This window comes from Oncorhynchus clarkii, chromosome 5 (genome assembly GCF_045791955.1).
Source record: "Oncorhynchus clarkii lewisi isolate Uvic-CL-2024 chromosome 5, UVic_Ocla_1.0, whole genome shotgun sequence".
Classification (NCBI taxonomy): domain Eukaryota; kingdom Metazoa; phylum Chordata; class Actinopteri; order Salmoniformes; family Salmonidae; genus Oncorhynchus; species Oncorhynchus clarkii.
In genome coordinates this window covers 81020174-81132628 of record NC_092151.1, presented here as the reverse complement: position 1 = coordinate 81132628, position 112455 = coordinate 81020174, and the positions used below count along the sequence as shown (strand labels likewise).

The 112455-nt window shown below is 43.5% G+C and overlaps 2 protein-coding genes across 5 annotated transcripts in view; both read right to left on the bottom strand.

The window, feature by feature from the left end:
- Window positions 1-7562: 7562 nt before the first annotated feature.
- On the bottom strand, window positions 7563-66319 carry LOC139410245 (pituitary adenylate cyclase-activating polypeptide type I receptor-like). The gene is made up of 13 exons (XM_071155719.1): window positions 66192-66319; window positions 61218-61326; window positions 35503-35607; window positions 15762-15862; window positions 13847-13944; window positions 13524-13656; window positions 10147-10300; window positions 9895-9955; window positions 9683-9752; window positions 9386-9477; window positions 9044-9173; window positions 8365-8406; window positions 7563-8058 (listed from the first exon to the last, which is right to left on the bottom strand). The coding sequence occupies exons 1-13, from the start codon at window positions 66270-66272 to the stop codon at window positions 7714-7716; spliced, it is 1521 nt and encodes a 506-aa protein (XP_071011820.1). The 5' UTR covers window positions 66273-66319; the 3' UTR covers window positions 7563-7713.
- A 45660-nt stretch (window positions 66320-111979) lies between these two features.
- LOC139409440 (cylindromatosis (turban tumor syndrome), like) overlaps window positions 111980-112455 on the bottom strand; it is a 43440-nt gene continuing 42964 nt past the window's right edge. For all 4 annotated transcript variants that reach the window (XM_071154599.1, XM_071154597.1, XM_071154600.1 and 1 more), the window contains exon 16: window positions 111980-112455. This exon is cut by the window's right edge and continues 224 nt beyond it. The gene's annotated coding sequence lies outside the window, so the exon portion shown is untranslated.

Genomic DNA, 112455 nt, shown 5'->3' with positions numbered 1-112455 from the left:
TGCGCTGTATAAATGTCTTCTTGTTTTGATGTATATATTAAAACAGGGGTAGGAAACCCTGTTCTTGGTGTGCCGCAGGTACAGCAGGATTTTGATCCATCTAGGCACCATGCTGGACCAACTGAGCTAATTGATCAGTTCAGTAATTGCCTAAATTCAACATACCTGGTCTTCCAGGTTGGTTAAATCAAAAACATGAAGTGCCTGTGGCCCTCCAGGACCAGGGTTACCTACCCCTGTAATAAAGAGGTTTTGTACATTATTATTGTATTATTGACTTTAAGTCGTAATAAATGTTTTGGACTTGTTGACTCATTGATGTTGTGTATGTGTGTTTGTTATTTTGACTTATAGTACAGCCCTGTATTAGCCTGGTGCCAGATCTGATTGTGCTTTTTTGCCAACTCGTATGTCCAGTGTCATGCCAAACATGACATGACGATAGGAGTTGGCAAAACAGCACAAACAGATCAGGCACCAGGCTAGCCCTCTAAATAAACAGCATCACATCAGAAATGTTCAGTAATGTTGTAGCCAGGAACCTGTTAGGGGGGAAAGAGCTTTCAGTTTTTTACAGCTTCAGAAGAGAGAGAACACAATTCGCACACAGATGTGAATATTACACCATCTCAACTCCACAATACCACAAAAGCAGTTTACAAGTCAAAGTGCTGCATCCATTGATCCTTTCAGTAGCTTAGTCTCACAGTCAATAAAAGTCTTGTTCAGTTCAGATCAGTTCCATGTTCTTGTCACAATTTGAACCCAACAAAGAAGCATGCACACTAATATATTATGCAACCCATGTTATAATAGAGTATACAGCTTTTTTATATCAAATTAATCAAACTGCAGGATATCTTAGCATAGTATGCTTATCATATTCCACAAAAAATGACATATTATAATTGATATAATTCATGATATGAATACACGGGATGATTGCCTTACATGTCAGATGCATATACGAGCAACACAGACCATGGTAAAGGTACCAGAGGTCATCATCTGAGCCATAACCTCCTTTTCCCACAATCACAGATTCACATAGGAGGTCACAAGCTCCAAAGCATGAATGGCTTTTTAATATAGTGTTTCATGTATATATATATACACTGAATACTTTAACCATGTACAGTACCCATTTACTGATTTGTTTATCTTCTGGAAAGGTACTAAAATGGCCCCCATAAAATATGATTCTACAGTGCTCCCTTGTGGAGAGATGCAGCTATTGACACCAAGAAATAAACAGACAAGATAATCCAAAACCTGAACATTTTTCCAACTACACAATACTAATATCTGAAAACATACACATACTGTACAGTTGCAACCTCTTGACATATCCATCTGTCAATAAAATGTCCTTTCCCTCAAAAGTATTGATAGTACACGAAGTATGTAACAACACATTTTTGCAATTTGTCAATAAATTGATATACAATTGATATAATTCTATTGAAATGCAAGTTTTATTATATTTGATTAATTTACTCATTTTATTATACAATTAAATGTTGTTACACCATAAACCTAGTACCTACATATATGTGTATATGATACAAAATATTAACATGTTCAAAATTAAATAATTAAGATGTGTAATGGCTATATGTTGTACAGATTGCTCAGAAATATAGAACACTTTGAAACAGTTTTGACATAAATACGCTGACTTTGGTGTTAATAAAATCTCTAAATAAATGCAATGTCCAAGAAAACGGGAGTATAAAGTTTCAAAAGAAAAACCAATCTAGACTATCTATAATCTATCATCTCTATAATTTCTATCATCTCTATAATCTATCATCTCTATAATTTCTATCATCTCTATAATCTATCATCTCTATAATTTCTATCATCTCTATAATCTATAATCTCTATAATCGATCATCTCTATAATCTAATCTATATAATCTATCATCTCTATAATTGATATTATCTCTATAATCTATACATCTCTATATCGCTATCATCTATAATCTCTTATCAACAATCTATAATCTCATTCATTCATGTTTATGTACACGTCTACATTAAAACCTCTTAAACTGACAGTCCCTGAAATTGTGCACTAGAATTACTTTTAAAAATATGTAAATGTTTACCTTACCTATTTTATTGACTTCCCACTGTTTTGTCAGAAGACAGCAATGCAGACCTTCCTCTGTCGAATAAACTTGTATTTGCCTCACTCTGGTGGTCGGTTTCATTATTACATCGATTTATATCACTTCACTGCAATGTGACATCAAAGGGGCGGTCCTTAGAAAAACATTTATCCAGCTCGACTGCTTCACAGCACAGACATGGCAAAGCAATTGCTGAATTTGTCTCGAGCAGGCGGATCTAAATGCAACAGAGCTCTACGATAAAGAACGCAATCTACACACTTCCTTAAACCTAAAATAAGTAAAGAAGTAATTTTGTGTGGAAGTCAAACATTTGTTTTACTTTGGAGGCAGACACATTGCATATGGTCAGAGCGACATAATCGATGCCTTTACATAGCCCTTCTCCCCTTGTCTATAAGAGGGAAGCATGCTGTTTAAATGGCCCAAATGTGTATCGAGACGTTCACAAATGTAACAGATTTTGACTATCATTAATGTCATGATACAGTGCCTTCGGAAAGTATTCAGACCCCTTGACGTTTTCCATATTTTGTTACATTAGAGCCATATTCTAAAATTGATTAAATTGTTTTTTTCCCTCATCAATCTACACACAATACCCTATATTGACAAAGCATGAACAGGTTTTTAGACGTTTTTACTAATTTATTAAAAAGAAACTGAAATATTACATTTATATAAGTATTCAGACTATTTCTCAGTACTTTATTGAAGTACCTTTGGCAGCGATTACAGCCGCAAGTCTTCTTGGGTATGACGCTACAAGCTTGGCACACCTGTATTTGGGGAGTTTCTCCCATTCTTCTCTCCAGATCCTCTCTAGATATGTCCGGTTGGATGGGGAGCGTTGCTGCACAGCTATTTTTAGGTTCAATCAGGTTTAAGTCCGGGCACTAGCTGGGCCACTCAAGAACATTCAGAGACTTGTTCCAATGCCACTCCTGCCTTGTCTTGGCTGTGTGCTTAGTGTTGTTGTCATGTTTGGTCAACTTTCTCCCTAGTCTGAGGTCCTGAGAGCTCTGGAGCAGATTTTCATCAAGGATCTCTCTGTACTTTGCTCCGTTCATCTTTGCCTCAATCCTGACTAGTCTCCCAGTCCCTGCCACTGAAAAACATCCCCACAGCATAATTCTGCCATCACCATGCTTCACCATAGGGATGGTGCCAGGTTTCCTCCAGACGTGATGCTTGACATTCAGGTTAGTGTTCAATCTTGGTTTCATCAGAGCAGAGAATGTTGTTTCTCATGGTCTGAGTCTTTGCGTGCCTTTTGGCAAACTCCAAGTGGGCTGTCATGTGCCTTTTACTGAGGAGTGTCTTCCATTTGGCCACTCTACCATAAAGGTCTGAATGGTGGAGTGCTGCAGACATAGTTGTCCTTCTGGAAGGTTCTCCCATCTCCACAGAGGAACTCTAGAGCTCTGTCAGAGAGACCATTTGGTTCTTGGTCACCTCCCTGACCAAGGACCTTCTCCTCTGATTGCTCAGTTTGGTCTGGTGGCCAGCTCTAAGAAGAGTCATGGCAATTCCAAACTTCACTGAGTTCTTGGGGACCATCAATGCTGCAGACATTTTTTTGGCACCCTTCCCCATATCTGTGCCTTGACACAATCCTATCTCTGCGATCTGCGGACAATTCCTTCGACCTCATGGCTTGGTTTTTGCTCTGACATGCACTGTCAACTGTGGGACCTTATATAGATAGGTGTGTGCCTTTCCAAATCATGCCAATTAATTGAACTCAAATCCAGTTGTAGAAACATCTCAAGGATGATCAATGGAAACAGGATGCACCTGAGCTCAATTTCAAATCTCTTAGCGAAGGGTCTGGATACCTATGTAAATCAGGTATATCTGTTAAAACATTTTTATACATTTGCTAAATGTCTAAAACGCTGTTTTTGCTCTGTCATTAAAGGGTATTGTGTATCGATCGCTGAGGATTTTGTTTAATTTCATCCATGTTAGAACTAGGCTGGAACGTAACAACATGTGGAGAAAGTACTTTCCGAAGGAACTATATGTTTGGTCAAGTAATAAAGAATGTGAAATATTTTGGGTAGATGTTCCGAAAACAGATTATAACTATATTAGGACATATTATAAAGTATGAAGAGGCTTATTCATTCCCAACTGTATGTTATTTTATCATTTCATAATTGTTGTATTTGTTTTAGTATACTTTTACTGTGTACTAGATCATATGGGTAGAATTTTTTTTTCTTTTTTCTCAGACATAGATAAACAATTCCAGGTGAAAGCCAAAGGTCATAGCTTTCTGGGGGGAAACAACACTACACCATTAAAATATTGCCCTCTTGCTAGATGGATGACTAAAGCCATAGCGAAACAGTACAAAACGGCTGTCAGCTCAACTGGTTTTAAGACAATTAATAACAACAAAAAACAACGTCTACATAAATAATAATCTTTACAGTGTAGTGCTCCATACATGCTTGTGCACTGTGCAACATGTTGCATTACAATCCATAAGGTAGAAATGGTTGTTCTTCTCTGTACTCTTCAGGTTGATGAGGGGAGAGAGATCAGTTGAACCTCTTCCTTCAGGTTGATGAGGGGATAGAGGTCAGTTGAACCTCTTCCTTCAGGTTGATGAGGGGATAGAGATCAGTTGAACCTCTTCCTTCAGGTTGATGAGGGGATAAAGGTCAGTTGAACCTCTTCCTTCAGGTTGACGAGAGAGATCAGTTGAACCTCTTCTTTCAGGTTGATTAGGGGAGAGAAGTCAGTTGAACCTCTTCCTTCAGGTTGATGAGAGAGATCAGTTGAACCTCTTCTTTCAGGTTGATTAGGGGAGAGAGGTGAGTTGAACCTCTTCCTACAGGTTGATGAGAGGTGAGAGGTCAGTTGAACCTCTTCCTTCAGGTTGATGAGGGGAGAGAGGTCAGTTGAACCTCTTCCTCTCAATCATTATGTTCAATTTATCACTACTCTGCATTTCTAACACACCGGGGCCAGTCCATTTCTACTATGGACACAAGCGCAGTCCACTGGAGTCCACTAGCATCCACTAGAGTCCACTAGTGTCTAGTTTCCAGACCACACAGCCAGCAAGTCCATGTCTGGCAACAATAGCAGCAACCCACCCAAACACAGCACAGTCCATTTAGAAAGCCCTGACAGACAAGGCTGTGTATTTACTTGTACTATGGAAGATACAGTATATTGTAGACACTATAAAGTTTGCTTCATTTGGGAATCTGGTCAATCTGTGGCCATTGCGATAATTTGCTTTTTTGTGTATTACTCTTCCTCGGTCTATGGAGCCACACAGCCAAGCCAGTGAGTCAACACAACAGACAGCTCAGTCTATGGAACCACACAGCCAAGCCAGTGAGTCAACACAACAGACAGCTCAGTCTATGGAACTACACAGCCAAGCCAGTGAGTCAACACAACAGACAGCTCAGTCTATGGAACTACACAGCCATGCCAGTGAGTCAACACAACAGACAGCTCAGTCTATGGAGCCACACAGCCAAGCCAGTGAGTCAACACAACAGACAGCTCAGTCTATGGAACTACACAGCCAAGCCAGTGAGTCAACACAACAGACAGCTCAGTCTATGGAACTACACAGCCAAGCCAGTGAGTCAACACAACAGACAGCTCAGTCTATGGAACCACACAGCCAAGCCAGTGAGTCAACACAACAGACAGCTCAGTCTATGGAACCACACAGCCAAGCCAGTGAGTCAACACAACAGACAGCTCAGTCTATGGAACTACACAGCCAAGCCAGTGAGTCAACACAACAGACAGCTCAGTCTATGGAACCACACAGCCAAGCCAGTGAGTCAACACAACAGACAGCTCAGTCTATGGAGCCACACAGCCATGCCAGTGAGTCAACACAACAGACAGCTCAGTCTATGGAACTACACAGCCAAGCCAGTGAGTCAACACAACAGACAGCTCAGTCTATGGAACTACACAGCCAAGCCAGTGAGTCAACACAACAGACAGCTCAGTCTATGGAACTACACAGCCAAGCCAGTGAGTCAACACAACAGACAGCTCAGTCTATGGAACTACACAGCCAAGCCAGTGAGTCAACACAACAGACAGCTCAGTCTATGGAACTACACAGCCAAGCCAGTGAGTCAACACAACAGACAGCTCAGTCTATGGAACTACACAGCCAAGCCAGTGAGTCAACACAACAGACAGCTCAGTCTATGGAACTACACAGCCAAGCCAGTGAGTCAACACAACAGACAGCTCAGTCTATGGAACTACACAGCCAAGCCAGTGAGTCAACACAACAGACAGCTCAGTCTATGGAACTACACAGCCAAGCCAGTGAGTCAACACAACAGACAGCTCAGTCTATGGAACTACACAGCCAAGCCAGTGAGTCAACACAACAGACAGCTCAGTCTATGGAACTACACAGCCAAGCCAGTGAGTCAACACAACAGACAGCTCAGTCTATGGAACTACACAGCCAAGCCAGTGAGTCAACACAACAGACAGCTCAGTCTATGGAACCACACAGCCAAGCCAGTGAGTCAACACAACAGACAGCTCAGTCTATGGAACTACACAGCCAAGCCAGTGAGTCAACACAACAGACAGCTCAGTCTATGGAACTACACAGCCAAGCCAGTGAGTCAACACAACAGACAGCTCAGTCTATGGAACTACACAGCCAAGCCAGTGAGTCAACACAACAGACAGCTCAGTCTATGGAACTACACAGCCAAGCCAGTGAGTCAACACAACAGACAGCTCAGTCTATGGAACTACACAGCCAAGCCAGTGAGTCAACACAACAGACAGCTCAGTCTATGGAACTACACAGCCAAGCCAGTGAGTCAACACAACAGACAGCTCAGTCTATGGAACTACACAGCCAAGCCAGTGAGTCAACACAACAGACAGCTCAGTCTATGGAACTACACAGCCAAGCCAGTGAGTCAACACAACAGACAGCTCAGTCTATGGAGCCACACAGCCAAGCCAGTGAGTCAACACAACAGACAGCTCAGTCTATGGAACTACACAGCCAAGCCAGTGAGTCAACACAACAGACAGCTCAGTCTATGGAACTACACAGCCAAGCCAGTGAGTCAACACAACAGACAGCTCAGTCTATGGAACTACACAGCCAAGCCAGTGAGTCAACACAACAGACAGCTCAGTCTATGGAACTACACAGCCAAGCCAGTGAGTCAACACAACAGACAGCTCAGTCTATGGAACTACACAGCCAAGCCAGTGAGTCAACACAACAGACAGCTCAGTCTATGGAACTACACAGCCAAGCCAGTGAGTCAACACAACAGACAGCTCAGTCTATGGAGCCACACAGCTAAGCCAGTGAGTCAACACAACAGACAGCTCAGTCTATGGAACTACACAGCCAAGCCAGTGAGTCAACACAACAGACAGCTCAGTCTATGGAACAACATTTAGATCTCTCCAGACTGAGAGGCCTATCTGAGATTTTGGGCACTGCAGAGTCAAAGTGTAGTCCATCCTTGAAAGAGGGGAGGAAGAAAAGAAGAGGGAGGATTGGGAATAGAGAGAGATAGCGGGATTTTTTGTTCTCTCAGACTGTTGAGTTGTGTGTGAGTGAGTCGGTGTTGTGTGTGAGAGTGTTTGTGTCGTCACAGATTGAGACAGAGCTGTGTGTGAGTGTTTGTGTGTCAGTGTGTGTGAGTGTTTGTGTGTCAGTACAGCTCGGGACAGAAGTGTGTGTGAGTGTGTGTTTGTGGATGTGTGTGAGTGTGTGTGTGTCGCTGATGCAGGGCAGCTCCTTGGGGGAGGACTTCTCCAGAACAGAGATCTGTGTGACAGTGGAGCTCTCTGTGAAGAGGGTACGTCTTCTCCTACTGTAGCGCAGATAACCCTGAATCTGCCACTTCCATAGATGCTTCTTCAGCTCTGCCTGCACCTGGACACACGAATGCACGCACACACATGCATACGCACGCACACACACAGGCACAAACACACACACACAGAGAGAGAGAAAGAGAGAGAGCACTCCATCATTTGAAAGCACATTGAGAGGTCTGTACACAGTGTTCAGTACATAAAATAATCTTGACATCAGAGACTTGAGATAGCAGTCAATCAGAAACAAAGGGCTATTTGGGCTATTTATCTCTGCAGTAAGAACACTGCGAGTTATTCAATCAAAATCACTGTAATCCTAGATTCTAATTCTGTCATTGTAATTATGTTGGTTACTGCTTACTTCTCCATTTAGAAAACAGTAGAGCAGAGCCACCACAAAGCCCTGAGGAAGAAGAAGGAATACAAAGTGAGTTTTACAGTTATATGAACTAGCTACATGTCAAATGTACCTTACTTTGTAACACAGATTCCCCTAGGCAGTAGTGGCACACCCAAACCACGTGTGCAGGCACGCAGGCACACAGCCACACCCCTACCACGGCCCTACCACGGCCCTACCACGCCCCTACCACGCCCCTACCACACCCCTACCACGCCCCTACCACACCCCTACCACGCCCCTACCACACCCCTACCACGCCCCTACCACGCCCCTACCACACCCTACCACGCCCCTGCCACGCCCCTACCACGCCCCTGCCACGCCCCTACCACACCCCTACCACGCCCCTACCACACCCCTGCCACACCCCTACCACGCCCCTACCACACCCCTACCACGCCCCTACCACGCCCCTACCACGCCCCTACCATGCCCCTACCACACCCCTACCACACCCCTACCACGCCCCTACCACACCCCTACCACACCCCTACCACGCCCCTACCACGTCCCTACCACACCCCTACCACGCCCCTACCACGCCCCTACCACGCCCCTACCACACCCCTACCACGCCCCTACCACGCCCCTACCACACCCCTACCACGCCAATACCACACCCCTGCCACGCCCCTACCTGAAAGGATCCCAGGCCCAGCTCTATGAAGATACGGGCCTCCTCTCCTGTGTTCTCTGGTAGGAAGGCAAACACCATGTAGTGCATCCCAAACAGAGGGATCAGGAACAGAGTGGATTTAGCCAGCCTCCTGCACACAGAGAGAGAGAGAGAGAGAGAGAGAGAGAGAGCGAGAGAGAGAGAGAGAGAGAGAGAGAGAGAGAGAGAGAGAGAGAGAGAGAAAACAGATAAGAGTCACAATAATGTATTTGTGTCTGGCTCACCAAACCACCTTTACACATGTGTGTGTGTGTGTGTGTGTGTGTGTGTGTGTGTGTGTGTGTGCGCTTCTCTGAGACTCACATGAAGTGGCCAGTGTCGTGGCCCCCCACGCCTGGAGATTTGAGCTTCTGTACCAGAATACGGATCACGTTGATGAAGATGATGAAGTTGACCTGGAGCAGTGGAGGAAGAGGAAGAGTTAGGGCTGGATACTTTACAACACTGGGTGGATTAGGGTTAGAGTGGAGTTAGGATTTGGGTTGGAGTTAGGAAGTTAGGAAGTGGGTTAGGAAGAACTGGGATGTGGACATGAAACCAGGGTTAGGGTCAAGTTAGGTTAGGGTTAGGTTAGGGTTAGGTTAGGGTTAGGCCAATCACCAGTAGTGATGCTGTTATTGGCCCTTTGATGATCCACCAGATGAAGGCCACATCAGTGTCGTCCCAGCAACTACATCAGGACAGAACCACATGATATTATACAGTACAGTATTATTCCAACCACCAACAATACATTAGTATTCATGTATATAGGCCACATGACAATATCAATTCAGAGTAAGATTATAGTAAACATAAGTTTCTATCCTTACCCTCGGTTATCATAGAAGTTGCGTGTCAGAACCCACACCAACAGTATTGTAGTTGGGAGACCTAACAGATGCAGAGGACAATATCAGCTAGGTGTCCTTACTAAACCATTCCTCTTTGAGTTGCTGAGGAGAGAGAAGGACGTAAAGAGAGAAGTACAGGGGGAAAGACGTAAAAAGAGAAGGACAAAGGGAAGGAGAAAAGAAGGAGAGAGATGAGGACATGGAGAAAGTAGAAAGGAGAAGGTCACCTACCCCAGCCGATGAGTGTGTACCACCAGAAGTACTTCTTGTGTGAGACGAAGGTGAGGGCCAGGAGGGTCTGGAGGTACATGCCCTCCACCAGCAACCAGAAGTAGTTAGCCAGGATGCTAAACTGGAAGAAGGCCACCGCTGACTTACACGCCATCTACAGTACACACACACACCATATAGCAACATCAATATCAGAGTTTTCTCAGCTCTTTTATTTTTTATTTTACACTTATTTTACCAGGTAAGTTGACGAAGAACACATTCTCATTTACAGCAATGACCTGGGGAATAGTTACAGGGGAGAGGAGGGGGGATGAGTGAGCCAATTGGACGCTGAGGATGTTTAGGTGGCCATGATGGTATGAGGGCCAGATTGACACCCCTACGCAATGTGCGGGGGTACAGGTTAGTTGAGGTAATTTATACATGTAGGTAGGGGTGAAGTGACTATGAATAGATGATAAACAGCGAGTAGCACCAAAACAAATATTTTCTTAACTCTTCTCGAACTGCACTGTTGGTTAAGGTCTTGTAAGTAAGCATTTCACGGTATACCTCTCATAAATACAAGTAGTAATGCAGTCCATTTCTCCTCTACTTTGAGCCAGGAGAGATTGACATGCGTATTATTAATATTAGCTCTCTGGGTACATCCAAGGGTCAGTCGTGCTGCCCTGTTCTGAGCCAACTGCAATTTCCCTAAGTCACTTTTTGTGGCACCTGACCACACGACTGAACAGTAGTCCAGGTGTGACAAAACTAGGGCCTGTAGGACCTGCCTTGTTGATAGTGTTGTTAATAAGGTATAAACTAGAGCCTGTAGGACCTGCCTTGTTGATAGTGTTGTTAAGAAGGTAGAAACTAGGGCCTGTAGGACCTGCATTGTTGATAGTGCTGTTAAGAAGGTAGAAACTAGAGCCTGTAGGACCTGCCTTGTTGATAGTGTTGTTAAGAAGGTAGACACTAGAGCCTGTAGGACCTGCCTTGTTGATAGTGTTGGTAAGAAGGTAGAGCAGTGCTTTATTATGGACATTCTTCTCCCTATCTTAGCTACTGTTGTATCACTATGTTTTGACCATGACAGTTTACAATCCAGGGTAACTCCAAGCAGTTTAGTCATCTCAACATGCTCCATTTCCACATTATTTATTACAAGATTTAGTTGAGGTTTATGGTTTAGTGAATGTTTTGTCCCAAATACAATGCTTTTAGTTTTAGAAATATTTAGGACTGACTTATTCCTTGCCACCCACTCTGAAACTAACTACAGTTCTTTGTTAAGAGTTGCAGTTAGGACTATCTTATTCTGCATACTTAGACACTTTAGTCAAAGCCAGTGGCATTTCATTAGTAAAGATTGAAAAAAGTAATGGGCCTAGACAGCTGCCCTGGGGAATTCCTGATTCTATCTGGGTTATGTTGGAGAAGCTTCCATTAAAGAACACCCTCTGTGTTCTGTTAGACAGGTAACACTTTATCCAAATTATAGCAGAGGGTGTAAAGCCATGATAATTATGCTTTTCCAGCAGCAGACTATGATCGATAATGTCAAAAGCCTCACTGAAGTCTAACAAAACATCCCCCACAATCTTTTTATCATCCATTTCTCTCAGCCAAACATCAGTCATTTGTGAAAGTGCTGTGCTTGTTGAATGTCCTTCCCTATAAGCGTGCTGAACGTTTGTTGTCAATGTGTTTACTGTAAAATATTATTGTATCTGGTCAAACACCATTTTTTCCAAAAGTTTACTAAGTGTTGGTAACAGGCTGATTGGTCAGATATTTGAGCCAGCAAAGGGGGCTTTACTATTCTTAGGTTTCGGAATGACTTTTACTTCCCTCCAAGCCTGGGGGCACACACTTTCTAGCTTAAATTGAAAACATGGTAAATACGAGTGGCAATATCATCCACTATTATCCTCAGTAATTTTCCATCCAAGTTGTCAGACCACGGTGGCTTGTCATTGTTGATAGACAATAATCATTTATTTTAGCCTAAAATTGTGTGTGTGTGTGCTTGTCTAGGAGAGTTGTAATTACACTCTAATCAGGGTCAGACTCAATATGTCCTCTTATGTGAGGTTGGGCCCATTCAGGTTTCAGTCGATATGGTGGTGAGGGTCAGGAGGGACAGCTATCAGCCAGGAGCACCACTCCTCAATTATTTAACCCTGCATCACCCCCCAAACACACACACACTGCCACCTCCACTCCTCCCCTGTACCCCTCTGGTGACTCCCTGAACCCCAATCACACTGCCACCTCCACCCCTCCCCTGTACCCCTCTGTTGACTCCCTGAGCCACAATCACACTGCCACCTCCACACCTCCCCTGTACCCTTCTGGTGACTCCCTGAGCCACAATCACACTGCCACCTCCACACCTCCCCTGTACCCTTCTGGTGACTCCCTGAGCCACAATCATACTGCCACCTCCACCCCTCCCCTGTACCCCTCTGGTGACTCCCTGAACCCCAATCATACTGCCACCTCCACCCCTCCCCTGTACCCCTCTGGTGACTCCCTGAACCCCAATCATACTGCCACCTCCACCCCTCCCCTGTACCCCACTGGTGACTCCCTGAGCCACAATCATACTGCCACCCTTCTCTACTTCTGCAGTAGTCTCTGTAATCCCCTATCTCCTCTCTGTGCTGTGGATTTAGCTTCTAAATATAGAACCTGGTGTCCTGTTGGGGTGCAAGAGACCTCTCTCTCTCTCTCTCTCTCTCTCTTTCCCTCTCCCTTTATATTTCTCTCTCTTTATCTATCTTCTCTTATCTGTCTCTCTCCCCTCCCCTCCCCTCTCTTTCTCCCCTCTCTCTCTTTGTCCCTCTCTCATCATTCTCTCTCCCTTATCAGTCTCTCTCTCTCTTTCATCACTCTTAATGAGTCACCACTGATATTCTGATCCAATGGGCCTCACTGCCACAGAAAAGGACCAAAGTCGACTGGACGACTCACTCTTTTTAGAAGCAGGCCAATGTTTTAGCATAAAAGTATTTGGAGGAGAAAGTCTTGACTCGCTGTCTCTCACAGATTCATTTCAATGAGCTAAAATGTGCTCTAGTCAGATAGCGTTCACAGCACCCTCTGATGCTTTTCCCATACAACAAGATGAGTCATACATCTGAAGGCAATGACATTCAAAAGAGGAAAGTGCACGGATGAAGACAGACCTATAAAGCCACAGGAACTTAGTAGAAATCGGTGGTATACACTATATGAACTTACATGACAGTAATACAGATATGGTATAGAATATCTAAATATATGGTGATATAACAGGTGAAGGTGTGACAGGGAGTTACAAATAGTATTAAGACAGTAAGTCCAGTATAGTTTGTGTCGCTTGTTGATGACAGCATGACACTCACGGTGGACATGAAGCAGTGGTCCAGGGTCTCATCAGCGAACAGAACTCCGTCCTTGATGAAAACGGCACTGGCTCTCAGGATGAATGAGGAAAATAGGTTGATGTGGATGTAGTTCCTGGTACAGTGGAACTTCCTGTACAGGAGAGTCAACTTCCTGTTAGACTGACCTCATTTCCTGTCATGTTAGAGGGTCCATATTGAACTATAATGCCTATATGACCGCAATCCAGTCTTCCAGTGTTATCTATTTGTCATCACAGCTTTATCATGTATCTGTGTGTATCGAAGGAATAAATATTGGACTGAGTACGTCCTAGTGTTACCTGAACACAGTGAAGACAAAGATGGCTGATATGAGGGAGACGAGGGAGGTGGCATATCCAGCGGTGTACACCTGACTGATGGTGTAGAAGTATGTTGTCTGGAAAGCAACAGGTCAGAGGTCAAAAAGAAACATATAGTGCAGGCTTAACCTCAGTTTTATAACTGAGAGGACTTCAAATCCCATCAGTAGGCTGCCCTCTATGTCCCTCATATAATCAATCATAGAATAATGTCATGCCATACTGTATACTGAGAAAGCAGTACAAGTGTAGCGAATGAACATATCGGGCCAGGGAAGATACTGTTGTGTTTCTGTCTAGGGAGTTACACTGCTTCATAAGCGTTTTCAGATGCACAGCACGATCACACACCTTCCTCATGGCCTTGGCAAGTGTATGTGTGTCTGCGTCTTCTAGGTGTACGAGGGTGTGTGGAGATACGTGTCTCTGCGTCTTCTAGGTGTACGAGGGTGTGTGGAGATTGTGTGTCTGCGTCTTCTAGGTGTACGAGGGTGTGTGGAGATACGTGTCTCTGCGTCTTCTAGGTGTATGAGGGTGTGTGGAGATTGTGTGTCTGCGTCTTCTAGGTGAACGAGGGTGTGTGGAGATTGTGTGTCCTCATCTTCTAGGTGTACGAGGGTGTGTGGAGATTGTGTGTATATGGGGAGTGGTTGGGAATGAGAAAGAGGGAGGGATGTGACAGGAGGATGAGAAGAGCCCCCTGAGCAATCAGCTATCAGCTAGGAAGTCTGGGATGTTAATCTATCCTTCTCATCTCTCACTCTGTCTGTCCTACCATTTATTTTCTCTTTACCTTTCCTTTCAAACTTGTGATTTGTCTAAATGTATGTGTTGCCAGATGGTTAGCGTGAATGGCCTGCAGAAACAGCCAGGGCTTTCTCAGATGAATACTCAAATATCCATTGTTAGTGATGTAACGAGAGATAGTAGTGGCCGACCTGTTAGTAACAAAATAAAGTAACACAACCGACGTTCGACAATGCTTACAGCATGTGAATGAGAGAGAGAGAGAGAGAGAGAGAGAGAGAGAGAGAGAGAGAGAGAGAGAGAGAGACAGAGAGAGAGACAGAGAGAGAGAGACAGAGAGAGAGAGAGAGGGAGAGAGAGACAGAGAGAGACAGAGAGAGAGAGAGAGAGAGAGAGAGAGAGAGAGACAGAGAGAGAGAGACAGAGAGAGAGAGAGAGGGAGGGAGAGACAGAGAGAGACAGAGAGAGAGAGAGAGAGAGAGAGAGAGAGAGAGAGAGAGACAGAGAGAGAGAGACAGAGAGAGAGAGAGAGGGAGAGAGAGACAGAGAGAGACAGAGAGAGAGAGAGAGAGAGAGAGAGAGAGAGAGACAGAGAGAGAGAGACAGAGAGAGAGAGAGAGGGAGAGAGAGACAGAGAGAGACAGAGAGAGAGAGAGAGAGAGAGAGACAGAGAGAGAGAGAGAGAGAGAGAGAGAGAGAGAGAGACAGAGAGAGAGAGAGAGGGAGAGAGAGACAGAGAGAGAGAGAGAGAGAGACAGAGAGAGAGAGACAGAGAGAGAGAGAGAGAGAAAGAGAAAGAGAGAGAGAGAGAGAGTGAGAGAAAGAGAGACAGAGAGAGAGAGAGAGAGAGAGAGAGAGAGAGAGAGAGAGAGAGGAGAGACAAAAAGAGTAGGCCTATAGAGTGAGATAGGTAATTCAGACTGAATAAGTAGATGGCTGAATAAGTACACGACTGAATAAGTACATGAATTAATGTCTCAGTGGAGTTGTTACATTTTGAAATGTGACAAATTCTCCCCTCAACCAATCCCATTCTATCTCCCCTGAGATGAAAATGTAATAATGACAATTTGGATGAGTGATTAAATGAGTGAGTAAGTAAAAGAGAAGGTTCAGGTCGAGAGTGGTGTGGTGGGGTGTCTCTAACCTCTGATCCTGTCTCTGACTCATCTGCGAACTCACAGGCCTCCTCATATGTAGGGTACAGCTCTGTCCAGCCAGCCTTCGTACAGTTCCTGAAGATGTAGCCTGGTAAACAGATCAACCAATCAGAGGTAGACTGCAGGTCTAATCCCCGGGACTAAACTCAAGAGGGTTGCCAGTTCATTCTCACCTCACATAGAATAACAAGACAGATGGATGCATTCATGAGATAGAAACAAAAACAATAATCCATAGAGTTTTACAGTACAACACTGTTCAATAATGTACAATACTAGACAGTGAAATACTGTAAAACAGAATGCAGCAGGCAAATTCATTATGTAGAGAACTGTCTTCTCTATGCACTATATATCTCTTTATAATCATACTTATCATGTACTGTATATCTCTTTATAATCATACTTATCATGTACTGTATATCTCTTTATAATCATACTTATCATGTACTGTATATCTCTTTCTAATCATACTTATCATGTACTGTATATCTCTTTATAATCATACTTATCATGTGCTGTATATCTCTTTATAAACATACTTATCATGTACTGTATATCTCTTTATAATCATACTCATCATGTACTGTATATCTCTTTATAATCATACTTATCATATACTGTATATCTCTTTATAATCATGCTCATCATGTACTGTATATCTCTTTATAATCATACTCATCATTGACTGTATATGATTGCCTGTGTGTTCCTGTGTGCATGTGTGTGTTCCTGTGTGCGTGTGTGTGTTCCTGTGTGCATGTGTGTGTTCCTGTGTGCGTGTGTGTGTTCCTGTGTGCATGTGTGTGTTCCTGTGTGCGTGTGTGTGTTCCTGTGTGCGTGTGTGTGTTCCTGTGTGCGTGTGTGTGTTCCTGTGTGTGTGTGTGTGTTCCTGTGTGCGTGTGCGTGTTCCTGTGTGTGTGTGTGTGTTCCTGTGTGCGTGTGTGTTCCTGTGTGCGTGTGTGTGTTCCTGTGTGCGTGTTGTTTTCATGTTGATAGGGGTTAAGGGATCAGAGAGGGCTGTGTAATTATTTCTACAGACTGATTAGACAGAGGATTAGATGAACCACAGAGGGCAACGACACAAGAGATCTTAGAGGCAGGAAACAATGAACAGCTAGAAACACACCACACACAGAGAGAGAAGAGGGGAAGAGATGGAAACAAACACTGACAAGGGAGGGGAAAGAGAGAGATTTCATTATGTCTTTCAGCAGCAGAGAAAATGGAGACAATACATTGACAGAGAGAACTTACATAGAAAGAGAAAACAGCATGAGGGAGAAACCAAGAGAAGTCCTATGAAAAAGCAGGTAATGAGGAGAAGAGAGAAAGGGAGGATGAGGATAAGAGAGAAAAGGAGGATGAGGATAAGAGAGGAGGGGAGGATAAGAGAGGAGAGGAGGAGGATGATAAGAGAGGAGGGGAGGATAAGAGAGGAGGATAAGGATAAAAGAGGAGAGGAGAGGAGGATGAAGATAAGAGAGGAGGGGAGGATAAGAGAGGAGAGGAGGATGATGATAAGAGAGGAGGGGAGGATAAGAGAGGAGAGGAGGATAAGGATAAGAGAGGAGAGGAGGATAAGGATAAGAGAGGAGAGGAGAGGAGGATGAGGATAAGAGAGGAGAGGAGAGGAGAATGAGGATAAGAGAGCAGAGGAGGATGAGGATAAGAGAGGAGGGGAGGATAAGAGAGGAGAGGAGGATAAGGATAAGAGAAGAGAGGAGAGGAGGATGATGATAATAGAGGAAAGGAGAGGAGGATGAGGATAAGAGAGCAGAGGAGGATGAGGATAAGAGAGGAGAGGAGGATGAGGATAAGAGGAGAGGAGGACGAGGATAAGAGAGGAGGGGAGGATAATAGAGTAGAGGAGGATGAGGATAAGAGAGGAGGATGAGGATAAGAGAGGAGGGGAGGATAATAGACTAGAGGAGGATGTGGATAAGAGAAGAGGGGAGGATAAGAGAGGAGAGGAGGATAAGGATAAGAGAAGAGGGGAGGATAAGAGAGGAGAGGAGGATAAGGATAAGAGAGGAGAGGAGGATGAGGATAAGAGAGGCGGATGAGGATAAGAGGAGAGGAGGATGAGGATAAGAGAGGAGGGGAGGATAATAGAGTAGAGGAGGATGTGGATAAGAGAGGAGAGGAGGATGAGGATAAGAGAGGAGGGGAGGATGAGGAAAAGAGAGGAGAGGAGGATTAGGATAAGAGAGGAGAGGAGGATGAGGATAAGAGAGGAGGGAAGGATGAGGATTAGAGAGTAGAGGAGGAAGAGGATAAGAAAGGAGAGGAGGATGAGGATAAGAGAGGAGAGGAGGATGAGGACAAGAGAGTAGAGGAGGATGAGGATAAGGGAGTAGAGGAGGATGAGGATAAGAGAGGAGGGGGGATGAGGATAAGAGAGGAAGATGAGGATAAGAGAAGAGAGGGGGATGAGGATAAGAGAGGAGGGGAGCATAAGAGAGGAGAGGAGGGGAGGATGAGGATAAGAGAGGAAGATGAGGATAAGAGTTGACAGGGGGACGAGGATAAGAGAGGACGGGAGCATAAGAGAGGAGAGGAGGGGAGGATGAGGATGAGAGGAGAGGAGGATGAGGATAAGATAGGAGGAGAGGATAAGGGAGGAGAGGAGAATGAGGGAAAGAGGGGATGGAAGGATGAGGATAAGAGAGGAGAGGAGGATGAAGATAAGAGAGGAGGATGAGGATAAGAGAGGAGGATGAGGATAAGAGAGGAGGGGAGGATGAGAATAAGAGAGGAGAGGAGGATGAGGATAAGAGAGGAGGGGAGGATGATGATAAGAGAGGAGAGGAGGATGAGGATAAGAAAGGAGAGGAGGATAAGAGAGGAGGGGAGGATGAGGATAAGAGAGGAGAGGAGGATGAGGGTAAGAGAGTAGAGTAGGATGAGGATAAGAGAGTAGAGGAGGATGAGGATAAGAGAGGAGGGAAGGATAAGAGAGGAGGGGAGGATGAGGATAAGAGAGGAGAGGATTAGAGAGTAGAGGAGGAAGAGGATAAGAAAGGAGAGGAGGATGAGGATAAGAGAGGAGAGGAGGATGAGGACAAGAGAGTAGAGTAGGATGAGGATAAGGGAGTAGAGGAGGATGAGGATAAGAGAGGAGGGGGGATGAGGATAAGAGAGGAAGATGAGGATAAGAGAAGAGAGGGGGATGAGGATAAGAGAGGAGGGGAGCATAAGAGAGGAGAGGAGGGGAGGATGAGGATAAGAGAGGAGGAGAGGATAAGAGAGGAGAGGAGGATGAGGGAAAGAGAGGAGGGGAGGATGAGGATAAGAGAGGAGAGGAGGATGAAGATAAGAGAGGAGAGGAGGATGAGGATAAGAGAGGAGGTGAGGATGAGGATAAGAGAGGAGAGGAGGATAAGAGAGGAGGGGAGAATGAGGATAAGAGAGGAGAGGAGGATAAGAGAGGAGAGGAGTATGAGGATAAGAGAGTAGAGGAGGATAAGAGAGGAGAGGAGGATGAGGATAAGATAGGAGAGGAGGATGAGGATAAGAAAGGAGGGGGGGATAAGAGAGGAGAGGAGGATGAGGAAAAGAGAGGAGAGGAGGATGTGGATAAGAGAGGAGACGAGGATGAGAATAAGAGAGGAGGGGAGGATAAGACAGGAGAGGATGATGAGGATAAGAGAGGAGGGGAGGATAAGAGAGGAGAGGAGTATGAGGATAAGAGAGTAGAGGAGGATGCGGATAAGAAAGTAGAGGAGGATGAGGATAAGAGAGTAGAGGAGGATGGGGATAAGAGAGGAGGATCAGGATAAGAGAGGAGGGGAGGATAAGAGAGGAGAGGAGGATGAGGATAAGAGAGGAGAGGATGAGGAGGATAAGAAAGGAGAGGAGGATGAGGGTAAGAGAGTAGAGGAGGATGAGGATAAGGGGAGAGGAGGACGAGGATAAGAGAGGAGGGGAGGATAATAGAGTAGAGGAGGATGAGGATAAGAGAGGAGGATGAGGATAAGAGAGGAGGGGAGGATAATAGAGTAGAGGAGGATGTGGATAAGAGAAGAGGGGAGGATAAGAGAGGAGAGGAGGATAAGGATAAGAGAAGAGGGGAGGATAAGAGAGGAGAGGAGGATAAGGATAAGAGAGGAGAGGAGGATGAGGATAAGAGAGGCGGATGAGGATAAGAGGAGAGGAGGATGAGGATAAGAGAGGAGGGGAGGATAATAGAGTAGAGGAGGATGTGGATAAGAGAGGAGAGGAGGATGAGGATAAGAGAGGAGGGGAGGATGAGGAAAAGAGAGGAGAGGAGGATTAGGATAAGAGAGGAGAGGAGGATGAGGATAAGAGAGGAGGGAAGGATGAGGATTAGAGAGTAGAGGAGGAAGAGGATAAGAAAGGAGAGGAGGATGAGGATAAGAGAGGAGAGGAGGATGAGGACAAGAGAGTAGAGGAGGATGAGGATAAGGGAGTAGAGGAGGATGAGGATAAGAGAGGAGGGGGGATGAGGATAAGAGAGGAAGATGAGGATAAGAGAAGAGAGGGGGATGAGGATAAGAGAGGAGGGGAGCATAAGAGAGGAGAGGAGGGGAGGATGAGGATAAGAGAGGAAGATGAGGATAAGAGTTGACAGGGGGACGAGGATAAGAGAGGACGGGAGCATAAGAGAGGAGAGGAGGGGAGGATGAGGATGAGAGGAGAGGAGGATGAGGATAAGATAGGAGGAGAGGATAAGGGAGGAGAGGAGAATGAGGGAAAGAGGGGATGGAAGGATGAGGATAAGAGAGGAGAGGAGGATGAAGATAAGAGAGGAGGATGAGGATAAGAGAGGAGGATGAGGATAAGAGAGGAGGGGAGGATGAGAATAAGAGAGGAGAGGAGGATGAGGATAAGAGAGGAGGGGAGGATGATGATAAGAGAGGAGAGGAGGATGAGGATAAGAAAGGAGAGGAGGATAAGAGAGGAGGGGAGGATGAGGATAAGAGAGGAGAGGAGGATGAGGGTAAGAGAGTAGAGTAGGATGAGGATAAGAGAGTAGAGGAGGATGAGGATAAGAGAGGAGGGAAGGATAAGAGAGGAGGGGAGGATGAGGATAAGAGAGGAGAGGATTAGAGAGTAGAGGAGGAAGAGGATAAGAAAGGAGAGGAGGATGAGGATAAGAGAGGAGAGGAGGATGAGGACAAGAGAGTAGAGTAGGATGAGGATAAGGGAGTAGAGGAGGATGAGGATAAGAGAGGAGGGGGGATGAGGATAAGAGAGGAAGATGAGGATAAGAGAAGAGAGGGGGATGAGGATAAGAGAGGAGGGGAGCATAAGAGAGGAGAGGAGGGGAGGATGAGGATAAGAGAGGAGGAGAGGATAAGAGAGGAGAGGAGGATGAGGGAAAGAGAGGAGGGGAGGATGAGGATAAGAGAGGAGAGGAGGATGAAGATAAGAGAGGAGAGGAGGATGAGGATAAGAGAGGAGGTGAGGATGAGGATAAGAGAGGAGAGGAGGATAAGAGAGGAGGGGAGAATGAGGATAAGAGAGGAGAGGAGGATAAGAGAGGAGAGGAGTATGAGGATAAGAGAGTAGAGGAGGATAAGAGAGGAGAGGAGGATGAGGATAAGATAGGAGAGGAGGATGAGGATAAGAAAGGAGGGGGGGATAAGAGAGGAGAGGAGGATGAGGAAAAGAGAGGAGAGGAGGATGTGGATAAGAGAGGAGACGAGGATGAGAATAAGAGAGGAGGGGAGGATAAGACAGGAGAGGATGATGAGGATAAGAGAGGAGGGGAGGATAAGAGAGGAGAGGAGTATGAGGATAAGAGAGTAGAGGAGGATGCGGATAAGAAAGTAGAGGAGGATGAGGATAAGAGAGTAGAGGAGGATGGGGATAAGAGAGGAGGATCAGGATAAGAGAGGAGGGGAGGATAAGAGAGGAGAGGAGGATGAGGATAAGAGAGGAGAGGATGAGGAGGATAAGAAAGGAGAGGAGGATGAGGGTAAGAGAGTAGAGGAGGATGAGGATAAGGGTGTAGAGGAGGATAAGGATAAGAGAGGAGGGGAGGATGAGGATAAGAGAGGAAGATGAGGATAAGAGATGACAGGGGGACGAGGATAAGAGAGGACGGGAGCATAAGAGAGGAGAGGAGGGGAGGATGAGGATGAGAGGAGAGGAGGATGAGGATAAGATAGGAGGAGAGGATAAGGGAGGAGAGGAGAATGAGGGAAAGAGAGGATGGAAGGATGAGGATAAGAGAGGAGAGGAGGATGAAGATAAGAGAGGAGGATGAGGATAAGAGAGGAGGATGAGAATAAGAGAGTAGGGGAGGATGAGAATAAGAGAGGATAGGAGGATGAGGATAAGAGAGGAGGGGAGGATGATGATAAGAGAGGAGAGGAGGATGAGGATAAGAAAGGAGAGGAGGATAAGAGAGGAGGGGAGGATGAGGATAAGAGAGGAGAGGAGGATGAGGGTAAGAGAGTAGAGTAGGATGAGGATAAGAGAGTAGAGGAGGATGAGGATAAGAGAGGAGGGAAGGATTAGAGAGGAGGGGAGGATGAGGATAAGAGAGGAGAAGAGGATGATAAGAGAGTAGAGGAGGATGAGGATATGAGAGGAGGGGAGGGTAAGAGAGGAGAGGAGGATGAGGATAAGAGAGTAAAGGAGGATGAGGATAAGAGAGGAGAGGAGGATGAGGATAAGAGAGGAGAGGAGGATGAGGATAAGAGAGGAGGGGAGGATAAGAGAGGAGAGGAGGATGAGGATAAGAGAGTAGAGGAGAATGAGGATAAGAGAGGAGAGGAGGATGAGGATAAGAGAGGAGAGGAGGATGAGGATAAGAGAGGAGGGGAGGATAAGAGAGGAGAGGAGGATGAGGATAAGAGAGTAGAGGAGGATGAGGATATGAGAGGAGGGGAGGATAAGAGAGGAGAAGAGGATGAGGATAAGAGAGGAGGGGATGATAAGAGAGGAGAGGAGGATGAGGATAAGAGAGTCGAGGAGGATGAGGATAAGAGAGGAGAGGAGGATGAGGATAAGAGAGGAGGGGAGGATAAGAGAGGAGAGGAGGATGAGGATAAGAGAGTAGAGGAGAATGAGGATAAGAGAGGAGAGGAGGATGAGGATAAGAGAGGAGAGGAGGATGAGGATAAGAGAGTAGAGGAGGATGAGGATAAGAGAGGAGGGGATGATAAGAGAGGAGAGGAGGATGAGGATAAGAGAGTCGAGGAGGATGAGGATAAGAGAGGAGAGGAGGATGAGGATAAGAGAGGAGGGGAGGATAAGAGAGGAGAGGAGGATGAGGATAAGAGAGTAGAGGAGAATGAGGATAAGAGAGGAGAGGAGGATGAGGATAAAAGAGGAGAGGAGGATGAGGATTTGAGAGGAGAGGAGGATGAGGATAAGAGAGTAGAGGAGGATGAGGATAAGAGAGGAGGGAAGGATAAGAGAGGAGGGGAGGATGAGGATAAGAGAGGAGAGGATTATGATAAGAGAGTAGAGGATGAGGATATGAAAGGAGGGGAGGATAAGAGAGGAGAGGAGGATGAGGATAAGAGAGTAGAGGAGAATGAGGATAAGAGAGGAGAGGAGGATGAGGATAAGAGAGTAGGGGAGAATGTGGATAAGAGAGGAGAGGAGGATGAGGATAAGAGAGGAGGATGAGGATAAGAGAGGAGGGGAGGATAAAAGAGGAGAGGAGGATGAGGATAAGTGAGTAGAGGAGGATGAGGATAAGAGAGGAGAGTAGGATGAGGATAAGAGAGGAGAGGAGGACTAGGCCATCACAATGACGGACTCCATCAAACACACAACTATAAGCACGCGCACGCACACACACACACACACACAGTGTGATGTTATGATGGAGGAGGGGTGTCAGTCCGTCACAGGAGAAATAGCCCCACTGCTCAGTTCATTAGGATTTAATGGATCGGACCATATTTCCATCTGCTTCTTAGTAAGATAGGTGGGAGGCGATATGTTGACGCACCTCCCTCTGTCCTCTGGAGAGACTGATAACTCTCTCTTACACTAGAGTACATACAAACCCTCAACACTCAATTAACACACAAACTTTCTCTATACCGCTCATACAAACACCGTCCTCCTGTCTAGCAGCTGTTTGGCAGTAGCAGCCTACAGAGCTGATACCTTCATCCTCCTCCAAGGGTCATCTTGATGTCACCAGCAGGGTGCAGGGTGCAGGGTGCAGGGTGCAGGGTGCAGGGTGGGGACAACAGGGAGCTAAAACCTCAACCTCAAGGGGATAGGCTGTTATACTCTGTATACGGATGAATTGATTTGGGGAGAAATGACAACTCATTAGGCTCAACGATGTAGGAGACAGGCTGTTATGTAGTCTGGAGCCAGCTAGCTGCATGAGATTTGATTATGGCTTCCAGAATAGGTGTTGTGTATCTCCATGATGACTTGATTTTGCAGTCGAAGCATCTTTCACTACTCTCTCTATGTCACTTCTCCTGCCTCCTGTCTCCTGCCTCCTGTCTCCTGTCTCCTGCCTCCTGTCTCCTCCTGTCTCCTGTATCCTGTCTCCTGTCTCCTGTCTCCTGTCTCCTGTCTCCTGTCTCCTGCCTCCTGCCTCCTGTCTCCTGCCTCCTGCCTCCTGCCTCCTGCCTCCTGCCTCCTGCCTCCTGTCTTCTGTCTCCTGTCTCCTGCCTCCTGTCTCCTGCTTCTGGCCTGCCACTGTAGGAGATGTACATTACCAGTCAGAAGTTTGGACACACCTACTCATTCAAGGGTTTTTCTTTATTTTGACTATTTTCTACATTGTAGAATAATAGTGAAGACATCAAAACTATGAAATAGCACATATGGAATTATGTAGTAACCCCAAAAAATATATATAGTTTACATTTCATATTCTTCAAAGTAGCCATCCTGTAACATGCTGACAGCATTGCACACGCTTGGCATTCCCTCAACCAGCTTTAAGGCTAGGCCCCTTTCTTCTCCCTTCCTGTCTGAATGATGTGCCCGAAGTAAACTGCCTGTAGCTCAAGCTCTGAAGCCAGGATATGCATAGAATTGGTACCATTGGAAAGAAAGATCTTTAAAGTTTGTAGAAATGTAGGAGTAAAATAGAATAATGTCAAAAAATGTAGGAGACTATAACACAATAGATATGGTAGGAGAAAACCAACCTGAGTTTTTTTTTGAGACCATGCTCTTACAATGGAAAGCATAGGGGCATACTGAATTCTAGCTCCCAGGATGCAATTCCTATGGCTTCCACAGGGGGTCAGCAGTCTACATTCAAGGTGTCAGGCTTGTAACGTCCAAAACAAATAAGAATAATCAGTTTTAGTACAGGGACACAGTCTTGGAAATTCGTGTTTGGGAATGCGATGACGACAAGACGCACCTGCTAAAACCGGATTCCTATTGAACATACTTCTTTCCATAAGAAATATTATAGTTTGACTACATTTTAGGGTATCTGAGGAGTAAACAAAAATGTATTTTGACTTGTTTGTACAAAGTTTGGGGTAGATTTTCAGATTCCTTTCGCTGCATGTTGAACGAGTGGATTACTCAAATCGATGGCACCAACTAAACTGACTTTTTGGGATATAAAGAAGGATTTTATCTAACAAAACGACACTACATGTTATAGCTGGCACCCTTTGGATGACAAATCAGAGGACGATTTTCAAAAAGTAAGTGAATATTTAATCGCTATTTGTGAATTTATGAAACCTGTGCCGGTGGAAAAATATTTTGATGTGGGGCGCCTTCCTCAAACAAGCTCATGGTATGCCTTCACTGTAATAGCTACTGTAAATTGGACAGTGCAATTAGATTAACAAGAATTTAAGCTTTCAACCGATATAAGACACTTGTATCTACCTAAATGTTTAATATCCATAATTTTAATGATTATTTATTTGAATTACGCCCCCCAGTTTCACCGGATGTTGTCCCGCTAGCGGGACGCCTGAGGAATGCTTTTCCAACAATCTTTAAGGAGTTCCCACATATGCTGAGCAATTTTGGGCTGCTTTTCCTTCACTCTGCAGTCCAATTCATCCCAAACCACCTCAATTGGGTTGAGGTCGGGTGATTGTGGAGGCCAGGTCATCTGATGCAGCACTCCATCACTCTCCTTCTTGGTCAAATAGCCCTTACACAGTCTGGGGGTTGGGTCATTGTCCTGTTGAAAAACAAATGATAGTCCCACTAAGCGCAAACCAGATGGGATGGCGTATCGCTGCAGAATACTGTGGTAGCCATGCTGGTTAAGTGTGCCTTGAATTATAAATAAATCACAGACAGTGTCACCAGCAAAGCACCCCCACACCATCACACCTTCTTCTCTATAATTAATGGTGGGAACCACATGTAACCCTCTCACCAGGCTCGAATTTGATATTACCTTTCTTAGAATATCTGAACAGCATGAGATATTTGGTGAGAAGGACATATACAATGAGAATCCCTGTTGGAAACTCGCTAGGGTGATGACAACACCTTCTGATTGAATGATCATAGATTTTTGTTATTATATTATGATATGCTTTCCCATATAAAATGAAACAGAAACAATGAATGACTTCACCAACGCAACAGACATAAGGTTCAATATGTATATTATCACATTTTCAACGTACCACATCAAAATAAATAAAAATAATAAACCCCAATGATTTTTCACAACCCATGTCCAAATTACTTGCAAGCTTGGTTAAACCCTTTGGCACGCGTTGGAGCTCAAAAAAATGTCTACTTACATAAAGTCCCGAAGCACCCCACTGTTGTAGTTACTCACTACTCGTAGATATTTCCTCAGCGAAGCATAGCAATTCCGTGCTGGTGTCCTCACAAGATCCACAGCAAGCACAGCAGTCAATGCAAACAGTACTTCTTAGCAGCATCAGATAACCCATGGAAATATGAACTCGTTCATCTTCCACAAGCAATTCTCTCCACGTCTCGCACGATTCTAGGCTAACCTCGCACGATGCTAAATACATCCACGATGAAACAGTCTCTACTAAGTCTTTCAACCTCTTAGGGCTAGGTGTCCCTTTAGCAGAACACCTGTTGACAACTCTAAATAAATAATTCAAATAAATAATCATAAAAATTATGGATATTATTAAACATTTAGGGACATACAAGTGTCTTATATCGGTTAAACGTTTAAAGTCTTGTTCATCTAACTGCATTGTCCGATTTACAATAGGCTTTACAGCGAAAGCATGCCATGCGATTGTTTGAGGACGGCGCCCGTCATCAAAATATTTTTCAACCAGCACAGGCTTCATAAAATCACAAATAGCGAATAAATATTCAGTTACTTTTTGAAAGTCTTCCACTGATTTGCAATCAAAAGGGTCCCAGCTACAACATGCATGGTAGTTTTGTTAGATAAAATCCTTCTTTATATCCCAAAAAGTCAGTTTAGTTGGAGCCATCGATTTGAGTAATCCACTCGTTCAACATGCAGAGAACGGACTTGTTCAACATGCAGAAAGGACCAGAAAGGACAAGTCAAAATATGTTTATATTTAATCCTCAGGTACCCTAAAATGTAATCAAACTATAATATTTCATACGGAAAAAAGTATGTTCAATAGAATAAGCAGGCGCGCATCCTCTTCGTCGCATGCACAGACTGATTTCCAACTCTGACTCCCAGTACCAAAACTCAAAATTCTTCCTTGTTTGGGAAGAAACAAGCCTGAAACCTTGAACATAGACTGTTGCCATCGAGTGGAAGTCATACAAATTGCAATCTGGGAGCTGGAATTGCATATAGACGCATAGCTTTCCATTGTAAGAGCATGGGCTCTCAAAAATAAACAATTTCCGGTTGGTTTTTCTTTGTATTTTCTCCTACCATATCAATTGTGTTATAGTCTCATACATTATTTTAACATTTCTACAAACTTCAAAGTGGTTCTTTCCAATGGTACCAATTCTATGCATATCCTGGCTTCTGTGCCTGAGTAACAGGCAGTTTACTTTGGGCACGTCAAACTCTATTATAAAATCAAAATCAGTATTTCCCTTCAAAACTTGGTAGGTATATGTTTTGTTCTATTTTTCTTCACCAACACTGGTAATATATTTCCATACTTTTCAACATCTCTCCCTCTTTTTCCAACGTCTCCCTTTCCCCAGGCCTCCTGTTAACCAGGTCAGCTCTCCCCATTGGCCACAGCTTAACAAGCTACCTTATTGGTCAAAACTTAAACCTCAAAGTATACCAACCTATTCACTTGTACATTAAAGAAATACTTCTTTAAAAGAAATGCATTAACAACATAATTCAGGAGCAATTCGATCACCTTTAAAATCTAATACCAATTAATTATAGCAAATAAACTCTATACCTGGTTTTAACAAGGGTATTACACACACATGCAGAGATCTTCCATTCATCTGTGTCTCACAAAGACACGGCGGTTGGAACCAAAAATCTCAAATTTGGACTCATCAGACCAATGGACAGATTTCCACTGTTCTAATATCCATTGCTCATGTTTCTTGGCCCAAGAAAGTATCTTCTTATTGTTGGTGTCCTTTAGTAGTGGTTTCTTTACAGCAATTCGACCATGAAGGCCTGATTCACGCAGTCTCCTCTGAACAGTTGATGTTGAGATGTGTCTGTTACTTGAACTCTGAAGCATTTATTTGGGCTACAATTTGAGGTGCAGTTAACTCTAATGAACGTATCGTCTGTAGCAGAGGTAACTCTGGATCTTCCTTTCCTGTGGTGGGCTATCTTCTGTATACCACCTCTACCTTGTCACAACACAACTGATTGGCTCAAACGCATTAAGAAGGAAAGAAATTCCACAAATTAACTTTGAACATGGCACACCTGTCAACTGAAATGCATTCCAGGTCACTACCTCATGAAGCTGGTTGAGAGAATGCCAAGAGTGTGCAAAGCTGTCATCAAGGCAAAGGGTGGCTACTTTGAAGAATCTCAAATATAAAATATATTTTGATTACTACATGATTCCATATGTGCTATTTCATACTTTTAGGGCTTCCCTATTATTCTACAATGTAGAAAATAGTAAAAATATAGAAAAACCCTTGAATGAGTAGGTGTGTCCAAACTTTTGACTGGTACTGTATATTACTATGCACTAATGACACCATCATAACAGCTCAGTAGTATATCAAAGCAGCAGCTTCCTGAGATGGTCATTGAACAGGGTGAGGACGGAGATGTGTTGTTGGATCACTTCCCACAGAATAACCATTATACTAATGAGAGATCATTTAGACTATCACATCCCTTTATCAGACAGGAAGGTAAAGAAGGCAAGTGAGTATGTGTGTGTCTGTGTGAGTTCACATGTGTGGGTTCACGTATGTGCATTCTGTTGTTTATGCTATGCATTAGTACAATGACAGTGAGTCATTGAATACAACATGACATTTTACAACCTTGGAAAAAGTTGCCCATGTCCACTCCAGTCAGTTCGATGTGATGGGCAAATCACCAGAAGGCTGTGATGAATATAAATGAGATGAATTAGATGGAACAGAAGAGTGGAGCAGAAAAGCAACAGAGGATGGTGTTCTCTCTCTCCAACCAGCCTGGAGTGTGGATGGGATGACTTAATACACTCACAGTGCCACAACTACAATGACTCAGAGTATGAGGTCACAAAGTTGAGAGGAGAATGTGTGTGAGGGAAAATAAGTGTGTGTGTGTGTGTGTGTGTGTGTGTGTGTGTGTGTGTGTGTGTGTGTGTGTGTGTGTGTGTGTGTGTGTGTGTGTGTGTGTGTGTGTGTGTGTGTGTGTGTGTGTGTGTGTGTGTGTGCGCGTGTGTGTGTGTGTACAGAATATGCATACTGTAAGCGTTGCTCACGGAAAGGAAGTTAAAGAGGCTTTAACACTTTGGGACTGGGCTATTGGCTGTTATGGAAAATAAATTAGAACTGCACTCCACAGTGAGATGGTGAGCGGGAGGAGAAAGAATTTGGGGGGGTTGAACAGTACATCTAACAGTGGACGGCTTGACTTATAAGTTGCCAGTGGGATTTTAGCTCCTGTACTATCATTAGCATAATGTGGCCCGTAACCATAGCATGAATGCCAAGTATAGCAGAGGACTAAGGCTGTGCTAGCTAGCCTAGCGGTAGCATAGAGTAGAGGAGGGCTAAGACCCCAGAGACAGTAGACTAACTAGCTTCGCTAATGCTCCTCCTCACACTCTTCTTACTCCCTTAGTTGAATCCTTTTTTTAAATTATTATTTTATTATTTCTGGTGCTCTCAGTTACAGTAGCTTGACTGAACTCCACAGTACCTAAGGTGTACTTATTGTTGTCTAAGTCTGCGGGGGAGGGGATCCAGGGAGTGCTCCGCAGGCTAGCTCCCACTCTTAAATAAGTTATGACATCATTGATGATATTGAGAACCCTGGTCCTCTGCTCCCACATACTTTAAAGTTGAACCCCCTAAGGTCGATGTCCGCGCCCCCGTGGAAATCGAATTAGCATAATAGTTTAAGCTAGAGATATCTGTTGTTGCATTGGATGCGTCTCAATCCACCACGTCCACCTATGTTTCACTTGGCCTACAGTTGAAAACATGTATGGAAGTATATAAGGAGACTGTTGAGTGCCAAAAATAAGGGGAATACATGTACAAAAAATGTTTTTCCTGAACTTTCTTATATCTCTCAACGTCAACAGTGAAGAGGCAACTCCGGGATGCTGGCCTTCTAGGCAGAGTTGCAAAGAAAAGGCCATATCAAATCAAATCAAATTTTATTGGTCACATACACATGGTTAGCAGATGTTAATGCGAGTGTAGCGAAATGCTTGTGCTTCTAGTTCCGACAATGCAGTAGATATCTAACAATTTCACAACACCTACCTTATACACACAAGTGTAAAGGGATGAATAAGAATATGTATATATAAATATATGGATGAGCGATGGCCGTGCGGCATAGGCAAGATGCAGTAGATGGTATAGAGAACAGTATATACATATGAGATGAGTAATGTAGGGTATGTAAACATTACATAAAGTGGCATTGTTTAAAGTGACTAGTGATACATTTATTACATCCAATTATAAATTATTAAAGTGGCAAGAGATTTGAGTCTGTATGTTTGTTGGCAGCAGCCACTCAATGTTAGTGATGGCTGTTTAACAGTCTGATGGCCTTGAGATAGAAGCTGTTTTTCAGTCTCTCGGTCCCAGCTTTGATGCACCTGTACTGACCTCGCCTTCTGGATGATAGCGGGGTTAACAGGCAGTGGCTCGGGTGGTTGATGTCCTTGATGATCTTTTTGGCCTTGCTGTGACATCGGGTGGCGTAGGTGTCCTGGAGGGCAGGTAGTTTGCCGATGGAGATGTGTTGTGCAGACTACCCCACTACCCTCTGGAGAGCCTTACGGTTGTGGGTGGAGCAGTTGCCATACCAGGCGGTGAATGCTCTCGATTGTGCATCTGTAAAAGTTTGTGAGTGTTTTCGGTGACAAGCCAAATTTCTTCAGCCTCCTGAGGTTGAAGAGGCGCTGCTGCACCTTCTTCACCACGCTGTCTGTGTGGGTGGACCATTTCAGTTAGTCCGTGATGTGTACACCGAGGAACTTAAAAGTTTCCTCCTTCTCCACTACTGTCCCGTCGATGTGGATAGGGGGCATGCTCCCTCTGCTGTTTCCTGAAGTCCACGATCATTTCCTTTGTTTTGTTGATGTTGAGTGTGAGGTTATTTTCCTGACACCACACTCCGAGGACCCTCACCTCCGCCCTGTAGGCCATCTCGTCACGGGTGGTAATCAAGCCCACAACTGTAGTGTTGATTGATGATTGACTTGGAGACGTGCATGGTCACGCAGTCATGGGTGAACAGGGAGTACAGGAGACGACTGAGAACGCACATTTGTGGGGCCCCAGTGTTGAGGATCAGCGGGGTGGACGTGTTGTTTCCTTACCTCACCACCTGGGGGCGACCCATCAGAAAGTCCAGGACCCAGTTGCAGAGGGTGGGGTCGAGACCCAGGGTGTCGAGCTTAATGATGAGTTTGGAGGGTACTATGGTGTTAAATGCTGAGCTGTAGTCGATGAACAGCATTCTTACATAGGGATTCCTCTTATCCAGATGGGATAGGGCAGTGTGCAGTGTGATTGCGATGGCGTCATCTGTGGACCTATTGGGGCGGTAAGCAAATTGGAGTGGGTCTAGGGTGTCAGGTAGGGTGGAGGTGATATGGTCCTTGACTAGTCTCTCAAAGCACTTCATGATGATGGAAGTGAGTGCTACGGGGCGATAGTCGTTTAGCTCAGTTACCTTAGCTTTCTTGGGAACAGGAAAAATGTTGGCCCACTTGAAGCATGTGGGTACAGCAGACTGGGATAGAGATTGATTGAATATATCCGTAAACATACCAACCAGCTGGTCTGTACATGCTCTGAGGACACGGCTATGGATGCCGTCTGGGCCGGCAGCCTTGCGAGGGTTAACACATTTAAATGTTTTACTCACATTGGCCACGGTGAAGGAGAGCCCACAGGTTTTGGTAGTGTGCCGTGTCAGTGGCACTGCATTGTCCTCAAAGCAAGCAAAGAAGTTGTTTCATTTGTCTGGGAGCAGGACGTCGTGGTCCGCAACTGGGCTGGTTTTCTTTTTGTAATCCGTGATTGACTGTAGACCCTGCTACATACGTCTCGTGCTTGAGCCGTTGATTTGTGACTCTACTTTGTCTCTATACTGACGCTTATCTTGCAGTGTGAATAGCTACACTGTTTGTATTCGGTCATGTTTCCGTTCACCTTGCCATGATTAAAAGCAGTGGTTTGCGTTTTAAGGTTTTGCGTGATTGCTGCCATCAATCCACGGTTTCTGTGGATTGACAAAATGGAGCCATGGTAAGATTTGCCGAAAGGAGGGCGGGGGAGAGCTTTGTATGCGTCGCGGAAGTAGCAATGATCCAGGATGCTGCCAGCTCGAGTCGCGCATTCGATATGCTGATAAAATATAGGGAGCCTCGTTTTCAGATTAGCTTTGTTAAAATCCCCAGCTACAATAAATGCATCCTCAGGATATATGGTTTCCAGTTTACATCGAGTCAAGTGAAGTTCTTTCAGGGCCTTCGAGGTGTCTGCTTAGGGCTGTGATCAGGTGAACAAAAGGACTTGAGTTCCTGTATGTTGTTATGACTACACCACAAATCGTTACTCATAAAGCATACACCCCCGCCATTCTTTTTACCAGAGAGATGTCTGTTTCTGTCGGCGCGATGCGTGAAGAAACCGGGTGGCTGTACCGACTCTGATAACATATCCTAAGTGAGCCATGTTTCCGTGAAACAGCTAATTTTACAATCTCTGATGTCTCTCTGGAAGGCAACCCTTACTCAAATTTTGTCTACTTTGTTGTCAAGAGACTGGACATTGGCGAGTAGTATACTCGGGAGCGGTGAGCGATGTGCCCGTCTATAGAGCCTGACCAGAAGGCCACTTTGTCTGCCCCTTCTGTGGCGCTGTTGTTTTGGGTCGCCTAATGGGATCAGATCTGTTGTCCTGGGTGGTGATCCGAACGGAAGATCCACTTCGGGAAAGTCATATTCCTGGTCGTAATGTTGGTAAGTTGATGTTGCTCTTATATCCAGTAGTTCTTCCTGGGCTGTATGTAATAAGACTTCCTGTGGTAACAATGTAAGAAATAATATATACAAAAATTAAATACTGCTTAGTTTCCTAATTACGCGAAGTGAGGCGACCATCTCCGTCGGCACCATCTTGTAAAATCTCAGACTGGCCAATGAAAAGAACATTTTAAGAATGGCAAAAGAACATAGACACTGGACAGAGGAACTCTGCCTAGAAGACCATCATCCCGGAGTCACTGTTGAGACTGGTTGAGACTGGTGTTTTGCAGGTACTATTTAATGAAGCTGCCAAATGAGGACTTGTCCTCTTTGTCCTTTATTCTGGTTAGAGCCAGTTCTGTGAAGGGAGTAATACACAGCGTTGTACCAGATCTTCAGTTTCTTGGCAATTTCTCGCATGAAATAGAAATTTCTCAAAACAAGAATAGACTGACGAGTTTCAGAAGAAAGTTCTTTGCTTCTGGCCATTTTGAGCATGTAATCAAACCCACAAATGCTTATGCTCCAGATACTCAACTAGTTTAAAGAAGGCCAGTTTTATTGCTTCTTTAATCAGGAAAACAGTTTTCAGCCGCAAAAGGGTTTTCTAATGATCAATTAGCCTTTTAAAATTATAAACTTCGATTAGCTAACACAACATGCCATTGGAACAAAGGAGTGATGGTTGCTGATAATGGGCCTCTGTACGCCTATCTAGATATTCCATTAAAAAAAATCTCCCATTTCCAGCTACAATAGTTATTTACAACATCAACAATGTCTACACTGTATTTATGACTAATTTGATGTTATTTTAATTGGACAAAAAATGTGCTTTTCTTTCAAAAACAAGGACATTTCTAAGTGACCCCAAACTTTTGAACAATAGTGTATTTCTTTGTTACTTCATGTGGTCTTAAAATTCAAAATCAAATAGCTAAATGATCCTTGGTATGACCTTCTTAAAACAATTCCATGTAGTTTAGTATGACATGCATTGTGCATTTGTGCCATTCAGAGGGTGAATGGGCAAGACGTTAAGGGCCTTAGAACAGGGTATGGTAGTAGGTGCCAAGCGCAACGGTTTGTGTGTATCAAGAACTGCAACGCTGCTGAGTTTTTCCCGCTCAACAGTTTCCTGTGTGTATCAAGAATGGTCCACCACCCAAAGGACATCTAGCCAACTTATGGCAAGCATTGGAGTCAACATGGGCCAGCATCCCTGTGAAATGCTTTCCACACCTTGTAGTCCATGCCCCTATGAATTGAGGCTGTCCTGAGGGCAAAAGGGGGTGCATCTCAATATTAGGAAGGTTTTCCTAATGGTTAACACACTCAGTGTATATTTCTCTCTCTCTCTCTCTCTCTCTCTCTCTCTCTCTCTCTCTCTCTCTCTCTCTCTCTCTCTCTCTCTCTCTCTCTCTCTCTCTCTCTCTCTCTCTCTCTTCTCAGTGAGTCGTTTTAAGAACATAAAACACACGAACACAGCTATGTGTCTCTGTGAGTGTGATGAACATGTCTCATTTACACGCCTTATCTAATGTCAACCATTTTACGAGCCATGAGAGAGGCTATAACTGTGTATGTTTTCTTTAGGGTAGCCAGCTGGCTATGGCTGGGGCTGAGGAGGAGAGGAGGATGGTCATAGCCTATATAAACATGCCAAGTTTCCTTCAGGATGGGGAGGAATTAATGTAATCCTCTGTCTTGAATGATCTTAGAATGACTTCTTCTTTCTAAGACCATAACATAGATCCCCAGGGATACTTACCAAACACTTGACTACTCAGTTGTGTTATTCTTTAACTGATAGAATAGTTTCTATGGTGTTTGTATGCTTTATAAATGACCCAAAATAGCAACTTTAATAGCAATACTAAACTGTAGAAGCTTTCCACTCTGATCCTTCCACATACATCAATGTATTGAACAGGAAAAATACACACTGACGTCCTCCCTTTCACCTCTTCAGAAGCTTGAGTGGTTCTGGCTATATAAACTTCTCCCCACTGAGCTGAGTGGGTCTAGGCTAGGTTCAAAGGTCAATCAATAAATCAATCACATTTATTTACCAAGCACTTTTTACATCAGTAAAGAGCAAGCAGAAGCAGAGGCATACCCAGGAACAAACCACTCATATATCAAAGGGTCAAAGGTCAAGTTAAAGGTTAAAGGTGAGATGTTACATTACCTTTGTTGGCGAAGAGCTGGGAGACGTCTGAGCAGGAGACGTTGACAATCTGGCCCACCTCAGCCCGTGACCAGCATCTGATCTCATCCCACTCTGTACGACACCCTGGCACACACACAGGTACGCAGGCACACACACACACACACACACACACACACACACACACACACACACACACACACACACACACACACACACACACAGGAGGCATGGATCTTAGCATCCTGATCTCATCCCACTCCATAAGACACCATGAGAGACTCACACGCATGCATGGATGTACGCGCAACACACACAGGAGGCAGAAAGAGTAGATGTTAACACAGTGTGTCTTTCTGTAAGCAAGCTAGACGAATAGCGGATTTGTGCCGTGTTTGATGGGTCCACTGTGAACTCTAAGAGACAGTAGATCACAGTAGAATTAATGACAGTGTGTCATCATCACAGAGAAAATGTATAGAGATCCTTACTTGGAAATAAGCAGTTTTTGCATGGAAATTGCCATTGAGGACTTTCACAATTTTAAAGTCATCAACTGGGTGGGGATTCCTATGGGTGGGGTCCTATGGGTTGGGAGCAATGTTGGGTATTAGTTACTTTAAAAAGTTATATATTACATATTACTTGTTAGAGTTAACAAAAATACCTTGTTACTTTACAACAGTGGTCACCAACCCGTCGATCGGGATCGACTGGTCGATTTCCAAGGCATTCCTAGTTGATCACCAAACATTTATGTAAAAACAACGCTGGATAAATCCTTGCTTTCCTAAAAATATGTTAAGGTTTTGTGCTGTTAGGTGTAGGTACACTTTATTCAGCAGCCCTAGTGCTGGGAAGGCAAAGTGTCCCATTTTGATCCATTTCATATGTCTGAAGGTAGAACTCCGTCTACCCGGCAGGCACAGAGGGCAAATCAAGTGCACCTACAGGCCCACCGCTGACTAATCAGATAGCTCATATCACAATGTGTCCACAGTTTACTTGAGCCGTAGACTGTAAAAAGAAGGCTTGAGCGCACAGCAAAGTTGATACTGTGAGATTTATTTTTTAAACCATGACTAGAGAGAGACTGAACGAATACAGCAAAACACTGCTGTTTTTATGAGTAAATTCATGAAAATTGTTTTTCAGTACTGCCAACACTTTTATAAGCCATAAAATGAGCTACAATCAGCTGTAATGAATGAGTAACCTATAGCAAAGTGTTTCCATATTGTAATGTTATTATTAGGTGCTTGTCTCTTTTATACTGAGGAATATTTAACTTTATCAGGACATCAGATTAACAACATGAATTGGTGAATGAGGCAGAAATAATGCAGTGCGACTTGAATTTCGCCGTCAGCTGGAAGACAGTGTCCCCTTTTCAATGCGGAGTGAGGGAGGGCAAAGAGAGGGAGTGTGGAGGGAGGGAGAGTGGAGAGACTATGAGTCGGTTGAGAGGCAGCCTCACCCTTGCTCTCTCCCTTCTCTCAAACTGAGCATCAGATCAGTCCAGTAAATTAATAAAAATAGTCAATTATTATGCTTACTCAGCTGTGCCTGAAAAGTAATTCAACAAATGATCTATTACAAGTGTGATCATTTTACAAGTATATAATTTTTTGTTATATCATTTCAAAATCGTCTGAGAAGAACAACATTGGCAGGAAAATTCAAGCATAGCAGATATGCAGTGATAACGTATTGGGCATATAGTCTACTACAAAATTCATTGCTACAGAACTGTTATTAATATGTTAATGTTGAATAGACTTATGTAAAAACTCTATGCAATTGAAGCAGTAGATTCAAAAGCATTTTGATTCAAAAAGTGATCTTGACTCAGAAAAGGTTGGTGACCACTGCTGTACAATATTACCTTGTGTGGAAAGTAACGCGTTAAATTACTAGTTATATTACTAGTTATATTACTTTGTGTTACTTTGTTTGACTGTCGCTGGGAGCAAGGCGAGACACATGCGCTCTACCAAAGATAGGCTACATACTACATGCGGTTTTGATCACTAGTTTCGCCTTTCATCTGTGGCACTGCTTTCTTGTGCTAGTCTACAAGTGCTGATCTATCATATGGGCTGCTCAATTAGCCATATATAGTGTAAGCCAAACATCTGTACAGATTTCCTATCCTTTCATTCAAAATCCCATAGATATGAATAGAGGGCACACTTGCCACTAGAAGGTGTAGCCCTCTATGGGCTTTGCTATCACAGAAGTGATCAATGGCAAAGATCAGAGGTGCACCGTCTATACATTTCTATGGAGAGCTGTCATGACATTTCTCCCAACAACCTTTCTCCACTCACTTGAGAACTAAATGAGGAAACAAGTTGAGATTGGATCATGGAAATGCGCCTGGTAGAGATATAATTCTGAAAATAGCGCATGCGTTGTTTGACAAAGTAACTGTAATAATATTACCCAATGTGAAAAAGTAACACTCTACTATACTCCGTTAATCATAAAAGTAATCTGGTTACGTAACTCATTAATTTTGTAACACATTACCCCCAACACTGGTTGGGAGCAATCAGCTAATGATCAGAGCATTGTCTTCTTAATATTGTTTTGCCTAGTTTGTAAATGGCTTTAAGCTATCACTGTCATAAATAAATGAATGACACAAAATATTTGGTTCAATACTCCAGCACTGTAGGGGGCAGTAAATCACCAGTATTAGCTTTACACATCAAAATAAATAAATAAATTGACTACTTTAAAATGGCGATAGCCTCGCTGGCGCTGCCCATGTTGGTCCTTGCCTAGGGAGCAGCAAGAGGAACTGCCTATCTTCAGGCTATGCTCACACTCTACATCCCAACCCAAGTTCTCTGTTCTGGCACCTCTGGTCTCGTTGCCCTCCCACCCCTTCGGGAGGGCAGCTCCCACAGCCCAGTCCAAACTCTACTCTGTCCTGGCACCCCAATGGTGGAACCAGCTTCCCCCTGAAGCTAGGACAGCAGAGTCCCTGCCCATCTTACAAACACATCTGAAACGCTACCTCTATAAAGAGTATCTTAAATAATCCCAAAGCACCCCCCTTCACAACCCCTCCCCCCACCTCGAGAAAAACATTAAATAAAAGCCTTTTGTGAACTAACACTCGCACTTGACTTTTTCCCCCTTACTAGCTCTGACTTTGCTTCTTTATTGAGGAACAATGTACTTACTATGACTGTGATATGTGGTTGTCCCACCTAGCTATCTTAAGATGAATGCACTAAGTGTAAGTTGCTCTGGATAGGACCGTCTGCTAAATGACTAAAATGTTAATGTAAAATGTCACAGACAATGGCACAGATGCAATGTTGAGATCTGTTCATCTATATGGTTATCACCTCCTGGCAACAGGGCTCTCTTTTGAGAGCAGAACACTTCTAGAAACATTTTTTATAATGAATAAGGCCTGAAAGGTAATTGAAAAGGCTAATTAGCTGGTAAAATCTGTAGCCAGTAACACATTGTAATGGTCAAAGTTGAATAGACTATTGCCATTCCATCTACTTCTGCCATTGCATCTACTTCTGCCATTGCTTAGATGAAGTTTAATGGAGACTCCAAAGAGGTCAAGATCAGGGAGGAGGAAGATGATCCTCTGTATGCCTATGTGTGTGACAGGATTTAGACAATTTCCTGGGTAAAACGTTCCACTGTAATAGTGAAGGTGTAAACTTGGCATTAGAAAATCTTAACAGTATATTTGACCTCTCAGCTTCCCTATCAAATCTAAAAATCTCAAATAGAAAACCGAAGAAAATGAACAATGACAAATGGTTTGATGAGGAATACAAAAATCTAAGAAAGAAATTGAGAAACCTATCCAACCAAAAACATAGAGACCCGGAAAACCTGTGTCTACGCCTTCACTATGGTGAATCACTAAAACAATACAGAAATACACTACGGAAAAAGAAGGAACAGCACGCCAGAAATCAGCGCAAAGTAATTGAAGAATCCATAGACTCTAACCTCTTCTGGGAAAATTGGAAAACACTAAACAAACAACAACACGAAGAATTATCTATCCAAAATGGAGACGTATGGGTAAACCACTTCTCCAATCTTTTTGGCTCTATAACAAAGAATAAAGAGCAAAAACATATACAGAATCAAATACAAATTTTAGAATGAACTATTAAAGACTACCAGAACCCACTGGATTCTCCAATTACCTTGAATGAGCTACAGGACAAAATACAAACCCTCCAACCCAAGAAGGCCTGTGGTGTTGATGGTATCCTCAATGAAATTATAAAATAGACAGACCACAAATTCCAATTGGCTATATTAAAACTCTTTAACATCATCCTTAGCTCTGGCATCTTCCCCAATATTTGGAACCAAGGACTGATCACCCCAATCCACAAAAGTGGAGACAATTTGACCCCAATAACTACCGTGGGATATGCGTCAACAGCAACCTTGGGAAAATCCTCTACATTATCATTAACAGCAGACTCGTACATTTCCTCAATGAAAACAATGTGCTGAGCAAATGTCAAATTGGCTTTTAACCAAATTACAGTACAACAGACCATGTATTCACCCTGCACATCCTAATTGACAACCAAACAAACCAAAACAAAGGCAAGTCTTCTCATGCTTTGTTGATTTCAAAAAAGCCTTCAACTCAATTTGGCATGAGAGTCTGCTATACAAATTGATGGAAAGTGGTGTAGGGGGTAAAACATACAACATTCTAAAATCCATGTACACAAACAACAAGTGTGAGGTTAAAATTGAAAAAAAAACACACACATTTCTTCCCACAGGGCCGTGGGGTGAGACAAGGATGCAGCTTAAGCCCCACCCTCTTCAACATATATATCAATGAATTGGCGCGGGCACTAGAAAGGTCTGCAGCACCCGGCCTCAACCTACTAGAATCTGAAGTCAAATGTCTACTGTTTTCTGATGATCTGGTGCTTCTGTCACCAACCAAGGAGGGACTATAGCAGCACCTAGATATTATGCACAGATTCTGCAAGACCTGTGCACTGACAGTACATCTCAGTAAGACCAAAATAATGGTGTTCCAAAAAAGGTCCATTCGCCAGGACCACAAATACAAATTCCATCTAAACACCATTGCCCTAGAGCACACAAAAAAATATACATACCTTGGCCTAAACATCAGCGCCACAAGTAACTTCCATAAAGCTGTGAACGATCTGAGAGAGAAGGCAAGAAGGGCATTCTATGCCATCAAAAGGAACATTCAACATACCAATTAGGATCTGGCTAAAAATACTTGAATCAGTCATAGAGCCCATTGCCCTTTATGGTTGTGAGGTCTGGAGTCTGCTCACCAACCTCACTGAGCTCGAGCTGTTTTGCCTTTTGCTGCGATTACAGCTGTAAGTCGCTTGGGGTATGTCTCTATCAGTTTTGCACATCGAGAGACTGACATTTTTTCCCATTCCTCCTTGCAAAACAGCTCGAGCTCAGTGAGGTTGGATGGAGAGCATTTGTGAACAGCAGTTTTCAGTTCTTTCCACAGATTCTCGATTGGATTCAGGTCTGGACTTTGACTTGGCCATTCTAACACCTGGATATGTTTATTTTTGAACCATTCCATTGTAGATTTTGCTTTATGTTTTGGATCATTGTCTTGTTGGAAGACAAATCTCCGTCCCAGTCTCAGGTATTTTGCAGACTCCATCAGGTTTTCTTCCAGAATGGTCCTGTATTTGGCTCCATCCATCTTCCCATCAATTTTAACCATCTTCCCTGTCCCTGCTGAAGAAAAGCAGGCCCAAACCATGATGCTGCCACCACCATGTTTGACAGTGGGGATGGTGTGTTCAGCAGTGTTGCTTTTACACCAAACATAACAGTTTGCATTGTTGCCAAAAAGTTTAATTTTGGTTTCATCTGACCAGAGCACCTTCTTCCACATGTTTGATGTGTCTCCCAGGTGGCTTGTGGCAAACTTTAAACGACACTTTTTATGGATATCTTTAAGAAATGGCTTTCTTCTTGCCACTCTTCCATAAAGGCCAGATTTGTGCAATATACGACTGATTGTTGTCCTATGGACAGAGTCTCCCACCTCAGCTGTAGATCTCTGCAGTTCATCCAGAGTGATCATGGGCCTCTTGGCTGCATCTCTGATCAGTCTTCTCCTTGTATGAGCTGAAAGTTTAGCGGGACGGCCAGGTCTTGGTAGATTTGTAGTGGTCTGATACTCCTTCCATTTCAATATTATCGCTTGCGCAGTGCTCCTTGGGATGTTTAAAGCTTGGGAAATCTTTTTGTATCCAAATCCGGCTTTAAACTTCTTCACAACAGTATCTCGGACCTGCCTGGTGTGTTCCTTGTTGTTGTAAAATTGAAAAAAAAACACACACATTTCTTCCCACAGGGCCGTGGGGTGAGACAAGGATGCAGCTTAAGCCCCACCCTCTTCAACATTTATATCAATGAATTGGCGCGGGCACTAGAAAGGTCTGCAGCACCCGGCCTCAACCTACTAGAATCTGAAGTCAAATGTCTACTGTTTTCTGATGATCTGGTGCTTCTGTCACCAACCAAGGAGGGACTATAGCAGCACCTAGATATTATGCACAGATTCTGCAAGACCTGTGCACTGACAGTACATCTCAGTAAGACCAAAATAATGGTGTTCCAAAAAAGGTCCATTCGCCAGGACCACAAATACAAATTCCATCTAAACACCATTGCCCTAGAGCACACAAAAAAATATACATACCTTGGCCTAAACATCAGCGCCACAAGTAACTTCCATAAAGCTGTGAACGATCTGAGAGAGAAGGCAAGAAGGGCATTCTATGCCATCAAAAGGAACATTCAACATACCAATTAGGATCTGGCTAAAAATACTTGAATCAGTCATAGAGCCCATTGCCCTTTATGGTTGTGAGGTCTGGAGTCTGCTCACCAACCTCACTGAGCTCGAGCTGTTTTGCCTTTTGCTGCGATTACAGCTGTAAGTCGCTTGGGGTATGTCTCTATCAGTTTTGCACATCGAGAGACTGACATTTTTTCCCATTCCTCCTTGCAAAACAGCTCGAGCTCAGTGAGGTTGGATGGAGAGCATTTGTGAACAGCAGTTTTCAGTTCTTTCCACAGATTCTCGATTGGATTCAGGTCTGGACTTTGACTTGGCCATTCTAACACCTGGATATGTTTATTTTTGAACCATTCCATTGTAGATTTTGCTTTATGTTTTGGATCATTGTCTTGTTGGAAGACAAATCTCCGTCCCAGTCTCAGGTATTTTGCAGACTCCATCAGGTTTTCTTCCAGAATGGTCCTGTATTTGGCTCCATCCATCTTCCCATCAATTTTAACCATCTTCCCTGTCCCTGCTGAAGAAAAGCAGGCCCAAACCATGATGCTGCCACCACCATGTTTGACAGTGGGGATGGTGTGTTCAGCAGTGTTGCTTTTACACCAAACATAACAGTTTGCATTGTTGCCAAAAAGTTTAATTTTGGTTTCATCTGACCAGAGCACCTTCTTCCACATGTTTGATGTGTCTCCCAGGTGGCTTGTGGCAAACTTTAAACGACACTTTTTATGGATATCTTTAAGAAATGGCTTTCTTCTTGCCACTCTTCCATAAAGGCCAGATTTGTGCAATATACGACTGATTGTTGTCCTATGGACAGAGTCTCCCACCTCAGCTGTAGATCTCTGCAGTTCATCCAGAGTGATCATGGGCCTCTTGGCTGCATCTCTGATCAGTCTTCTCCTTGTATGAGCTGAAAGTTTAGCGGGACGGCCAGGTCTTGGTAGATTTGTAGTGGTCTGATACTCCTTCCATTTCAATATTATCGCTTGCGCAGTGCTCCTTGGGATGTTTAAAGCTTGGGAAATCTTTTTGTATCCAAATCCGGCTTTAAACTTCTTCACAACAGTATCTCGGACCTGCCTGGTGTGTTCCTTGTTCTTCATGATGCTCTCTGCGCTTTTAACGGACCTCTGAGACTATCACAGTGCAGGTGCATTTATACGGAGACTTGATTACACACAGGTGGATTGTATTTATCATCATTAGTCATTTAGGTCAACATTGGATCATTCAGAGATCCTCACTGAACTTCTGGAGAGAGTTTGCTGCACTGAAAGTAAAGGGGCTGAATAATTTTGCACGCCCAATTTTTCAGTTTTTGATTTGTTAAAAAAGTTTGAAATATCCAATAAATGTCATTCCACTTCATGATTGTGTCCCACTTGTTGTTGATTCTTCACAAAAAAATACAGTTTTATATCTTTATGTTTGAAGCCTGAAATGTGGCAAAAGGTCGCAAAGTTCAAGGGGGCCGAATACTTTCGCAAGGCACTGTATTTCCCTCAGATTACACAGATCAACAAAGAATTTGAAAACAAACCCAATTTGAATAAACGCCCATATCTACTGGGTGAAATTCCACAGTGTGCCATCACAGCAGCAAGATGTGTGACCTGTTGCCACAAGTAAAGAGCAACCAGTGAAGAACAAACACCATTGTAAATACAACCCATATTTATGCTTATTTATTTTCCCTTGTGTACTTTAACCATTTGTACATTGCTACAACACTGCATATATATATAAAATATGACATTTGTAAAGTCCTTATTGTTTTGAAACTTCTGTATGTGTAATGTTTACTGTACATTTTTATAGTTTGTTTACTTTTGTATATTATCTACCTCACTTGCTTTGACAATGTTAACACATGTTTCCCATGCCAATAAAGTCCCTTGAATTGAATTGTTGGACTCACTTATGATTCATAACCACAAACATACAGGTGCTCTCTTGGAAGTATCCCCTCTACATAACTGGTCACTTGTGGGTTGTCATTCATGAACGACTAAGGTGAGAAGACACTTGACTGAATGTGCACTGTGCTGTGTACTCTCTCATGTTCATTTAAGCAGACATTCTTATCCAGAGCAACTTACAGTAATGAGTGCATAAAATGTTCATACCTGTCCCCAGTGGGAATAGAACACACAACCCTGGTGTTGCAAGCACCATGCTCTACCATCTGAGCCACACAAGAGATGGGCTGGTCCATTTTTATCCCAGTGGGCTTGCCCACAAAATGATCATTATTTGGATAAAAATGGGTTGGTGTAGGTGCCTCTAGGAAGAAAATGGGCCAGTGTGGGGGCCTCTAGGAAGAAAATGAGTCAGTGTGGGGGCCTCTAGGATGAAAATGGGTCAGTGTGGGGGCCTCTAGGAAGAAAATGGGTTGGTGTGGGGGCCTCTAGGAAGAAAATGGGCCGGTGTGGGGGCCTCTAGGAAGAAACTGGGCCGGTGTGGGGGCCTCTAGGAAGAAATTGGGCCGGTGTGGGGGCCTCTAGGAAGAAAATGGGCCAGTGTGGGGGCCTCTAGGAAGAAAATGGGTCGGTGTGGGGGCCTCTAGGAAGAAAATAGGCCAGTGTGGGGACCTCTAGAAAGAAAATGGGCCGGTGTGGGGGTCTCTAGGAAGAAAATGGGCCGGTGTGGGGACCTCTAGGAAGAAAATGGGCCGGTGTGGGGGCCTCTAGGAAGAAAATGGGCCGGTGTGGGGGCCTCTAGGAAGAAAATGGGCCGGTGTGGGGGCCTCTAGGAAGAAAATGGGGCGGTGTGGGGGCCTCTAGGAAGAAAAATGGGGCGGTGTGGGGGCCTCTAGGAAGAAAATGGGCCAGTGTGGGGGCCTCTAGGAGAATAATGAACAGTATACAAAAAGTGAGATTACGGTACCTGTTAAAGTAACTGTACTAAATCTAGGCCTACGGTTAGAGAGGGACATGAATGTGATGCATTCTTCTGTTTAAATAAGAAGACAAGCAGATATGAGTCTGTGCTACTGATTATAGACATCAGTGTAATTCTGATTGAGTAGGCAGCAGGAGACGCCTGGTATTAGTGGGAGGTCTACAAGACCAGATAATCTATTCAGAATGGTTATGAACACTGGGAGGTTTCTGGCTCATCTTTCTATATCTCCCTCTATCGTCCTCTCTTTTTCTCTGTTTCAGAACCCTTTCACTGTTGTTGAAAGGCAGCCAACATTGTTATCTGAATGATACAAACAAATGTCTTCTTTAATGTGTTTTGTTAACCTTCATCATTTTATACAACTTGTGTAATTATTTATCGTTTCTATTGAGCAGAACTCCAGCGAACCAGGGGGTCTCTTTCTCAGGCACTAGCTCAGTAAGTCATCAACTGAGTAAAAAAGCTTTTCCTACGGCCCTGAAAACAGTTGGTGACGTTTGAAGCTCTGTCCCTTGACCGCTGCTTACACATATGTCTCTGTCTGTTATTCCCCTCACATGGCTGTCAGGAGCTGTCCTTGCGGGTCTACAGTTGCTCCAAACCAGAGGAGGTTTATGGAAGAGATCACTAATGAGAGAGGATCAACTCTCTCTATCTCTCTCTCACTCTCTCTCACTACAGTCTCTACATCAAAGGCCTGCAGCCTGTCGTCAATTAAAACAGGCTCAAAGACGGACGACTTCACATCTCATTCATAATAAAACACTGTATAGCTTTTGGGGAATTCTTTTCAGGACCAGTTGCCACAGCTGTGATGTCACAACACTTTCTGATTGATGTAACAAACAGTGGATATTTCATAGTTATGAAGAGTCATGTCTGTTTGTCATGCAGAGGATCCAACTGGCCTAATATATTGTTTTAAAACCTGGTCTGGTCACCTCATGGAGAGTTTCTAATTTCTCATTATATGGGTCACCCTGACTTGTGTATTGCAACAAGACGAGAACATGACATGCTGATGCCATTTCCGGACTAAAACCTTAGAGAATACTGTGGATAGCATGCTGCTGCCTTGTGCTATTTCTACTTTAGGCTGGATTGAGGACCTCCTCATGTTCAAATAAGCCAGATATTTAACATTGTGCTAATTGCACCTCACCTATAGTAATGAAAAGGCACTCAGCCTGTCTGTTTTCAATAATGTTTTGTGAAAGGTGCACGTGCGTGCGTGCGTGCGTGTGTGATACTCTGTTGGTCGCTTGTATAATCAGTGCTATTAGCACTCTGCTCTGTATCAGTGGAGGAGGATGGAGGGATAGATGAATAAAGTGATACTTTCTCTTTTTCTCTTTATCCCTCTCTCTCCATCTCTCTCCCTCTCAGTCTCTCTCTCCCTCTCCCTCTCTCCCTATGTCTCTCTCTCTCCCTCTCTCTCCCTCCCAGTAATTATTTCTCTCCCTCTGTCTCTCTCTCTGCCTCTCTCTCCCTCTCCCTCTCCCTCTCTCCCTGTCTCTCTCTCTCCCTCCCTCTCCCTCCAAGTAATTATTTCTCTCCCTCTGTCTCTCTCTCTGCCTCTCTCTCCATCTCTCTCCCTCTGTCTCTCTCTCCCTCTCTCCCTATGTCTCTCTCTCTCCCTCTCTCTCCCTCCCAGTAAATTATTTATCTCCCTCTGTCTCTCTCATCTTGTTTTCCCCAGTGTATTTATCCCTGTGTTTCCTGTCTCTCTGTGCCAGTTCATCTCATTTTCCCCAGTGTATTTATCCCTGTGTTTCCTGCCCCTCTGTGCCAGTTCATCTTGTTTTCCCCAGTGTATTTATCCCTGTGTTTCCTGTCTCTCTGTGCCAGTTCATCTCATTTCCCCCAGTGTATTTATCCCCGTGTTTCCTGCCTCTCTGTGCCAGTGCATCTCATTTCCCCCAGTGTATTTATCCCTGTGTTTCCTGCCTCTCTGTGCCAGTTCATCTTGTTTTCCCCAGTGTATTTATCCCTGTGTTTCCTGTCTCTCTGTGCCAGTTCATCTTGTTTTCCCCAGTGTATTTATCCCTGTGTTTCCTGTTTCTCTGTGCCAGTTCATCTTGTTTTCCCCAGTGTTTGTATCCCTGTGTTTCCTGTCTCTCTGTGCCAGTTTGTCTTGTATGTTAGTCAAGTCAACCAGTGTGTTTTTCCGTACTCCTTTTGCTATTCTCTTTTTGCTAGTCCTTTCAGGTTTTGAACCCTGTCTGACTTTGGACTACTTTCCCGTCTTCCCGATCATCCTGCCTGCCTTGACCTTGATTCTGCCTGCCCTGACCTTGATTCTGCCTGCCTGATCATCCTGCCTGCCCCGACCTTGATTCTGCCTGCCCTGACCTTGATTCTGCCTGCCCTGACCTTGATTCTGCCTGCCCTTCGGTACTTTTTGGACTTTTTGAACTGGTTTTGAACTGGTTTTGACCCTTTTGCCTGTCCAGGACCATTCTCTTGCCTTCCCCTATTGGATTAATAAATATTGTAAGACTCCAACCATCTGCCTCCTGTGTCTGCATCTGGGTCTCGCTTTGTGTCATGATCAGTCTCTCTCTCTTCCTCTCTGACTCCTCTCCCTCGCTCTCTCTTCATTCACATTCCTCACAACACAACACACACAATGTTGCTGAAGCCACTGAAAAATTAAGCCTGAAGACTTCACATGTAAGGTTGGGTGGATACAGTATTTCCAAGCCTGTATCTGTGTTTAATACCAGTGATTATAGATTATACAGTGTCTCCTGTAGGGAGGAGACCATTACTTACAGGTGATAGTGTCATCTTTACTATACAGTAGATATCTCACCATCACATTTACAACATCAGATACTATATAAAATCTATGGGGAGACTCCAAGACTGCTGAGATACTTATCTTATAGTAAACATCATGTATATAGTACATAGCTTAACCGTTAATGTCTGAGGCAGGGTATTTGACTACAGCCTGTTCCTTCTTGTTTTAAATGCCAAAGTCTGGTCACATGGTGACCTGTGTACACTATCACCCAGACCTCAGAGACCCAGGAATCCATCAGCTGAACATTCATGTGAGTTTATGATCCCCGTGAGGGGCGGTACAAATACAGGGACATGGTTTGTATTGTCAGAGGTACACACCTGATCTGGTTTGTGAGAGGGCTGGAATTAGATTGAGGAAAGAGCTAAGTGTGTGCTCTTCTATTTTTCAATCTTTCTTTCTCTCACTCCTCTCTGACCTTCACTCTTCCTCTCTTCCCCTCGGGCCTCACTTTCAGATGTTTTGTGGCTGCACTTGTCTTCCATTTCTCCATTTCTCATACACAGATAGCTCTCGGTTTTGTTGTAATGCTGTTTACAATATTGTTCCCTCAAAACGTTCAGTCGGGATATATGATATCTCTGCACTGATTGCATTCCAGAAAGGACATGATGTGATACAATATGGTGTATTGTAGTGGTCATCTGGTCAGAAGGGAGGGAAACAAAAGAGATGATGGAGAGAGGAAGGGGGGGGGCAAGATACGGTCACACTTTATTTGGATTGTACCGTATAGAGCCATTGTTTCTCTATGGTGTAGTAGGTCAGGGCATGACTGGGGGTATTCTAGTTTATTATTTCTATGTGGTGTTCTAGTTTATTTTTCTATGTTGGTGATTTGTATGATTCCCAATTAGAGGCAGCTGGTAATCGTTGTCTCTAATTGGGGATCATATTTAGGTAGCATTTTTCCCACCTGTGTTTGTGGGATATTATTTTGTGTTTTGTGCATGTGCACCACGTAGTCACGTTTCATTGTTAGTTTATTTGATTTATTGTTTTGCTTTGCTAAATTTAACTTTATAATGAATATGTGGAACTTAACATCCGCTGCTCCCTGGTCCGTCTCTCCTCACGAACGTGACAGAATATCCCACCTACCAAGGACCAAGCAGCGTGCTACAGTGGGGAAAATAAGTTGGACCTGGGAAGAAATAATGGAAGGACAGGAGATCTTCCTTGGCAGGAGTCACAGAGGACGCAAGAAGGACGGTGACGGCGCCGGGGACTGCGGCCATAGAAACTCCAATAATGTTTTTTTGGGGGGGCACATGGAGCTGGCGGCTGAGCAGAGGGAAGAGCCAAAGACCACCTGGGAGGAGACAGAGAGGTGGTCGGTCGATCCAAGGGGAGAACCAGAACCCGTCTGGGATTCGATGAAACAGTGTGAGGAGGGATACCGGAGAATGGAGTTGGTTAGGAGTATGCGGCAACGCAGGCGTTTGGAGGAGCGTGTCATCAGTCCGGTGAAACATGGGCCGGCTCCACGCATCTGGCATCCAGTGCGCCTCCCCAGTCCGGTACGTCCTGTGTCTGCTTCCTGCACTCTCCCTGAAGTGCGTGTCTCCAGCCCGGTACGTCCTGTGCCTGCTTCCTGCACTCTCCCTGAAGTGCGTGTCTTCAGCCCGGTACGTCCTGTGCCTGCTTCCTGCACTCTCCCTGAATTGCGTGTCTCCAGCCTGGTACGTCCTGTGCCTGCTTTCTGCACTCTCCCTGAAGTGCGTGTCTCCAGCCCGGTACGTCCTGTGCCTGCTTTCTGCACTCTCCCTGAAGTGCGTGTCTCCAGCCCGGTACGTCCTGTACCTGCTTTCTGCACTCGCCCTGAAGTCCGTGTCTCCAGCCCGGTACGTCCTGTACCTGCTTTCTGCACTCGCCCTGAAGTGCCAGAGACAGTCTGCAAGGCATTGGGGAGGATAGGAGAGAGTGAAATGAGGGAGATTTTGTGCAAGTTCTGGAGTTCTGCTCAACATCCGACCAGGGGATCCGGTTAGCAGTCTGGTGCAACTTGGGCTGGCTCCACCCTTCTGGTCTCCAGTGCGCCTCCCCAGTCTGGTACGTCCTGTGTCTCCTCTTCGCACTAGCCCTGAAGTGCGTGTCACCAGTCCGGTACTACCTGTGCCGGCTCCACGCACTCTCCCTGAAGTGCGTGTCACCAGTCCGGTACTACCTGTGCCTCCTCCTCGCACTCTCCCTGAAGTGCATGTCACCAATCCGGTACCACCTGTGCCGGCTCCACGTATCAGGCCTCCAGTGCGCCTCCCCAGTCCGGTACATCCTGTGCCAGTTCCACGCACTCGCCTTGAATTGTGTGTCAACAGTCAGGAACCCCCTGCGACGGGTCCACAGTCAGGAACCCCCTGCGACGGTCCACAGTCCGGAACCCCCTGCGACGGTCCACAGTCCGGAACCCCCTGTGACGGTCCCCAGTCCGGAACCCCCTACGACGGTCCACAGTCCGGAACCCCCTGCGACGGTCCACAGTCCGGAACCCCCTGCGACGGTCCCCAGTCCGGAACCCCCTACGACGGTCCATAGTCCGGAACCTCCTGCGATGGTCAACAGCTCGGAACCTCCAGCGACGGTCTGCAGTCTTGAACCTCCAGCGACGGTCGACGGTTCGGAACCTCCAGCGACGGTCGACGGTCCGGAACCTCCAGCGACGGTCTGCAGTCTTGAACCTCCAGCGATGGTCGACGGTTCGGAACCTCCAGCGACGGTCGACGGTCCGGAACCTCCAGCGACGGTCGACGGTCCAGAGCTTCTCTGTGCCGGTGTCCATTCCAGACACAGCGTCTAGTCCCGCTCCTAGGCCGGAGCCTTCCTCAGCACCGGTGATCAGTCCAGGCACGGCAACCAGCCCAGCTCCAAGGCCGGAGCCCTCCTCTGCGCCGGTGCCCAGTCCGGGCGCAACGTTCAACCCAGTTCCAGGGCCGGAGCCATTCTCTGCGCCGATGCCCAGAATGGGCACGTCGTTTAGCCTGGCGCCATGGCCGGATCCGGGGTCTGGGCGGGGGCTACGACCTGCACCAGAGCCGCCGCCAACATGAATCACCCCCCCTACCCTCCCCAGTTGTTTTCAGGTTGTGCGGCTGGAGTCCTCAACTTTGTGGAGGGGGGGAGGGTACTGTCACCCTCTGGTTCTCTATGGTATAGTAGGTCAGGGCATGACTAGGGGGTTTTCTAGGTTTATTATTTCTATGTTGGTGCTCTTGGTATGGTTCCCAATTAGAGGCAGCTGAGGTTCGTTGTCTCTAATTGGGGATCATACTGAAGGGTTCCCTGTCTCCACCTGCTGTGTGGGATATTGTTTTGAGTTAGTGCATGTAGCACCTCTGATGTTACGGTTCGTTGTTTGTTTCTTTTTGTTTGGAAGTTTCACTTAAATAATAATGTGGACTTTAATCACGCTGCGCCTTGGTCCGTCTCTCCACACAACCGTGACAGAAAGAGGTTTGGGAATATGTCTGAATATAAACAGTGTAGTTATTCCCTCCGCAAGGCATTCAAACAAGTGAAATGCCAGTACAGGGACAAGGTGGAGTTGCACCCCCCTACCACATCGAAGGGACAGCAGTGGAGAAGGTGGAAAGTTTTAAGTTCCTCTGCGTTCACATCACAGACAAACTGAAATGGTCCACTCACACAGACAATGTGGTGAAGAAGGCGCAACGCCTCTTCAACGTCAGGAGGCTGAAGAAATTTGGCTTGTCACCCAAAACCCTGACAAACTTTTACAGATGCACTATCGAGAGCATCCTAATGTGGTTGTATCACAGCCTGGTACGGCAACTGCACCGCCCTCAACCACAAGGCTCCAGAGGGTGATGCGTCCTGCACAACGCATCACCTACCTGCCCTCCATGACACCTACAGCACCCGATGTTACAGGAAGGACAAAAAGATCATCAAGGACATCAATCACCCGAGCCACTGCCTGTTCACACCGCTACCATCCAGAAGGCGAGGTCAGTACAGGTGCATCAAAGCTTGGACCGAGAGACTGAAAAACAGCTTCTATCTCAAGGCCATCAGACTGCTAAACAGCAATCACTAACTCAGAGAGGCTGCTGCTTACATTGAGACCCAATCACTGGCCACTTTAATAAATGGATCACTAGTCACTTTATGCAATGCACTGTAAATAATGCCACTTTAATAATGTTTACATATCTTACATTACTCATATCACATGTACAGTATATACTGTATTTCATACCATCTATTGCACCTTGCCTATGCCTCTCGGCCATCGCTCATCGATATACTTACATGTACATATTCTCATTCACCCCTTTAGATTTGTGTGTATTAGGTTGTTGGGGAATTGTTAGATTAGTTGTTAGATATTACTGCACTGTCGGAGCTAGAAGCACAAGCATTTTGCTACACTCGCATTAACATCTGCTAACCATGTGTATGTGACAACTAAAATTGGATTTTGATTTGATTTAAAAAATAATGGTTCTGTTCTGGAACTGTATGGATCACTTTTGTTCCAGGATCTGTTTCTGTTCCTTGAAAAATGTCATTATTTTCCGCTTTTTGGTTCTGTTCCCTAAACCAGTTCCAAACCATGGTTGATAAGAAACTACTTTTTGGTTCTGTTCCCTAAACCAGTTCCAAACCATGGTTGATAAGAAACTACTTTTTGGTTCTGTTCCCTAAACCAGTTCCAACCCATGGTTGATAAGAAACTACTTTTTGGTTCTGTTCCCTAAACCAGTTCCAACCCATGGTTGATAAGAAACTACTTTTTGGTTCTGTTCCCTAAACCAGTTCCAACCCATGGTTGATAAGAAACTACTTTTTGGTTCTGTTCCCTAAACCAGTTCCAAACCATGGTTGATAAGAAACTACTTTTTGGTTCTGTTCCCTAAACCAGTTCCAACCCATGGTTGATAAGAAACTACTTTTTGGTTCTGTTCCCTAAACCAGTTCCAACCCATGGTTGATAAGAAACTACTTTTTGGTTCTGTTCCCTAAACCAGTTCCAACCCATGGTTGATAAGAAACTACTTTTTGGTTCTGTTCCCTAAACCAGTTCCAACCCATGGTTGATAAGAAACTACTTTTTGGTTCTGTTCCCTAATCCAGTTCCAAACCATGGTTGATAAGAAACTACTTTTTGGTTCTGTTCCTTAAACCAGTTCCAAACCATGGTTGATAAGAAACTACTTTTTGGTTCTGTTCCCTAAACCAGTTCCAACCCATGGTTGATAAGAAACGACTTTTTGGTTCTGTTCCCTAATCCAGTTCCAAACCATGGTTGATAAGAAACTACTTTTTGGTTCTGTTCCCTAAACCAGTTCCAAACCATGGTTGATAAGAAACTACTTTTTGGTTCTGTTCCCTAAACCAGTTCCAAACCATGGTTGATAAGAAACTACTTTTTGGTTCTGTTCCCTAAACCAGTTCCAAACCATGGTTGATAAGCAACTACTTGCAAAGGTTACGATTAGGGTTAGGTTTAGAATAAGGGATAAGGTAAGGGTTAAGTTTAGGGTTAGGATGAGGGTTAAGGTTAGGGTTATCGCTAGGGTTAGGGTTGGTAGATAGTTAAAATCTTGTTGACAGTTAATGAACGTCTACTGAACATCTAAAAACCATATAAATGGGACTAACCAAATAAAGTGTTACCCCAGATACTGTATATACCTAGAAATAGTCAGGACAAGTCTTGCCTTGTCTACCACACCAATAGCATATCATGATGATAGCATAAACACTAAGGCCCGTTAGCTACAAGTAAGGAAGCGAGTTTGAGGAAACCCGACAGCTTGTGTAGTGGATCTGATTGATTTGGCAATATGTTGAAGGAGACCTTAATATTTAGACTGGTCTCTCATGCCTATTTTCCATTGCCCTGTATCTCACTCTCCCCCTTCTATCTGTACCGCACTCTCCCCCTTCTATCTGTACCGCACTCTCCCCCTTCTATCTGTACCGCTCTCTCTCCGCCTTCTATCTGTACCGCTCTCTCCCCCTTCTATCTGTACCGCTCTCTCCCCCTTCTATCTGTACTGCTCTCTCCCCCTTCTATCTCTACCGCTCTCTCTCCCCCTTCTATCTGCATATCTCTCTCTCTCCCCCTTCTATCTGCATATCTCTCTCTCTCTCCCCCTTCTATCTGCATATCCCTCTCTCTCTCCCCCTTCTATCTGCATCTCTCTCTCTCCCCCTTCTATCTGCATATCTCTCTCTCTCCCCCTTCTATCTGCATATCCCTCTCTCTCCCCCTTCTATCTGCATATCTCTCTCTCCCCCCCTTCTATCTGCATATCCCTCTCTCTCCCCCTTCTATCTGCATATCCCTCTCTCTCCCCCTTCTATCTGCATATCTCTCTCTCTCCCCCTTCTATCTGCATATCCCTCTCTCTCCCCCTTCTATCTGCATATCCCTCTCTCTCCCCCTTCTATCTGCACATCTCTCTCCCCCCCTTCTATCTGCATATATCTCTCTCTCTCCCCCTTCTATCTGCATATCTCTCTCTCCCTCTCCCTCTCCCTCTCCCTCTCCCATCTCTCTCTCTCTCTCCCCCTTCTATCTCTCTCTCTCCCCCCTTCTATCTCTCTCTCCCTCTCCCTCTCCCTCTTCTATCTGCATCTCTCTCCCCCCCTTCTATCTCTCTCTCTCTCTCTCCCCATTATATCTCTCTCTCTCCCCCCCTTCTATCTCTCTCTCCCCCTTCAATCTCTCTCTCTCCCCCTTCTCTCTCTCTCCCCCTTCTATCTCTCTCTCTCTCTCTCCCCCCTTCTATCTGTCTCTCCCTCTCCCTCTTCTATTCTGTATCTCTCTCTCCCGCCTACTATTTGTATCTCTCTCTCTCTCACTCCCTCTCCCCCTTCTATCTCTCGCTCTCCCTCCTTCTATTTGTATCTCTCTCTCTCTCTCTCCCACTCCCCCTTTAATCTCTCTCTCTCTCTCTCTCTCTCTCACTCCCTCTCCCCTTCTATCTCTCTCTCCCTCTCCCTCTTCTATCTGTATCTCTCTCTCTCCCCCCTCCTATTTGTATCTCTCTCTCTCCCTCTCCCCCTCTCTCTCCCTCTCCCTATCTCTCTCTCTCCCCCCTTCTATCTCTCTCTCTCCCCATTCTCTCTCTCTCTCCCCCCTTCTATCTCTCTCTCCCCCCTTCTCTCTCTCTCTCCCCCTTCTATCTCTCTCTCTCTCTCTCTCCCCCCTTCTATCTGTCTCTCCCTCTCCCTCTTCTATTCTGTATCTCTCTCTCTCCCGCCTTCTATTTGTATCTCTCTCTCTAACTCTCCCCCTTCTATCTCTTTCTCTCTCTCTCTCTCCCTCCCTCCTTCTATTTGTATCTCTCTCTCTCTCCCTCTCCCCCTTTTATCTCTCTCTCTCTCTCTCACTCCCTCTCCCCCTTCTATCTCGCGTGATCCCGTCCTAGTGATAGATGGGGTTGGATCACGCTAGGGAGGACAGTAAAGGTATGCAGAGAAATACAGAAACAATGTACACTTGATTTAGAGTGGAAAGAGGACACACAGTATTTCAAGTGTACTCTACCGTCAACTGTGTCTAACTGTTTGCCGTGTGGTTTTCGACGTGTCCTTGCAGCTCTGAGAGAGATCATGTCAGTGGAAGTATAACTGTGATGATGCGGAAACAAGGCAGAGAGGCAGGGGTATCATGGTGGGCAATGTGCCGTGTAAATGCCAAGAGCAGAGCGTGAAAGACAAATCTCCATACAGACACACGGCCGCACACACACACATACCACACACACACAGTATATACACACAGTCATATCCACACACACACACATACCACAAACACACACATACCACACACACACACAGTATATACACACAGTCATATCCACACACACACACACATACCACACACACACACAGTATATACACACAGTCATATCCACACACACACACATACCACACACACACACACAGTATATACACACAGTCATATCCACACACACACACATACCACAAACACACACATACCACACACACACACAGTATATACACACAGTCATATCCACACACACACACATACCACAAACACACACATACCACACACACACACAGTATATACACACAGTCATATCCACACACACACACATACCACACACACACACATACCACACACACACACATACCACACACACACACATACCACACACACACATACCACAAACACACACACATACCACACACACACATACCACACACAAACACAGTCACATCCACACAGAAGAACTGGATTTTATTCCTGATTTATAGCTTTTCTATTATGGGTATACATTTTCCTTAATAGAATCCTGTAGACAGTTCCACTGTTTCTATTTTTTGCTGTCTCACTCACTCATGCTCCCTCCATCATTTGACAATAGGGTTTTGAGGCGGAGGTGGTGAAATGGTAATAAATAAGGTGTAGACGTGTAGCCTGATCTCCTCCTTCCCTTCCCTCCTCTCCTCCACTTCCCTCCTCTCCTCTCCTGTCTTTGTTGCCCCCATTAGCTGGCTTTTAACTAGAGTTTCAGGGCTCAGACATGTCTAGCTGTCACCTAATCACCCCCAACAACCACCTCTACCCAGCTACTGTTCCCTTACCCTCCTCCATCACCACAATGCACCTCTACCCAGTTACTGTTCCCTTACCCTCCTCCATCACTATAGTGTACCTCTACCCAGCTACTGTTCCCTTACCCTCCTCCATCACTACAATGTACCTATACCCAGCTACTGTTCCAAAGCCCTTAGAGCGGTAGTGGAGGGGCAGGTAGAGGCTATCTCTCCCCATACCTCTACTCTATCCTTCCTATTTCCCCTGCACCTCTACACCTAATCCCATTTACCTCTATCTCCTTACTAAACCCCAGATCTGACTCCATCACTACTTCCCTTTTAAATATCCCTACCTCCCTCTCATTTTGCTACATTCACATTAACATCTGCTAACCATGGGTATGTGACCAACAAAATTTGATTTGATTTGATATCCTCATAGTGAATTAATGATCTGATGGGAATTGATTAAGAGATTAGTACACATTAAAACTGCCTACGGGCAGACTTGAGGACCATTGAATTCGATCACCATCTCAGCTCTTGGGAACACAGACATCGATGGAAGACAGAGGAAGACTTTGCTATGCTTCATAGGTTTCAATTGAAACAGGCCCCAGCTGCCCATACAGAAGGTCCCAGGGGGGAGCTCAATGACATTTTGAAATGGACCCACAAATTGCTAAGTCCACCCCTGATAGATGACATCCAATCAACACCCTCCCCAGGACACATTCAGGACCCACTGAGACAGACTGTGGCCACTGGACTGAGAGGAATCTAATTTCCATCCCCAAACTTCCTCCTCTCTTCTGGATGCACAAACAGTATTTGACATTTTTTTATTACTTTGAGCATTTGATTCAGCCTGTCTGAAGGAGCACCAGATATGCAGGGTTTGTACTTTCATAGTCAAGTGTTGCTAAAATATTTAAAGATTTAAAATACTGTTTGAACCCAGGTCTGGGAGAGGCTGGACTGTGCTAATGCTAATGTTAATCAGATGATAAATATTCATGCTGGCTGGTTTAATTAACATCATAACATTAGGTTGTGTGAGTGCGCTTGACATGTTTTCATCCAGGCCACTTCCCAGACCGCCAATCTCCTCACTCTGCCAACTAAGGTCACTGACTCCACTGCGCATGCTCACACACACACACACACACACACACACACACACACACACACACACACACATAGACACACTGAACAACTGAATCTTTATGAATTTTTACACACCAATCTCAGAGCATGTTTTTGTTTTCTATGTTGGTTGAGCTTGATGGTACTTTATTTCATCCCTACTCGAGAGGAGATATGAGGGCACTTAGGAGACCCAGGACCAGCTGGAGCTCAGGCTCCATCTCCCTCTGGGTGTCTGTAATGGTGAGCCAGCCAGGAGAAGCCACACACACACATCCACTGTATCCTGTTGTTGGCACATCAGACTTGATCAAAGAAGCTTATACCTGACACTCCAAATGATAATTACCAGCATGTCTTTGTTTTTGTTTCATCACAGAATAAACAGCTTACAAATGATGCAATTAATTTTGAGTGACAACAGCTGTGGTGCAGGTCCCCATAGACAAATGGACTGCTACCTCACAGAGAAGCTTCCTTTAATTCTCACCTTTTCCAAGATGGCTGTCAAAGGAAACTAGAGGAGAGTGATGACCCTTAAACCCTTTCATAAAGTCTCACAAAGCTCTATAAAAACAAAGAGGGGTTCTTTTGGAACTCAAATATTTACCCATAGAGAAGCAGACGGCTGCCTTATAAAGAATCTATCATGTTCACCTTTTCCAAGATGGCTGATAAAGGAGACTACGCCACTGGGATGACCCAACCACATGTCTCAGTCTCACAAAGCTCATACAAACAAAGGCAGATTATTTTGGAACACTGCATGCTGTTTTTAGATATCCATCCCTGATGGGAGAAGACGCTTGGCCCAGTTTGTGGAGAGGACAAGTTTGTAATGCAAGATTTATTTAGAGAGTGAAAAGAGAGAGGAAACCATAATGAATGAGTTCCCATTGATTCTCTCGCCTCACCTTTTACATCAGGAGCAGAGATGGGAGTCGCTCCAGTTGGACTAACTAAGAGAGAGAGGGATGAGACAGAAAGAGAGATGGGGAAGGGGAGAGAGAAAGAGATGAGAGAGGGGACTGAGCAAGAGAGTAGCTCCAGTTGTACTAGGGGGAAGAGAGGGGTGAAAGAGAAAGAGAGAGAAAGAGAAAGCGAAGAGAAAGAGGGAGAGAGAGAGAGAGAGAAAGAGAAAGAGAGAGAGAAAGAGAAAAAGAAAGAGGGAGAGATAGAAAGAGAAAGAGAAAGAGAAAGAGGGAGAGAGGGAGAAAGAAAGAAAAAGTGATATAGAAATGTATATGATTTATGTTTAAGGTAGTGACTAAAGTATTCCACCCTGAAACGTATGATGAATTAGAATTATGAGACTAGAATTCTCTAATGTGTGTGCATAGGACAAGTTAAGACTTTACAATTTAGCAATGTAAGTGAGACAGTGTGTGAGTAGGAAAAGAGGAACTGTCAACAGACAACTTGTGACAGACAACTTGTGACCACTGTGAAAATGATAACAGGAAGGAGGTCTCCCCACCCAGGGAGGGGAGAAACCTTTAGGCTTGCAGTGGATTATGTAACATGTTGTAGGATATGATAAGCAATGTGTGTTGGAGTAGACTTGTAAATAGCATTGACAGTGTTAGAGAAGATGAGGGGCATAATATAAGGGGAATGATATATGGTATAACTAAATGTAACTTATAAAAGGCTATGTGCTTGTATGATTTTCAGAGCTCTCTGAATAAAGAACTAACCTTTTGCAGAAATTCTGGGACTTTGTCAAATTATTCTATTAACCGGGGCCTTACAACCCCTGGGGAATTGGTCAAAGTATATAGTGAGATTTGAGTTAATATCATTGGAACTAGAAATTCTCGTGATAGAAAGAGAAAGAGGGAGAGAGAGAGAAAGAAAGAGAGAGAGAGTGAGAGAGAGAGAGAGAGAGAGAGAGAGATGGAAAGAGAGAGCGAGATGTTCACTAATGTTCACTAATGTTTCCATTGTTTATTTCCCTTTTGTTTATTGTCTATTCCATTTGCTTTGGCAATGTAAACATATGTTTCCCATGCCAATAAAGCCCTTTGAATTGAATTTAACCGTATTGAGAGAGAAAGAGAGCGAGAGAGAGAGAAAGGGGAAGAGGGACAGCAACTTTAACTATTTGCACATCATTACAATATATATAGACATAATAAGACATTTGAAATGTCTCTATTATTTTGGAACTTGTGGGGGTGTAATGTTTACTCTTCACTTTTTACTGTTTATTTCACTTTTGTTTATCCATTTCACTTGCTTTGGCAATGTAAACATATGTTTCCCATGCCAATAAAGTCACTTGAATTAAATTGAATTGAGAGAAAGAGAGAGGGTGGGGGGGTGGGGGGTTGCTTCAGTTAGAGAGGACTAACAAACTAACTAACATCCTTTAATCTGAGGAAACTCCACACCTGATTACCTCCCCTGATTGGCTGTCGGATGCTCTGGCCTACATCGCTGAAGGACAATGTGTTTAAAAATGTGTTTTCCTCTTTCTACCTATTTTCCTTTCACAATGAATGGCAAATACAGCATCTTGATTGAGGATGGAGTCAGTCGCCTCTTGATAAGGTAGCAGAAATGTTTCATGAGTGAATGTCCTGTGAGCTTTTATACGCTAGTCTGTTTATATTTGCAATACATTGCGTACCCTCCAGACGTATGATGTCCACACACACACAAATACATACACACACACACACACCTAGGGTTGCAAAGCTACCAGTAGTTTACCAAAGATACCAGTAGCTTCTGTCATCTTGGTAATTAACAGAAAATCTATGGCAATCTATTGTAACTTTGGTAATTTATACTTGAATAACTTTTTTAAATTATTATTCATATATAGTATACATGTTTTATATCTGTGTCCATATTTTCCATGGGATTCTAGTAGATAGACCATATGGTTCAACAGAAAATAGCCTAATTAATGAAAAAAGCATCTAATCATTATTTTAAATGAACTCTGCAACTTTTCCAAATATTCACATTTTTTTAACAACTGCCACCAGACTGATGTCAAAACATCAAATTGCCAACAAATACATAGGAAAATACAGAAATGTGGGTGGGGAAAAATCTAAACGATATGTCATGCTGAAACCCTCATATTAAACACCAATGGTATTCACTAAGTTGCTGGTTTATATTTAGGATCATGTTTTACAGCTTTGTCATTCTATTATTTACTTAAAAATCATCAGATTTAATTATTTCATTTATTTTACTTGACAAGGCCACACAAAGGTAGTGGTGTGGTTTTCAAATAAGCCCGTGGGCTTCCAACCACACCTAGACAACATTTCTTTGTTTGATTAGCACTTGTTTTCTTTGGTGCAAATAAATAATACCTTTTTTTATTATAATAATAATAATAATTAATGGACCAGAGATCATTACAGACGCCTGTGATAATCTGAAGTACTCAAAACTGCCACTAGATGTCTTATGATATATTACAAAAAATCCCTGAAAGATACTCCACACACACCATACCACACCACACCCACATACCTGTCCTGGCAGAGCGGTTCCGGCCTTCCTGTCTGCGTGTGTGGATACAGCTCTCCTGGGACTTCATGTGATGAGAGACCAGGGCACAGTCTGGATGGATAGCCTCCACCTGGGGTGCAAGAAGGATGAGGGAGAGGGAGAGGGAGAGGGAGTTTATTTAGCTATGAAAAGGCACAGAACTTCAAATGCAGGAAAAGTTGTCACGCTTCACATTACACATTTGAAGTGTTTTATTTTGTTCTTTACTGGGACTACACGTGCCACCGTATAACATTGTCCCTTTACACACACTGTACTATTATTACATTATTCAACAAGGAGAGTAAGACACTCATTATCACCCTCCCTCCTGTCCTATTTGTAGGCCACTAAAACTACTCACAGCAAAACAGCATCTTCCTTTGAAACACCCCTTATTTACCCACATTATAGAGGCAGTCTGCTGCAGATGCACTTTGGGTTATGGCTTTGTTCACGCCACACACACACACACACACACACACACACACACACACACACACACACACACACACACACACACACACACACACACACACACACACACACACACACACACACCTCAGCTGGGTCTTTGCTGCTGCACCTAACAGCATTAGGAGAAGGTGTGAGCTCTCCAGAGACTGACAGTATCTATAATTAACCCCCTCAGTAAGGCTTAAAAATGGGCGCTTCTCGCTATCTAGCTTCTGTAGCTTTTTCTACAACTACATACCTGCCAGCCGTCTCTCCTTTCACTTTGCACAGACAGGATAACACTGACAGCTGGGTTTGGGCATGTGAGGAGGATAACAGAGCAATAGTGGGTTATTATGGGAATGTAATGGGAAGCTTGAGATGCACCCTACAACAGAAGTACCTACCAATTAGCAGTGTAGAGAAATACTATAACTCTACATCCTCATCGTATCACATTCCCTTCTTCAGCTGCATGGCTAATGCATGTAGGAAAAATGAATAAAATAAAATAACCTACACTTTACTAGCTTTGCAATCACCATCCAGATGTGCTCTCTTGATGTGCCCTCTCTGCATGTTCTATATCATCTACTTCTATGTTCAGACTGTTCCCCCTTACAAGCCCCTCACTAAGCAGGCAGCAGCACTGTGTAGTATATAGCCAGCTGTAGGTAAACCTCAGTTATTACTGTACACCAGCTGGCTCCCCCCTGCCTCCTCTTCACTTTCATATCAAAGTCACTGGGAGAAGGGAAGTGGGGTCCAGGGTTGAAAGCCAAGAAATTATTCTAGAAAACTCCAACTCAGCTCCTGTCTGAGAGGTAGCTTGAGGCTCGAGAACACAGGGTTTTGGACAGTTTGAGGACACTAACACAGCAAGAGAACACAGGGTTTTGGACAGTTTGAGGACACTAACACAGCAAGAGAGCACAGGGTTTTGGACAGTTTGAGGACACTAACACAGCAAGAGAAGCATCAAGCCTCTAAAAACAGAAACAGAGGTATGACTGTGTGTGTGTGTGTGTGTGTGTGTGTGTGTGTGTGTGTGTGTGTGTGTGTGTGTGTGTGTGTGTGTGTGTGTGTGTGTGTGTGTGTGTGTGTGTGTGTGTGTGTGTGTGTGTGTATGTGTGTGTGTGTGTGTGCGTGAATGCTACACGTGTATGCTGTTTTGGTAGTGGACATTTCTCTGCTTTAGGCATTCACTCGTGTGTAAGAGCTCTGCTATGAGAAGAGGATGAGAAACACAGTTGAGATTCTCCAATGTGAGTTGAGCTAAACTGACAAAAACTGACATTAAAAAAACTGTTCTTAAGTAACTGCAGACAAACAAGGAGTAAAGGTTAAACTTCCACCCTCTACTCTCCTGTCTGTGCTGGTTTCTCTACTGTGAGAATAAAACCTCTGAAAAGCTGCCGGACGTTACTGAAAAAAACCTAAGATGTGTGTGTGTGTGTGTGTGCATGTGTGTGTGTATGCGTGCGTGCGTGCGTGCGTGTGTGTGTCTGACATTATCCCAAGAAAAGGGTCACACACTCTGCTCAGAGTAAATGTTGCTGGTGAGAGTGAGAGGAATGGTGAAATGGCCTTTTCTTCTATATATGATCATTTTGAAGCCGACGGCCACTTTGTGAAGCCTCCTTCCCCATAGTTTAAGTACTAAACATATATTTCACATGATAACTCACCACAAAGAAAAGTCTATGTCATTAAATGACTAAATGTGTCTAGTTTAAATTCCGAATCACCAGAAAGAGAAATTGCTCTCATAAAAATACTCAAATGTATCTAGTTTACATTCTAAATCAGCAAACAGAAAAATATGTCATAAAAATGCCAATACAACCATGACACACAATGCTATAAAGCATGTTTCCTTCCCTCATATTTATCATATCATATTTTACATCTGCCACCAGATCTGACTGCAGGTCTCTGGGCGCTACAACGGCAGCAGGCAATAAACCAGTCATAATAGAACACAATATAACACCCCATTGACCAGCCACTGTTCAAATCCTCTGAGCCTCTTTGTCTTCCTGGTCAATCTACTACTCTCCTTCATGTCCATGTAGCCTACATCTAAAGACAAAATGACAGCATTCAACTAGCATTCAACTACTTTACTACATTTTACACAGGAAAGGCTACAGTAACAAACAAAGCTTGATAAAACCTCAACCTCTCTTTTTGCCTCCATCCATGTAATAACGCAGGGGCAGTCTAGTTACATTAGTGTAAATGGAGGAGAAACTCCAGTTCTCTGTTTGAGATGGTCTGCCAATGCTGTTGAGTTGGCACCAATGATGTATGTACAGCATGTCTATGGTGCAGGACTGGCTCCAGAACCAATCAGTTGGAAGGGCATTTGATTTCCATGTTTTTTTCATGAGACCTTCTATGTGTGCACTCGCTGCACGATAAAAGAAGATAGAACCGCTGGGCATCAAGGGACACAGCTTCAATCTAATGAGCAGTCATTCTGACTGGAACATTCCAACAGTGTAATTAATAGGTTTCATATATGCTATCGCTAAAATAATAATTTGGTTGTGTTTATGAAGGTGTTTTTTTTATAACAAAATCATTTTCATTCGTTTATGTTACTGTATGATATATGTAAAAACAAACAAACAAAAATAATTCAAGTGTCCAATCAATTGTATTCGTGGAGTGCCTTTGTTACAACTATGAAACAGAAAGCCAATGTGTTGGAACGTGGTAACAGCAGGGTGTGGAGTTGTCACGCTATATTCTCCAACGATACGAAACGATACGGACTCAGTCAAATATCATCATGGGCACTCCTGATGCCACATCATGGCAGCGAGTGTTTGGCTTCAGAGTGTGTGTGTGTGTGTGTGTGTGTGTGTGTGTGTGTGTGTGTGTGTGTGTGTCCATGAAAAACACATCTGTTTAATCCATTAATCCACTACCCCATGGCACAATGGCAGACAGACAGACAGCACCCCAGTGTGTGTGTGCACGTGTGTTTGTGAATGGGCGAGCATGTGACCAGAAGCAACCTTTTCTCTTAAACCCGCCTCTCCCTCCCTAACGATCATAATGGTACCTGTTTATGCCACAGTGGTTCTATTTTAATTCAATAGTAGTTTAAAACATGCCATTAAGTCAATAGTAGTGTTGTTAACCATTCTATTAACATAGGGCAGCAGTAGCTCCGGGCCAAAGACCTTCACCATTCTCCCATTCTCCTCTCTCACCTCACATACATGAATATAGATAACAATCTAACTGTCTATCCCACTAATAGGCTATTGTGCACATTAGCTTTGTGGACATTGGAGTTGGCGTTAATTCCATTTAATTCAGGAAATGTTCCTCAAGATAAAACTTCAGCCATACCTATAGAATGACAAACACACTCAGAAAGAAAGGTACCGGTACAAACGCTTGTCACTGTAGTTGTACCGTGTAAGGCGAGGCTTCTCAAACCCGGTCCTGGGGCCCCCCCCCCTGGGTGCACATTTTGTTTTTTGCTCTAGCACTACACATCAAGCATTGATTATTTGAATCAGTTGTGTAGTGCTATGGCAAAAACAAAACTTGCACCCAAGGTAGGCCCCAGGACCGAGTTTAGGAATGACAGATCTATAACTCACATTTCTACGTTCATTTGGTGGGTCACCCAAAAATGTACATATTGCAGCTTTAAAGTATGAACTGCAAGGGTACAATTATGCACCTATAACTAATGGTAGAGATAGAAACAAAGGAGAAAGGGAAGCGCTGCTAAGGTACACAATAGATTTTGGTGGACAGAAGATGCTCTTTGGCAAAAGGGGTAAATTGGTCATCAAAAAGAAAGGAGGACCAAGGCACTCTTCATATAATTAACTCAAATGCATTTATTTTTATGGCATGATAAATGGATTCAAACTTTTACAACTCAGACTTGCTTCAGCTGCATGGCCTTCATCATGGGGCATTTTAATTCATTATATGAAGAGTGCCTTGGTCCTCCTTTCTTTTAGATGTAATATCTTCATTTGAATAGTTTCTCACAGCATTAAAATAATCCTGCATGTGAATTATTATGTGGATTATAATTAATGGGGATTTTTGTAGAGGTTGATACATTTCTTGTTAAGATAAATCAAGTCTTCAATTTTAAAGTGTAAATTACAAACTTTAAAATACTTTTTAAACCTTGAATTCACTATAACACAGCGTGATCCTTTCTCAAAGGAAATTAACCTAAGAGTAGCCAGCAGAAGCATGGGGCTATGATGATGACAAGTCGGAGGACAATGATGAAATCTAGCCTGGATAGGAAAAATGTCAGTGTAGCAGCCTATAAGGACATCCAGTCCCAAACTTTTTATGTAATGTCTTTAGCCTGGAAAAATAATGTTTACTTTAGATAATGCATAGGCTATAGCATTACATAAGGCATGTCATTTTAATTGATGATTAGATAGATTGGGGTAGTAAAAGACAAGTCAAAATAATGTTTTTGTTATGAAAGCATCCACTTACCGTTTCCCACACAGTCAGATGCAGCCATATAGCATATAACGCGCGTATCCATTTCAACGATGACGTTTTAGTGAGTAACATTGTCCTTTGGAATGTACCCTTTTCTTTCTAGAACAAATGGTTCAAATAATAGTAAATTGTATTGACATAACCCTAAATAAGTATCGTATTTTTTTTTTTTAACTAGTATTGTCTGATGCTCTTCCACATTAAGCTATTAACCACATATTTTGCATTTGCCTGGACGACTGGAGGTCATCTTTTCTTGTCGCCGCTATTCAGAAGTTGGGCGGGTTTCTGCAGCGCAGGTATGGCTTGGCAAGACTTCATTCACCATGCATGTACAAGAGACAGGACTCGACTGAGCGAATAAGGTGCGCGCCTCTTCCTCAAACGCCAGCTCGAGCGGACTGCGCAGCGCAGACACGCACTCTCGGTATAGCAGATGTGCTTGTCCCATAGGCGAAATTGTCATGGGGGATATTCAGAACAGGTTGATTCGTCCCTCACCCTCAATAATTTATCAAATAAAATAAAAATATGTTGGTTCGGGGCCCCCTGGAGGTCAGGGGCCATCCAGATAGCATGAACACGTCATAAGCAATGGAAAAATGGGGGAGAGGAAATTAGCATTAACGGTCAACTTTGTTCGCGAAAAACGGTATAACTTCTTCTCTTTCTCAATTATCTAACAAACATGGGGTGTGCCTTTGGTGGTTCATCATGTGTCATTCTGGTTATGCGTGTTGCGACCGACGTAGCTATTTCATTAGCTATGCTAGCCACTGTAGCTAGCTACTAACTCTTCCACTATGTATTGGTGTCATTTCATAGGGCTTGTTTTTGGATGGAAGCTGTAGAGATCGGTAAGAAATGGCACTTCTGTAGCCAAATATCTTATTCATCAAATATCTTATTCATCCATTTTTTTAAGCATGGAAAAATGTCATGGAAAAATGTGAAGAATAGCATGCGATGACCTATAAAACAGCACATGTTTCTCTCTGCCCAATAGCAATATGTGTAGAATTGCAGGAAATTAGCTTTGAAGCAGCAAAACTTTATCTCTGCCCCATGGCAAAATGTGTAGTATTGTAGGAAATTTGCTTTAAAACTGCAACATTTTATATCAGACTCAAGGCAAAATGTGTAGAATAGCAATATAAAACTGTATGTTTCTCTCTGCCCTATGGCAAAATGTGTTGAAGTTAGCTGTTTTCCAAAAACTAAATTTTTATTTTTTGGGGGGTTAGGAGGCCTTCCACTTATCCTTCAACGTATACTGTCTTTTCAAAATACCCCTCCATATACCACTCAAGAGAGGCATAATAAGTTATGTCAAACTGTGTAGAATTGCAGGAAAACGATGCAAGAGTATAGAATGAATCACCAAATTTTTTGGGGTATGAGTTAATAGAATACAAACTCTTAAAAGTGAGATTTTCACTGGGCAGATCTTCACTGGACAGCTCCGCCATTTCATGGTGGGAAAAATTCTAATAGTCCGCCTTATTTCAGTTTATGTGACAAAACAAGCAAGTATAGTGTAGATAATCGTTTTACCATCTACACCGCTGTGGAATATTGTATTTTAAGCTGTTTGAAGCTGGTGTACATAAGTAAAAGACACAAAAATGAAACTTGAGAATGGGAAGCATAGAAATACCACACATAAAATATATCTACAGCTTCTTAGACTTGCTTTCAATGAGAATGACAGATCTATAACACACTTTTCTAAGTGAATTTGGTTGGGTCGCCCAAAAATGTTACTTATTTCAGGTCGTACCCCCCAATATCTACACCACAATTTTGCCCTTGGCTTGTCCTCCTTCGAGATAAAGAGTGACCGTAGTTTGTCCACTGGCTTCTTATATTCTAAATATTTACTATATCCACCGTTAAAGGGATACTTCAGGATTTTGGCAATGAGGCCCTTTATCTACACTGAATAAAAATATGAACGCAACATGTAAAGTGTTGGTCCCATGTTTCATGAGCTGAAATAAAATATCCAAGAAATGTTCCATACACACAAAAAGCTTATTTCTCTCAAATGTTGTGTACAAACTAGTTTACATCCCTTTTAGTGAGCATTTCTCATTTGCCAAGATAATACAGCCACCTGACAGGTGTGGTATATCAAGAAGTCTGTGCTGGGGACAATAAAAGGCCACACTAAAATGTGCAGTTTTGTCACACTGTTAAGCGTGTGTTACGGAGGCGAAGTCAGGTGCAGGAGAGCAGAGTGTAGCAAACAGGCGCACTTTAATTCCGTTCCAAATTGACAGCACAATAAAAACATACAAGTGCCAAAACCATGGAAAAAACAAAAGTAATGCGCCTGACAACCACATAACAATAAACAATTACACACAAAGACATGATGGGAAACAGAGGGCTAAATACATTGGTAGGGAATGAAAACCAGGTGTGTATGGGACAAGACAAAACAAATGGACATATGAAAAATGGAGCGGTGATGGCTAGAAAACCGGTGACGTCGATCGCTGAACGCCGCCCGAACAAGGAGAGGAGCTGACTTCAGCGGAAGTCGTGACAGTACCCCCCCTTGACGCGCGGCCCCAGCGGCCCGCCGACACCGGCCTCGGGGACGAACCGGAGGGCCGGCGACGGTGAAACTCCCGCAGCAGTTCAGGATCCAAAACATCCACAACCGGAACCCAGCAGCTCTCCTCCGGCCCGTACCCCTCCCACTCCACGACGCCTCGAATCCAGGATGGAACAAACTTTCTATGCCGGGGCCCCTCGATGTCCAAAGGGGGCGGAGGGACCTCCCGCACCTCAGATTCCTGGAGCGGACCAGCCACCACCGGCCTGAGGAGAGAAACATGGAACGAGGGTTTAATACGATTATCAGAGGGAAGCTGTAATTTGTAACATACCTCGTTCGCCCTCCTCAGGACTTTGAAGGGCCCCACAAACTGCGGACCCAGCTTCCAGCAGGGCAGGCGGAGAGGCAGGTTTCGGGTCGAGAGCCAGACCCGGTCCGAACACCGGGGTCTCATTGCGGTGATGGTCCGTGCTGTTTTTCTGGCGACGCGCGGCTCGCTGGAGGTGTACACGGGCGGCCTCCCATGTCTCCTCCGCGCACCTAAACCAGGAGTCCACCGCAGGAGCCTCGGTCTGACCCTGATGCCACGGCCCCAGAACCGGATGGTACCCCAATACACACTGAAAGGGGGAGAGGTTAGTGGAGGAGTGGCGAAGCGAGTTCTGTGCCATCTCGGCCCAGGGCACGAACGCCACCCACTCCCCCGGTCGGTTCTGGCAATAGGACCGCAGAAACCTGCCCACATCCTGGTTGACTCTCTCTACCTGCCCGTTTCTCTCGGGGTGAAAACCTGAGGTAAGGCTGATCAAGACCCCCAAACGTTCCATGAACGCCTTCCAAACTCTAGACGTGAACTGGGGACACCGATCCGACACTTTATCCTCAGGCACCCCGTAGAGCCGGAAGACGTGTGTAAACAGGGCTTCCGCAGTCTTTAGGGCCGTAGGGAGACCGGGCAGAGGAATAAGACGACAGGACTTAGAAAAACGATCCACAATGACCAGGATCATAGTGTTTCCCTGTGAAAGAGGAAATCTTTAAGGAAATCCACTGACAGATGTAACCAAGGTCGTTGAGGAACGGGTAAGGGTTGTAACTTACCTCTGGGCATGTGTCTCGGGGCCTTATACTGGGCACACACCGAGCAGGAGTAAACATAAACCCTCACGTCCTTTGCCAAGGTGGGCCACCAGTACTTCCCAGTCAGACAGCGCACCATCCGACCGATCCCCGGATGACCAGAGGAGGGAGAAGTGTGGGCCCAATAGATCAGCTGGTCACGGACAGCAGACGGAACGTACATACGCCCAAAGGAACACTGGAGGGCAGCGGGCTCTGTACGCATCGCCTGCTCAATATCCTCATCCAGCGCCCACACGACCGGCGCTACCAGGCAGGAGGCCGGGAGTATGGGAGTCTGATCCATGGGCTGCTCCTCTGTGTCATACAGCCGGGACATTGCGTCTGCCTTCTTATTCTGGGAACCTGGTCTGTAGGATAGGGTAAATACAAAACAGGTAAAGAACATGGCCCACCTTGCCTGATGAGGATTCGGTCTCCTCGCTGCCCGGATGTACTCCAGGTTGCGGTGGTCAGTCCAGATGAGGAAAGGGTGTTTATCCCCCTCAAGCCAATGTCTCCACGCCTTCAATGCTTTAACCACAGCCAACAACTCCCGGCCCCCCACATCATAGTTGCGCTCCGCTGGGCTGAGCTTCTTCGAAAAGAAAACACAGGGGCAGAGTTTCTTTGGCGTACCCAAGCACTGTGAGAGCATGGCTCCTATCCCAGCCTCGGACACGTCCACCTCTGCTATGAATGCCAAAGTGGAATACGGATGGGCCAGCACGGGAGCAGAAGTAAACAGAGCTCTTAGCTGCCCAAAAGCCCTGTCCGCCTCAGCCGTCCACTGCAACTGTACAGGACCCCCCTTCAACAGTGAGGTAATGGGAGCAGCAACCTGGCCAAAACCCTGGATAAATCTCTGGTAGTAATTGGCAAACCCTAAAAAGCGCTGCACCTCCTTACCGTGGTGGGAGTCGGCCAATTACGCACGGCTGCAATGTGGTCACTCTCCATCTCCACCCTTGATGTGGAAATGCAATACGCTAGGAAGGAGACGGCCTGCTGAAAGAACAGGCATTTCTCAGCCTTGACATACAGGTCATGCTCCAACAGTCATCCAAGTACCTTGCACACCAAGGACACATGCTCGGCGCGTGTAGCGGAGTATATCAGAATGTCATCTATATACACCACTACACCCTGCCCGTGCAGGTCCCTGAAAATCTCGTCTACAAAGGATTGGAAAACTGATGGAGTATTCATCAAACCGTACGGCATGATGAGGTACTCAATGCCCTGTGGTGGTACTAAACGCTGTATTCCACTCGTCTCCCTCCCAGATACGCACAAGGTTATATGCACTCCTGAGATCCAGTTTCGTGAAGAAGAGCGCCCCATTCATTGACTGTACCTCACCATACAGTTTGACTGTACCTCACCGTGATTTGATTGAGACCTCTATAGTCAATGCACGGGTGTAAATCTCCATCCTTCTTCTTCACAAAAATGAAACTGGAGGAGGCAGGTGAAGTAGAGGGCCGAATGTACCTCTGACGCAGGGATTCAGAGATATATGTATCCATAGCCACCGCTTGCGACACTCCTGGGAAGTGCAGCGTCTGCCAGGAGATTTATCGCACAATCCCCGTCGATGAGGTGGTAATTGAGTCGCCTTCTTTTTACAGAAGGCAAGAGCCAAATCTGCATATTCTGGGGGGGATGTGCACGTTGGAGACCAGGTCGGGACTTTCCACCATGGTAGCACCAACGGCAACCCCTACACACCTCCCTGAGCACTCTCGCGACCACCTCGTGAGAGCCCCCTGTTGCCAGGAAATAATGGGGTTATGCAGAGCCAACCAGGGAAGGCCTAGTACCACAGGAAATGCAGGAGAGTCAATGAGGAAGAGGCTGATTCTTTCCTCATGATCCCCCTGGCCAAGGAGATGGTGGCCTCCCTGATTAGCCCGGACCCTAAATCAAATCAAATCAAATTTATTTATATAGCCCTTCGTACATCAGCTGATATCTCAAAGTGCTGTACAGAAACCCAGCCTAAAACCCCAAACAGCAAGCAATGCAGGTGTAGAAGCACGGTGGCTAGGAAAAACTCCCTAGAAAGGCCAAAACCTAGGAAGAAACCTAGAGAGGAACCAGGCTATGTGGGGTGGCCAGTCCTCTTCTGGCTGTGCCGGGTGGAGATTATAACAGAACATGGCCAAGATGTTCAAATGTTCATAAATGACCAGCATGGTCGAATAATAATAAGGCAGAACAGTTGAAACTGGAGCAGCAGCACGGTCAGGTGGACTGGGGACAGCAAGGAGTCATCATGTCAGGTAGTCCTGGGGCATGGTCCTAGGGCTCAGGTCAGTTGAAACTGGAGCAGCAGCATGGCCAGGTGGACTGGGGACAGCAAGGAGTCATCATGTCAGGTAGTCCTGGGGCATGGTCCTAGGGCTCAGGTCCTCTGAGAGAGAGAAAGAAAGAGAGAAGGACAGAATTAGAGAACGCCACTCCTCCACTAACCTCTCCCCCTTTCAGTGTGTAGGACACCGAATAGGACAGGAGAAGTACTCCAGATATAACAAACTGACCCTAGCCCCCCGACACATAAACTACTGCAGCATAAATACTGGAGGCTGAGACAGGAGGGGTCAGGAGACACTGTGGCCCTAATGGTCGACTATCCAGTGCGCGTACCGGGAAGGGTCTAACTACAGGAAAAATGGGGATCCCTAAACTAATGGCTAACGATCTGTCGATAAAATTCCCAGCTGCGCCTGAATCGGCGAGCACCTTATGCTGGGAATGTGGAGAAAACTTAGGGAAACAAACAGGCACAAACAGTTGATCAACAGAGGACTCTGGATGAGTGTGGTGCGAACTCCCCTGGGGTGACGCCAAAGTGCCCTGCCTGTTGCCTCGACTCCCAGAGGAACAAACACGGCACCGACCGGCAGTGTGTCCTCTGCGGCCACAGATGGTGCACGTGCTGGCTCCTCCTCCAGTCTCCCTATGAGCAGCCCCTCCTAACTCCATGGGCATCGGAGCCAGGATGCTGGAAGATGGCACCGACAGAGCCTACTCTGGACGTCCGCGGGTGACCAGCAGGTTATCCAACCGCATGGACAAATCCACCAGTTGGTCAAAGGAGATGGTGGCATCCCTGCAAGCCAGCTCACGTCGGACGTCCTCTCGTAGGCTGCATCGATAGTGGTCAATGAGGGCCCTGGCGTTCCTGCCTGCTCCGGCGGCCAAGGTCCAGAATTCCAGGGCAAATTCCTGGGTGCTCCTCGTCCCCTGCCTCAAATGAAAGAGCGTTTCCCCCACCACTCTACTGGTCGAAGACGGCCCGGAAGCGACGGGTGAACTCCTCGAAGTGGTCCAACGCCGTGTCTCCCTCTCTCCACAAGGCGTTGGCCCACTCCAGCGCTCATCCCGTGAGGCAGGAGACGAGGGCAGCCACTCTCTCTGAGGGAGCTGGGTGCACAGTGGCCAGGTAGAGGACCAGTTGTAACAGCAATCCCTGGCATTGTGCTGCCATCCCATCATACTCCCTGGGAAGGGAGCCTGGAATTCTCTCCCGACGGGACGGGTGGAGGCAACCCCGATTGTGCTGGTTGAGACGCTGGAGAGACTCCGTGTCTCTCCCAGCAGTCCATGGTTTGAACAACGCGATCCATCATGGCACCAAGTTGATTTAACATTGCTGAATGTTTGTGGTCCTCGACTCCTCTAACTGGGGTACCTGCTCCTGCTGACTCCATGGTTCGGTGTGTAATTCTGTTAAGCATGTGTAGCGGAGGCAAAGTCAGGTACAGGAGAGCAGAGTGTAGCAAACAGGCGCACTTTAATTCCGTTCCAAATTGACAGCACAATAAAACATACAAGTGCCAAAAGCACGGAAAAAAACAAAAGTAATGCGCCTGACAAACCACATAACAATAAACAATTACACACAAAGACATGATGGGAAACAGAGGGCTAAATACATGTAGATTGATAGGGAATGAAAACCAAGTGTGTATGGGACAAGACAAAACAAATGGACATATGAAAAATGGAGCGGTGATGGCTAGAAAGCCGGTGACGTCGATCGCCGAACGGCTTCAATGCCACAGATGTCTCATGTTTTGAGGGAGCGTGCAATTGGCATGCTGACTGCAGGAATGTCCACCAGAGCTGTTGCTAGAGAAGTGAATGTTCATTTCTCTAGCATAAGCTGCCTCCAACGTTGTTTTAGAGAATTTGGCAGTACGTCCAACCGGCCTCACAACCGCAAACCATGTGTAACTCTGCCAGTCCAGGACCTCCACATCCGGCTTCTTCAGCTGCGGGATCATCTGAGACCAGCCACCCGGACAGCTTATGAAACAATGGGTTTGCACAAACTGTCAGAAACAGTCTCATCTGCTGGTGGTCCTCACCAGGGGCTTGACCAGACTGCAGTCTGGTGTTGTAACCCACTTCAGTGGGCAAATGCTCACCTTCGATGGCCACTGGCATGCTGGAGAAGTCAAATCAAATGTTATTGGTCACATACACATGGTTAGCAGATGTTATTGCGAGTGTGGCGAAGTGTGCTGTTCACGGATGAATTCCGGTTTCAACTGTACCGGGCAGATGACAGACGTTGTGTGGGCGATGTCAATGTTGTGAACAGAGAGCCCCATGGTGGTGGTGGGGTTATGATATGGGCGTGCATAAGCTGCGGACAACGAACATAGTTGCATTCATCTATAGCATTTGAATGCACAGAGATACCGTGACGATATCCTGAGGCCCATTGACAAGCCATTCATCTGCCGCCATCACCTCATTGTAGCAATAGCAGAACAATTTTCGGTGCTATATATGGTGTCTGAAGCAGGGGTGATTCAGCATGGACGATAACGGGATTGATAACAGGATAATGGCGGACGGAAGACAGGGTGGTGCGGCAGGTGCCGCTTCTCGTATGAATGCTTTAACCCATGCAAAGAGTTAAAGCTCAATTATGTGTTTTATCTCCAGTACTTTGCCATGATTGTCAGTTATGTGGCTGCTCTACTGATAATCTCAGTGCGTCCTTGCTGGGATGACACAATAAATCTACTGTCGGAGAATATCAACACCAAACACATTGGTTCACCGTTCCACGGGAGCGGACAGTACATAGCATACCATAATGTTCTGAATAATGGCCAAGTCTACCTCGCTCCCTATACCACTGAACCGCTTAGGCGTAACAAACACAAGTCCAGCATTTATCGGAAACTGTTAAACTACCTGTTCACTACCCTCCTACTCTCTGGGGATGTGCAATTCAATCCTGGGCCTAACATCACTGAGCCAGCGATACTCACCGGAGTGGACAGCAGTGAATGGCCTCGTCCACTGATCGTCACCACTGTGGTAGTGGGTGAGTGCTATGGCACCATGGTTTCTCTCCACTCACCTGGCTCCAGGATAGATTTTGACCCTTCAAACATACCCAAGTCTCTATATGTGATCCTTGACTCTGCTTCTGGTACGCAAGCTGTTTTAATTAGTTCCCCGTATCCAGTACAGGCGGGAGGGATTGTTAATTGTGCTCCCGAACTGCCCCTAATCCAAATGAAACAAAGCGGCCTAAACCCAGCCGTCAGAAAACACAGAACATTTAACTTTTTTCAATGTGTCAATTACTCTCGAGTCATCTGGGACCCACAAGCTAAGCCCAAGGAACTACTAGGGGGGCACTTGAACATTCCTAGTGTCATTCCAAAAAGTGATCAAATTCAACATCTACTCACAGACTCCAACCATGACTTCCTCTGCCTCTCAGAGACACGGCTCCATAAAAACTCTCCATATGCTGCTGTGATTGTGCCTGGCTACAATGTTTTCAGGAGAGACAGGAGGGGGTGTGATGATTTACATTAAAGAACATATCCGATGTAAACAAATTGAGTGGTCATGTGATAATGAACTAGAATGTATTGGCCTGAACGTTACACTGTCGACCCAAATGTATTTTACCCTTATTGGAATGTGTAGCTCACCTTCCACCAAAAGTGTGTTTTTTGATCAGTTTAATAACATGCTTAGGGAATGTGATTTTGGGAAAGAGGTCAACTTAATGGGAGATTTTAATATTAATTATGAAGGCAAGTCTGGTAGGAAAACCCTCAAATGATTCCCTAATACCTTTGACCTTACACAGCTAGTTAAAGGACCAACCAGGGTGACTTGTTGCTCTAAAACACAGATTGATTTGGTGTTCAGTAATAAACCAGAGAGAGTGACTAAATCATTCAATATGGTTACTGGGCTATCTGATCATAATCTGACACTTATAGCCAGAAAGCTGTCTAAGAGCAGGTTTAACCTCTCTACTGTTAGAAAGCCGGATCAACTAAGAATACCTAAGAGTGAATTAAACTATTTTCAAAACGCAATTAAGGGAATTACCTGGAATGATCTCTTGTCCTATACAGACGTGGAAGCTGATAGTCAGGTTTTTCTATCCACAATCCAGACTACAATAAATGGTTTCCTAAAGAAAATAAAATCCAAACCTGGCTAAATGGCTAAATGGAGAAATCTGGCAATTGATGAAAGAACGAGATTATGCTCTAAAAATAGCCCTAAGATCCAAATTAGGTTTACGTAGGTTTACCATGTTGAGAAATAAGGTGATGAAAGAAATCTGACAGGCCAAGGCAAACTTTTTTATTAACATAATTGGTGAAGCAAAGGGAAATTCTAAATTGATCTGGGAGAATCTAAAAAAGTTAACAGGGAAAGATCATAGTAACACTGCAAAAAGACTAGAAATCATGGTGAATAACAATCTAACACAGGATACAGTCGAAATAGCAATAGCCTTTAATTCCTACTTTATTGACTCTGTCAGGGTACTGACACAGAACCACTCCACTGGTTTCTTGGGCTCAGTGCTAGTAAATGACATTCAATTTGTCTTCATCATAAGGGAGGTTTCTGAGTCAAAGGTGAACAAGGTGATTAGCTCACTAAAGAACTCTAAAGCCAAATATGCGTTTGGGCTGGACTCTACCTTTCTTAAAAACTACAAAGAGTCACTCATTGGCCCCATTACTAAGGTCACCAACACATCTATTGGCCTCGGGGTGTTTCCAAGGGTATGGAAGTCGGCCATAATAATGGCCATCTTTAAATTGGATCGACCCTGCTGACGTGAGTAACTACAGGCCCATTAGTATACTACCTGTGGTGTCAAATGTTATTGAAAAGTGTGTAGCAGAACAACTGATTGCCCACCTCAACAACAGCCCCTTCACATTACACTCCATGCAGTTTGTCTTCAGAGCGAAACACTCCACAGAACGGCCAACTGCTTTCTTTTGGAAAATGTGAAGTCCAAGATGGACAAAGGGGGCGTTGTTGGGGCTGTGTTTCTGGACCTAAGGAAGGCTTTTGATACTGTTAACTATGAGATTCTCATCGCAGAATTGTCCAAGTTCAACTTTTCCCCCATGCCTTGAGATGGATGAAATCATACCTTGAAGGCAGAACTCAGTGTGTCAGAGTGTGCAATGAGCTGTCGCCCACTCTTAGCTATGATGTGGGCGTGCCCCAAGGGTCAATACTGGGGCCCCTCTTGTTCAGCCTGTACATTAATGATCTGCCTTCTTTATGTACTGTGTCTGAAGTTCAAATGTACACAGATGATAGTGATATATGTGCATGCAAAGAGCAAACAACAAGCTGCACAAGAACTCACTACTGTATTGGTCCAGTTTACAAAGTGGCTCAGTGACTCGTGTTTGCATCTCCATGTGAAAAAAACTGTTTGCATGTTCTTCACAAAGAGGGCAACAGATGCTACTGAGCCAGATATCTATGTGTCAGGGGAGAAGCTCCAGGTGGTATCTGATTTTAAGTACCTTGGCATCATACTTGATTCCAACCTCTCTTTTAAAAAGCATGTGAAAAAGGTAATTCAGATTCAGATTCAACCTAGCTAATTTCCGATTTATACGAAATTGTTTGACTACAGAGGTAGCAAAACTGTACTTTAAATCTGTGATACTCCCCCACTTAACATAGTGCTTGACTAGTTGGGCCCAAGATTGCTGTACTGCATTAAAACCTATTCAGTCTGTCTACAAACAGGCTCTCAAAGTGCTTGATAGGAAGCCCAAAATTCATCATCACTGTTACATCCTCAGAAAGGATGAGCTCCTGAGTGGGAAAAATATTGTGCAATACACAGACGCATGTCTTGTATTCAAGATCCTAAATGGCCTGGCTCCCCCTCCACTCAGTATTTTTGTTAAAGACAAAACCCAAACATATGGCAGCAGATCCACAAGGTCTGCCACGAGAGGTGACTGTATAGTTCCCTTAAGGAAAAGCACCTTTAGTAAATCTGCATTCTCTGTGAGAGCTTTCCATGTCTGGAATACACTGCCATCAGACACACATAACTGCACCACATATCACACTTTCACAAAATGCATGAAGACATGGCTAAAGGTCAATCAGATTTGTGAACATAATCCATAGCTGTGTGTTGCCGCTTTCCATGTTGTCTGTAGCTTGTGAGGTGTGGAAACAATTTGTTGCTTTTATGAATATTGTTTTGCTGCTTTTTGTCCTATGTTGCTCTGTTTGTATGCTACGTCTTGCTTGTCCTATGTTGTTCTGTCTGTATGCTATGTCTTGCTTGTCCTATGTTGCTCCGTCTTGCTTGTCCTATGTTGTTCTGTCTGTATGCTATGTCTTGCTTGTCTTATGTTGCTCTGTCTGTATGCTACGTCTTGCTTGTCCTATGTTGTTCTGTCTGTATGCTATGTCTTGCTTGTCCTATGTTGCTCTGTCTGTATGCTATGTCTTGCTTGTCCTATGTTGCTCTGTCTGTATGCTATGTCTTGCTTGTCCTATGTTGCTCTGTCTGTATGCTATGTCTTGCTTGTCCTATGTTGCTCTGTCTGTATGCTACGTCTTGCTTGTCCTATGTTGCTCTGTCTGTATGCTACGTCTTGCTTGTCCTATGTTGCTCTGTCTGTATGCTACGTCTTGCTTGTCCTATGTTGCTCTGTCTGTATGCTATGTCTTGCTTGTCCTATGTTGCTCTGTCTGTATGCTATGTCTTGCTTGTCCTATGTTGCTCTGTCTGTATGCTATGTCTTGCTTGTCCTATGTTGCTCTGTCTGTATGCTACGCCTTGCTTGTCCTATGTTGCTGTCTGTATGCTATGTCTTGCTTGTCCTATGTTGCTCTGCGTGTGCTCACTGCTCAGTGATTGTCTATATTGTAATTGTTTTTAATAACCTGCCCAGGGACTGCGGTTGAAAATTAGCCGGCTGGCTAAAACCGGCATTTTTACTGAAACATTGATTAATGTGCACTGCCCCTGTAAAAATAAAATGAACTCAAACTCATGTTTCAGCATGATAATGCACAACCCCATGTTGCAAGGATCTGTACACAATTCCTGGAAGCTGAAAATGTCCCAGCTCTTCCATGGCCTGCATACTCACCAGACATGTCACCCATTGAGCATGTTTGGGATGCTATGGATCAATGTGTATGACAGCGTGTTCCAGTTCCCGCCAATATCCAGTAACTTCGCACAGCCATTGAAGAGGAGTGGGACAACATTCCACAGGCCAAAAGCAACAGCCTGATCAACTCTATTCGAAGGAGATGTGTCATGCTGCATGAGGAAAATGGTTGTCACACCACATACTGACTGGTTGTGCGATCAATAACCTTACTTTTTTTTGAAGGTATCTGTGAAAAAACAGATGCATATCTGTATTCCCAGTCATGTGAAATCCACAGATACAGTGCCTTGCGAAAGTATTCGGCCCCCTTGAACTTTGCTACCTTTTGCCACATTTCAGGCTTCAAACATAAAGATATAAAACTGTATTTTTTTGTGAAGAATCAACAACAAGTGGGACACAATCATGAAGTGGAACGACATTTATTGGATATTTCAAACTTTTTTAACAAATCAAAAACTGAAAAATTGGGCGTGCAAAATGATTCAGCCCCCTTAAGGTAATACTTTGTAGGGCCACCTTTTGCTGCGATTACAGCTGTAAGTCGCTTGGGGTATGTCTCTATCCGTTTTGCACATCGAGAGACTGAATTTTTTTCCCATTCCTCCTTGCAAAACAGCTCAAGCTCAGTGAGTTTGGATGGAGAGCATTTGTGAACAGCAGTTTTCAGTTCTTTCCACAGATTCTCGATTGGATTCAGGTCTGGACTTTGACTTGGCCATTCTAACACCTGGATATGTTTATTTTTGAACCATTCCATTGTAGATTTTGCTTTATGTTTTGGATCATTGTCTTGTTGGAAGACAAATCTCCGTCCCAGTCTCAGGTCTTTTGCAGACTCCATCAGGTTTTCTTCCAGAATGGTCCTGTATTTGGCTCCATCCATCTTCCCATCAATTTTAACCATCTTCCCTGTCCCTGCTGAAGAAAAGCAGGCCCAAACCATGATGCTGCCACCACCATGTTTGACAGTGGGGATGGTGTGTTCAGGGTGATGAGCGGTGTTGCTTTTACGCCAAACATAACGTTTTGCATTGTTGCCAAAAAGTTCAATTTTGGTTTCATCTGACCAGAGCACCTTCTTCCACATGTTTGGTGTGTCTCCCAGGTGGCTTGTGGCAAACTTTAAACGACACTTTTTATGGATATCTTTAAGAAATGGCTTTCTTCTTGCCACTCTTCCATAAAGGCCAGATTTGTGCAATATACGACTGATTGTTGTCCTATGGACAGAGTCTCCCACCTCAGCTGTAGATCTCTGCAGTTCATCCAGAGTGATCATGGGCCTCTTGGCTGCATCTCTGATCAGTCTTCTCCTTGTATGAGCTGAAAGTTTAGAGGGACGGCCAGGTCTTGGTAGATTTGCAGTGGTCTGATACTCCTTCCATTTCAATATTATCGCTTGCACAGTGCTCCTTGGGATGTTTAAAGCTTGGGAAATCTTTTTGTATCCAAATCCGGCTTTAAACTTCTTCACAACAGTATCTCGGACCTGCCTGGTGTGTTCCTTGTTCTTCATGATGCTCTCTGCGCTTTTAACGGACCTCTGAGACTATCACAGGTGCATTTATACGGAGACTTGATTACACACAGGTGGATTGTATTTATCATCATTAGTCATTTAGGTCAACATGGGATCATTCAGAGATCCTCACTGAACTTCTGGAGAGAGTTTGCTGCACTGAAAGTAAAGGGGCTGAATAATTTTGCACGCCCAATTTTTCAGTTTTTGATTTGTTAAAAAAGTTTGAAATATCCAATAAATGTCGTTCCACTTCATGATTGTGTCCCACTTGTTGTTGATTCTTCACAAAAAAATACAGTTTTATATCTTTATGTTTGAAGCCTGAAATGTGGCAAAAGGTCGCAAAGTTCAAGGGGGCCGAATACTTTCGCAAGGCACTGTAAGGGCCTAACACATTAATTTCAATTAACTCAGTAAACTCATGCATTTTAGCATATTGTGTTGACATCTTTGTTAAGAGGTATATTGGGAAAAAAAATACGTTGTTGACTACTTTAAAAGTTACCAAGACTAGCTCAAAAAATATGGCCTCTAAAAGTGAATGACCTTATATGAATGGTTCTCTTGTCCAACAGGTGCAGTTTAGATAGTCTTACATTCCTAAGCGTGTGCCAAATTTCATGACTCTGGGTCAAATATATACGTATATATATATATATATATATATATATATAAACACAATATATATATACACACACACACACACACACACACACACACACACACACACACACACACACACATACTACAGTTCAAAGGTTTGGGATCACTTAGACATTTCCTTGTTTTTGAAAGAAAAGCACATTTTTTTGTCCATTAAAATAACATCAAATTGATCAGAAATACAGTATAGACATTGTTAATGTTGTAAATTATTATTGTAGCTGGACACGGCTGATTTTTAATTGAACATCTAAAAAGGCCCTGTCACGCTGGTATAAAGGATTTGGAGACAGGCACAGGAATACACAATAGTGGTTTTTAATACACCCAAAACAAACATGTATACAAAAAACCACTTGACTCCACCCAAACAAAAGAGCGAGGGTAAACCCTGTTGAACGACGCGGGACGATACCCATAATACACAATATATAAAGCACACAGCATAACAGCTGCACCAACTCATAGGTACTCACACCACCAACGGACATGGGAACAATAACCGACAAAGACAGAGGGAACAGAGGGCACATATATAACATACTAATCAGGGGAAATGGGAACCAGATGTGTGTAATCAGACAAGACATTCCAGGTTGATGATAATGAATCCCGTTCAGTGATGCCTAGAAAGCCGGTGATGTAGACCTCCAGAACTGGTGAACAGAATGAGCAGCAGTACCCGGGGGGATCCGTGACAGGCCCATTATCAGCAACCATCACTCCTGTGTTCCGGAAAAATGAACGCCAAGAGGAAAATATATCCGCAAGTAGAGGTGCTTGAATTTGCCTCTGGAGAATGGATAATATCCTCAAAATCCTCGACCTTTCGGAATACAATTTTTCCACATCATATCATCACAGTCTCACAAGCTTTTCCCATTCACTTTAGCTTTAACATACGTCACTTATCGTAAAATATCATACCTTGTCGTTACCAATGTATCTCAAGGTAATAAAAGGTTGACTTAATATTTATTCATGATGTTTCCACACAGTCTGATTCTTTCATCATCTACCATGTTTAGCTCATATTTTAACCCTGTCACTTAATGTATGTAACTTCTGTTCAACATAGCCTATTGCATTAACTGGTGTAGCAAGATACCACTGTTGTCTTGTATGGTGCTGTTCTTAGATTCTGTTATTGTCTGGTTGTTTCCCTATTTGAATTTCCCTAAACTTGAAAACATCAATAACCATCAAACCCGACTGTGCTTTTAATAAACAACTGTCTCAGCAGGGTGACATAACAACCTAAACACAACCAGCATCTCTACAATAACACCAGTGACAGAGTTTACACAGTATACAAGAGTCCTAGGCTCTACCTCAATTTACCTTTCCACAATTCCTTGCATCCCATCTCCTTGTCCCCTTCTCAAACCGTATTGGAGGAGAAGGTCCAAAGTCGTCCTGTCAGACCTTCTTCTCCAATGCAGTCTGAGGAGGCAAGAGAAGAGGATGCGTAGAATAGAGGAAAAATTAACTGATAAAGAGCCTTAAAATGAGAAACAGGAGGAGTAAACGATCAGGCAGGCAGTGGTGAGGATACAGTCAGGTCAGGGAAGGACCCCATCATGTAATGTGATGTGAACAGGACCCCTGCAGTGCAGCCACATCAGATGTGGTATGAGACCGCTAGGACCTCTTCATCTGTTTTCCTAACTCTATATCCCTCTGTGAGGCATGCAGCGTGGACCTTCAAACAGCATGTGATTGACTGAATGTCCCCTGAGTGACTGGCTGGCCCCAGTAGTCCCCTGTGTGTCTGTCCACCGGAGATGTTGTCCCAGCTTGGGCTAACAGCTGTGTCCACAGAGAGATGGATACAGAGGAATGAAGCAGTCAGAGAAGAAGTTGAAGGGACAGAGTAAGCAAGAAGTTGAAGGGACAGAGTAAGCTAGAAGTTGAAGGGACAGAGTAAGCCAGGAGTTGAAGGGACATAGTAAGCTAGAGGTTGAAGGGACATAGTAAGCTAGAAGTTGAAGGGACAGATTAAGCTAGAAGTTGAAGGGACAGAGTAAGCCAGGAGTTGAAGGGACATAGTAAGCTAGAGGTTGAAGGGACAGAGTAAGCTAGAAGTTGAAGGGACAGAGTAAGCCAGGAGTTGAAGGGACATAGTAAGCTAGAGGTTGAAGGGACAGAGTAAGCTAGAAGTTGAAGGGACAGAGTAAGCCAGAAGTTGAAGGGACAGAGTAAGCCAGAAGTTGAAGGGACAGAGTAAGCCAGAAGTTGAAGGGACAGAGTAAGCCAGAAGTTGAAGGGACAGAGTAAGCTAGAAGTTGAAGGGACAGAGTAAGCTAGAAGTTGAAGGGACAGATTAAGCTAGAAGTTGAAGGGACAGAGTAAGCTAGAAATTGAAGAGACAGAGTAAGCTAGAAGTTGAAGGGACAGAGTAAGCCAGAAGTTGAAGGGACAGAGTAAGCCAGAAGTTGAAGGGACAGAGTAAGCTAGAAGTTGAAGGGACAGAGTAAGCTAGAAGTTGAAGGGACAGAGTAAGCTAGAAGTTGAAGGGACAGAGTAAGCTAGAAGTTGAAGGGACAGAGTAAGCTAGAAGTTGAAGGGACAGATTAAGCTAGAAGTTGAAGGGACAGAGTAAGCCAGAAGTTGAAGGGACAGAGTAAGCCAGAAGTTGAAGGGACAGAGTAAGCTAGAAGTTGAAGGGACAGAGTAAGCTAGAAGTTGAAGGGACAGAGTAAGCTAGAAGTTGAAGGGACAGAGTAAGCTAGAAGCTGAAGGGACAGAGTAAGCTAGAAGTTGAAGGGACAGAGTAAGCTAGAAGTTGAAGGGACAGAGTAAGCTAGAAGTTGAAGGGACAGAGCAAACCAGAAGTTGAAGGGACAGAGCAAACCAGAAGTTGAAGGGACAGAGTAAGCTAGATATATCGTTCCAGATGTGTCATTGTCATTCCCTTAACTAGACTCCTCCCATCCCTCCATGGTCCCTCCCCTCACCAGAGCACCCACATTACTGCATGTATGTCTGTCTCTTTGATGCAAAGTAACTTACAGTATAGTGAGTAGGTGAACCCACAACCTTGGCATGGCTAGCATCATGTCCTGTGACAGCCTAAGCCACTGAATCATCACATATACATAGATATTAATTCATTGTTTAAAAAATGTACTTCAATAAACGTTTTTTAAGATAACGAACACGAGTTTGAGTTCTGTCACGACTTCAGCCGAACTTTGTCCCTCTCCTTATTCGGTCGGTGTTTGGCGGTCGACGTCACCGGCTTTCTAGACACCACTGATCTATGTTTCATTTTCGTTTTGTTTTGTCTTGATCATACACACCTGGTTTCTATTCCATTAATTATGTTCCTTATTTAACCCTCTGATTTCCCTCTCTGTTTTGTTCATTATTTTTTTGTCATGTGGGTTCTCGTTGTACGTGCTTGGGATTATTTTATTTGTTCCTTGTTGGTACTTATTTTGGAGTAAATTTTGGAAGATTACTCTGAACTGTGTCCTGCGCCTGACTCTACATTTTTTTCATTTTACCAACATCCTCACAAGTTCATGAGTTTGATTCACTTATTTGTCCAGTTTAGGCTTTTAAAAAATTAAATAAAAATTTAATCCAAAGAATCTAAGACTAAAAATCACTCCTTCAAAATTCTTTAGAGGAAGTTTCTGTGGTGTCCTTCTTGTTTTGTTCGGTGGTCAAATTGTTTACTAGAGATGCATGGTCAATTCTATTGATTTCAGAAAAACACATTTTACTGCAGTGAAAGAAAAAGAGAGAGAGAGAGACACTGAGAAAGAGAGACAAACGAAGAGAAATAGAGTGATTGTTATCTTTCTTTATCTCTGGTTCTTTCTTTCTCTCAATCTCCCTCTTGTTCTTGTTCTCTCTCTTAATTCAATTAAAATCAAAGGGCTTTTTTTGGCATATACAGATTTCAAATGTCATATTATGGCCATGGACAGTGTTATAATGATGTGCAAATAGTTAAAGTACAAAAGAAAAAAAAAAATAAACATAAATATGCGTTGTTTTAACAATGGTGTTTGTGGGCAGTGAGCACATAGCCTGTTTTCTTTTGAGTGCCAGGTCAGCCTACAGCAGCCTCTCTCAATAGCAAGGTCATGCTTACTGAGTCTGTACATAGTCAAAGCTTTCCTTAATTTTGGGTCAGTCACAGTGGTCAGGTATTCTACCACTCTGTACTCTCTGTTTAGGGCCAAAAATAATTCCTGTTCTGTTTCTTGGTGAATTATTTATAATGTGTCACATAATTATATTTTTGTTTTCTCATGATTTGGTTGTGTCTAATTGTGTTGCTGTTGCTGTCCTGGGGCTCTGTGGGGTCAGTTTGCTTAGGGGACTCTTCTCTAGATTAATGTCTATGTAGGTGACGGCTTTGTTATGGAAGGTTTGGGAATCATTACTTTTAGGTGGTTGTAGAATATAACAGCTGTTTTCTGGAGTTTGATCATTAGCGGGTATCGGTCTAATTCTGCTCTGCATGCATTATTTGATGTTTTACGTTATACACGGAGGATGTTTTTGCAGAATTCTGCATGCAGTCTCAATTTGGTGTTTGTCCCATTTTGTGAATTCTTGGTTGGTGAGTGGACCCCAGACCTCACACGCATAAAGGACAATTGGTTCTATAACTGATTCAAGTATTTTTAGCCAGATCCTAATTGGTATGTCAAAATGTATGTTCCTTTTGATGGCGTAGAAGGCCTTCATGCCTTGTCTCGCAGATTATTCACATCTTTGTGGAAGTTACCGGTGGTGCTGATGTTTAGGCTGAAGTATATATTGTTTTTTGTGTACTCTAGATGGAATTTGTATTTGTGGTCCTGGCAACTGGACTTTTTCTGGAACACCATTATTTTTGTCTTACTGAGATTTACTGTCAGGTCCCAGTTCTGACAGAACCTGTGCAGAAGATCTAGGTGCTGCTGTAGGCCCTCCTTGCTTGGGGACAGAAGTGCCAGATCATCAGTAAACAGTAGACGATTGACTTCAGATTCTAGTAGGGTGAGGCTGGGTGCTGCAGGCTGTTCTAGTGCCCTCGCCAATCCATTGATGTATATGTTGAAGAGGGTGGGACTCAAGCTGCATCATTGTCACCCCATGGCCCTGTGGAAAGAAATGTGTGTGTTTTCTGCCTATTTTAATCGCACACTTATTGTTTGTCTCGCTGTCTCTCTCGCTCTTTCTCCCTATCTCTCTCTGGGCTCTAGCTGTGAACTCTATTCTACTCTGCCATCCTTTGTTAAAGCACAAAGGGTTTCACACCAATGTCTCACAGTCAGACAGTGAACCCCCAAGTCTTACATGGGCAGGAACCTTTGGCTGTCTGTTAACTGACATTCTGACAGTGTGACTTTTTAGGCTGAGGGAACACATTTGATGGACCCTTTGAGTAAACACTATATGTGCGTCAGGGGTATCACCTTACACGACATGAGTGTAATGCTCATCAAACATTAATTGAACTTTGACTGGGACATACAGAGCTATCTCTACAGCGGTAGGAGAATGTAATGGTAGAATACCACGAAAAGAGTCGGTCGAGATTGAATGAGAAAATAAATCCACTTTTTTGGGGGGAAATAAAGGACACTTTGTCATTTCAATTCTGACCCACATTTGCATGATTATTTGAGTAATTTAGCAGACACTCTTATCCAAAGCGACATACAGGAACACTTAGGGTTACGTGCCTTGCTCAAGGGCACATCAACACTTAGGGGCTCTTTGTTTTAGTTTTTAACCCTTATTTTCCCAGGTAAGTTGACTGAGAATACATTCTCATTAACAGAAATGACCTGGGGAATAGTTACAGGGGAGAGGATGGGGGATGAATGAGCCAAATGGAAGCTAGGGATGATTAGGTGGTCGAATTGTGAATTCAACCAGGACATCGGGGTTAACACCGCTACTCTTACAATAAGTGCCATGGGATTTTTAGTGACCACAGAGATTCAGGACACCTGTTTAACATCCCATCCAAAAGACTGCAACCTACACTGGGCAACGTCCCCAATCACTGCCTTGGGGTATTTTTTTTAGATCAGAGGAAAGAGTGCTTCCTACTAGCCCTCCAACACCACTTCCAGCAGCACCTGGTCTCCCATCCAGCAACTGACCAGGACCAATCCCGCTTAGCTTCAGAGGCAAGCCAGCCGTGGAATGCAGGGTCGTATGCTGCTGGGAAAATGGTATGCTGGTGTTATGCTACTGGTTCGTTCTCTGTGTCATGTCCTCTGAAAATCTTTCAGAGGATTTGCCCTAAAATGAGCAAATGGTCCTCTAGAATGCAGGAGAGGGTCTGAGGGGCTGAAGAGGAAATGGAAGAAGTCAGTCTTTCTGCCTTCAGAAAGTATTCCCACCCCTTGCCTTTTTCCACATTTTGTTGTGTTACAGCCTTAACATGAAATGGATTAAATGTAGATTTTGTTTTGTCACTGGCCTCCACACAATACCCCATAATGTCAACGTGGAATTGTTTTAGTATGTTTTTACAAATTAATCAAAAATGAAAAGCTGAAATGTCTTGAGTCAATAAGTTTTCAACCTCTTTGTTATGGCAAGCCTAAATAAGTTCAGGAGTAAAAATGTGCTTTACAAGTCACATAATAAGTGATTTAGATTTCTGAATGACTACGTCATCTCTGTACCCCATATCATTATCTGTAAGGTCATACAGTCGAGCAGTGAATTTAAAACACATTTTCAACCACAAAGACCAGTGAGTTTTTCCAATGCCTCGCAAAGAAGGCTAACTATTGGTAGATAGGTATATAAAAAAAATCTGACTTTGAGTATCCCTTTCAGCATGGTGAAGTTATTAATTACACTTTAGATGGTGTATCAATACACCCAGTCACTACAAAGATAGGCGTCCTTCCTAACTCAGTTGCCTGAGAGGAAGGAAAGTGCTCAGCGATTTCACCATGAGGCCAATGGTGACTTTAAAACAGTTACATAGTTTAATTGGGGCGGCACGTAGCCTAGTGATTAGAGTGTTGGACTAGTAACCGAAAGTTTGCTAGATCGAATTCCGGAGCTGACAAGGTAAAGATTTGTCATTCTGCAACTGAACAAGGCAGTTAACGCACTGTTCCTAGGCTGTCATTGTAAATAAGAATTTGTTGTTAACTGACTTGCCTGGTTAAATAAATAAAATAATGGCTGTGATAGGAGAAAACTGAGGATGGATCAACAACACTGTAGTTAGTAGTTACTCCACAATATTAACCTAATTGTCAGACTGAAAAGAAGGAAGCCTGTACAGCTTTGTTTGCAACAAGGCACTAAAGTAATACTGCAAAAAAATGTGGCAAAGCAATTAACTTGTTGTCCTGAATACAAAGTATTCTGTATTTAATTTGCAAAATTTCTAAAAACGTATTTTCTCTTTGTCATTATGGGGTGTTGTGTGTAGATGGGTGAGGAAAAACATCTATTTCATCCATTTTGTTTTCAGGCTGTAACACAACAAAATGTGCAATAAGTCAAAGGTTATGAAAACTTTCTGAAGGCACTTTAAATTGAAATAGTCTTCTCTCTAATAGCCATTAAACCTCTGCGTGCCTCTGCATAGACAACGCCATTTAGCGTATACGTTAATTAGCTTCTAATTTTTATAAATAGAGCGGACACCACTGTTCGAAGGTCAGATTTAATTATGACGCTTGCTGGAAGATGTTCAGGGTTTTTGTTGGGGGAGGGAGACAACTCCTTGAATTTTCATATATTTGCATACAATACATATTCTCTCCTTGGTGTGATGCGTCTCGGCACTCAGAGTATATCAAACGATGATGCCTTTGGTTCTCTAGTTTACAAGTGGATAGACACAGAGTAGTTTCTGTTCAACAACAATCATTATATTGTCTCAGTGAGGAGTAGGAATGAGTTTGACCTTCGACCTACCTCCTGACACCCAGACACAGTCAGAGGGAGATAGAGCAGAGAGGTATTTCTAATCATGTCTCTATGCTCCCCATATCCCCGTGCTAATCCCCTGCATGCTGTGTGTACTAGAGATAGGGTTGGGGCTGGGCAGGAGTGGATTTTCAATTAGGATTCAATTCAGTCCATAAACATTATTTGGAATTCATTAACAGAAGATCAGAATACCAAATTCATGAACATTTGGATCTGGTTATATTATAGGGTTAATGTAACCATCAATCTTTCTCCATGCGTTTTCATACTTGCATTGTTCTGCAGTGAGAGCTGCTGTAATATAACAGCTCTCCTACGACCACGATGCGATTACTTCCTCAACAACATCATTTAACAGAGGTATGATTAGACGGCTTTACAAGGATGAATCAGAGAGACACAACACAACAGACCTCTGTTTGTCCCCAGGAGCAAGATGGGATCCTGTCAGAATATTAAGTGTATCTCTCTTGTTCTCTTGTTCTGTCTGTCATTATGTCTCTCTCCCTTTTTCCTAATTTCTCTCTTTTGCTCTTTTTCCCGATCGCACTCCCCCCTTTCTCTCGCTCCCTCTGTTTCTTTCTCTCTCCCCCCTCTCTCTCTCCTCCCTCTGTTTCTCCCCCCCCCCCCCCCCTCTCTCGCTATCCCTCTGTCTCTCTCAAGTTCAAACCCCCGAGCTGACAAGGTAGAAATCTGTCATTCTGCCCCTGAACAAGGCAGTTAACCCACTGTTCCTAGGCCGTCATTGAAAATAAGAATTTGTTCTTAACTGACTTGCCTAGTTAAATAAAGGTAAAGGTAAAAAAAAAAAATAATAGAGCTAAAGCAGTTATGTATGTAAATCTGTCCGAATCATAATGAGGTCCGTCCTGGCTCATACAACTAGGTATGGTGACAACCTGTACAGATCAGGAGTGCTGTTATGTTGTGCTATGCAGGGGTCAGAGGTGAAGATGTGGAGGGCGTACTAACTAGGAACATCCACGGCTTTTGTTTGTGGGAAGCAACACAAAGACGTGTGTAGATGTATAAAACTAGAATGTACAGAATGGACAAGAACGTTGCCTTCATAAGCAATTAACCTATAAATTGTTTGTTAGTCTTTTGTTGTACGATGTCAAACTGCAACAACATTTTTTGAATGTCAAACCTACACACATTGTTAAGGAGTTACTGTAGATGAATTGGTCTGTAGTCTGTGTTGTGGTTATGTATGGAACAGCATCTTGTTGGACAGGAAGGTGGTACAGAATGTGTCAAATGTCAGTATATTCCTATTGGATGCTGGTTGCTGAGGTATTGATCTAAGCTAAGGGTCCCTGCTCTTGTCTTTATCCTTTTAAGGTGACATATTGTATGCCCTGTGCCATATTATCTCTAATGAGCATCTTTGAAACCAGGGAGGTCATTCAGACACCAAATTATTCTGTAATCATGTAGTCTGGTGTCCAGTGTCTCCATGTGTGTGTGTGTGTGTGTGTGTGTGTGTGTGTGTGTGTGTGCGTGTGCGTGTGCGTGTGTATATGTATGTACAGAGAGATCTCATTGTAATCTGATGAGCAGAGTGCCAAGCAGTCTGCGCTTCATGCTTCTCTAATGACTGTTTCTAATTGGTCGATCCAAGCCCTCTGTTAATGAGCTATCATTTTTCCTGGAATATACCAGAACAAATCCACAAACAAGCTGTTTGACATGCAAGGTGGATGGGAGTCAATTAGGATGCCTTTTAATTTTTTAGCAGATGCCGCAGGTGAGATTTCAGATTCAAGTGCATGTCTTTATTATGTAATGTGGATAATGCTGCTATGTTATGTATGGATGGATACTGACGCTGTGGTAGTGTTTGTACCATCTAGCATCTACTACGGTCAATTCACCTGAGACTATTTTATCTGCATTATTATGCTTGTTTGTTCCTCTTTACTTTATGTGATACAAAACAAGTTGTTGTTTGATGAAGTGAAGTTTTTTGTCTTAGTGCTGTCATTTTACATGACAGTGTTAACAGTTATGAAGTAAATACTGATTCATATTAAAGTACTCCCTGAATCCCTACCCACTCGGCACACACTGGTTAAATCAACATTGTTTAATGAAATGACTTTGAACCAACACGGAATAGATGTTAAATTGACGTCTGTTCCCAGTGGGTAATCACTCTTGTATAGTTTTGGTAGGTCTTGTACATCTCATATCGATCTATGAGAGAATGGGAGATGTGGTGATTAGATAAATCTGTGGGGGATTGATTGTAAGAGTGAGTTAAAAGCCAAGTCACACAGTCCTCTGAAGGGACTACAGAGTTGTCTGTTTATTGAGATGGAGAAATCACTGGTAGTCTCCTCAGATAGTTTGTTTGATAGGAGCTTTAACCTTAAAAGCTAGATGTTTTCGGCAGAAGAAGATGAAAAATAAGATTTGATTTTCTATTTTTCCTCACTGAACAACAGGTAAGACAAACCATGTAAAATGAGATGTCATCATGTCAGTTTGCCTGCTGAAAACAGCATGGGTATGTCAGTACCACACAAGAACACTGAACTGGAAGGTCATTTCAAGGGAGCTCACATCAAGGAGTTTGCTTGACCTAATGCTGTTAAATTATGCAGCTGTGTCATCAAGGCCAAGCAGGAATATTCTCCCTGTGTTTGTTGTAGCTGACAGAGGTTAACATGTCTTTCCAACGTGGCACAAGCACACACACAAACACCATACTTTCTTGCATAAGTATGCATACATTCTACAGATTGCAGAGCGAAGCATGCTACATTTAAGTGTAGCTCCATTGTTGAGCTGCAGCAGCACTCTGCTGTTCTGTTCTGTGTATTAAAATAGACTGAAGGTTGACAGACAGATGTGTTCTGTTCTCCCATAGGGGTTGCATGATAGGGATCAGTCTGAGCACTCACAGAAATATCAAAGGCTGTTCACAGCAAAGTCACGGTTATGAATGAATGTATTATTTGTGAGACGGAGGCGTAGCGGTCACACACACACACACACACACACACACACAACAATGTCAGACCACTACTGCATTGTCAATGGCAGTTACAACAGACAAGCACACCAAGCACACACACGGACACAAACACATCCACACACACAATGATAAGACTCTGTATCAGCTGGACAGTGCAAGTGCTTTAATGTATTTTTTGTATGTATTTATGGGTGCTAATAATGATAAGATATTAAAGGACAGAGGGCCACATGAAGTCAGAGGGTCACATGAAAGTCCTAAATAATCCCAAATGCTTTCTATGGACCCGTGTAATAAAGGAATGAATAAGTCTTTATAAACTGGGTGGTTCCAGCCCTGAGTGCTGATTGGCTCACAGCCGTGCTGTATCAGACCTTATACCACGGGTATGACAAAACATTTATTTGTACTGCTCTAATTACGTTGGTAACCAGTTTATAATAGCAATAAGGCACCTCAGGGGTTTGTGATATGTGGTCAATATACCACGGCTAAGGGCTGTGTCGTAGCACTCAGCGTTGTGTCAAGCATAAGAACGGCCCTTAGCCGTGGTATATTGGCCATATACCACATCTCATTGAGCCTTATTGCTTAAATATACTGTATTATGATGTGTCCAGACTGTCTAAACAGTGTTCCTTTTTGTCTCATTTTGGTCTCCCTACAAAAATACATTTTCATAGGGGACTGTGTCTGAGCAGTGTAAAACATAACAGTGCTGAAAAGGACAGTGTACATAGACACAGACAGGCACAGAAATAACAGACACACACAGAGACATACATACACACACACACAGACAGACACACAAACAAACACACACACAACCGGATCAGTGTAAAAGAGTAGAAATCCCCATAATACTGTCCTAGTTACATTTCTTGCAATCAAAGGCTGTTGCAATGTCATGAGTAGAGACGGAGCAAAACTAATGTTAAAACACTCCTATGGGAAATAGGGGATGAGATTATTGAGAAATCTCCCAAACAAAATCACCCTGAGATTTCCTCTTTATCTCTCCTTTCAATCCACCACGAGACGTAATCCCTCCATTTTTATGAAGTGAATAACAAAACAATGAGCGAAAAGATCAAGAGTTTTAATGCGAGCCGTTGTGGGATTATTTCATCAACCTGTAATGTGCTTGGGCCTGAATAGGGCAGAGGATTTATCTAAGCTACAGCATGCCAGGTTTGTTGACTTATTGTCGGACAGATGTCTGCTATGTGGCTGGTCTGAGCACTTGATTGGGCCACCCTTAAATAACCTCTGCAGTTCACACGGCTTTTATGTGAAAAGCAAAGAATAAAACTGATCAAATTGACATTTTCTTAATCAAATATATTTATATATATATATATATATATATATACAGTGCATGCGGAAAGTATTCAGACCCCTTGACTTTTTCCACATTTTGTTATGTTAGAGCCTTATTATAGAATGTATTAAATTGTTTTTCCCCTCCTCAATCTACACACAATACCCCATAATAACAAAGCAAAAACTGTTTACATTTTTTTGCAAATGTATTACTTAGTACTTTGTTGAAGCACCTTTGGCAGCGATTACAGTCTTGAGTCTTCTTTGTGTATGACGCTACAAGCTTGGCACACCTGTATTTGGGGAGTTTCTCCCATTTTTCTCTGCAGATCCTCTCAAGCTCTGTCAGGTTGGATGGGAAGCGTCACTGCACAGTTATTTTCAGGTATCTCCAGAGATGTTAGATCGGGTTCAAGTTTGGGCTCTGGCTGGCCCACTCAAGGACGTTCAGAGACTTGTCCCGAAGCCACTCCTGCGTTGTCATGACTGTGTGCTTAGGGTCCTGAGTGCTCTGGAAAAGGTTTCCATTAAGGATCTCTCTGTACTTTGCTCCATTCATCTTTCCCTTGATCCTGACTGGTCTCCCAGTCCCTGCCGCTGAAAAACATCCTCACAGCATGATGCTGCCAGCACCATGCTTCACCGTGGGAATGGTGTCAGGTTTCCCCCAGACGTGACGCTTGGCATTCAAGCCAAAGAGTTCAATCTTGGTTTCATCAGACAAGATAATCTTGGCAAGAAAAAGTATGTGAACCCTTTGGAAATACCTGAATTTCTGCATACATTGGTCATAAAATTTGATCTGATCTTCATCTAGGTCACAACAGTAGACAACACAGTCTGCTTAAACTAATAACACACAAACGATTATATATGTTTCATGTCTTTATTGAACCCAGCATGTAAACATTCACAGTGCAGGGTGGGAAAAGTTTGTGAACCCTTGGATTTAATAACTGGTTGACCCTCCTTTAACAGCAATAACTTCAACCAAACATGGAGTTTGGTTGAACCTGCAAAACGGTCAGGAGGAATTTTGGATCATTCCTCTTTTAAAAAAAATGTTTCAGTTCAGCAATATTCTTGGTATGTCTGGTGTGAAGTGCTCTCTTGAGGTCATGCCACAGCATCTCAATTGGTCAGGACTCTGACTGGGCCACTCCAGAAGGCCTATTTTCTTCTGTTGAAGCCATTTTGTTGTTGATTTACTTCTGTGTTTTGGGTCGTTGCGGGTCGTTGCGAGAGTTGGTATCCAGCCAGGGCATGTTTCCACTGGTTTAATGTTCATTGCTCATGTTTCTTGGCCCAAGCAAGTCACTTCTTATTATTGGTGTCCTTTAGTAGTGGTTTCTTTGATGCAATTTGACCATGAAGGCCTGATTCACAGAGTCTCAACTGAACAGTTGATGTTGAAATGTGTCTGTTACTTGAACTCTGTGAAGCATTTATTTGGGCTGCAATCTGAGGTGCAGTTAACTCTAATGAACTTATCCTCTGTAGCAGGGGTGACTCTGGGTCTTCCTTTCCTGTGGTGGTCCTCCTGAGAACCAATTTCATCATAGCGCTTGATGGTTTTTGCAACTGCACTTGAAGAAACTGTAACTTATCTCGTCCTCCTCTTCTGAGGAGGAGTAGCGAGAAGGATCGGAGGACCAAAACGCAGCGTGGTAAGTGTTCATGATGAAATATTTAATGAATCACACTGAACACTGAAAATACAAAAACAATAAAGTGAACGAACGAAAACCGAAACAGTCCTGTCTGGCGACATACACAAAGTCAGAAAATAAACACCCACGAAACCCAGGTGGAAAAAGGCTACCTAAGTATGATTCTCAATTAGAGACAACTAACGACACCTGCCTCTGATTGAGAACCATACTAGTCCGAACACAAAAAACAACATAGAAAAACAAACATAGACTGCCCACCCCAACTCACGCCCTGACCATACTGAAACAAAGACAAAACAAAGGAACTAAGGTCAGAACGTGACAAAAACGTTCAAAGTTCTTGAACATTTCTGGGATTGACTGACCTTCATGTCTTAAAGTAATGATGGACTGTCATTTCTCTTTGCTTATTTTAGCTGTTCTTGCCATAATATGGACTTGGTCTTATACCAAATAGTTTTATCTTCTGTATACCACCCCTACCTTGTCACAACACAACTGACTGGCTCAAATCCATTAAGAAGGAAAGAAATTCCACAAATTAACTTTTAACAAGGCACACTTGTTAATTGAAATGCATTCCAAGAGTGTGCAAAGCTGTCATCAAGGCAAAGGGTGGCTACTTTGAAGAATCTCTAATATAAAATATATTTTGATTTGTTTAACACTTTTTTGGTTACTACATGATTCCATATGTGTTATTTCATAGTTTTGATATCTTCACTATTATTCTATAATGTAGAAAATAGAAAATAGAAAGAAAAACCCTTGAATGAGTAGGTGTGGCCAAGCCTTTGACTGGTACTGTAAATGGTATAATTATATATTTTTTTATGGAGATTCTCCATCGACCCCATTTTTTCATATCAGGAGACCGCACATGGGGCCGCGACCCCTAGTTTGGGTACCACTGGTTTAGTCAGAGAGAGAAAGGTGTCATTGGCTGCTTATTGGGTATGGAAGAGCTAGTAGTTTGTCTGTGTGTGTTCAATCTTTAGGTCACAGACACACCAATAGTGCGCGCACACACACACACACACACACACACACACACACAAAGTCCCCCCTCCCAACACTCACTGTACCTTCTTGCTCCTTTGCTGAGCTCCTTGTGCTGTTCTGTGTATTAAGAAAGAGTCACGACTGTAAGACCTAACCTAAGGCACATGAAAGAACCATGAGTTAGTGCTCAATCATCAGAGAGAGGAAACATCCCTATCCAGAACACAACCACCAGGATACATCCCAAATGGCACCCTATTCCCTATATAGTACACTACGTTTGACCAAAGGACTATGGGCCGTGGTCAAAAGTATAGTTCACTACATAGGGAATAGGGTGCTATTTGGGACGCAGGCCCAGTGTAGAGGTCAGTGGTAGAGCTGATCACAGAAAGGGTGAGGAGAGGAGAGAGGGACACGACAGAACGAACAGCAAGATCAAAAGAACCCCATCATAGAAGAATACAAAATCTCCTAGAAATCCCCGCTATAAAAACAGATGAAAGAGAGAGAAGGAGAGAGTGTGACGATACCAGGTTGACAAAGTTACGGTTGATTGTCTTACCTCAAAGCCCAGTCCCAGGCTCATGTTCTGCTCTGATCCAATGTGCATTATAAAACAGAGTATGAAATAAATCTGTCAAGGGCATGGATAGAACCTACAGAACTGCAAGTCATTTGAATGGCCTGTATCCATTGTCTGTTTGTATCTGTATCTTTGGTCAACTCAGAGTTTTTGCTTTGGAAGTAGCCTCTGTCATCTACAGGAGCTAGAATTGATTTCTTATTAGAAATGTGTCAGACTGTTGACATTTAACCATCGTAATTACTATACGTCGCATAACTAATATGTCAGCATAGGTGGTTAAATGTCACTTTGACATATTCTAATGAGGCCGTGTTGATACTAGTCTATGGATTGTCTGACTCACTATATGTTCTGTTCCCATGATGTCATTGTGTAATTGATGGCCCATGATGACGTCATTCAGAATGTTGACCTATCACAGATATTAGTGTAGGGAGTGGATCGTGTCTCAGACTCAAAGCAGCTAGCGTCTCTCTCTCTCTCCCTCTCTCTTTGTTTATTCCTCTCTCTCTCTCTCTCTCTCTCTCTCTCTCTCTAAAAAGGGAAGAAGACAAGAGGTAATAAAATACCTTTCCATTCGCTTCCAAACTCTCTCCTGCTGATTTATAACGTAGCCTACTCCTAAGAACATTTTTACAACGTGGTTCTGAATAGTTGTTGTTTTTATTATGGTCTGGTCTGTATCATATTCCATATTCCATCTGATGGATTGTAGGCTACCACCATCATTAGAGGTATGCATGGAGATGTAGGTTTGGATGCCCTGAAACATCTTCATTCCTATTTTATGACTGTACACAAATTATATCCCAAACATTTTTGTTTGTACATTTTTGTACTATAAATACTATATTATACTATGGTCTAAATACTGTAGTATTACTATATTTATATAGTATAGTCTTCACTGCAGGGTTTTTGCAAACTTTACTGTAGTATTTACTGTAATAAACTGTAGTCAGGGTTGAGAGTTACAGATTACATGTAAGGGATTACAAAAACGTTAACTGTAATCCATTACGTTACCAGCAAAAATATTGTAATCAGATTACCGAAACTTTTGAAAAGATACAGTAGATGATTACTTTCAAATTCATAAAGGATGTTTGAAAAAAGTTGCATGTTTAAATTTGTTTCACCTGAGCGTGTCTCACCACAAGTCAGAGACCACTATGATGACACACCAAATCTGTTTGATGGATCGTGGGAAAAGAGCAGGAATAGGCTTTTGTAGGCTACAGTCCAAGCTATGTCTTCCAATGGTGAGACTGCTGTCGGCATCCAAAGATTATCCAATTTGAATAAATGCTTGGCGGTAAGGATGAAAGCAGTAGTGTAGTCTACGGCGATACGGATATCACTTATTATTGCTATCTACATAGCGCATTGATGTGAATCACACTGCTGCTCTCTCATTTAAATATTTGCGCCTTACAGATTGTGGTTGTTGTGGTTGGCTGTTCACAAATCTAAATGTGTATTTGAATGGAACAACAGCTGCATAGTGTGGATCCCAGCCTATGGAACAACAGCTGCATAGTGTGGATCACAGCCTATGGAACAACAGCTGCATAGTGTGGATCCCAGCCTATGGAACAACAGCTACATAGTGCGGATCACAGCCTATGGAACAACAGCTGCATAGTGCGGATCACAGCCTATGGAACAACAGCTGCATAGTGTGGATCACAGCCTATGGAACAACAGCTGCATAGTGTGGATCACAGCCTATGGAACAACAGCTGCATAGTGTGGATCACAGCCTATGGAACAACAGCTGCATAGTGTGGATCACAGCCTATGGAACAACAGCTGCATAGTGTGGATCCCAGCCTATGGAACAACAGCTGCATAGTGCGGATCACAGCCTATGGAACAACAGCTGCATAGTGTGGATCACAGCCTATGGAACAACAGCTGCATAGTGTGGATCACAGCCTATGGAACAACAGCTGCATAGTGTGGATCACAGCCTTTGGAACAACAGCTGCATAGTGCGGAGCACAGCCTATGGAACAACAGCTGCATAGTGCGGAGCACAGCCTATGGAACAACAGCTGCATAGTGTGGATCACAGCCTATGGAACAACAGCTGCATAGTGCGGATCACAGCCTATGGAACAACAGCTGCATAGTGCGGATCACAGCCTATGGAACAACAGCTGCATAGTGCGGATCACAGCCTATGGAACAACAGCTGCATAGGACAGATCCCAGCCTATGGAACAACAGCTACATAGGACAGATCCCAGCCTATGGAACAACAGCTGCATAGTACAGATCACAGCCTATGGAACAACAGCTACATAGGACAGATCCCAGCCTATGGAACAACAGCTGCATAGTGCGGATCACAGCCTATGGAATAAAAGTTGGGCTTTTATTGCTCAATCTAATTCATGCTGATAAAAAAAAAAAATAATTGACACATGCTCAAACTTGCACACGTTTGATACAGTTAAAGGGGAAATCTGTAGTTGCTACATACATGTTTGGACTTAGAAATTATATATATTAATGTAAAGATATAATTTAATCGTGTCATTATATGTAGTAGAAGCGATTGGTTAGAAGAAGCCTACATAACCAACCCATGAAGTAAAATGTAACATCCATATAAGGCCAGCTATGTAAACTTTAACATTGATTTATCCTGCAATAGATGTCGATCAATTGATAACATATATTTTTGTCTTCTAATGCCTCGTTATGTAATCCAAAAGTTACATTACTGATTACAATTTTGGACAGCTAGCTAGTTACTGTAACAGATTACATTTAGAAGTAACCTACCCAACCCTGACTGTAATATTTAAACTGAACTATAGTATAAATACTAGTGAAAGAAAACTGTAGTATATACTGTAATATTTACTGTAGTGTTTTTGAGGACATTACCATAGTATTTACTATAGTGTTTTGTTTTATTATCTTTTACATGTGGAAGCTTTCTCCCTGAGGAAACCTACTTGAGAAACACTAAAAGATAACATTTCCCATAACCTGTAGGAGGACTGGGGTCTGAACAGATAACTCAGAGCTCATGCTCTTTTCTAGAACCTGTATGGAAGACAATGTGTTCTATACCTGGCATGTAGGTTTTCCACGTATAGGTGGCACAAATTGGGATATGGGGGAGGGGAATGGGAAGGCTACAGTGCCTTCAGAAAGTATTCATACACCTTGACTTATTCCGCATTTTGTTGAGTTATAGCCTGAATTCAAAATTGATTCTCAATAAAATGCTATTCTCACACAATACCCCATGAGTAATGAGTAAAAACATTTGTTGTTTTTTCCATTTAAAGTTTATTCTATTTTTTTAGTTTTTTATTTTAGCAAATTTATTGAAAATTAAATACAGAAATGTCACATTTACATAAGTATTCACACCTCTAAGTCAATACTTTGTAGAAGGACTTTTGGCAGCGATTACAGCTGTGTCTTTCTGAAAAAGTCTCAAAGAGCTTTCCACACCTGGATTGTACAACATTTGCCCCATTATCTTTTCAACATTTTTCAAGCAATGTGAAATTGGTAGTTGATCATTGCTAGACAACCATTTTCAGGTCTTGCCATAGATTTTCAAGTAGTTTAAATCCAAACTATAACTCATCTCTCATTCCAGTATGGATTTGGCCTTGTGTTTTAGGTTATATTCCTGCTGAAAGATGATTTTCTCTCCCAGTGTCTGGTGGAGAGCAGACTGAACTAGGTTTCTCTAGGATTTTGTCTGTGCTTAGCTCCATACCGTTTCTTTGTTATCCTGAAAAACTCCCCCGTCGTTAACGATTACAAACATAACCATCATTTGTTGTATAGGATTTGTCCCAAGCATTACACTTTATTCAGAACAAAAAGTGAATTGCTTTGGCACATTTTTTACAGCTGTCTCTTTGTAGTGACTGGGTGTATTGATACACCATCTAAAGTGTAGTTAATAACTTCACCATGCTCAAAGGGATATTCAATTACTGCTTTGTTGTTGTTGTTGTTACCCATCTACCAGTAGGTGCCCTTCTTTGCGAGGCCTGGTCTTTGTGGTTGAATCTGTGTTTGAAATGTACTGCTCGACTGAGGCAATTTACAGATTACATCGTATGTGTGGGGTACAGAGATGAGGTAGTCATCCAAAAATCATGTTAAACACTATTATTGCACACAGAGTCCATGCAACTTATGTGACTTGTTAAGAAATTGTATCTTCTGAACTTATTTAGGCTTGGCATAACAAAGGCATTGAATACATATTGACTCAAGACATTTCAGCTTTTAATCCATTTGTAATATTTTGAAAAACAATTCTAATTTTACATTATGGGGTATTTGGTGTCGGAGTGACAAAAACACATTTTAAATTCAGGCTGTATCACAGCAAAATGTGGAAAAAGTCAAGGTGTGTGAAAACTTTCTGAAGGCACTGTATATGCAAATGAAATACTGTAGTAAATGTTTATTTAGTATGGTAAAGTGTCATGTTTCTGCGGACTGTAGTGTTTTTAATCAAAGCACCCCCAAACATCTTCCCACGGCAATGTACTGTAGTATTTAGAAACATTTAAAAAACAGATAATACTTCAATAGTATTTACTATAGTATTCTACGGTATACTACAACATTCTACAGTAAGTAATACACATGATCGAGGGATACTACAGTGTGTAATACGATATTCTACAGTATACTACAGTTTACTGGGGCGACAGGTAGCCTAGTGGTTAGAGCATTGGACTTGTAACTGAAAGGTTGCTAGATCAAGTCCCTGAGCTGACAAGGTAAAATAATATGTTCTTAACTGACTTGCCTAGTTAAATGAAGGTAAAATAAAAATTACTACAGAATTCTATAGTAAGTACTGTAGAATTATATAGTAAACTGTAGTATTTTTTCATGTGCTTGTGGTCTGTTCCGATGGCGTTTTTAGATTTTCCACAGTTTCCTTCTGAAAGAAAGTTAAAATGGCAACTTCTCATAACAGCCTATATTAGGGTCAAGTGTAACATTTCAGATGAGGAAATGGAACTGGCTTTTAAGCTCCTCACGAAAATGAAAGCACACATGCACACACAGACACACATACAGGTCTACCGTGGCCCTGTGCAGCCAGTCAGACCTTTCTCCCACCACCATTAAACCAACATGACATTTTCTCCGACCAGCAAATCCCACGCCACCATTGATCTTTTATTCATAAGCCACTATTGTATTCATGATATTTAAAAAAGAACAGAGTCTGAACTGAAATACCCTCTGTGTTGTTTTGTGTCTCCATCACTTCAGTGAAGGCTTCAATTGTTCCCGTGGTCATAGATGTCTGTTTTTTCTAATCATTTGTTCATCTCGCATGTTTTGTTTAGGCAGACTGTATAACAGTGTGACAGTGAGGTTTTATTGGGGAGAAAGCTAAGCTAAGCTTCCCAGTGTGCCAAGTGCACTGCTCTTGCTGTGTCTGCTCTGTGTCACAGCAGTCTGGAGTGCCATTGAACATTGCATGGTGAGGTGAAGCTTTCCACTGGCATTGACAAGCATTATTGAAACAGTTCTAAATCCCTAACATCTTTTAATTCCACATATGGCCTGGTCAGTGGAGTGTGCCTGATCCAAGTATGCAGCGTTGTATTCTAAATGAGAATAAGGCCAGAGTGAAGTATCTGTTCATATCTATTTTCAGATACTAAGCAACCCTACTGCCAGCGCTTGACTTGGGCAGGAGCACCAGTACTGAGTACCGACACCTCAAATGTTCATCTGCTTGAGTTTCCGCAACTCTTATAGAATATTATCTCAAAAGTTCCTCACCTAAATATAAACAGTACTGGCACCCAAAATGAGTACTGGCACATATTTCAGTCCAAGTCAAGAACTGATTACTGACAGATACTGCATCAGCTATCAATGCTGCCTTGTCACATTATTGCAAGGTTTATTTAACACTCACTGGGCACATGGCCTTTTTCACGCTGCCAGAAATGCCACTTCCAGTCATAGTCCACTAACATGGCGCATAAATGTTTATGAGGTCGGTACTCCCATACCAGAAAAAAATTACAAATTTAGAGCTGAAAGACGATGACCAGAGCTTACCCATGATGTTGCACAGCGATGTAAGTCAATAAGTCATCGTTTTAGTCAAAGTATGATATACAGTTGAAGTCGGAAGTTTACAAACACCTTAGCCAAATACATTTAAACTCAGTTTTTCACAATTCCTGACATTTAATCCTAGTAAAATTCCTTAGGTCAGTTAGGATCACCACATTATTTTAAGAATGTGAAATGTCAGCGTAATAGTAGAGAGAATTACTTATTTAAGTTTTTATTTCTTTCATCACATTCCCAGTGGGTCAGAAGTTTACACACACTAAATTAGTATTTGGTAGCATTGCCTTTAAATAGTTGAACTTTGGTCAAACGTTTTGGGAAGCCTTCCACAAGCTACCCACAATAATTTGGGTGAATGTTGGCCCATGACAGAGCTGGTGTAACTGAGTCAGGTTTGTAGGCCTCCTTGCTCGCACACGCTTTTTAAAATTATGCCAACAAATTTTCTATACGATTCAGGTCAGGGCTTTGTGATGTCCAATCTAATACCTTGACTTTGTTGTCCTTAAGCCATTTTGCCACAACTTTGGAAGTATGCTTGGGGTCATTGTCCATTTCGAAGACCCATTTGCGACCAAGCTGTAACTTCCTGATTGATGTCTTGAGATGCTGCTTCAATATATCCACATAATTGTCCTTTCTCATGGCGCCATCTATTTTGTGAAGTGCACCAGTCCCTCCTGCAGCAAAGCACCCCCACAACATGATGCTGCCACCCCCGTGCTTCACGGTTGGGATGGTGTTCTTTGGCTTGCAAGCCTCCCCTTTTTCCTCCAAATATAACGATGGTCATTATGGCCAAACAGTTATATTTTTGTTTCATGAGACCAGAGGACATTTCTCCAAAAAGTACGATTTTTGTCCCCATGTGCAGTTGCAAACCGTAGTCTGGCTTTTTTTATGACGGTTTTCTAGCAGTGGCTTCTTCATTGCTGAGTGGCCTTTCAGGTTATGTTGATATAGGACTCATTTTTCTGTGGATATAGATACCTTTGTACCTGTTCCCTCTAGCATCTTCACAAGGTCCTTTGCTGTTATTCTGGGACTGATTTGCACTTTTCGCACCAAAGTACCTTCACCTCTAGTAGACAGAACGCATCTCATTCCTGAGCGGTATGATGGCTGCGTGGTCCCATGGTGTTTATACTTGCATATTATTGTTTGTACAGATGAACGTGGTACTTTCAGCTGTTTGGAAATTGCTCCTGAGGATGAACCAGACTTGTGGATGTCTACAATTTATTTTCTGAGGTCTTGGCTGATTTCTTTTGATTTTCCCATGATGTCAAGGAAAGAGGCGCTGAGTTTGAAGGTAGGCCTTGAAATACATCCACAGGTACACCTCCAATTGACTCAAATTATGTCAATTAGCCTATCAGAAGCTTCTAAAGCCATGACATAATTTTCTGGAATTTTATAAGCTGTTTAATGGCACAGTCAATTTAGTGTAAATTTCTGACCCACTGGAATTGTGATACAGTGAATTATACGTGAAATAATCTGTCTGTAAACAATTGTTGGAAAAATTATTTGTGTCATAGACAAAGTAGATGTCCTAACCGACTTGCCAAAACTATAGTTTGTTGACAAGAAATTTAGTGGTTGAAAAACAAGTTTTAATGACTCCAACCTAAGTGTATGTAAACTTCTGACTTCAACTGTACTTTGTACACACCTTCTGCTGCTTATTTCCACCCTCCCGGTAAATGAACATTCTCATCCTGGACATTGCACTGCTAGTAACTCGTCTGTGAGTACCACCTCATTGAAAACTCCACCGCCCAGAGCGCCACTTCACCGACACATAGGGGAGGTTTCCAGGACACAGATTAAGCCTAGTCCAGGACTAAAAAGCAAATTCAATGGAATTTCTTATGAGCCCAGGCTTAATCGGTGTCCGGGAAACCGCCCCATTTAGTAAAACATTCTATAATCTCATCAGTTCATGAGTTTACCACATTTGAAACCAATTAGTCTTTTTTCTCCTTTACAGTTGATCGGTAGCAGCATAGCCAGAACGTGAATGGCACGACCTCCATCTCCACAATGTAAATAATGATGAAGGTCAAAGAGCCATTCTGGGTTCCTGAGTGATTTCCACACAAAAAGCATGTACACACACACACAGCAATCCAACCCTGATCGTTTTCCCATCCGCTCCCTTCCGATAGCAGTCTACCAGTGGAGGCTGTTGAGGGGAGGACGGCTCATATTAATGGCTGGAATGGAGTCAATGGAATTGTATCAAACACATCAAACACGTTGTTTCCATGTCGTTTCCATTGACTCCATTCCAACCATTAATATGAGCCGTCCTTCCCTGAGCAGCCTCCACTGCTGTCTAGCGCCTTCAGAAAGTATTCACACCCTTTGACGTTTTCCACATTTTGCTATGTTACAGCCTGAATTTAAAATTGATTCAATTGAAAATGTGTGTCACTGGCCTACACACAATTCCCCACAATGTCAACATTGAATTATTTAGAAATATTTACAAATTAATGAAAAATGAAATGTCTTGAGTCATTAAGTATTCAACCCCTATGTTATGGCAAGCCTAAATAAGTTCAGGGGTCAAAATGCAGTGAATTTCAAACAAAGATTCAACCACAAAGACCAGGGAAGTTTTCCAATGCCTAGCAAAAAAGGGCACCTATTGGTAGATGGGCAAACCTTTTTTAAAGCAGACATTAAATATACCTTTGAGCATGGTGAAGTTTTTCATTACACTTTTTTCCTAACTCAGTTGCCAGAGAGGAAGGAAACCGTTCAGAGATTTCACCATGAGGCCAAAGGTGACTTTTAAACAGTTACAGAGTTTAATGGCTGTGATAGGAGAAAACTGAGGATGGATCAACAACATTGTGAAAAGAAGGAAACCTATAAAATATTCCAAAACATGCATCATCATCCTGTTTGCAATAAGGCATTAAAGTAAAACTGAAATAAATCAACTTGATGTCCTGAATACAAAGCGTTATGTTTAGGGCAAATCCAACACAATACATCAATGAGTATCACTCAAATTTTTTCAAGCATTTATTTTTTATTGAACCTTTATTTAACTAGTCAAGTCAGTTAAGTACCAATTCTTATTTACAATGACGGCCTACCCCGGCCAAAACCGCTCTATGGGACTCCCAATCACAGCCAGATGTGATGCAGCCTGGATTCGAACCAGGTACTGCAGTGACGCCTCTTGCACTGAGATGCAGTGTCTTAGACCACTAAGCCACTCGGGAGCATGGTGGTGTCCGCACCATGTTATGGGTATGCTTGAAATTAGCAAGGACTAGGGAGTTTTTTTGGATAAAAATAAACAGAATAGAGCGAAGCACAGGTAAAACACTAGAGGAAACCCTGCTTCAGTCTGCTTTCCAAAAGACACTGGGAGAAATATTCACCTTTCAGCAGGACAATAACCTAAAACACAAGGCCAAATAAACACTGGAGTTGCTTACCAAGACGGCATTGAATCATCCTGAATGGCCTGGTTACATTTTGACATAATTTTGGTTCAAAATCTATAGCAAAACTTGAAAATGGCAATGATCAACAATTAACTTAACGAATTTTAAAAATAATACTGTGCAAATTTGGTAGAAAAAAAACTCACAGCTGTAGTCACTGCCAAAGGTGATTCTAACATCTATTGACTCAGGGGTGTAAATACTTATGTAAATGAGATATTTCTGTATTTAATTATCAATAAATTAGCAAAAATGTCTAAAAACATGTTTGCACTTGTCATTATGAGGTATTGTGTGTGGATGGGTGAGTAAAAACAAAGTTTTAATCCATTTTTAAATTCAGGCTGGAACACAACATAATCTGGAATAAGTCAAGAAGTATGAATAGTTTCCGAGGGCATAGCATATCTGATATCTCTCTCTGTATGCGCTCCCTCTACGGTTCTCATACCCTTCGCTAATCTCCTCTTTTCTTCTCCTCTTCCGTCACGACTCACACCCTCCTTTCATCACTCCATCTCTCTCTCTCTCTCTTTCTGTGTCTATGTGTATCAGTTCTTCAGGCCCTTGAAGAGCAGCGTCTGTACACGGAGAAGCAGGAGAGAAAACTGGGTTTTGTACCAAATGGCACCCTATTCCCTACATAGTGCAATTATTTTGACTTGGCCCTGGTCAAAAGTAGTGCACTATGTAGGGAATAGGGTGTCGTTTGGGATGCACGCCTCATTTGCCAAAAACCATATGACGACAACAAATGTCCCAGAGTAGATTGGTTCATTCAAGACTGTTAGTCCTGTTTGTCAAAACAGACAAGGTCCTATTTGATTTATTGATTGGCTGATTAATAAGAGTGCCTGTTCGAGCTGAGATTAAGAGAGAGATTGAAGAAAAGAGAATAAATAAATCTAGTTTGGGTGACAGTATTTTTCTGCTCTCATGCCAACTCATTATGTAACTGTTAACTTCCGGCGCCGACAGAGATGGCCGCCTCGCTTCGCGTTCCTAGGAAACTATGCAGTATTTAGTTTTTTTATGTGTTATTTCTTACATTGTTACCCCAGGAAATCTTACATTTTATTACATACAGTTGGGAGGAACTATTGGATATAAGAGCAACTTCATCTCACGAACAATACGACCAGGAATACGACTTTCCCGAAGCAGATCCTCTGTTTGGTCCACCACCCAGGACAATGGATCGGATCCCATTCTGCGACCCAAAACAACGGCGCCGTAGAAGGGGCAGACAGAGCGGTCTTCTGGTCAGGCTCCGTAGACGGGCACATCGACAACCGCTCCCGAGCATACTGCTCGCCAATGTCCAGTCTCTTGACAACAAGGTAGAAAAAAATCGAAGCAAGGGTTGCCTTCCAGAGAGACATCAGAGATTGTAACATTCTTTGTTTCATGAAAACATGGCTCACTCGGGATACGTTATCAGAGTCGGTACAGCCACCTGGTTTCTTCACGCATCGCGTCGACAGAAACAAACATCTCTCTTGTAAGAATAAGGGCAGGGGTGTATGCCTTATGATTAACGAGACGTGGTGTGATCATAACATGCAGGGACTCAAGTCCTTTTGTTCACCTGACCTATAATTCCTGACAATCAAATGCCAACCGCATTATCTACCAAGGGAATTATCTTCGATTATAATCATAACCCCCCAAAAGCAGACACATCGGCGGCCCTGAAAGAACTTCACTGGACTCTTATGTAAACTGGAAACTACATATCCTGAGGCCAAATGTATTGTAGCTGGAGATTTTAACAAGGCTAATCTGAAAACAAAGCTCCCTAAATTTTATCAGCATATCGAATGCGCGACCTGGCCTGGCAAAACCCTGGATCATTGTTTTTCTAACCTCTGCAACGCATACAAAGTCCTCCCCCGCCCTCCTTTCGGAAAATCTGACCACGACTCCATTTTATTGCTCCCAGCCTTTATACAGAAACTAAAACAGGAAACGGCCATGCTCAGGTCTGTTCAACGCTGGTCCGACCAATCGGATTCCACGCTTCAAGATTGCTTCGATCACGTGGACTGAGATATGTTCCGCATAGCGTCAGACAATAACATTGATGAATACGCTGATTCAGTGAGCGAGTTTATTAGCAAGTGCATCAGTGATGTTGTACCCACAGCGACTATAAAAACCTTCCCCAACCAGAAACCGTGGATTAATGGCAGCATTCACGAAAAACTGAAAGCGCGAACCACTGCTTTTAATCATGGCAAGGCGACTGGAAACATGACCGAATACAAACAGTGTAGCTCTCCCCTCCGCAAGGCAATCAAACAAGCTAAGCGTCAGTATAAAGACAAAGTAGAGTAGCAATTCAACGGCTCAGACACGAGAGGTATGTGGCAGGGTCTACAGTCAATCACGGACTACAAAAGGAAAACCAGCCCAGTTGCGGACCACAATGTCTTGCTCCCAGACAAACTAAACAACTTCTTTGCTCGCTTTGAGGACAATATAGTGCCACACGGCCCGCTACCAAAACCTGTGGATTCTCCTTCACTGCAGCCAACGTGAGTAAAACATTTAAACAGGTTAACCCTCGCAAGGCTGCCGGCCCAGACGGCATCCCTAGCCGCGTTCTCAGAGCATGCGCAGACCAGCTGGCTGGTGTGTTTACGGACATATTCAATCAATCCTTATCCCAGTCTGCTGTTCCCACATGCTTCAAGAAGGCCACCATTGTTCCTATTCCCAAGATAGCTAAGGTAACTGAGCTAAATGAATATCGTCCCGTAGCACTCACTTCCATCATCATGAAGTGCTTTGAGAGACTAGTCAAGGACCACATCACCTCCACCCTACCTGACACCCTAGACCCACTCCAATTTGCTTACCACCCCAATAGGTCCATAGACGACACAATCGCAATCACACTGCACACTGCCCTATCCCATCTGGACAAGAGGAATACCTATGTAAGAATGCTGTTCATCGACTACAGCTCAGCATTTAACACCATAGTACCCTCCAAACTCATCATCATGCTCGAGACCCTGGGTCTCGACCCGCCCTATGCAACTGGGTCCTGGACTTCCTGACAGGCCGCCCCCAGGTGGTGAGGGTAGGAAACAACATCTCCACCCCGCTGATCCTCAACACTGGGACCCCAAAAGAGTGCATTCTCAGCCCTCTTCTGTACTCCCTGTTCACCCATGACTGCGTGACCATGCACGCCTCCAACTCAATCATCAAGTTTGCAGACGACACTACAGTGGTAGGCTTGATTACCAACAACGACGAGACGGCCTACAGGGAGGAGGTTAGGGTCCTCAGAGTGTGGTGTCAGGAAAATAACCTCACACTCAACGTCAGCAAAACAAAGGAGATGATCGTGGACTTCAGGAAACAGCAGAGGGAGCATCCCCCCTATCCACATCGACGGGACAGTAGTGGAGAAGGTGGAAAGTTTTAAGTTCCTCGGCGTACACATCACGGTCAAACTGAAATGTCCACCACACAGACAACATGGCGAAGAAGGCACAGCAGCGCCTCTTCAACCTCAGGAGGCTGAATAAATTTGGCTTGTCACCAAAAACACTCAAAAACCTTTACAGATGCACAATCAAGAGCATCCTGTCGGGCTGTATCACCGCATGGTACGGCAACTGCTCCGCCCACTCTCCAGAGGGTAGTGAGGTCTGCACAACGCATCACCGGGGGCAAACTACCTGGCCTCCAGGTCACCTACACCACCCAATGTCACAGGAAGGCCAAAAAGATCATCAAGGACAACAACCACCCGAGCCACTGCCTGTTCACCCCACTATCATCCAGAAGGCGAGGTCAGTACAGCTGCATCAAAGCGGGGACCGAGAGACTCCCGATGGCCTCTTTCTCAAGGCCATCAGACTGTTAAACAGCCATCACTAACATTGAGTGGCTGCTGCCAACAAACATACAGACTCAAATCTCTAGCCACTTTAATAATTTATAATTGGATGTAATAAATGTATCACTAGCCACTTTAAACAATGCCACTTTATATAATGTTTACGTACCCTACATTACACATCTCATATGTATATACTGTACTCTATACCATCTACTGCATCTTGCCTATGCCGTTCGGCCATCGCTCATCCATATATTTTTATGTACATATTCTTATTCATTCCTTTACACTTGTGTGTATAAGGTAGTTGTTGTGAAATTGTTAGATTAATTGTTAGATATTACTGCATGGTCGGAACTAGAAGCACAAGCATTTCGCTACACTCGCATTAACATCTGCCAACCATGTGTATGTGACCAGTAAAATTTTATTTGATTTATGTTTGATGTGTCAATGAGTGGAAAGGAGTTGGCGATACCACAAACAGATCTGGGACCAGGCTATAGAAACTGTATGAAAGCAGAAAGGCCTTACCTGTCAGAACTCAATAGCATCAGAGGGTTCATATGAGCTATGGAGACCTACTGTACTAACTACTTGCTCAGGGTCAGCCACATCCAGTGGTATAAAAAGTACCCAAATGTCATACTTGAGTAAAAGTAATGATACCTTAATAGAAAATGACTCATGTAAAAGTGAAGTCACCCAGTAAAATCCTACTTGAGTAAAAGCAAAAAAATATTTGGTTTTAAATATACTTATACAGCAAAAGTAAATGTAATTGCTAAAATATTCTTAAGTATCAAAAGTAAAAGTATTAATAATTTAAAATTCCTTATATTAAGCAAACCAGACGGTTTATATATATATATATATAAATAGTCAAGTAAAAAACGACTTAAGTAGTACTCAAAAGTATTTTTACCTAAGTACTTTACACCACTGACCAGGGTCAGGACCCATCATGTGAATTGGGCACAGAAAACAAAATTCAGGTCAGGAATTGAGGATTTGAGTGCAAATGCTGTCCTGTTTGTTCTGTTTGTTCTGAAGGTTGGGGGGTGGGGGAGAGTTGGCATGTGCCCAACGAAGATAAATGCTGCCAACTAATAGACACGTCTATCAAAGTTTACCGAGATAGGAAAAGAGAGAATGCAAGGAAATAGGAAGTACTTAGAAGAAGCCAGTGCAGTCAGAAGAGTTACAAAAAGAAGAAGAAAAGGGTTTAATTTCTTTCATTTTGCACCATAATGACCTCACAGAGTAGAAAAGGGTTTAATTTCTTTCATTTTGCACCATAACGACCTCACAGAGTAGAAAAGGGTTTAATTTCTTTCATTTTGCACCATAATGACCTCACAGAGTAGAAAAGGGTTTAATTTCTTTCATTTTGCACCATAATGACCTCACAGAGTAGAAAAGGGTTTAATTTCTTTCATTTTGCACCATAATGACCTCACAGAGTAGAAAAGGGTTTAATTTCTTTCATTTTGCACCATAATGACCTCACAGAGTAGAAAAGGGTTTAATTTCTTTCATTTTGCACCATAATGACCTCACAGAGTAGAAAAGGGTTTAATTTCTTTCATTTTGCACCATAATGACCTCACAGAGTAGAAAAGGGTTTAATTTCTTTCATTTTGCACCATAATGACCTCACAGAGTAGAAAAGGGGGAAGTTTGCAGAAAATTGGCAATTTCATATAAATTGGCTCTATAAATGTCAAAGAGATGTGATTTTCTGTACATCAATACCTGCCTTGTGTAAGCCCAGATGTATCCCAAATCACAACCCATTCCCTACAGTATGTAGTGCTCTGGTCAAAAGTAGTGCACTTTATACGAAACAGGGTGCCATTTGGGATGTAGCCCAGTCGTACGCCAGAGGCTCACCTCAGAATAACCTTTTGAGCACAGAGATATAACAAACATGTTTATTATTTCATATAGATTGAGGCTAAATAGTATGCTGCTCCTGTGTTAATGTTTATCAGATC

Coding starts and splice junctions, on each gene's coding strand:
- LOC139410245 (XM_071155719.1), bottom strand. CDS start 66,272: ATGTTACTCACTAAAACGTCATCGTTGAAATGGATACGCGCGTTATAT. Junction 15,863..35,502: donor CCAGCTCTTCGCCAACAAAG/GTAATGTAACAT, acceptor TCTGTTTACCAG/GCTACATCTTCAGGAACTGT. Junction 13,945..15,761: donor AGTCAGAGACAGGATCAGAG/GTTAGAGACACC, acceptor GTTGCTTTCCAG/ACAACATACTTCTACACCAT.